The 144,179-nt window shown below is 45.2% G+C and overlaps 1 protein-coding gene across 4 annotated transcripts; it reads left to right on the plus strand.

Moving 5' to 3' along the window:
• Positions 1 to 11,334: 11,334 nt before the first annotated feature.
• Positions 11,335 to 110,775, plus strand: ILRUN (inflammation and lipid regulator with UBA-like and NBR1-like domains). Of its 4 annotated transcripts, none has more exons than XM_052649307.1 (5): positions 11,335 to 11,680; positions 51,618 to 51,772; positions 57,330 to 57,527; positions 95,419 to 95,747; positions 110,545 to 110,775. In XM_052649307.1, exons 1-5 carry the CDS (start codon positions 11,523 to 11,525, stop codon positions 110,578 to 110,580), a joined length of 876 nt encoding a protein of 291 aa, XP_052505267.1. In that variant the 5' UTR covers positions 11,335 to 11,522; the 3' UTR covers positions 110,581 to 110,775. The 4 variants fall into 4 exon arrangements, with proteins under 4 accessions (XP_052505267.1, XP_052505270.1, XP_052505268.1 ...); XM_052649310.1 differs by lacking the exon at positions 110,545 to 110,775 and adding an exon at positions 104,590 to 104,775 and having other exon boundaries at positions 95,419 to 95,522; XM_052649308.1 differs by lacking the exon at positions 110,545 to 110,775 and adding an exon at positions 104,590 to 104,774.
• Positions 110,776 to 144,179: the final 33,404 nt, after the last annotated feature.

Here is a 144,179-nt window from a genome sequence, read left to right on the forward strand (position 1 = left end):
TTCACTCAGCCTCTATCTCTCCCTCTGTCACACACAGGCACATTTCTGTAGGAAAAAAGTATTTTGGATTTTTGGAGATGCCTTTATTATAGCCTGCCATAAATGGTTACAGACAAGTATTTGATGTATTCAGGCTCCTCTGCAGGGCTTTCAGTTTTGTTTCACGCTGTCCTGTTTTGCAAGCAGCCGCCTCTGATGTTCCTAATAAGCTGAGCACCTGAGTCACTTTTCTGAAGAAGCTGAGATGGGTTTTAAAGTGGTCTCAGAGGCTCTGTAGTAGGAAGACAGACTGAAGGTGAGAGAGGCAGTCAAATTCTATTGTATCTCTGAGGCAGGGAGCCCTGGAGTCCTTCTCAGCCTTTTTAAATCCAAACTAGGTTTTCCAGAATCTACCATTCCAAGAATGGCTCCCTGCTGCCTCATTCAAGAAACAGCCTTTATTTTTCTCCTTGAAAGTCTAACTTTGCTGCAAAATCTCCTTATGGAACCTTTCAGCTTTCACACATGTGGTGGCGGGGCGAGGCCTTCAGACATGTGGCCCGCGCAGACTGGTCTGCTTGTGAGAAACGTGTGAGGAGAGCAGGGCCTTACTGGTCTCTTTCCAACAGCACAGCTTAGTGCGCCTGTCAAACTTCATATGAGTGTCATCGTGCAGTACATATTCCTCTGGATGTGGCTGGTTTTGCCCAATATAATATTTTCAAGACTCATCCGTGTTGGTGTATATATCAATAGTTCATTCCTTTTGGTTGCTGAGTAGTATTCCATTGAATGGCTATATCACACTTTGTTTATCCTTTTTCCTGTGGATGAACATCTAGGCTGTTTCCATTGTTTGAATACTACGAATAAAGCTACTATGAGGGCTTCCCTGGTGGTCCAGAGGTTAAGAATCCTCCTTGCAATGCAAGGTGCACCGGTTTGATCCCAAGTCTGGGAAGATCCCACATGCTGTGGAGCAACGAAGCCCGTGCACCACAGCTGAGCCAGGGCTCTAGAACCTGCAGACCACAATTACTGGGTCCACGTGCCACAGCTACTGGAGCCTGCTCACCTAGAGCCTGACTCCACAACACGAGAAGCCCCTGCAATGAGAAGCCTGGACATCGCAATGAAGAGTAGCCCTCGCTCACTGCAACTAGAGAAAGTCTGCTTACAGCAATTAAGACCCACCACAGCCAATAAAATAAAATAAATAAATCTTAAAAAAAAAAAAAAACCTGCCATGAACATTCATGTACAAGTATTTGTATGGACGTAAACTTTCATTTCTTTGGGGTAAGTACATCGGAGTGGGATGGCTGGGTTTTGTGGCAACTTTATGCTTAATTTTTCTTTTTTTCCCCTTTGGCCACACTTCATGGCTTGCGGGATCTTAGTTCCCTGACCAGGGATCAAACCCATGTCCCCTGCAGTGGAAGCATGAAATCTTAACCACTAGACAGCCAAGGAAGTCCTCATGCTTAAAGTTTTAAGAAATGGGGTACTTAAAAAAGAAATTCTCACTTTTAGTTGTCAAGTGCATATCCTATGTTAGTAATTCCAGCTTCTTGTCCCTGTGGTCTAGTTGGAAAGAATATTATTTTAAGAGTCAGAAGTCTGGGGTTTGGCCTGAGCAGCTTCGTTCTAGACTTGGATTTTGAAAAAAAAGGGATGTTTTAGCTTCTTGGAGCTTCAGTTCCCTAATCTTTAAATTAGAGTTATTTTTTTCCTTTTTCTTTTGGACCGCATTGTGAGGCTTATGGGATTTTAGTTCCCCGACTAGGGATTAAAACCCTGGGCCTTCCACAATGAGACCACAGAGTCCTAATCACTGGACCGCCAGGGAATTCCCAATAATTTCTATAACAATAAAAAAATTTGAAGTAGTTTCAGAATCCATCAACAGGAAACTGGTCAAGTAAAATAAGTTCCTAAATTAGAATACTATATAGCCAGCAGGGTAGGGGAGTTTGGGATGGGCAGATGCAAACTGGTGTATATGTATATTTATGGTTGTGCTGGGTCTTCACTGCAGTGTACCGGTTTTCTCTAGTTGTGGCGAGCAGGGACTACTCTGTTGCAGCGTGTGGAATTCTCACTGTGGTGGTTTCCCTCGTTTCGGAGCATACGCTCTAGGCACATGGGCTTCAGTAGTTGCAGCACACGGGCTCAGTATTTGTGGCACACAGGCTTAGTTGCCCTGTGGCGTGTGGAATCTTCCTGGATCAGGGATTTAACCTGTGTTCAAGGCTCTAAGCTCCCAATGCACGGAACCTGAGATTGATTCCTGGACAGCAGACTAGGGTCCACTTGCTGTAACTGGGAACTGGTGCAGCTAAATACATAAATATTAACAATATAACCTAATGCCTATGCTATTTCTGAGAATGAGAGGAGGGAATGTGTTGAAAAACTATAAGGTTTTATTATATAAATGTAAGCTATTGTATTAATATTGATCAGTTTAGTTCAGTCGCTCAGTCGTGTCCGACTCTTTGCGACCCCATGGACTGCAGCACTCCAGGCTTCCCTGTCCAGCACCAACTCCTGGAGCTTACTCAAACTCATGTCCATTGCGTCGGTGATGCCATGCAACCATCTCATCCTCTGTCATCTGCTTCTCCTCCCACCTTCAATTTTTCCCAGCAGCAGGGTCTTTTCCCATGAGTTGGTTTTTCACATCAGGTGGCCAAAGTATTGGAGTTTCAGCTTCAGCCTCAGTCTTTCCAATGAATATTCAGGACTGATTTCCTTTAGGACTGACTGGTTTGATCTCCCTGCTGTCCAAGGGACTCTCAAGAGTCTTCTCCAACGCCACAGTTCAAAAGCATCAATTCTTGGGCGCTCAGCTTTCTTTCTTAATTAATCAAATTATCAAAGTAAGGGAAATAAGAGAAAGCAATGACAGCTCCATAGAAACACAATCAATCTGAACATGAGGAAGAGGTCAACTCCATAGATATGAAAGAAATCTGGAATGACTAAAAAGCCACAGTTTTCTTCTGAGCTTTGGGCTTAAATTCTGGCTTTCTCAATATCCGTGTGTTCTTGAACAAGTTATTTAAACCATCTCTCTCCATTTCCTTATCTGCAAAATGGTAATAACAATAGTACTGATCTCATTTTGTCCTGAGAACTAAATAAAGCATTTAAAGTGATGAACATTTGGCACCTTGTAGGGGTTCATTATGTATTTGTTCCCCTTTCCCTCCTTTTCTGTCTTGCCTCTGCCTAGGTGCAGATAGCAAGATCCTTTACATATTGTGACCCAGTTGGAGGAAAAGCGAAAAGAATGATTCTAATGAACAAGAGGAGTTGTGAGCGTTTTTTTTTAACAAGTGGGAGAGGTAAGAAATTGGTGTGTTCTTAGAAGAGGCTTCGGCTCTGATAAACTAAAGGGGCCAAGAAAAGAAGAAGAAGAATGTACAATTTCTGGATGTATCTAGGTCAAGGGACCAAGGGACATGAAATAAAGACAGGTTTTCTTTTCCATTGTCCCATTCACTACATTAGGGGAAAAAAAAAAAGACCCAGGGCATCAGATGCTCTGTCCAGAAAAAAAAAAATAGCACAACAGGTTGGTTCCTTCTGTCTTTGTAGCTCTTGAGTAGGAGCATAATAGGGTAGAGGAGCTGGAAAACCCCCAAATGTGGGGCATCTGGTCCTTTCCCATCATGCTCTGGATGGATGTTGAAAGCAGAGTTACTGCGCACCACAGTACGCTGCTCTTCAACCTCACCTATTCACTTCCCAGAAAGAATGCTCCCTCTAGGACACACAGAAGTGCAAATCAAAACAGAAATCGGGTATCACCTCACACCCATAAGATGGCTACTATCAAAACACAGAAAATAACCAGTGTTAGCAAGGATGCAGAGAAACTGGAACACCTGTGCACTGTTGGTGAAATTATTTTTTAAAAAATTTTTGCTGCAAACTATCTTTTATTCATTTATCTTGCCGCTGCTGGTAAGTCATTTCAGTCGTGTCCGACTCTGTGCAACCCCATAGACGGCAGCCCACCAGGCTTCCCCATCCCTGGGATTCTCCAGGTGAGAACACCGGAGTGGGCTGCCATTTCCTTCTCCAACGCATGAAAGTGAAAAGTGAATAATAGCGGCCCCATGGACTGCAGCCCACCAGGCTCCTCCGTCCGTGGAATTTCCCAGGCAAGAGTACTGGAGTGGGGTGCCATCGCCTTCTCCGTCATTTGTCTTAGTCACATTTATTTTTGGCTGCACTGGGTCTTCGTTGCAGGCACAGGTTTTCTCCAGTAGCAGTGAGTGGAGGCTACTCTCTAGCTGCAGTGCTGTGGCTTTTCACTGCATAGCTTCTCGTGCCGAGCATGAGATTAGGCCTGGCGCTCAGCAGTTAACAGGCGCTCAGCTAGGCCCACAGGCTTAGCTGAAATACAGTAGTGAGAAAACAAAGTAAGGATTTTGTCCATCCCTGCCCACATGTTTCTTTTTTCTTACTGGTGGACATTGGGGCTATTTTCAGCCTTTCAACTTTTCATTATTATAATGCCTCTATGAAACGTTCATTTATAAACCTAGGATTTGGGGGCCACAGTGTATGAATATTGCAAAGGTTCTTCATACCAATTTATCTAAATTCACATCTACTCACCTTTAGGAAAAAATATATCAATTATCATTCCCAGTAGCAGTGATATTTGAAAGTACCCATTTCCCTACAATCTTGCCAACAAAAGCTATTACATATTTTTCAAAGCTTTGCCACTCTGATTAGGCAAATGTGATGCCTTATTGTTGTTTTAATCCATTTCCTTATCTATGAGCGGTATACATCTTTCAATGTTTGTTGGCTAACTCAATATTCCTTCTTTTGTGAACTATCCGTTTGTGTCCTCATTTTTCTTCCTCCCACCCCCCTGTGGTGTTTCCATTATATTTAAGAGTAGGATGTCCATTTCTATCTAGAAATCAAATATTCACTTTATTCTTCTTTTTCTCCTCCTTTTTGAAATGACTTGATCCTTTCTTTGACTTCATCCAGGAGATAAGGTATTTTTGTTTTTTAAAGGGGAGCATATATTTTTTAAAGTCTTTATTGAATTTGTCACACTATCGCTTCTGTTTTATGTTTTGGGTTTCCTGGCCCTGAGGCATGTGGAATCTTAGCTCCCTGAACAGGGGTCAAACCGGCATGCCCTGCACTGGAAGGCAAAGTCTCGGCCACTCAACCTCCAGGGAAGTCCTGAGGTAATGTATTTTGAATGGAGCTTGGAGAATTCCACGAATCTAAGGAAAGCTGAACAACTAGGATGACTCAGGATGACAGAAACCACGTTCTCCCATGCCTTCAGGCCTCTTATCTTTGCCTCTCTCTGCTTTATGGCCCACTTATTACAGATGGGCATCATCTCTTTTTCATGAGTGCCCCACAAAGGTCGTCTCTTTTTGTGTATTTCTGTTATTCACTTTCAAGCACACAGCTTAGGTCCTGTCAAGTGAAAAAAAAAAAAAGCACAATGTGAGAGTTGTGAGTTAAGTTTTATTTGGCCCAGGAGACAGCATTTCAGATAGCTCTGAGAAACTGCTCCAAAGAGGTAGAGGGAAGGTGAGTGTTACATATGATTTTAGTGAAGGGGGGGTGCATGAAGTTAAGTACACATTTTTGGCAGAGGCTTGCTGCTAGTCACGAGGAGCAGATGTCACCGTAATGATTTTAGTGCTTTCCTAGACATGAGGGAATGCAAGACTTGGGCTCATAAAATCTTCTCTTGGGAAGGTCTAATAGTCTGAAGATCAGTTCCGCCAGTTTTCCCCAGAGGACAGAGTGCCTCATTCCTGATCTCCCCCCTGAACTCCTTTCAGCAGGTGTTGAAGCTCAGCAGCTGCTGACCTAACCCTTACAGAGGTGGATGGCAACTACCAGTTTGCAGTTGGCAGCCTTTCCCACCAACTCATGCCTCAGTCGTGCATGCTCAACTGGGTCAGCTTGGTGGTGTCCTACTCTTTGTGACCCTATGAACTGTAGTCCTCCAGGCTCCTCTGTTCATGGGATTTCCCAGGCAAGAGTACTGGAGTGGGTTGCCATTGCCTCCTCCAGGGGAACCTTCCCGACCTAGGAATCAAACCCAAGTCTCCTGCATTCTCTGCATTGGCAGGTGGATTTATTTATTTATTTATTTATTTACCACTGAGCCACGGGGTGAGCCCTTTCCACCAACTCGCTGAGTTCCAATTTCAGATTCCTGATAGAGAGAATCTGATTGGCTGATCCTGGTCCAGTGTCTCCCTCTTGTCCCATCAATGAGGTGTGAGGGCTAAGGGACATGATTATCTGGGGAAGAAACGGCTGCTGGGGGCCAGCTAGAATGTTGCTAATGGTTTGTAGAGAAAAGGAGGTCATCACAGTTTGCATGCACACCCAACAGCTTTCTACTACAAGTTGCTACTGTCATATAATGTATTCTAATATCAATCTGGACTCTGTTTATTCTCTGAATTGGTTATGTTACCAAAAGCTCAGCCTCTCTGTACACCAGGGCTGAATCTTGGAGATAGTTTTGGGTGAAGTAGAAAAGAATAGCTTTATTACTGGATCTGGCAAAAGGAGACACCCCAGGATTCGACCTTGAAAAACTATGTATACCAACCTGGGAGAATCTGTGGAAGAGTTTTCTGACAAGGTTAGGGTGTGAGCAGGGTTTGCACCCTGGAGAAGGAAATGGCAACCCACTCCAGAATTCTTGCCTGGAAAATCCCATGGATGGAGGAGCCTGACAGGCTACAGTCCATGGGGTCCAAAAGAGTCAGACAGGACTGAGTCACTTCACTTCACTAATCTTGCCTCAGGTGGTTTTTTGGCTGCCCCTCCCTTGACCAGCTCCTCCCTTGAATCCACTCTTTGGAATTCAGGGAAGTTCATGGAGGCTAAAGTCTTGACTTCTAGGAGTGGAGGACAGTGTGGAGGGTCCTGGGGGGCTCCCAGGTAAGGAGCCCCCCAGGACCCTGCTTGGTTTCTTATGTTGTGGCATAATCTTGCCACTTGCTGGCCCTGGCAATTCTGAATCTCATGAACTTGGATACCTGGAGCCAATGTAAGATGCTCTGGTGAAATTGTTATGGGAATCACTGACTGATACAATAGGAGGTCTTGGTAAGGAATGTAGAACTTACAAGCTACCACCAACTGAATGAATTCAGGAAAAGTCAAAAGGAGAAAAATATACCAGTCCATATTTCTACCAACATCCAAGAATTCTTGTTGGAATCCATCTTGGCTGAAAGATGTTCAAGTCACCAGGTAGGATCCTGAGTCAGAATGATTGGCTAGAGACAACTCAGAAACAAACTCTATTACTATAATCCTGAGACTGCTACAGAGCAGTTCTCCTGAGTTTTCTAACCCTCCTGTTGTCCGCCCAATAGCCCTTCCCCAATAAAGTCTTTTGCTTTGTCAGTGTCTATGTCTCCTTTCCTGGTGGCTCAGTTGGTAAAGAATCCACCTGCAGTGTGGGAAACCTGGGTTTGATCCTTGGGCTGGGAAGATCCCCTGGAGGAGGGCATGGCAATTCACTCCAGTATTCTTGCCTAGGGATTCTCCATGGACTGAGGAGCCTGGCCAGTTACAGTCCACGGTGTCACAAAGTCAGACATGACCGAGCGACTAAGCACAGCACAGCACATGTCTCTTTGGACAATTTATTTTCAAGTATCAGACAAAGTGAAGTCGCTCAGTCGTGTCCGACTCTGCGACCCTGTGGACTGCAGCCCACAAGGCTCCTCCATCCATGGGATTCTCCAGGCAAGAATACCGGAATGGGTTGCCATTTCCTTCTCCAGGGGATCTTCCTGACCCAGGGATTGAACCCAGGTCTCCCACATTGCAGGCAGATGCTTTAACCTCTGAACCACCAGGGAAGCCAAGAAACCCTGAAACTAGGACTTCCCTGGTGGTCCTGTGGTTAAGAGTCTGCCTGCCAATGCAGGGGACAATGGGTTATATCCCTAGTCCCACATGCTGAAGGGCAACTAAGCCCATGTGCCACAATTACTGAGCCTGCATGCCTAGGACCTATGCTCTGCAACAGGAGAAACGATCACAATGAAAAGTCTGCGCACCACAACGAAGAGTAGCTCCCACTTGCCACAGCTAGAGAAAGTGCACAGATAGCAACAAAGACCCAACATAGCCAAAAATAAATATTGGGGAAAAGAAAAAAAAATCAAACTCTGAAATTGACCTGGTCTGGGGATCTGGGATTAGTCTAAATTTTTTACATATGATCACCAGCTCAAGAAATTTAGAAAGTGGCAGGTTTTGGGCATATTCCAGGCAGTGACATATTCAAGCATAGCCCCTGACACGGTCCTGAGATGGTACCTAGGAGCCCCTTTGGAATATTGCTTCTCAGTTTTCCTTTCTTAGAGCAGCTCAGCAATTTATCCGTTTGCTTCTGAACCAGCCCTTCATCAGGCTGTCTTTCTAACAGAATGAAACAAAGGGGCACAGCCATCGGGGCAGCACCATAGATGTTTTTATATGACCACTCAGACTCAAGTGGAGATTCACATGTCTGAGAATCTCCTGAATGGGTAACACCTCATTTCCTTCATCTCATATCCCACCCTACAAAAGAATCTTTCCATGGGGGGATGGGGTGGGCTGGTTCTTCATGTCTAATATGCCAGCCACCTTGGTCAGTGTACACAGTGGTTAGGGATAGGACAATATTTATTGGGCATCACTGTCCCAGGAATTGTAGATGATTAGCATCCCTGGTCTTCAGGGAATTCATGTTTAGGGTACAACCTCCAATCTCGTGAGAATCAGAAATGTCCCCATAAAGTTTCAGAATTCACTTAAGGAGTAGTTATACAGCTTTGAGATAGCTCCCATCATGAACTGAAGTTCTGAGCCATTTGGGTCTCTTATTTGCCAGGATCTTTTTTGTATTATGTGGGCTGTTTAGGTGTGAGCTGAGCCCCTAGTACTGACTGAAGTTGGCAAAGAACTTTTAATTTCCTTTGGGTCAGCATTCTAATAGAATCATCAGGTTTCAATGACATTTTCTTCTTTAAATCCTTGGTCAACACAACTTGAATCCATGAATGTGCAAGTTAAAACAGTTCCTAGAAAAGTGAATACATTTAGAATTCTTTTGTAATTTAAGGCCACCTTGAACTCCAAAGGGAACTGTAGCAGGATATAGTGGATAGAGTGCTAGACTGAGAATTTTTGTAATTACTAGCTGTGTCATTTCAGATTAATCAATTCTCTTCTCTCAGTTTCAATTCCTTTGTTTGTAGACAGTCTCACGTCCTTTCAGCTCCAAAGTTGGGATTTTTATCTTTGTGTTCTTGTTCCATCATCCATAAGATTCAGACAGTCGGAGAAAAAAAAAAATCATTGGAGAAAGGGTGGCCCCTTATTAAGAAAAGAGAGAGGACACATACTTCATATTGTAACAGAGGACAAGAGAAGTGAGGCAGAAGAGGGACCAGGACAAGAAGTCGTCCCTGTCTACTTGCATTCAGTTCAGTTCAGTTCAGTTGCTCAGTCGTGTCCGACTCTTTGCGACCCCATGAATCGCAGCACTCCAGGCCTCCCTGTCCATCACCATCTCCCGGAGTTCACTCAGACTCATGTTCATCGAGTCAGTGATGCCATCCAGCCATCTCATCCTCGGTCGTCCCCTTCTCCTCTTGCCCCCAATCCTTCCCAGCATCAGAGTCTTTTCCAATGAGTCAACTCTTCTCATGAGGTGGCCAAAGTACTGGAGTTTCAGCTTCAGCATCATTCCTTCCAAAGGAATCCCAGGGTTGATCTCCTTCAGAATGGACTGGTTGGATCTCCTTGCAGTCCAAGGGACTGTCAAGAGTCTTCTCCAACACCACAGTTCAAAAGCATCAATTCTTCGGCGCTCAGTCTTCTTCACAGTCCAACTCTCACATCCATACATGACCACAGGAAAAACCATAGCCTTGACTAGACTCCTATCTAACCCCACAGTCATCTCAAGTTTATGATCACAATATTAGTTACCATTTCTTGAGTGCTTCTTAGGGAGCAGGCAGGGTACTGAGTTTATATATTGTTAACTCTTTAATCCTTACAACAAACCAATCTGGACAAGCACCATGATTAGCGATAACTGGCAGAATGAGAATTTTTCCCAAAGGCGTGGGACCTCAGAAGTTTTTAAAACCTGTTAGTCTCATTTGGTAGTAGGACAGAAGGAAGTAGAATCTTTTTGCCTTTCCAAAATCTCATGGCACCCCAGATGCTGCTGGTCTCTTATTCTAGCTGTCTACTTGTTGAAATTGTTATGGAAAACATAGGAATGAAAGATAGTTTCTAGTTTTGCGGCTCTGTATTTTCGGACAAGGCATACAAACTTTCTGGATCTTACTTTCCTTAAGACAGAGAGCCACTTAAAGACAGATCATTTCTTTTTCGTCCTTCCCCCATGGGGATGTAGGAAAGTGTCGGGCAAACGTGGTGAAAGAAGGAATGAAGGGAGGTAGACCAGGTAGCCCCTATGCTTCCTTTTTTATTCTTTAGTTTTGAAATGGGGCCTTGATCAGGTACTATATGTACTATATGCACAGTAACACTTTGCCTTCTAAAAACGAAACAAGGCAGGTCACATTCTCATGACTTAAACTTTATTTTGAGAGGCTTGGTGTTGACGGAGTGGGTGGAAGATTACATGCGGTGTTGGCATGGACCCGTGACTGCCGTTTGCATTGAGGCCTCCTTTACTTTCCGGAGACTGGAGACTACCGTTGCATAACAAAACATTACCGGTGCCACCAAGTGTGTGGCCGGCAACCAACTATTCAGGGCATTATCCCTCTGCAAAAGCAGCTCTAGAAACATGCAAACAAGCCCTGCCAGCGCGAGGGGCAAAGCCCTGGCTGCGAAGAAGAATGGGTCCTGCGTGCAATCTGGTACTTGGATCTCGTCCTGGTCTCTAGTTTCTTTCCCGACTTCAGTTTCCTCATCTCCAAAATGCTCGCACAGTCGTAGACCAAGAGCCCCCAGCTTTCCCCGCTGCTCAAGCCCGAGGTTTTAACTCCTCCTCCTCAGTGTAGGGGCGGGGCGAGGAAAAGGTCAGGCCGGGAGTCACCTCCTCGCGCCTCCTGGCCTTCCCCTTCCTCCTTCCTTCCGCCCGCCCCCTCGCCCCACCGTGGTGAGGTCACGCGGGGGACGTCACGGGGTTGTGACGCCACTGAGGGCGGGCCTCCGAGAGGAAGGGGCGGGGCCTAGGCAGGCGACGCTTGCGCAGTGGGCGCGGCGCGGGAGGAGGCGGAGGCGGCGGCGCAGCTAGAGGCGGCGGCGGTGGAGGCGGCGGCGCCGGGGGGGGTGGGAGGGGGGGGAGCGCGAGAGCGAGTGAGCGGCTGAGAGAGTTTACCCCGATGAGGCGGTGAGAGGCCCGGGGCCTACCTCAGCGGAGCGGGCTCGCGGCGCCAGCTAGCAGCGGGCCCCCTCCCGGTCCCCGGGCCCGGCGGCGCGGCGGCTGCTTGGTTGTGAGGAGGCGGGGAAGCGAGTGTCCGGCCCCAGCCATGGAGGGTATGGACGTGGACCTGGACCCCGAGCTGATGCAGAAGTTCAGCTGCCTGGGCACCACGGACAAGGACGTGCTCATCTCCGAGTTTCAGCGGTTGCTCGGCTTCCAGCTCAACCCGGCCGGCTGCGCCTTCTTCCTGGACATGACCAACTGGTGAGCCGGCTCCGCCGCCGCGCCAGCCTCTGGCAGCGGCCTCGGGGCCCCGAGGGGAAGGGAAGGGACACCCGAGCTCGGCGGCAGGGCGGGCCGGGCGGGCTCTGAGGGACACCCCTCTCCAGGGGCGGGGAGGGCATGTGGGGAGCCCTCGGGGCCTGGGAGGAATTAGGGGCCCAAGCAGGGCTAGAGGGGGACATAGGAGGAGAGTTGGGGGGCCACGGAGGGCAGGAGAGGCGGAAGGGAGGTCGGGGGGCTGGTGCTGAGGTTCGGAGGAGTGTTGTTAGCGGCCGAGGAACGTGGGAAGAGGAGGAAAAGGGCTTGAGCATCGAGGAACGGGGTCCACCTGGGAAGAAGGGGGCCGTGGTGTTGGCTAAAAGTAAAGCGGAAAATCCGAATTTGCGGAGTGGAAAAAAAGCTTGGGGTATGGAGTTAAAGGCTGAAGATGACGGGGGTTGAGGGGAAACTCTGGGAGAGAATTGGGTGCTGTGGGCAGGCAGAACCTGGCGCGCGGGTGAGACTTGGGAGTTAAGAACTGAGAACAGATCATTTGTGTGCGTCTCTTATTAAAGTGTGTGTCTCCATTCGAGGACAGACAGGAAAAAGGGGAAAACTTTATAGGGAAGGACAAGTGAGTAGGATAAGAAAGAGGACTTTCCGAAGAGCTGTGCCCGGGAAGGGGTGGGATCTACTAATGGAGGACCGGGCGTGCTAGACCCGGGGGGCAGGGTCTGGGGAAAACGTGAATAAAAGTGAAGGAGAGGAGGTTGTCCTGCGGGAGGGAACTTTTCTGACGGGATTGGAGCTCTGGGCTCCAGAGTGCGGGAAGGGAGAGGGGCTTATCTCAGAGGCACTTACGGGAAAAAAAAAAAAAAGCTGGGTTGTTAGCCGTTTGGGAAAATGGAGAACTTGACTTTTTGGCTTGGAGTCTTCTTGTAGAAGACTGATTTGGGGTAGAGGGCCGTGATAACTTCGACTACAGGGGTGTTTCTTGGTTTTGGGTGGAGCACTTGCTATTTCTGGTAGCCAAGTTTCCCCTTGTTCTCTGAGAAGGGCTTGTCGAGTTCACTCAAGGTGAGTGATGAAGTGGAGACCATTAGACTTCCTTTGAAAGGATTTCAGGTGAAGCAGCTCATCTTTCTTTGGTCAGAAAGCCATGAGATGATTGCCCTTTGCTCTCTGTGTTGGGCACTCAGTCCCCTGGCATGTGGAATCTTGTTTCTTTTGGCATGACTTACAGAGCCAGGCTCCCCTTTATTCCGTGTCTACTTGATGCCTCAAGCAATGCCAGAAAAGGAGTCTGTAAGCTTTGTCTTTATCCCCTTTCTCATCCAACCCTATCGTGAGTGGTGCTCATCATAAATGAGAGTTTTGTAGCTGTGGTGGCTCCAAAGGTGATGTGTGAATATTTTTGTGGTTCATTGGTGGTTCCTGTTGTTTCATCTTTAAAGTTGATATAGTAACAGTGGGGTTGACTGCCTAGATGTTTAGAAGTATTTCTGATCCCCTGTTGGACTTTTATGCCCAACAGGGACTACAGCTTCCAGTCGTTTTCTGAGCACCAGCCTGTGTGTTTCATAGAGTGTGGCAGGGGCTATTGAAAACACTGAACAGAGGTATTACCCTGGTGAAATTTGGAAGTAAAGCTATGTCTTGAGGAGGGTTGTGCCCTTGCCTGCCTGCTTCCCACCCCCAGGTCCTTTTCTTCCTGTTTACACTAGTTCAGCATAGGAAACTTGGCATATTGTTGCTGCCAGTTTGGTAGAAATCATTATTTCTCCCTACCCTCTTGTGAGTTGTGCCATTTAAATCCCACCCTAATAAGTTTTTAGTTTTTTAGAGTCAGTATTTATTAGTCCAATTATTATGGCTACAAGAACAATGTAATGAATTTTATATGCTTGAGGTATATGTGTTTAATGTCTAAGATTGTTTTTAAGTGTTGTGAAAGGTGAGGCTCAGTGTGGATGAGGAAAAAAAATTATGGTTGCATTATAAAATTTTTATTTGAATTTTATCTAAAAATTATTAAGCTTAGTGACTGAGTAGCATGTGTTCTGAGATGTTATCTCTGTGTAAAACAAGGTGTGATACATTTCTGAGCGAAGGAGTGAGCCATTAAAAATGTATTCTGGTTCTAAAGCAGTTAGAAGTCAGTAGCTGCTTAAGAATTCAGACTATTAAGTGATAACTCAGCTGTAAGTACATTACCTATTTTTTTGACTGTGAAAGTCATATGTTATTTATTTTCTTTGATTATAAAGTGAAAAATTTGTGAATGAAAGGAAGTAAGGCTTGTTATTCTTTTTCCAATGAAAGCAGTTAGCTTCATAATCCAGTATTGTGTTTTGACTCCAATGTTGACCTGGCTAAATTTGTCTTGTTAGATTTTTATTTTAAATGAATACTAATTATAATTGATAAAGTCTAGCTAAAATAAAATACATACATGAATGCATACTTGGTCAAAATATTTGTGTGTTAAATATAAATATCCAAGGTCTAGAAATGTATTGTTTTTAAGTGTCATTCAATGTCTGACTTTGAAAACTTTTGAGATAGTCCTGATACAGGTTGCCAAAACCTCTCTCAAATTGCTGTGGTTAACCTGTTGAGTTTGAGATGATTAAACCTGTGACTTCCTGCCTATTTGGGGTTGTAATAAATAACCGCCATTCAGTTGTCTAGTGATGGTTTAAAAAAATGTGGTAAAATAAAAATAATAGTTTTAAACTGAAGGCTTAAAATGAGTAGTCTAAAATGAAACCCTATTTGGAAAGACCATGTATTTGTTTTCAAAAGTAAGAATTTATTTTCTGTTGTTAACCAGCAACTTTTTAAGAAACTGTTGAAAACTGACAAAATTGAGTGTTTTGGTCTTATAAATTACCTGCCCTGTAAACAGATTTTTTTTTTTTAAAGTCTTTGGTTGGATGTGTGCTATGTAGGTATTTCTATTTAATTTAGAACCCAGTATTATTTCAGTTTTGTACTGTTTATACCTGAGCTGGCAGCTATGTTGCCAGAGATTGGTGGAACTGCCTCTTAACAAAAGTAGTCAATTTTCAGTTCCTGAATGTCTAAAGTACATAAATGGTATTGTGAAGGAACCCAATATCTGAAGCCAAACTGGGATGATTTGTATATTAGAATAACTTTCTATAGGTGGAATGTCTTCTGAAGACACTATTAGGCTGTGAGTATAGAACTTGGAATTCTGAAACTGGAAGCTGGCTTAAGATTCTCTGGTTCATTCCAGTTTTTCCTGCAAGATTGCATTTAGCTTTTCCAAGTAGCTTATTCTTGAATCTTCAAGGGCAGAGATTTGCATGGTACCTTATTGTAGTGTTTAATTACCTTGCTAGTTAGAATTATGTCAAAACTAAATCTTTCTTACTGTAATTTAAGCTTTTTTATTTGTTTGTGTCCTCCTTGGAGATGAATATCTAATAAACACCTTCCTTAAAAGGTCAGAAAGCCTCTATTAATACAAATCACTAGAAGTTTTCAACCATACATAATTTAAAAACATTCAATTTAATGGTTTCTCGTCCTTTAATGTAATCTGATAGATTTTTTTTTTTCCCCAGCAAAAACCAACAGGATTGAGAGCAGAGTTTAATTGTGGTGTGATATACATAACATAAAACTTACCGTTTTTAATCAGTTTTAAAGGTACAGTTTAGTGCAGCATAAGATTTTAAGTTCAGTTGTGTTCCCTCTAAGTCATTTGTCTCTGTTATGTTTTCAAGGTGAATTATTCTTTAGCATTTGTGACAAGAGGCGAATAACCCTTCTAGGTTTTTTAAGAGGACATTAACGTGGAAGTTATTTCTTACTATGCGTGCATGCTAAAGTCACTTCAGTTGTTTTCGACTCTTTGTGACCCCATGGACTGTAGCCCACCGGGGTCCTCCATCCATAGGATTCTCCAGGCAAGAATCCTGGAGGAGGTTGCCATTTCTACTCCAGGGTATCTTCCGACGCAGGGATCAAACCTACGTCTCTCGTGTCTCCTGCATTGGCAGGTGGGTTCTTTACCACCTGAAGAGATAAGTTAATTATCTTTGACGAGCATATAGACAGTGTTGGTTGTTCTGTCCCTCCTATTCATTAGGCTAGCCTTCCTTGGTGGCCAGTGGTAGACTCCACCTGCCAGTGCAGGAGACGCAGGTTTCATCCCTGGGTCAGAAGGAACCCCTGGAGAAGGAAATGGCAACCTGCTCCAGTATTGTTGCCTGGAAAATCCCATGGACCTAGAGAAGCCTGGCAGACTACAGTCTGTAGGGTCTCACAAGAGCAGGACATGACTTAGCAACTAAATAACAGCATTCATTAGGCTAGTGCTTTGCAGTTTGGGTGTTACAGCATCCTAGGTTACCTCCAGGTAGCTTCAGGAAGCAGTGTTTATTTTTTGGAAGACTGCATGCACCCATTATGGATGGGACAGATGTTTTTCTAGAAAAATAACTCAGGGAAAAACTTTTGTTAAATAATGTCCTGTAGACTTTCAACTTTGTCAGAGGTACTGTTCTGGGTAACAGGAAGGTATAACCGCTGTGCAATGAAGTGGAATCAGAACCTAGAGGTGAAAATCAGGTGTACTTCTCTGGTCTCACCGTGCTTCCCCTGCGTGATCGAGATCCATTTCTCAGTCACATGTATACTAAATGAGTTTCTGATGAACTCATTGGTGTATACGTATGAATGTAGAAGTCCCTTTATGACAGATTAAAACTTGTTAATGACGATTTCCTTTAAAAATGTCTTCCAAGCAGCAGCTTTAGGAACAGTCGGAAGAGTTGCATAACGTAATAGAGTGTTGTCCACGCTGTTGTATTTTTAAGAAGATTGGGAGTTCTTGCTTTGGGCTTTCTTCCCCACTAAAAGGTTGAGACTCTGGGTGTAGTATAAAATAGTTTACAAATAGTACATCCAGATTCCTTTTAGTTTTAAAAGGATAGTAAAAGCTACCTGTTGTCCTGTACTGTTCAGTTGCTGTGAGACTTGCATTTCTGATTATATATCAAGTCAGAACTAGTCTCCATTATAGCTAGGGTGGGTGGAGGTGTTTCTTTACCACCTCTTATCTTCCAGCTCCCCACCCCAATTTGTTTAGCACATAACAGCAAAAGCTCAACCTGACAGTATTTATTTATTTATTTATTTATTTGCCACATGACTTGTGGGATCTTAGTGCCCTGACCAGGGACTGAATCTGGGCGCCAAGTCCTGACCACTGGACTACCAAAGAATTCCCTCAACCAGACAGTATTTAAACAAATATATTTTGGATGGACCCTGGTAGATGGTGTAATACAAAGCAGGAGACAGCCTCTATCATCATTTGCTCTCTAGTAGGGAAAGAACATGCCTGAAACTCAGAGAGAAAAAGCTTGGGGATAATAAGGAAGAAACATTTATATATTGATGCTGAATTAACAGAGGAAAGCTTCAGAACTGGTAGGGATGGACTGAATCCGACAGAACCAGAGATTCACAAATATTGACTGCTTACTATGGGCAGGTTTCTTAGAGGGTTTGGCATGGTTGGGGGATTTGAATTGATGGAAAAGTTGTGTCATGTTAGGTTTCCTGAGTGAAACCAGGAAGGAGCAAGTGGACAGAGCTGTCTGAATGATTGGCTTGGCAAGAATGTGGTTAATGGGATCAGAAGTGAACAAGAGCTGGAGCTTGTTTTTATTTTTGCTTTGGAATATTGATTTTTTAAAAATTGCAGTGAAATTAACTTAAAATTGAACCATGGTAAAGTGAACAATTTAAGTGACAGTTAGTGTATTCATGACGTGCAACCATACCTTTATCTAGCTGAAACATTTTCATCACTCCAGAAGGAAACCCCACACCCACTAAGAAGTTGTTTGCTATTCCTTTCTCCACCCAGCCTCTGGCAGTCTGAATTCTTTCTCTATGGATGTACCTGTTCTGGATATTTCATATAAATGGAATAAAAATATTTTTCCTTTTTGTGTGTGACTTCTTTCAGACTTCATCTGTGTTGTGTCTAATATCCATCAGTACTTCATTCCTTCTAATGGCTACATGACTTTCCTTGTAGCTCAGTCGGTAAAGAATCTGCCTGAATATAGGAGACCTAGGTTTGATTCCTGGGTTGGCAAGATCCCTTGGAGAAGGAAATGGCAACCCACTCCAGTATTCTTGTCTAGAGAATTCCATGGACCGAGGAGCCTGGCAGGCTACAGTCCATGGGGTTGCAAGAGTCAGACACAACTTAGTGACCACTAATGGCTGTGTAATATTCCATTGTATGTGTATAAACGCAGTTTGTCCATTCATCTGTTGGTGGACATTTTGAGCCATTTCCCCCTTTTGGCTATTGTGAATAGAACTGCTATGAATGAGTTTTAATGTATTTGTTTGAGTACTTATTTTCAGTTCTTTGGATATATACATAGTGGTGATATGGTAATTCTATGTTTAACTTTTTGAGGAGCCACCAAACTATTTTCCACAGTGGCTGAGTCATTTATTAGATTGGTGAAAAAGTAATTGCAGTTTCAGACTGTCTAGACTCAAACACATCTTTATTAATCAAAATAGGAACCACTACAATTGACACATTGTTGCCAATGAGAAATAAGTTTGTTTCCAAGTTTGTAACGATCTAAGCTTCAGGATTCAGTGAACTCTTGGAAAGCATTTTCTGCCTCCTCCTGGTTGTGGAAGCATTTGCCCTGTAAGAAGTTTTTGAGATGCTTGAAGTTGTAGTCGGTTGGTGAGAGGTCAGATGACGGATGAGGCAGAACTTTGTAGCCCAATTCATTCAACTTTTGGAGGGTTGGTTGTGTGACCTGTGGTCACGTGTTGTCATGGAGAAGAATTGGGGCCTTTCTGTTGACCTAAGACTGGCTGTAGGTGTTGCAGTTTTCAGTACATCTCATCCATTTGCTGAGCATACGTCTCTACTTCTCAAATGTAGTGGTTTCGCCAGGATTCAGAAAGCTGTAGTGGATCAGACTGGCAGCAGACCACCAAACAGTGACCACGACCTTTTTTTGGTGCAAGTTTGGCTTTGGAGCGTCTTCTCTCTCCAAGCATGAGCCGATTGTCACCAGTTGTATACAGTCCACTTTAAAACCTTTTATTTATGTACTTTGTTGCCTGTGCTGGGTCCCCATTGCTGTGTTGGCTTTTCTCTTGTTGGGGCAAGCGGGGGCTACTCTCTCCTTGCGGTGCAAGGGCTTCTCATTGCAGTGGCTTCTTTTGTTGGGGAGCATGGACTCTAGGGTGCACGGGCTTCAGTAGTTGTGGCACGTGGGTTCAGTAGTTGGGGCACGTGGGTTCAGTAGTTGGGGCTCCCGGGCTCTTGAGCACTGGCTCGATGGTCGTGGTGCACAGGCTTAGTTGCTCCCTGACATGTGTGGGATCTTCCTGGACCAGGGATCGAACCTGTGTCTCCTGCTTTTGCAGGTGGATTCTTTACCACTGAGCCGCCAGGGAAGCCCTAGAATTCACTTTTCATCACATGTCACAATCTGAGAAATGGTTCATTGTTGCACAGAATAAGAGAAGACACTTCAAAACACTGAATTTTTTATTTGGGGCCGCTCAAGGGGCACCCACTTACCCAGCTTTTTCACCTTTTCAGTTTGCTTCAAATGCCAAAGGACCATAGAATGTTCGACAGCAACTTCTCTTGTAGTTGTAAGAGAATCAGCTTTGATCTCTCAGTTGGTCATTGCCAGCTTCTGATGGCTGGCCACTATGCTCCTCCTCTTCAAGCCTCTCATTTCTTTTGCACAACTTCTTGAACCACCACTGCACTGTATGTTTGTTAGCAGTTCCTGGGCCACATGCATTGTTGATGTTGAGAGTTGTCTCCACTGTTTTATGACCCGTATTGAACTTGAATAAGAAAATCGCTTGACTTTGCTTTTTGTCTAACATCATTTCTGTAGTCTAAAATAAATGTAAAATAAACAGCAAGTCATTAGCAAGAAAAGTGAAGCAAGAAATGTGCATTAAACATAACCACCTTTATTTAAGAATGTATTCCAATATCAAACATCAGAATTCAACAGAGCCAAACCTCAGTTACTTTTGCAGCAATCTGATACATTCCTCTAGCAAGATTGAGAGTCTGTAGCAATTTTTCTACAAACTTGCTAACACTTGTATGCCATTTTTATATTAAAGTGAGTCTGAAGTGGTACCTCACTGTGAGATTGATTTGCATTTCTCTGATTACTCATCATATTGAATGTCTTTTTATATGTTTGTTGGCCAGTTGTATATTTTTATTGGTGAAATATCTGTTCAAGTCCTTTGCTGGTTTTCTAACTGGACTGTCTTTATTGTTTGGTTGTAAGAGTTCTTTATATATTTTGGATATATTAGACCCTTATCAGATATGATTTGCAAATATTTTCTCCAGGTTTTCGGATTGTCTTTAAAATTTTCTCGTTAATGTCCTTTGGTGCATAAATGTTTTTAACTTTAATGAGGCCAAGTTTGATTTTTTTGTTGCTGCTTGCGCTTTTGGTGTTACAGCTAATAATTCATTGCCTATCCAAGGTTGTGAAGATTTACCTCTGTTTTCTAAGAATCTTATGGTTTCAGTTGTTATATTTAGATGTCACTGATCCATTTTTAGTTAATTTTTGCATTTTGTTGAGGTAGGAATCCATCTGTATTCTGTAGTTTAATTTTCTCATATCATATGCTCTGGAACTGGCTTCTCATTGACTCTGCACTAAATATATCCTTTAATTTTATTTAGTATGTACTTTACTATCTTTGCCCGCCACTGAAAATTGGTCAAGAAAAGTGTGCATGGTTTTCTGTTTGGGGAAAAAACTTATGCATGTTCTATTGGCACCCAAAACTAAATGTATGTTGGAAAGATCAGTCCCCTCTAGACTACCCCCAGTCTTTCAACTTTTTCTGACTTTTCTCCATTCTGTTAACAGCTCCAGTGGTCTTCCAGACAGAAGCTGCAAACTGAGTCATTTCCCGTGCCCTCTCCTTCCTGAACACCCCAGATCATTTGCCAAATCCAGTTCATTTCCACTCTGCAGTGCACCTCCCAACTGTCTTTTCCATTCTCCTTGGCATCACTTTAGCTGATAGATTATATTACCACTTTAACAGGGTAACATTGGAATAGTCTCCAAACTGGTGTTTTACACCAGGCTCTCCTCCTCCAGTCCGTTTCGTGGATATCCCAGTACTAGGTCAGTCTTTCTGAATCACAGCTTTGATCAGGACCCTTCTTTCTCAGAAACCTTTGGGCTTGGTTGCCGGCCAGGTAGAGAGCTTTTACCTTGACTTCAGAACTCTCCTTAGAGTGATCCAGCCGGCATGTCTTTTGTGATGGATATTCTGCTCCTCTCTGCCCCTTTCAAGCTGGCCGCCTGCTTATTTGCTACACATGCTTTGGCTTTTCCAACTTTTGACTTTTTTCTTCTACCTAGAATGCTATTATTTCCTCTTTATACCTCATGAAATCCTTTTTTTTTTTTAATTGGGACATTAATTCTTGGTAGTGCTGTCTTCTCTGAACTCCACTCTTGCCTTTTTACTAACATTATATACAATTCTTTGCAACACAGAGATATCATATATAATGCACACCCTGGAGAGGAACATGTCGCCTAACAGCCTTTGTTTCTCCCTAAGCATCCGATGCAATGCTGTGTATGTGTAGGTGCTCAATAAATACTTGTTAAAGTACTAATAAATACTTGCCTGAAATAGATGAGAGTAAATATTTTGTTTGTTTGGAAGTCTTGAAGTCTGGTGCTGTTAGAAGAAACAAGTTCTATAAACTAAGCTTCCTTTCAGGCTTTTTTGTTTGTAGGTTTAATTTGGGCGTACATGACATGAAAGCAAATTAAAATTTAAGTAGCCACAAAAATATCGTTTCTGGAAGAAATTTGAACCCTCTATAGGTTGCTTCCACCATATTATATATCTGCCTTTCCAGGCCTGTCTCCTTGTACTAAACATCCTTTGTAGTCAGTTTATGAGAGAATGTGTTATTCAAAATTAGGTAACATTTGTAGTTATGTAGATAGGAATGGAAAAAGTATTTTGTAAACTTTGTAAAGTTCTCTTGGATCTGTGCCATTATATGCATATTTTCAAAGTTTTCATGTTTAGCTGTGCTCTTCATTGGAGTGTGCACCGAGCCTCTCATTGTAGTGGCTTCTCGTTGCAGCTTGAGGGCTCTAGAGCGTGAGTTTCAGGAGCTGCGGTTCCTGGGTTCTAGAGCACAGGCTCAGTGTGTAGAGGCACACGGCTCTAGTTGCTCCACGCATGTGGGATCTTCCTGGAGCAGGGATCGAACCCCTGGCTCCTGCATTCACAGGCAGGTTCTTCACCACTGAGCCATCAGGGAGGCCCTTCATAGTGGAGGCTTCCATATTGAGGAAGAACTTAAAGAGCATAGCAAGCAGTGTGCTGGTGGTGGTGGTGGAGTTGCTAAGTCGTGTCCGACTCTTGTGACCCCGCGGACTGCAGCCCGCCAGGCTCCTCTGTCCATGGATTCTCCAGGCAAGAATACTGGAGTGGGCTGCCATTTCCTCCTCCGAGTAAGTAGTATAGAAGGGTCTAAACAGGAATTGCAAACTAAAATGCTTATGGACATGAACAACTGACGTATATGTGAGCTAGAAAGCACTTGCCTTTTGTGAAGAGGAGGTGTGTAACTTAAGCCAAACTTTGCCATTGGATGGGGCCTCATGTTTGATTTTTTTCAGTTTTTCAAGAGAAGCCAGAAATTCAGATTTTTATGGGAAATGTCCTCATTTTCAGCTGTTGGCAACCATTTTAAGTATTTTTAAAACACTGTGAGGGCCAAATAAAGCACCTCTGTAGGTGGGATATGGTCTTTGGGCTGCTCATTTGCAACCTCTGGATAAATAGTGAAACGCAAAATCCCCTCTCCTTTCTAGGTGTAGCCACTGCTATTTCTTCTGTACCCTTTAGAAAATTTTGTCTACAGATTTTTGTACATGTACACAGGTAATTTTTATGCAAGTGTGTCTGTGTGTTGTTGTTTAGTCACTAAGTTGTGTTCGACTCTTTTGCAACCACATGGACTGTAGCCCACTAGTCTCCTCCATGAGATTTCCCAGGCAAGAATACTGGAATGGGTCGCCATTTCCTTCTCCAGGGGATCTTCTTCACCCAGGGATCGAACTGTGTCTCCTGCATTGGCAGGTGGATTCTTTACCACTAATCCACCAGGGAAGTTCGTATATTTGTATATACATATAAAAAATTAAATGTGTATAGAAATTTTGGATAGTGGTGTTGCTGTTTGAATAATACTTCTTCCTATCCAGAGTAGTGAGTACCATATCTCTTGCACCTCTTTAGCTTCGGTGGGTACTGAATTAGCTATCAAGGTACTTGGATACGCTGATGAAATAGATACACTTTTTAAGTTGACAGTGCAATGGTGAAATTAATACATTGTAAATCAACTATATTTCAATAAGAAAAAACACATAGTAAAAACCAACAAAAAGTAGCAACAACAAAAAAACCCCATGCAGTGGTGGATTTGGTCTCTTCAAATACAGTAAAGTTCCTTCGCTGTATTAACAGATTCTCATCTAGTGATTCCATATTAAACCTTTGTTTTGATGTATTAAGAGCATCTAGTAGTGTGCTTGACTGAATTTACTCATGAGGTATTGTCAGAGAACACACTTCATAATTTGAACTTTTTAGGGACCCAAAACTCACCAAAGAGGTTTAGCTCTTTTTTAAAAATTTTATTCTTTGTTTTACCTTTGGCTGAGCCCGGGCTTTCTCTAGTCCGGGTGTGCGGGCTTCTCGGGGTGGCTTCTCTTGTTGCGGAGCATTGGCTCTAGGGCGCCAGGGCCTCGGGAGTTTTGACTCGCAGGCGCTAGGGCACAGACTCAGCAGCTGGGGTGCATGGGCTTTGTTGTTCTGCAGCACGTGGAATCTTCCCAGAGCAGGATCAAAGTGCCTTGGCTGGTGGATTCTCAACCACTGGACCACCAGGGAAGTCTGAGACTTAACTCATTATTAAGCCACCTTGTGCAAATGACGCTAATACATTTTTTTGCTTGGTAATTGATATTGTAAGTGATTTTCTAATGATTTTTTTTTTTAATGATTTGTTAACGTATGAGAGGAGTAGCAGTTTATTCCAAATGTGAAACTCAGCCCCATTGAATTTACTGTGTACTGGGTTTGAAAAGACTCACTTTAAAAATGAACAGTTGTGTTTTCTTAAAATGTTTGAGCCTTGAGTCTGCAGTGTGTTTCCAGGAGTTGGAACTTGACTTATTGTGCTTGAGGTCAGTGATTCATAGCCTATTGTGCAGCAACAGCTTACTAATGATTGATTGAATGATACAATCATGTGCTTCTAAGTGCTTTTCAGTGTTTTATCTTCTAAAGTAAATTTTGCTTTTTAATTAAAAAAAGTACTTTGATAGCCGGCTTTGAGTAGTGGAAATCATTAGCTGATGGATAGAGTTTGCATACAACTGTAACCGGAAACTGCTGCCTTTTTATTTTAAAATTTAATAATAATAATTTTATTATGGCATAAATCTTGTTACATATAAGCTAGAAAGTACCAAAAAGAAAAAAATAAGCCATACTTACAGGACTCAGAAATAAACAGTTTTAACCTTTTGATCTATATCCTTCTAATGCTACTGTGTTTGTACCTGTGTTTGCATTATAGAAGTGGAGTATTTGCCATATTCTGGGTATTGTTTTAAGTGATTAAGCATAATATATAATTTAATGTTCATAAACATTCTAAGAGGTAAATACTGTTACCCTCATTTTACAGAAAATAATTAGAGACTGAGTAAGGTTAAAGAGGTTACCTAAAGTTATGTGGGTAATAAATGGTGGGATTAAAATATAAGCAGCCTGGGACCAGACTCTGTGCTCCTGATTGTTGTGTTTTACACACTGTATAGGTTTCTGGGACTGCCATAACAAAGTACCACAAACTAAGTGGCTTAAAACAAATTTATTCTCTTACTCTGGAGGCTGGAAGTCTGAATTCAGGGCATCACCAGGGTCATGACCCCTTGAAAGGTTCTTAGGGAAGAATTCTTCCTTACCTCTTCTTAGCTTCTGATAGCTCCTGGCATTTCTAGGTATTCCTTGGCTGGTAGCTGCCTCAGTCCCGTTTCTGTCTCACTAGTCTCATGACCTTTGCGCGCGCGCGCGCGCGCGCGTGTGTGTGTGTGTGTGTGTGTGTGTGCCAGTTGGATTTAGGGCCCAGCCTAATTATGGGGTTTCCCAGGTGGCTTGGCTGCAAATAATTCGCCTGCCAATGTAAAAGACGCAGGTTTGATCCCTGGATCCGGAAGATCCCCTGGAGAAGGACATGGTAACCCACTCCGGTATTCTTACCTGGGAAATCCCTTGGACAGAGGAGCCTGGTGGGCTACAGTCCATGGGGTCACAAAAGAGTCAGACACAACTTGGCAACTAAACAAGAAAATCTATTATGACTACATCTACAAAGATTATGGTTCTGAGAGTCTGGGAGGACATGAATTCAGGGGGATACCCTTCAACCCATATGCACACTATTTGCAATCTGTTTTCACTTTAAAAATCTCTTATTATGGGACTTCCCTCGTGTTCCAGTGGCTAAGAATCCACCTTGCAATACAGGGGATGGAGGTTCAATCTGTGGTTGGGGAACTAAGATCCCCCATGCCACAGGGCGACTAAGCCCATTTGCCCAACTACTGAGCCTGCATACTGCAACTAAGACACAGCACAGCCAAATAAGTAAACAAAAAACCAGTCAAACAACAGCAACAACAACAGAAAGTCTTGTGACCATTTCTCCATTCTTAATAAGATTCTACTTTTTTTTTAAATAGTTTTTTAAATGGGATCATTTTCAACATCTTTATTGAATTTGTCTCGATATTGCTTCTGTTTGGGGTTTTTGGCCCTGAGGCATGTGGAATCTTAGCTCTCCAGCCGGGGATTGAACCCACACCCCTGCTTTGGAAGATTAAGTCTTAGCCACTGAACTGCCAGAGAAGCCCTTCCTTACACTTTTATTTTTAAAGGCTTCGCAATATTCCTTTACCGGTATATAGAAACTTGCCCCTGCTCAATGCTTTAAAAGAAACGTTGACATGTTATTAGTGTGGACTTTAGGCCAAGCCGTTTTAGGTCCATCATTCACCTTGGTTGTCAAGACTTTTTAACTGGGAGAGCAGGATATATTGGTGTACCATCTCATGTATAGAGGTCTTATCCCTGTCATGCTTTAAAATACACACACACAGAGGGAATCACACTGGACATGGCTGTTCTTAAGTTAACTTCACAATGTGTACCATCTTTTTTTTTTTTTTAGTGGATGCATGGTGTTCAGTTGTGGCTGACCACATTTTGTTTAGCTACTTTCTTACTGATGGACAGGTACTTGGTCTTATAAAGTTACTTTGGTATTAGGTATCTTGATACAAACTTGCGGATGCAGTCCTTGAAGTGGGATTGCTGGCGCTAGGTGTATGGGCAATTTCAATTTTGATAGGCAGTATCAAATTCACTTGAAGCATATTATATCAATATTTATTTTTACTACATACAAGGAGTGCTTGTTTTGCCACCCTCTTAGCAATGGAAGAATAGCATTTAGTTGTTGGTCTGATAGGATAAATATATATTCTTGTTAACTTGTATTGCTATAATTCTGAGTGAGGTGGGACATCTTTCTTTATCCTTATTGGCCATTTGTATCCCCCCCCCCCCCCCCCCCCCCCACTTTACTGAAGCCGTTTATATTGTTCTGTGACTCTTGTGTGTGTGTTGTCTCCACCTCTATTGGGTTGTTACTATTTGTTTGTTTTTTATTGGTTTGTGTGATCCATTTGCATATTCAGGAAAATAGCTTATTAAATGCTTGCCTTTCCTCCAGTTTGTCTTTTAACATTGATTATAATTTTTTAAAACCATGTAGCAGGTTTTTTTGGTGAATTTTTATGATGTTGAATCTAGCAGTCTTTTCCTAAGATTTCTTTTTAGAAATCCTCCCCCTACTTAATTCTTATATAATTATTCACATCTATTTTCTTTATGATTGCATAATTTACTTATAAATCTTCTATACAGCTGAAATTTATTGGACAGTGTGCTAGGGTTGATATCTAACATGTTTTTCAGATGATTAGTCAGTTTTCCCATTCATTGTGAAATTCACATCCTGCCTGAATGGTTTGAAGTGCTGTGCTTATATGTATATTTGGGCTTGGTTTTGAGCTTCTTCTGTTGCATTGGTGTGTATGTCTCATTCCCCAAAGGCAGTCTTTTTAAATTCTTTAAACCAAATTTTGGGTTTTTACCACTCTATTTATTGATTTTTTTTGTTTTGACCATTATCTGTTGACTTTTATAGGGAGATGAGAATGTTACTTTGTGAGAGCCAGTGTTGTGAAGAGCAAAGTTCAAAGCTTCTACTGTTTACTATCTGTGTGACCTTTGGCAAGTTATTTTATTCTCTCTGTGCCTTGGTTCCTTATATTTAAAGGATAATATCAGTTTATATCTGAGGATTGGATAAATTAATGTGTAAAGATTTAGAGCTGTACCCAGCACATGGTTATTTTTAGTTACATTAATCCTCTCTGATGCTCCCATTTTAATTATCTAAGTCAGTTTTCAGTGTTGGTGGTTTTTTTTTTAACTATTTAAAATTCTCATTGACACTTGAACCATTAGTGTGCTGGGATTCCTTTTCCTCTTCTGCACAATCTTTTGCTGCCGTAAGGGGGATAATTGTCTTACTTTTTTGGTTTGCTCCATCTTAGTTTTAAAATGCTTTATTTATTAAGTTCAGATGTACAGCTCAGTTCATCTATACAACATCTATATACAGGATATACAGAAAATTCTATTTTTTCTGTATAGGAATCAGATTTTTAGAAACTGAGTTATCCTCAAACTCTTTCAGTTCAGTCGCTCAAACTCTACCAATTACAAACCTCTTCTCAGTAGGTTGAGACGCTTTAGGTGTCCGCTGTCAGTTTTATCTTTGTGAAGAAGTCTCTTGCAGAGTGTTTGGCCTACTGGACTGCAGAACTCTTGCTCTGCTGCGTATTCTCCCCCACTTTGTCAGAACCTCAGTTTCCTGGACCCCATTTGTAAACTTTCTATAGAGAGTGCTGCTGCTGCTGCTAAGTCACTTCAGTCGTGTCCGACTCTGTGCGACCCCATAGACGGCGGCCCACCAGGCTCCTCTGTCCACGGGATTCTCTAGGCAAGAACACTGGAGTGGGTTGCCATTTCCTTTTCCAATAGAGAATGTAGAGGAGATAAAATTTGACTTTCATATTCTGAAAACTATTTTGCTCTGATGTTTAGTTAATACCCCAGGATTGTTTAGGTAGCAACTTGAAGATTAGAAATATTTTTCTCAGACTTTTGAAAGCATTGTTCCTTTATCTTGTGTTTTTCAGTGAAAATGTTGAAATGTGATGCTGTCCTGGTGCTTTGTTCTTCGAATTCTGCGTTTTCCCTCTTTGGAAGCTTTTGGTAACTTAGCTGTGTCCCCAGTGTCCTGAAACTTGACAGTGATGCATTTCAGCCTGTGTTCTCTTACATCGGGCTTAGTTTTGGGGAGCCCTTTTAGTGTGGAAACTATTCTCTCTCTTATTTTTTCTTCTTCCAGTTTTATTGAGATTTGGTTAACATGTTGTTTAGTCGCTAAGTCGTATCTGACTCTTTTGCGATCCCACGTACTGTAGCCTACCAGGCTCCTCCATCCGTGGGATTTCTCAGGGAAGAATACTGGAGTGGGTTACCATTTCCTTCTCCAGGGGCTCTTCCTGACCCAGTGGATTGAACTCACGTCTCCTGTGTCTCCTGCGTTGGCAGGCGGATTCTTTTACCACTGAGCCACCTGGAAAGCCCTTGGCTGACATACAGCACTGCATAAATTTAAGGTTTAGAGCAGAATGACTTCACTACATACATCATAAAATGATTATCACAGTAAGTTTAGTAAACATCCATCATCTCATAGAGATACAAAATTGAAATTAAAAAAATTTTTTTTCATGTGAGATAGCTCTTAGAATTTGCTCTCGTGTATAACATGTGGCAGTGTTGATTATATTTATCATGTTGTACATTGCATCCCTGGTACTTATTTATCATATATCTGGGAGTTTGTAGCTTTTGACTGCCTTCCTGCAATTCCCCCCTCTGCCTCTGGTAACCAAAAATCTGATCTTTTTAAGGAGTTATGTTTTGAAAGTATGATTGACCTACAGCAACACTGTGTTAGTTCCTGTCACACAACATAGTGATTTGATGTTTCAGTATATTTTAAAATGATCACCACAATAAGTCTGGTAAGTGCAGTTATGGTATGTCACTGTACAAAGATGGTTACTCTTTATATTCCTCACGCTATACATTTCCATAACTGTGACTCATTTTTTTTGCACCTAGAAAGTTCCTCTTAATCTCCCTCACCTTTCTTTCCTCCGCTTAGCTGCTTCTCTTACAACCACCTTTTTGTTCTCTCTGTATTTCTCTATTTTGTTCTGTTTGTCCATTTGTTTTTCTTATATCTTAGAAATTTTCTTGAGTTAATTCTTTGATTTCCTCCTCTTTATTTCCTCTGTTCTCTTTCTTTAGAATGCATATTTTTCAGATACTGGATTTTTTGGTCTGGTCTTCTGTCTTTTTCTTTTTTTTTCTTTTCATGAACTTTTGACAAAATTTTTGCTCTGCTTTCTGAGATCTCCTGAGAGTTGTTTTCTTCAAGTTGCCTTTTATGTTTACTTGTTTTGGTTTTTTATATTACTTTTTACCTTAAGTACTTGTTTCTTAGCTATCTACTTTTATTTAAGAGTAGGACACAAAGGTAAATTGGAAGTTGTGGGCCAGACTGTAGGGTTTGTTAACTGAGGGCTTAACAGCTCCACCCGTTTCCTCCAGGGTGGGGCAGTCACCAGCTCCACGTTGTTTAGACTGAATTGGGGATCTGAGGTCTAATGCATAGTTTGGGCAAATAAATGCATAACTTCTGTTTTTATCCATGTCTTCAGCTTCACTTGTAGGGTACTTGGTGCTCTTAATTTCTCAGCCTTTTGGGGAATCCTCATCTTAAGTTGGATTCCTTTTCTACTTGTTCTCACCGCTGACCCGGGACGAGTCATCTTTTTCAGGTCAGCTAAGTCATTTACCACTTGTCTGCCTGCTTTCTAGCGACCCATATGTTGCCTCCTCACGTGTTTATTTTGTCCTTGTGATTTTTCTGACTTTTCCCTCCCATTTTTCTTCATTCAGGCTGCTATAACAAAAATATAGACTGTGAGCTGGGAAGTCCAAGATCAGGGTGCCAAAAGATTGGATGTCTGGTGAGGGGCCTGGCTTACAGGTGACTTTTCACTGTAACCTCATGTGATGGAAGGGGCAAGGGAGCTCTCTAGGATGTCTTTTATAAGGACGCTGATTCCATCCTCTGAGAGGGCTTTTCCCTCCTGACTTAATCACCTCGCAAAGGCTCCACCTCCTATTACCATCACTTTGGGAGTTAGGATTTCACAGTGAATTGGGGCGGGGGCAAGGGCACAAGCATTCATTCAATCTGTAGCACAGTACTTAAATTTTGGGAGGCTTTTGGGAGAGAGCTGAGGCTAAAGTATGAAATTTTTAATTGGAAGCTGAAAGGAAGTATTGGATTTGCATCTAAAAAGTTTTTATTTTGTTTTTTTATTCTTACAATTCATGTGATTGGATATATATAAACTTTCGGTATACCAGTTGAATACTTGATCAGGTATATTTAGATAGCTTTCATTCACTAAAATGGGTCTGCTTTTACCTGAAGGATAAAGAACAAACTACAAATGGTTATCACTGACTGTGAGATTATATAGTTGTTTATTTTCTTTTTTATACTTTCTTTTTCACATTAATTCACAGATTTTCTGTAATGAAAATGTATTGTGTAATTAGAAAAAATAATACCTAAAAGTAGAGAAAAGTTTTTAATCACATTCTCAAATAAAAATTGGACCTTGGTCCACTGTTTTTTTCTTTTAGCTAACCACTATTTTGAAATTATTTATAAACAGTGGTTTCCGTATTTATTTTTATTTTTGGCTGCTCTGGGGCTTCGTTGTTGCGTGAGGGCTTTTCCTGGTTGTGCGCGAGGCCTTCTCTTGTGGATCATGGGCCGCAGGGTATGTGGGCTTAGTAGTTTTGGCCCCCAGGCTTAGCTGCCCCGTGGGATGTGGGATTTTCCCGGACCGGGGATTGAACTCCTGCCCTGGCAGGTGGATTCTTAACCACTGGGAATCCCTCTACTGCCTTCTTCTTGTATTTAATCCTAATCTTTTCAGGGTTGTGCTCTGTCCTTTTACTTCCTTTGGGAGATCTGCAGTTAAAAACTAATTTCGGTTAAGTGTGTGCTTTGCAGAGTTCATTCTGATCTATCCCCCAGCTTTTTATTTTGAAGACTTTCAGAACTACAGAAAAACTAGCGCAATGAATACCTGTGTAATTGCCATTTTACCGTGTCTGCTTCATTTTTACAGTATCTCTATTGAATATAACTTACATATCATAAGTTAATCCACTTGAAATAGATAATTGAATGGTTTTTAGTAAGTTTATAGGACTGAGCAGCCATCACTGCAATCTAGATTTGTGATATTTTCATCACTTCAGTAAAGTTTCATCTGCATGTTTATAATTCATCCCCATTCCTACTCCCAGCCTCAGGCAAACACTACTTTTTTTCTGTCTCTGAATTGTTGCTTTTTCTTTACTTTTCATATGAACGGAATCATGCAGTAAGTGCTCTTTTGTATGTGGCTTCTTTCACTTAGTGTTGTATGGTGTTTATCCATGTGTTAGCATGTATCAGTATTTTTATTTATTTTCCATTTTATTGTGTTGTAATTTTCCATTGTATTGATATATACCACATTTTGATTATCCGTTTACCAGTTGATGGACCTTTGGATCTTTTCTTGCTTCTTGGCTATTATGAATAAAATTGCTATGAACATTCATTTGCAAGATCTTTTTATGTGTTTTAATTTCTTCTGGGTAGATACCTAGGAATTAAGTGCCATTTTTTATTGTAAAGTTAAGTTTAACTTTTTAAGAAACTCCCAAGTATCTTTTCCCAAAGTAACTATCATTTTACATTCCCACCAGCAGTGTATGGGAGTTCTCTCTCTGGATTTTATTCTACCTTGCCCCCTTGAACCATTTGCGATAAATTGAAGTCATCGCAACATTTCACCCCTTAATCCTGTAGCAGGTATTTTCTAAGAACAAGGGCATCGTGCTACATATCTGCAATGTCATTGTCATTCCCAAAGAATTTAGCCTGGAAATACTAGTGTTATTCAAATACAGTTCATATCTAGATTGTCCTATTTGTTCCCCAAATGCCCTTTAAAACAACCCAGAATCTTCTCAAGCGTCTCATGTTATGTTAGGTTGTTGTGTCTTTAATCTGGAACAGTCCCTCACCTTTGCCATTTGCATGTCTTATGACATTGGGTTTTTGGTGGTGTTTTTCGGGGTGTGCTGCGCTGGGTCCTCGTTGCCTATCCGGGCTTTCTCTCATTGCGCTGAGCAGGGGGTGCTCTTTGTTGTGGTGCTCAGGCTTCTCCTAGTGTTAGCCACTTCTGTTGCAGAGCGCAGACTCTAGAGTGCGGCTCAGCAGTTACGATGCAGGGGCTTAGTTACTCCCCAGCAAGTGGACTCTTCCCGGAGCAGGGATTGAACCCGCGTCCTCTTCATTGACAGGCAGCTCCTTATCTACTGCACCACCAAGGAGGTCCAACATTGACATTTTTTAAGAGTCCGGGCCAGTTGTTCTCTCGAGTGTCCCATATTGTTGATTAATCTGTTTCCTCATGGCCAAATTAAGGTTAATAAACATTCTGTTGTTAGAAATAATAACAGATGATTCTGTGTTTTCTGTTACATCTGCTGTTTTTTCCATTATTGTGCTAAATTTGAGTATTTAGTTAAGACAGTGTATATCTGTTACTGTCCTTTGTAACTGGTAAGTAATCTGTGAGAGACTGTGAGAATATCCCTTTTCCCAGCAATCTTTAGTATCCATTGATGTTTTAGTATCCATTGATGATCCTTGCTTGGGTTGTTTACTGCCAGGTGATTGCAATAAGATAAGTTTTCTGAATTTTCTGTTGTTCCTTCTGTGTGTATTGGTTGGCAGTCTTTTCTGAAGATACAGCTAATTTTTTTTTTTTTAACATGGTAAATGGGCCCTTTCAGAAATTTATTGGGAAATGCAGTCTAAACCTGTTTCAGAGGTTTGAAGGAAAAGATTGCTTTTTAAAAAAAATTAATTTATTTTTATTGAAGGATAATTGCTTTACAAAATTTTTTTTCTGTGAAACCTCAGCATGAATCAGCCATAGGTATACATATATCCCCTCCCTTTGGAACCTCCCTCCCCATCCCATCTCTCTAGGTTGATACAGAGCCCTGGTTTGAGTTTCCTGAGCCATACAGCAAATTCCTGTTGGCTATCTATTTTACGTATGGTAGTATAAGTTTCCGTGTTACTCTTTCCATACTTCTCACCTTCTCCTCTCCTCTCCCCATGTCCCTAAGTCTATTTTCTATGTCTGTTTCTCCATTGTTGCCCTGTAAATAAATTCTTCAGTACCATTTTTCTAGGTTCCATTAAATGTGTATTAGAATACGATATTTATCTTTCTCTTTCTGACTTACTTCACTCTGTATAATAGGTTCTAGGTTCATCCACTGAACCTATCCATAATAGGTTCAGTTCATTAGAACTGACTCAAATGCATTCCTTTCTATGGCTGAGTAATATTCCATTGTGTATATGGACCACAGCTTCTTTATGCATTCATCTGTCGATGGACATGTAGGTTGCTTCCATGTTCTAGCTATTGTAAATAGTGCTGCAAAGAACAATGAGGGATACATGTGTCTTTTTCAATTTCGCTTTCCTCAGAGTATATGCCTAGGAGTGGGATTGCTGGGTCATATGGTGGTTTTATTCCTAGTTTTTAAAGGAATCTCCATATTGTCTTCCATAGTGGCTGTATCAATTTGCATTCCCACCAACAGTGCAAGAGTGTTCCTTTTTTCTCCACACCCTCTCCAGCATTTATTGTTTGTAGACTTTTTGATGGATGGGCATTCTGGCCGGTGTGAGGTGATATCTCACTGTAGTTTTGATTTGTGTTTCTCTAATAATGAGTGATGTTGATCATTTTTTCATGTGTTTGTTAGCTATCTATATGTCTTCTTTGGAGAAATGTCTGTTTAGGTCTTTTTCCCACGTTTTGATTGGGTTGTTTTTCTGGCATTGAGTTGTATGAGCTGCTTATGTATTTTGGAAATTAATCCTTTGTCAGTTGTTTCATTTGCTGTTTATTTCTCCCATGCTGAGGGTTGTCTTTTCACTTTGCTTAGAGTTTCTTTTGCTGTGCAAAAGGTTTTACGTTTAATCAGGTCCCACTTGTTTACCTTTGGTTTTATTTCCATTACTCTAGGAGGTGGATCATAGAGGGTCTTCCTTTGATTTATGTCATTGGGTGTTCTGCCTATGTTTTCCTCCAAGAGTTTTATAGTTTCTGGTCTTAAACATTTAGGTCTTTAATCCATTTTGAGTTTATCTTTGTGTATGGTGTTAGGAAGTGTTGTAATTTCATTCTTTTATATGTAGCCCTCCAGTTTTCCCATCACCGTTTATTGAAGAGACTGTCTTTGTCCTAGTGTATATTTTTGCCTCCTTTGTCAAAAATAAGGTACCCATAGGTGCATGGGTTTATTTTGGGGCTTTCTATCTTGTTCCATTGGTCTATATCTCTGTTTTTATGTCAGTACCATGCTGTCTTGATGACTGAAGCTTTGCAGTATAATCTGAAGCCAGGAAGGTAGATTCTTCCAGTTCCATTCTTTCTCAAGACTGCTTTGGCTATTCGGGGTCTTTTGTGTTTCCATATGAATTGTGAAATTTTTTGTTTTACTTCTGTGAAAAAATGCCATTGGAAATTTGATAGGGATCACACTGAATCTGTAGATTGCATTTGGTAGTATAGTCATTTTCACAGTATTGATTCTTTCTCCCCAGGAATACGGATACTGCTAATTTTTAAATGGGACTTAACCAGAGTTATGAAGGATTTTATGGTGAATGAAGCAGATTTTGCTTACTTATCTTAATAGTGCGGAGCTGAACATATTTACCTTGACCTCAGCTATAGAGTATCCAAAGAAGCAGTACTGGAGAGAGACATCTCCGTGACCTTTGTGAAGCTTGAAATACATATACTTTTTCATTGTGTTTGCATTGATTGGGGATGTTTGCTTTTCTGTCTTTGAGAGACCACTCTTTTTAGGGAAAAAGCAGAACAAGTTACAGAAAGTTTTTTCCTGAGTTTTTGTTAGTTTTTCTTTGTGAACCAAATTAGTTCCCTCCTCCCCACTCCATGTTTCTTTGGATAGTTTTGTGATTTTTTTTTTTTGGTAGTAATTTAACTGGTGGTAATTATGTAGTATCATGCAAAGTAGCTGTTTTTAAAAATCCTTTTCTTCTGTAACGTAGAAGAAATGCCATAGTTGGATGAGCTGCCCAAACCTGACTGTTCTCATGTGCAGATGGTTGCCCAGACATGAGAACATTAAGAATATTTGAGACTCTTGTAAGGACTTTTACAGGAAATATTCTTTCCATGTTGTCTTCCTTGTTTGTTCTCAGTGGGTCGTTACTACTAAAGATGGCACCAATTTGTGACATTTTATACTGTTGTTTTATTAGTTCATAGAAGAAAAAGGGGCCTGGTCCTGTCAGGTTTGTGAGCTGTGACAAAATCTGCCTTTTCCCAAGTTGTGTCTAATTTAATTTAGCCTTCCAGCTCTTAAGTATGTAGCTTTTTGAGGTACCTATCCCACATGTACCAGAGAACAGCCAAATATAGCCACAGAATATTTGGAGATGTGTTGGCTGCAGAATGAGCAGAGCAGGCATTAGAGCCATGAGATGTTCTTTGGTAGTGATAGCGTTGCATTGGCATTGTTCATCATATTACACAGGACTTGGTCAAGTTTTATTAAGATTGGTAAGGTACGGTCGTTTTTGGAGGTGAAAAGGCTGAGGCTTACTGTTGCATTCTCCAAAGATGGTTTGGTCAGTGTAGTTCTTGTGACACACCATCAGGAAATCTCTAGGCAGGACATCTAAGATAGGTGTGGAGCCTTTTTGTCAAAGGTATAGGTAAAAGACTTCCCTGTAGCTCATATAGTAAAGAATTTGCCTGCAATTCAGGAGACCTGGGTTCAATCCCTGGGTCAGGACTGGAGAAGGTAATGGCAACCCACTCCTGTATTCTTGGAGAATGCCATGGACAGAGGAGCCTCGGGAGTTACAGCCCATGGGGTTGCCAAGAGTCGGGCACAACTGAGCAACTAAGCGTGCGTACACACACACAAAGATGTGTTATTTCTTTTTGAAGGCCCTGAATTTCTTTTTCTCTATATGTAGAAACAACAGCTAGATTTGAGAGTGGAATGTTGGTTTAAATTTTGGCTTTCTGGCACTTTTTAATAATAATAAAAGTTGTATCTTTTAGACACATTTCTGACTAGGTTGTAGGGTAAGACACATTTTAACCATTACTGGCCTATTCTAAGTTCCTTGTGAGGTAAACACTTCTGAAAACCATACTTAATTACAGATTTACCTGATCATTCTGTAACTGCTGCTTTAAATTATGTGCCAAAGAAAGTTTCATGAACAACAATAAGCCACAAATGTTTTGTTTATGAAAATAGTTTTGTCTGAATCATGTTTTCTGTTTGTCATTCTGGGGCTTTTTTGGGTGTCATACACTTCATGTCTCCTTTGGGCATGTCCTCGGCTCTAGTATCTTCAGAATTTCAGTTAGCACTGAACCTAGCGATTGTTTACCTTTTTAGGAAGTATCCACGACAGTTACATAGCAGAGGGTGGGGGACAGAAGCAAGAAAGAGAGGAGTTACTTCTAAATGTGCATCTTTAATGGCTAATTGAGTTCTTGAGAGCACAGCTATGATGAAGGAAATGACTCAGCAGAAAATAGCAGCTTTTTATTTGCAACATTTCTTCATTCTTTTTACATTCATAGTTTCCTTGTGTGATATGCATTTTCAAACACATGTTAACAGTAAAGTAGCAAAACTAATACAGCAAATAACCATTGTATTAATTTTTTACTGTTTTTTGTTAATGAATTACCACAAATTTAGTGGTTTTAAAACACCAACTTATAATTTCACAGTTATGGAGTTCAGGAATGCAAAATGAGTCTCACTGGGCTAAAATTAAGGTGTAACAGGGCTGTGTTCTTGCTGGAGAATTCAAATTCATGTCTTTGCCTTTTACCACTTCCAGGGGCCACATACCGCCCCATGGCCTATGGCCTCATTTCTCCATTTTCAAAGCCAGCATGTCAGGCGGCTCCTCTTGCTGCTTTCTCTCTGCTTCTCTCTGTCAGTTCCCTCTTCTGTGCTTAAGGAAGTGATTACATTGAGTTCACCTGGATAATCCAGGATAATGTTCCTATGTCCAGGTCACCTGATTAGCATTCTTAATTCCCCTGTGCCATTACCATATGTATACATTGCAGGCATTCAGACTTTATTGGGGTGACATGACGATTGTTTTATAGTTCAGTAACTTTACTAAAAATCATTGAATTGTGCAGCTGAAATGAGTATTTTATGCTGCCTAAGTTGTACTTCAAAAGAGTTGTTTTTATAACCTTTCTATGCTCTCCTTTCCTTATAGGAATAAGTCCGAATTTCTTAATGAAACACATTGGTTTCATCCTAATTAACAGTTTTAAAAATTGTGGTAAAATACTTGTAACATAGAATTTATTATCTTAATGGTTTTTAAGTGTATAGTTCAGTAGTGTTAAGCATGTTATACAGTTAATCTCCAGAACTTTTTTATCTTGCAAAATGGAAACTCTGTACCCATTAAACAGTAACTCCTCATTTCCCCCTTCCCTTTGCCCCTGTCAGTCAGCATTCTACTTCCCGTTTCTGTTAATGACTACTCTAGATACTTGTGACTACCATTAATACTGTATTTGTCTCTGTTGGTGACAGCTTATCTCTAAGCATAATATCCTCAATGTTTATCCATGTTTCAGCACGGGACAGTTTTTCCTTTTTAAGGTTGAGTAATATTCCACCGTATGTATGTACCACATGTTGATAAACATGTGCTTCCATCTTTTGGCTATTGTAAATAATGCTGCTATGAACATGGATGTGCACATTTCTTTTTGTGACTGCTTTCAGGCTGCTGCTGCTGCTGCTGCTAAGTCACTTCGGTTGTGTCCGACTCTGTGCGAGCCCATAGATGGCAGCCCACCAGGCTCCCGCGTCCCTGGGATTCTCCAGGCAGGAACACTGGAGTGGGTTGCCATTTCCTTCTCCAGTGCATGAAAGTGAAAAGTGAAAGTGAAGTCGCTCAGTTGTTTCGACTCTTAGCGACCCCATGGACTGCAGCCCACCAGGCTCCTCCGTCCATGGGATTTTCCAGGCAAGAGTACTGGAGTGGGGTGCCATTGCCTTCTCCGCTTTCAGGCCAGGGCAGCTTAAAGTAAGAGAACAATGAAGTTTGCCAAATTGATTGTCTCTTCCTTTCACGAATGATTGGTCTGTAGCATGCAGTGCTGCTTGACAGTATTGTGCCCACAGTAGAACTTCTTTCAAAATTGGGAGTCAGTCCTCTCAAACCCTGCCATTGCTTTATCAGGTAAGTTTATGTGATAATCCGAGTCCTTTGTTGTCATTTCAGCAATCTCTGCAGCATCTTCACTTGGAGTAGATTCCATTTCAGGAGCCACTTTGTTTGTTCATCCCTAAGAGCCTCATTGGTCCAAGTTTTATCCCGAAATTGCAGCAGTTGAGTCATATCTTAAGGCTCCGTTTCTCATTCTCTTGCTACATCCACCACATCAATAGTCACTTCCTTCACTGAAGTCTTGAACCCCTCCAAAGTCATCTGTGAGGGTTGCAATCAGCTTCTTCCAAACTCCTGTAAATGATGGTAGTTTGTCTTCCTGCCATGAATCACAAATGTTCTTAATGGCATCTAGAATGGTAAATCCTTTCCAAAATGTTTTCAATTGCCTTTGACCATATTCACCAGAGGAATCACTATCTGTAGCAGCTATAGCCTCATAGAATGTATTTCTTAGAAAATAAGACTTGGAAATGGACTCCTTGATCTATAGCTGCAGAGGGATGTTGTGTGTTAGAAGGCATGAGAACGACGTTAATCTCATTGCACATCTCCATCAGAGCTCTTGGGTGACCAGGAGCATTGTCAATGTGCAGTAATGTTTTGAAAGGAATCTTTTCTGAGCAGATCTCAACAGTAAACCATGTTGTAAACAGATGTTCAGCCATCCAGGCTTTGTTGTTGCCTTACAGAACGCAGGCAGAGTAGGTTTAGCAAAGTTCTTAAGGGCCCTAGGGTATTTGGAGTGGTACATAAACATCAACCTCCACTTAAAGCAACCAGCTGCATTGGCCCCTGAGAGAGTCAGCTTCTCATTTTGAAGCTTTGAAGCCAGGTATTGACTTCTCTCTATCCACTAAAGTCCTAGATGGCATCTGCTTCCATTATAAGGCTGTTTCATCTGCATTGAAAATCTAGCCACTTTCATGAATTTTCTTATCTAGGTCTTCTGGATAACTTGCTGCATTAGCACTTGCTCCCTCTAGGACCTTGCACTTCTGTATTAAATGGAGATCACATCTTTCCTTAAACTTCAGAGCCAGCCTCTGCTAGCTTTAGCACTTTTCTGCAGCCTCCTGTCCTCTGTCCATCTTCATAGAGCTGAAGAGGGTTAGGGTCTTGCTCTGGGGTTATGATTTGGCTTTAGGGAATGTTGTGGCTGATTTCATCTTCTGTCTACACCACTCTAACTTTCTCCACATCAGCAACAAGGCTGTGTCACTTTCTTATGATTTGTGCATTCACGGATTGCTCTTTTTCATTTTGTTGAAGAACTTTCCCTTTGCTTTCACAGCATGGCTGTTTGGTGCAAGAAGCCCAGCTTCTGGCTGTCTTGTGTTTTGACATGCATTCCTCACTAAGCTCAATCATTTCTAGCTTTTAAAGTGAGAGATGTGTGACTCTTCCTTTCACTTGAACACTTAGAGGCCACAATCTAATTTCAACATTGTATCTCAGAATAAGGAGACCCAAGGAGAAGGGAGAGAGATGGGGGAATGACTGGTTGGTGGCGTGGTCAAAACACACACACTTACCAATTAACTTTACAGTCTTATGTGGGCACAGTTCATGTTACAATAGAAATATCATAGATCACTGATCTCAAATCACCATAATAAATATAGCAATGGAAGAGTTCAAAATATTTTAAGACTTATCAAAATGGGATACAGAGACGCAAAGTGAGCAAATGCTGTTGGAAAAATGTATTGATAGACTTGCTTGCCACAGACTTTTTTTGCGGGGGTATGAAATAGAAAAGAATAGCTTTATTGCTTTGCCAGGCAAAGGGGTACACAGTAGGGTCCTGCCTTGAAAACGGTGTGTCCCAGTGGTGGAGAATTTGATGAGCAGTTTTATAGCCACTGTTCAGGGGTGGGGGTGCTGATAAGATCAAAGATCAGGTGTGCACAGGGCCTGCACGCCAGTCTGGCCTTAGATAATCTGATGGGTTTCTTTGGTTCCTTTAAGCCGGCCTCAGATAGTCTTTTTCAAGAGCTTCTCTGTTGCTGGCCTCAGGTGGTCTTCTCTGGTATGAAGAATACTGACATCACTGACATCATCTATTCGTCAGAGGTTTTAGTTCTGCTTTAGGACTTAATGAAGCTCAGGTTCTTGATGTTTGGTGGCAGGAAGAATTCAGTGACAGGCAAAGTGATAGGTAAGAAGTGGATTTATTTAGAGAGACACAGACTCCACAGAAAGAGGGTAGGCCATCTCAGACGGTGAGACTAGCTGCCCCAAACTTGAAGTTTGTAAAAAGGCAACTCTAGGGACTTCCCTGGTGGCCCAGTGGTTAAGAGTACGCCTGCCAGTGCAGGGGACATGGGTTTGGTCCCTGGTCCAGGAAGATTCCACAGGCTTTAGGGTAACCAAGTCCGTGCGCCACACTGCTGAGCCTGTGCTCTAGAGCCTGCAAGCCACAACTCCTGAAACTTTGTAGAGCCCGGGTCCCGCAGGAGGAGCGCGCGCACTGCAGCTGGAGAGAGCAGCGACGAAGACCCAGCGCAGCCATAAAGGTGTAAATTAAGTCACAGTCTCAAAAAAGAAAAAGCAATTATATCTGTAAAGCACAACAAACGGAGATATGCCGATACTTCCAGTATACAGTTGTGAGGAAAATTGTGAGGAAAATGTGGTAAAAGGAAAGGAAAATTACAGTTGACTTTTTAATAATGCGGGGGTTAGGGGTGCGGACTGTCCTGCAGTGGAAAGTCTGTGTATAACTTATATAATGTGACTCCATATCCGCTTTCCCCAAGCTGTGGATTCTACCAGTCTCAGATCATGTAGTAGTCACTATTGAAAAAAATCTAATTATAGTGAACATACTCAATTTACCTCATGTTGTTCAAAGGTCAACAGTACTATATTTGGTCACTAGTGTATTCTTTTCAAACAAGTATTTATTGAGCACCTTCTATATGCCAGGCAGTGTTCTCAATCTGGGGGTACAAGCAGGAAGAAGCCCAAGTGTGCCTATCCTCTGTAGGGCAGGAGCAGTGAAATACAGTCAGTAAGTCTTGTGGTCGTCTGTTGACTAATTTCACTGGCAGAGAACTAAAAGCCTTGGCCTACCTTCTCCCAGAGAGATTCCACGTGTCTGACATTTTTCTTGCATCCTTGAGAGGAGCACAGGAGATACAGGGGCAGGGTGGGAGATAGATCCTTTGTGAGGGCCATGCTGCTTAGCTTTCCTCTTCCAGTGAGATGCTACTTTGGGGGCTTAGGGCTTGATGAGGAATATAGTAATTATAGGCACCTCATAATAGAGCTCTTTTAAAAACTTAGGTTCATTGCTTATCCATTTCATATTCAAACATTCCCTTTGATAAATGACCAACTCCAGTAGTAATATAATCAGATTTGAGTCTCCTGAGATTGCTAAAGAGAGTTGCTAGGATTGGGTTAGGTCCCTTAGCTCTCCTTACCACTTGTGGTTAAAGGTTTCTGTTCAGGGCATGGATGCATAATTTCTGGATTTTGAGCTTTCTCAAATCTGTGGAATGTCACTCCCTTTAAAATTCCCCCCTCCCCAGCTATGTTTCTTTCAGATGTGTTTCATAATGAAGGGAGGAGATGGCAGGTTGGGGGACCCTGGGAGAAGTTTCGAAAGGGGCTGTCTATATTGTATTCATCAGGGTCTCACAGTTTTATTGATACAGAGAATTCTTGCCCTGAAATTCAGCATAAATCTCTAGATTACCTGACCATTAGTAGTTTCAGATCTCTGCCTTTAGGCAGAAAGTTATATTCTTATCTTGTATGTCACACCTTCCTTTGGAAGGCCGGACTGGATTGTCTTGAAGAACCTTACTCAGGTTTTCCCAGTGTTGTGTGTGCAGTTTCCTTTCATTGTCCAGGCTCCTAAGACTTCATCTGGCTGTGGAGTACGTGGGGAGTGTTACCAGTCACTTTGTGACATACGAGGACTGGTGTCTTGCTAAGCCGAGACAGAGGGAGCCCATTTCTTCCTACTCACCTTGACTTTGTTATATAGTGTGGATTTCTAACTTTTGTAATACTTTAGTCTTGTCTCAGTTAGGACTTTATTGGAGAAAATGGAACTCTGTCTTAAACTAGTCTGAATAAAAATGAGAATTAATAATGATACAAAAGTATCTTAGAACCTAACTTAGCAATTCTTTTAGGTTTCAGAAACAACCAGAACCAGAGACTTGAATGTTGTCAGACCTCTTTTTCTGGCTGTCTGTGAGTTTGTGGTGTCCTGTGTGCGTTTGGAGAGTCTCTCCCTGTATCTGAAATGCCCCTTCACCCTCTTTCTTTGGGTGGTTAAACAGTTCAATGGGGGTACTGTTTTGATGTTACCTAGCTGACGATGCTTCCCCTGAAGTCCTAAGTTGGAGAAGGGTATTTTCTGTACTTTTGCAGTCCTTGGTTAGGTTTCCTCTCTGCAGTTTACTTCATTGAACTGTGATTATGTTTCCACATCTTTTCCTTTTTAATATTTACCTTTTTTTCGCTTTAAACTTTGCGCTGTCTTCCTTGTGGCATGCAGGCTCTTTGTTGTGGGGTTTTCTCTAGTTGTGGCACGCTCAGGCTTCTCTGCGTGCAGCTTGCAGACTTCTCTGGTTGTGATGCACAGGCTCTAGAGTGCATGCACTCAGTTGTGGCATGTTGGCTGTTGTGGTGCTTGGGATCTTAGTTCCCCAGCCAGAAACTGAACCTGTGTCCCCTGCTTTGGAAAACGGATTGTTAACCACTGGACCTCCAGGGAAGTCCCCCAACTCTTTCTTAACAGACTTTGTGTTCCTTGGTAGCAAAGACTGTCTTATTTATCTACAGTTCTAGTACCTAGAGTCATGAATGAGTGGAAATTTAAGGAAAAGAAATACAGGAGAAGTAAATACTATCTATAGTTATTGATTGGCAGTTAGGGAAAGGTTTTTATGCTGATAATTTAGTTCGATTCTGAACATAAATGTTGGTTCTCTCAGCCCTGGACACTGTGTTTGGGAGTGGGGTGTGTCTTTCAGTGTGCTCAGAGCATGAGCACATGCGCTCCTGCCACGGCGAGGTGCGGCACGCTGCAGCTTGTCCCCTCTCGGGCTGCCAAGGGCTGAGCTTTTCCGTTTATTGCCCTTGCAACCGAAGTGTCCCCAGTGGCTAGCTAGGGTCACACAGAGGGCGGAATCCCACTCATACCCAAGAGGCTGTCCAGCTTTCTGTTCTGTTAAAAATATTTGATCTTCTTTAACACATGGGGCTGGTACAATTGGATAATCACAGACAAAAGAACGAAGTTGGACCCTCTGCCTCACTCTTTATACAAAAATTAGATAAAAAATGAATCAGTGACCTAAATAAAACAATAAAACTATTAGAAGAAACATAGGGATAAGTCTTCATGACCTTGAATTTGGCTACTGATTCTTAGATTTGACATCAGAGTCACACGCAATAAAAGAAAAACTAGATACATTAGATTGCAATAACAAAAAAAACTTGGTGTTGCATCAGAAGACATTATCAAGAAAGTGAAGACAGTCAGCATAATGGGAGAAAATATTTGTAAATCTTATATCTAGGTTCTAGTATCCAGAATATGTAAAGAACTCTTAACAACTGCACAATAGAAAGACAAGCAACCCAGTCACAAAAATGAACAAAGGATTTGAATAGATGTTATTTCCAAAGAGGATATACAGATAGCTAACAAGTACATGAAAAGTTGTTTATTGCTCATTAAGAAAATGAAAATCAGAACCACAGTCAAATACCACTTCATACCCACTAGTGGTAGTCGCTTAGTCATGTCCGACTGTGACCCCATGGACTGTAGCCCACCAGGCTCCTCTGTCCATGGAATTTTACAGTCATGAATTCTGGAGTGAGTAGCCATTCCCATCTCCAGGGAAATCTTCCTGACCCAGGGATTGAACCCGGGTCTCCTACATTGTAGGCAGATTCTTTACCGTCTGAGTCACCAGGGAATCACCCTAGGATGGCTCTAATAATAGAAAAAAGAAGTATTGGTGAGGATGTAGAAAAATAGAAACACTTATTATACATTGTTGATAAAAATGCAAAACGGTTCAGCTGATGTGAAAAACAGTATGGTGGTTTTTCAGAAAGTTAAACAGAATTACATGTGACCCAGAAGTTCTACTCTTAGGTATATATCTGAAGAAGTGAACACACAGGCCCACCCAGACATTTGTGTATGAATGTTTATAGCAGTAGTAATAATCAAAAGGTAGAAACAATCCAAATGCCCATCAACAAATGAATGGATAGTTAAAATGTAGTATCTACATATAATGGAACATTGTTAGGCCATAAAAAGGAATAAATACTGATCAACATGCTACCATTTGGGATAAATCTCAAAAATATTATGCTAAGTGGAAGAAGCCAGACATAGAAGGTTACACATATTGTGTCATTCCTTTTATTTATATAAGTTATCCAAAAGAGACAAATTCATAGAGACAGAAAACAGATTTGTAGTTGTCAGGGGATGGAAATGAAGGAATAATGAGAAATCATTACTTAATGGATATGTGATGTTCATCTCAAATGATTTAAAAGTTTGAAAGTAGAGGTAGTTGCAAATCCTTGTGAATAAAGTAAATATCATTGAATTATATCTTATCCTTTAAAGTATGTAGCCCGAAACTGCATACTTATAGTCTGAAACAGCTCCACTGCCTTGGGTTTTCATGCAGAATGTTAGTATTTTACTTTCTCTTTGGAAGCAGTATAACTGCTGATGTTAGAAGGACCAGTTTTAAAAAGTTTAAGAATTAATGGGCCAATAAATAGCCAGGAAAAGAAGAGTGAAGAAACGATCTTAGACTTGGCAAGGGCTCTAAGAAGTGGGTAAACAGTGGTGTGACCTTTGCTGCTCCTAATGAAATCTTTGCCTAGTTCTTTCTTCCTGTCTTCACATATTAAATAGTATCATCTGTTAGTTAAGTTTTAGGTTTGAAAATATTTGAGCCTTCTTTAGTTCAGCTTCTGTTCCCTACCTGCATTCATCTTTGTTTTAATAAAATTCTCAGTTTCCTCGAAGGCCTTAACATTCTTGAGAGTCACATTTTTTGCCCCTCATTTTGGTCTTCCATGCAAGAGGCCTGTTGAGTTGATGTTGGAAAGCCCTGGTAAGAACTGCTACCTCTTTTGCTGAGGTTTTCTCAGTCATTCGGGATAGTGAAGTCTTCCTGATTGCTGCTAGGCCTGTGCCTTGGGAGCAGGGTCATTGGCACTCCATAGATGAGAGAGACTTCTTGAAGTTCAGAGTAAGTATTGCTTGAAGCCTGAAGATGCTACTGTTCATGTTTAACTGGATCGATTCATTATTCTGATTTCCCAATTTATGTCCCGATTATTCAGATAGTTTTTTTTTTTTTTCTTATAAGTAATTTGAATCCTTTTCAGTTTCTTGTTCAGAGAGGAAGAGGAAAGATATCTAATTTTATTTTGCTGAGAATCTGAGCTAATACTTGGACTTCCGGCATTCCTTCTTAAATTCTGATTTCCTAGTTTTCTTAACTGTTTTCTTTTACCCTTGTATTTTTGGGATGATATTCCTGATATGTATTCAGTATATTGATGATTTTTCTTCACAAGACTGTTAATCTGACTTATGTTTGTATAAATAGTACAAAAATAAATCTTCTGTGTTTTTGAATATATACACAATTAGACATTTGACCACTTTCAAAAATTTGGCTTAATGAGATGTTATAACTAGCTGATTTATAGAATTCACGATGGTACTTAGTACGTTCTTAAGAAAATAAGATGTTCAGAGCATTAGTAGATAATTGGAAAATTCTGGGTAAGTTAAAAGATATATAGACGTGTGCAAGTTACTCACCTGTCGGTGTGTCTGTGGCCTCGTCTATAAAATGAAGGTTGCACAATGTCACTTCTGAGTTACAGAATTGTGTTTCATCAGAAAACACATATCAGCACTACAGGTCCGTCTACTCCAAATCAGGTTAACTTGATTATCAGTGTGGTTGAAACTGTTGTGCACCAAGCCCATTTTTTCACCCCCAGATGAAAAAGCTGCCTTGGGCTGATAAGCATCAGTGTGAGAGGTAGTTGCAGTTACCCTTGTTTGAGTGTCCCTGGTTTGCTGCAGGCTGCTAGGCTTTATAATGGAGAGGACCCTTGCCTGTAATGGGTGTCTTTTCTGTCCAAGGCTGAGTGCCTTGCACATGGATAAATGTCCGTTAATTAAATGTCTGCCAACCTAAGGCATATGGCATTTACACATATTACCTCACGCAGTCTTCACAGCCCACCTTGTAACACAAACTTTGTAATATAAAATATAAGCCAAACTTACCATAAAAAACTCAGTTTTGTACATGAGTAAACTGACACAGATGATTAGCCACTTGTTCAAAGCCCCACAGCCGGGGGTTAGGAGCTTCCTCTAAATAAAGCCATTTAAAATTTTACCTTTTTATAATGAAATGGGACCTAATAAAAAACTTACAAACTTTTCCACAGGAAGGAAGCCATAAATAAATTGAAAAGACCGCTGATGGACTGGGAGAAAATATTTGCAAATAATGTACTGATAAAGGCTTAATTTCCAAAATACACACAAAGTGCATACAACTCAATAATAAAAAAAAACCCAACCCAGTGGGAAAACGAGCAGACTGTCTAAATAGACATTTCTTCACAGAAGACAAACGGATAGCCAGTAAGCACATGAAAGGATGCTCAGTATTGCTAATTATTAGAGAAACACAAATCAAAACTACACTGAGGAATCGCCTCATGCCAGTCAGAAAGGCCATCATTAAAAAATCTACAAATAACAAGTGCTGAAGAGGGTGTGGAAAAAAGCGAACCCTTCTACATTGCTGCTGGGAATGTAAATTAGTGTAAGCACTATGGAAAACAGTATGGAGATTCCTTAAAAAACTAAAAATAGAGTTGCCATATGATCCAACAATTCCACTTCTGTGCCTGTATTGGGAGAAAACTAATAAGATACGTGCACCCCCATGTTCATCGCAGCACTGTTCACAGTAGCCAAAATATGGAAGCAACCTAATTGTCCGTTGGCAGATGAGTGGATAATAAAGATGTGGTGAATATATGTAATGGAACACTGCTCACCTGTAAAAAGAATGAAAGAATGCCGCCTTCAGCAACATGGACGCACCTAGAGATGACCACACTGATCAAAGTCAGAGAGGCAAAGAACAAGTGATACTGCCTATATGTGGCCGTTTTAGGTTCCACCTAGAACATGATCCAAATGAATGTATTTACAAAACAGGCTCACAAACATAGAAAATAAACTTACTGTTACCAGAGGAGAGAAGTGGGTGCAGAGAATATAAATTTAGGAGTTTGGGATTAGCAGACACAGACTACCAGATGAATAACAAGGTCCCACTGTATAGCACAGGGAACTATATTCAGTATCCTGTGATAAACCATAATGGAAAAGAATATGATAAAGAATATATTTGGATCACTTTGCCATACATCAGAAACCAACACAACATTGTAAATCAACTATCAGTTCAGTTCAGTTGCTCAGTCGCGTCTGACTCTTTGCAACCCCATGGACTGCAGCACGCCAGGCTTCTTGCCACCAGCTCCCAGAGTTTACTGAAACTCATATCCGTAGAGTCGGTGATGCCATTCAACTATCTCGTCCTCTGTCCTCCCCTTCTCCTGCCTTTAATCTTTCCCAGTATCAGGGTCTTTTCTGATGAATCAGTTCTTCACATCAGGTGGCCAAAGTATTGGAGCTTCGCATCAGTCCTTCCAATGAATATTTAGGATGGATTTCCTTTAGGAATGACTGGTTTGATCTCCTTGCTGTCCAAGGGACTCTTAAGAGTCTTCTCCAACACCACAGTTCAAAAACATCAATTCTTCAGCGCTCAGCTTTCTTTATGGTTCAACTCTCACATCCATACATAACTCCTGGAAAAACCATAACTTTGACTAGATGGACCTTTGTAGGCCAAGTAATGTTTCTGCTTTTTAATATGCTGTCTAGGTTGGTCATATCAATAAAAATAAAGTAAAATAAAAATTTACCATTTTAACCATTTAAAAGTGCATAGTTCTTTGGCATAAAGTATATTCACAGTGTTATATAATCATCACCATCATCCATCTTCTTCGCCTGTGCCTTTTTTCCACTTGTTACATTGCTCCCCTTCATTCTTTAGGCACTTTTAACTTTGAGATCAGAGTAAAAACTTTTCCTGAGCAAAGACACTGAAGGAACCTGGAGGTTTACACTTTCAGGCTGGGCTGAATACTGAGTGGTGTCCAAGTTTCTTTCCCATGTCCTCAGCCATCTCTGTTTCATGTGGAGTGTGTTGTTGCCTAATAGTAGTTGAGTGTGTTGTTTTAAACAGGAGTGCATGCTATTATGTTTGCTTATTCTCACACTGAGTTGGCGCTGTTTAAGTCTATTCCTTCTGTTTCTTGGCCCAGGGAGGCAGTGATCTAAATGGTCTAAGCGCTGAGGGGGCTGTGTACCTGCCCTGTGGGTTAGGGAACTGCCAGGCTAGTGTCCTCTTTTTCCGCCTTGTACTTGGGAGATGATTATGCTTTGTCATCCTTCACTCCTTCCTGCCAGGAGACTAGTTCTCTACTTTCAGTTTCACTTTGGGGTTTAAAAATGTTTCTTAATCTTTCTCTGGCTGAGTTCTCTTGATAATATAGGTATAAGTAAGCAGTTTTGTTGGCTTGGCTGTGGGTTAAGTAGGAATGTGTGAAAAGAGGTTTGAGGAGGGGGGTGGATCTGCCTAAGTAGAGTAACTGGATTTTTCCACTTGTTCGTGTTTCTGCTATGCTGGTCTCAAAGTCCTGTCTGATAGCAGGCACAGCCAAGTGGTGAAATATGACACAGGCTGAATATGAGAATTGGCAGTTGTCCTGAGTGCACAAATAGTTTCTTCCCTCCCAAGCATATTTTACAGCTAAGTGAACAGAAAACAATTCAGGCTGTTTGCCTGAGACCTTTGGCAAAAGAAAAAAAAAAAAAAAACTTTATGAAAAGGTGGACAGTTTTATTTTAAAAGTTTTCAGAAAAAATACAAATTCAGCCTCTTTTTCTTTCCTTTGTTTTATGTCTGATCTCTAAATGTAAGGCTGATTCCAGACACACTCCTGAGTCTGTTGGTGAGTGGTAGGATCTGGGCCTCCCTAAGTTTGACCAGTCACATATTCTTCACTTTAGATAAGTACCAACTAGATAAGGAAGTTGCTGGAAAGACTGAAGCCCGAGCCTTCCTATTGAATGGTCAAATAAACAGGCACAGTTTAGACCCTCACCCAACTCTGCTCTATGTAAATTTTATCTAGCACACACGTGACAGGCCAGCATTTGGTGGTAGTGTAATTCCGGTCATTACTCACTAATACTACAGGCCACCATTGCATGGGGCTTGACCTGAGGTAGCTGCTCTAAATATAGCCTTCCTTTCTGGCAGCTGCAAACACCTGGAAGAGTAGGCAGGCCCTCAGCAGAAAAGTATTTGCTGTTAATAGCATGTGCGTTGAACAGTTGTGTACTGTCAGACCTTATTTCATGCTATGTTTATGCATAATTAAAAACAACCCACTGGATCCATCGGCTGATGGTTGGGTTATATTTGGAAAAATGCTCTTTGTGTTATTTTTCTTTGGGGACTGGGGATGATGTCACTAGTTTGAGGAAGACCATAAGAGAAGCAGTTAATGTAATTACCAACAGTTTCTCTAATGAACACAGCTTACTTAAACCCCTTAGTGGCCTTTGGTTTCTGGCACTGATGAGCCAAGCTGTCAGTTGCATGATTCTGTTCAGTTAGGGACTCTGGTTTGTATGCTTGGTCGTTCCTTCTGACATAAGGAAGTTTATACGTAATTAAAAAGAACACCACCATTTACAAAATTGTGCTTCTAAAAAGAGGCTACACATGGCTTGTGACAGTGTAAAAGACACTTGTGTGCTCAGTCACTCAGTTGTCTGACTGTGCGAGCCCATGGACTGTAGCCAGGCTTCTCTGTCCATGAAATTTCCCAGGCAGGAATACTAGAGCGAGTTGCCATTTCCTGCCCCAGGGGATCTTCCTGACTTAAGGAATTGAACCTGCGTCTCTTGCACCTCCTGCATTGGCAGACAGACTCTTTATCACTGTGCCACCTGGGAAGCCCCAAAAGATATTTAACCTCTCATGAAAAGAGAAAACCATTTTCAGACCTCACCAAGATCTTATTTTTCACCCATCAGATTGACAAAAATACAAAATGTTAGAGAAGTATTGTTAATGAATGAATGGGGAAATAGACACTCCATACATTCATGGTGAGAGCATTCACTAAGTGTATAACTTTTTATTGAAGGAAGTTTAGATATATCTGTTAAAGCCACAAATAATACCTGTGTGTGTGTATGTGTATGGAAAATAGATAAGCTAGGTAGTTTTCATCGTATGCAGCTTTTTAAAGCGTTCCTTTATTATTTTTGGTTGTGCCAGGTCTCCGTTGCTGTTCCAGCTTTTCTCCAGTTGCAGAGAATGGGGGCCGCTCTCGAGTTGTGCTGTGTGGGCCTCTCATTGCAGTGGCCTGTGTTGTTGCAGAGCACAGGCCCTAGAGTGTGGGATCAAAGCAATACAAGCGCCCTGCGGCATGCGGGCTCTTCCTGGATGTAGCCCGTGTCCCTTGCATTGGCAGTCAGATTCTTAACCACTGGACCAGCGCGGAAATCCCCATTGTATTAAACTTTTTGAACCAAGTATTGCCTTTTTGAAAAATGAGAATTTCCTTTAATGGAGCTTCTTTGAAGTTTAGTCACAGCTACAGAGGAGCTATCTCTCAATTGACTTTCTTACCCATACTTGCTGTCCTTATGGGTAAAAGGAAGATTTCCTTACATTGTTGCTGATGGTGCTAATAATGCTTACTTTCTATGTGGGTACCTTGCGAAGGAAGTGTTGCACAAGTTTGTTGGTCCTTTGTTTTTTCCTGTTGTTCCTAAGCCAGCATCAATGACTGAAGATTAACGTACTAGGAGCCATCTATGTACCTTCTTTATACAGGTTCTATAACATGGCCTAAGAAAACAAGCCTAGTGTTCTTTTGCTTGACAATCAGATCATTATGCTCTGGAGAGGACTGAAGTCGTTTGCCTTTTCTTTTTATTTGTAGGAACCTACAAGCAGCAATTGGCGCATATTATGACTTTGAGAGCCCAAACATCAGTGTGCCCTCCATGTCCTTTGTTGAAGATGTCACCATAGGAGAAGGGGAGTCGATACCTCCTGATACTCAGTTTATAAAAACCTGGCGGATCCAAAATTCTGGTAAATGTATAAAGAGCCATCTTCCCTGCCCAGTTTTCTTTCTCTTAGCACTTAAAAGAAACAAGGAAATGCTTTAGCTTAAATGACGTGATTGTGTAACTCTTTTTTTCCTTATACATGATGTAGCATTTTCTTGTACTGGTATGATGACCCAAACACCAATAAAATATTCCCTAGATTAGGAAGAATTTCGGTCTTGACATTTAAACACAATTCAATATTCTTTTGATACCAGGAACTAGGCATGTGTGTGGTGGTGGTATTGTCTCCACAAGTATAGCTCTACTCCATCGTTTTATTTCTGCTCTAATTAATCTTCCGGTTATTTCCAGCATGCTAGAGGAGGTACATCCTTGAAAAGAACAAGGTAGCTAGAGTTGTGAGCTTCTGCTTTTTTGAAAGCTCATTTCTTTGCAACCACAAGGATTAATTCTGTCTGAAATTTTCATTGAGCTATGTATCTGAGCTGTTATCATCACTTTGATAAATAGGGTAAGAAGTGTACCAATTTGCTCAGAATAGAAAAGATGGAAAGATTGAGAAGTTGCTTTTTTAAAGAATTATTGTTTTGACTTACTGCTGACTTAAGGAAAATTCAGCATAAATTAATTATGGTTCTTTGAAAATAATGTCTGATAACTTGTTACAATCTTTTCAAATGACTTTTAAAATTTGAATGAGTTTATTAGCATGTCTTATCCCATCCAGTAACAATTTATGCTGACTAGGTGAGGATGCTTTAACTTTCTTATTATTGAGTGTTTACAAAAGAAATTCTGAGAGATGGAAAGTTTTCTGAAAGTACAAAAGGTGTACTTAGCTAAAATTTGTTGGTGTGGGGGATGCCTGTCTAGCATGGTAATCTGATGTGAAATCATAGAAACCTCCGGGGACTCAAACCTTTTGTTGGACGCTGTTTACTTCTCAGTTCTTTATACTTCAGTTCTTTGTGATGGGGAGAGACTGGCTAAGCTAGCCTTTTATATCATAATTAATATACCAAACTTAGTTTGTCTGGCTTATTTGGAAATAATTTTAGCTTGGATGAACGTTTGGTGTGTCTAGGAGCAAAAACACGTAATCTGGATTGACCCATTGTTGTAGGTGACTGGACATCAGTGACTTTATAAAATTTTCATTAGCTTCTTTTCCCCTTTGGTTGTAACAGTGTGGGGCATTGTAAGTTTGAGAGGCACATGGTAATACAGGAAAATAGCCATGTTTTCTATTTTTCTTGAAATTCTTGTTACAAGTTTGATTATTTTATGTTCCTAATTTCTGTCTCACCTTCTTAATGTTGCCTGCTTTTAAGAACGTTGAAACAGGTTCTTCACATAAGCTTTTATTCATCATGTTTCTTCTCTGACTCACTAAAATCTGTGTTGCTGATCAAAAATGCTTTTGAAACCTAACCATGAATTTTTTAAATGAGTGATGTTTGTTTAGAAAGTATATCTTATTAAAAGTTTTGTTTATTTAAAATAATTAATCCAAGACCTTGTTTACTTAATAGTGAAAACACTGGAAATGGTCTGGCTTTCCATGGGTTCTTTATAGTGTTCTTTAATACTGAAAATTGTTAGAGTACTGTTAGATGTTTTAAATACCATTTTATTGCAGAATACCATTTTATATTTCAGAAAGCTTCTTTGAAATATCTTCTCACTCACTAGACAGTTCCTTGGGTTAATGGGAGATTGAAAGGGATTGATATAAAATGGCTAGAATGTCAAATCAGAACCCCAAAGAGCCTTTCACCTTGACTTGAAGAAAAATTTGTTTTGGTGGGGCTGGCTCTTTTTCCTCCTCCTTTTTGCATAATAAGTGCAATTTAAAACAGTCTCTGGGTCTGCAGCCTTTCTTCCTGTAAAGACATTTTTGTTCCTTTACACCTCTTGAAAAATTGGGCAACAGTTGCTAGAAAGGTACTTTGAACAAATAGGTTTTTTCTTCTTCTGGAAGTTGTTATACCAATTGTAAAAGTTTTATTTGTGGACTAAATGCTTTCCATTCGATTAAGAAGAAACTGGCCTGCCATAGTTACGTGACAGGTACGTTATTAGAGATACAAGAAAGGCAGGCACGTGAGCTGGTTCTTTGGCGTCACCCTGATCTGGCTTGAGTTCTTTCTGCAGATGGAGTGGTAACACAGGAGTAGTGTAGACTGGAACTGCCCTGGTGGTTAAGACAGTGCAGGAGGCATGGGTTCAGTCCCTTGTCAGGAAACTAAGCTCTCAATCCTGCGCAATGAGGCCAAAAAAAAAAAAAAAAAGAGGCAGTAGTAGAGTAGGCCTGCGCTCTTGATCCTCTGGCTCTCATTCATAACCTTCCCTAAGAGAGAAGTCCTCCCTGAAAGGGTGTCATGAATAATTCTCATGGTGCCTCTCTGCTGTCATGTTTCAGGCGCAGCGGACATTCCAGTTTACAAAAGATGAGATTGATAGGAACTGCATATAGCTGTCCCAGCACCTTCCCCAAGGAAGATAAATGTCAATACATGGTTTAAAATTAAATGCCTGATAAGAAAGTCCCTAGATTCATATCACAGAAAGAGAGAAGTGAGACAGGTAATGGCATAGATGCAGAATCCCAGAATCCACACTTTCGGTACTGTGTAAGTTTTAGAAGTTTGGGGAAACTTGCCAAGGATACTTTATAGTTTAAGTTTAAAATGAAAATTTGAAACTGTCCCTCTTAAGACAAAAGTAGAGTATTCTCTTTACCAATACTTAAAGCTTCTCAGTTATTATAGCCATGCTCTGCTATCCAGCTGTGATGAGTGTTAAACTAAGCATATTATGGTAACTCTTATGTTCCTATGACTTTAATGAAGTAGTTGTGATTGTCATATGAGAGAGTGACCTCAAAGTCATCTATATTTTCTAAACTACGTAGAAGTGAATATAGAGCAAGAGTTGATGGGGGAGGAAGGGAAACTTGAGAAAGAACAACTGTTCCCTCCTTTTTTCTTCAACTCCTTAATATAGTTACATTTCTTATGTTCCAGTCACTTTATCAGGTACAGGAAAGAAAATGGTACCCAGATCAATGAAGGTCTCTATTTGCCTGTAGCTTAATTTGAAATACATTCTCTAAACTATGAGGGGTTTAAAAACAGAAGGGGGTCTTCACTGAGGTTTGTCTTTTGTCTTGCTCTTTGGCTGTTCCTTCTGTCCCCAAACTAAATCTCAGACTTTCTGGAACTGGTGCACTTTTGTTTTTGCCATACTCACTATCATCTCAAAGTTGCCATATGATAGGGTTTTTTTGTCTTGTTTTGACTTTTTATTTTTTAATAAAATTATATTCCATAATTGGAGAATCACAACCTTTGTGTACTTGTGATACTTAACTTGGAAAGTCGTAAAACATAGACTCGTCTTTCTTTTCTTCTAGAAGCATCTATCTACCCCACAGTAAGCCAGTTTGTAAGAGACCTAATTTGAAGCCCTATTGCGTTATACTTCTCAAGTCCAGATTTTTCTGGTACGCTTAGCTTGGTAGGTCAAGCAGCCATCAGTATTTCCCTTCCTTCTGTATCGAGAACCAGTATCAGTGACCTTTTCAGAGTTACCTGCCTTTGCAGTTGGGGTTGTAAGAACTATATGTCATTGTAAACTGTTGGCAGCTCTCAGAAGGCAGATGATTGGTTCTTCATTTTATAGCCTAGTAACACTTTAGAGCTGATGGTGCCTAACTCTTGCAGTTTTTTCTTCAAGAAGCTTTCCAAGTACCACATCAGTAGGGTCTGACATAGAAAAAGATAGGACCGTAGCCACATAATTTTTAATAGTTTCACAGCTTATCAAATCTCCTGGGAATAGAGCAATACTCCCTGTTTTGGATAGATGAGAGATCCAACTGTCTCAGCTGCTTGTGCTTGTCTGATCAGGGCAGCCAAGTATTTTCCATACCCAGGAGGTCTTGGTTTTCATTTTCTTTAAATTTCTAAAAACATCCTTGGATTTTCATATAAACAGACGTTGTTTTGTTTGATATGTGTGTCCGTATGTGTGTGCATGTGTGCATATGTGTCTTTTAAAGAATAATTATGGATTCACCCCTATAGTAGTAATTTAATTTTTCTTTTGGATCTTGATCTTTTATAAAGAGACTGACATTTTCCAAGGTACTTCATGTCAGCTCCTACTATTCTTGACCTAAGACAAATATGCTTTTGCTAGGCCATAGGCCCCAGAAATGAAAAAAAGAATTTGCATGTATTACCAGTGTATCATCCACAACCTTCTCAACAGCAGCAGTTGCCCTTTAAAGTGTTAATTTAAGAGGCCACTTTGCTGTTAGATTTTTTTTTTTTTAATCATAAAAAACATAGCAACCACTGTTCCATCTGCTACCCCTAAATACCATGAGCCACAGCAGGTGCCATTCATTATGAGGCTGAGCTCTCAGCAGTAGAGTGTTGGTTGCTTTTCCTGTCCGGTTCTCGCTTTTTTCAGTGGTAAGCCATCAAGTTTCTAAACTGGCCTGGCACTTCAAGAACAAGGGACTGAGGAATTCTAGAGTACTGTTAGATGAGTTTTCAACATGCTGAGAGTCCTGCCGTGCCCAGCTTTTCATAGTGATTTATGTTTATAATGAATGTAAAAAAGATACAGAGAGGTTTCTGCGTATAGTAAAAAGGAGTGTGTCGGTGAGACTTCACAGGAAATATCACATCTAGTCACAGTATGTGGCTACCTGTGACCGGTCAGAAGTCAGTGTATTGATTTCTCATGTGAGTTAGTTACATGAATATAGGTGCACAGGAATGGGAACCAAATAAGACCTTTGCCACTTCCAAAGGCGGGCGAGGCATTCCTGCCAGAGCTATTTCTCTGTCTTGCCATTCCTGTTCTTTCTACAGGCACCTCTGGCTAGTGTCATCACCCCTGTGACCATGGGTCAGTGTACTGTTATCAGGGCCTACGGTTCATACTTTCCCCACTACTGTTGACACCTGGAAATGATGCTTTCACTTGACTCCTCTGTCTTTATTTGCAGTCTTTTGACCCTCAATCTTTTCATTGTTAGGGACTCCAGAAGAAAAAGCAGGGAAAAAGTAGTTTTAAAATGAAAGTAATACAGAAATTACTCTTAATGAGTTTCATCCTCTTTCCTCAATGGAAACACTGGGGACAGTCAGGCATATTTTTACTTTGACTGTCAGTTTAAAAGTTCAAGTGCAAATGGGCATGTTTCTTAGTGGAGAAAGTAGTCCTCCAGAGGTGTGGGGCTGAGCTTCATTTCTGTGGCTCCTTTCAGACTTCACTCTTAGGTCCTACAGGTTAGTGTGATGTGTAGCCTTCCCTGGGCGCCCAAAACACTATTTCTTGAGAAACTGCCTTGCCTTTGTCGTGTGTGCTTTCTCTTAGGGATAGACCATTGGTCAGAGCTTGTTGACTCTGATTTTCCCTAATCAGTGCATAGCTCAAGAATATGGGTAGGTTTATGTATGTGTGAGAGACAAAGAGGCATCTTCTACAGTTTTGTAATGAACTGCACCCAGCATAGGACCACTGATTGCCTAACATTTTTTTCTTTTGCTTGAACTCAGGGGCAGAGGCCTGGCCTCCAGGGGTTTGTCTTAAATATGTCGGGGGAGACCAGTTTGGACATGTGAACATGGTGATGGTGAGATCGCTAGAGCCCCAAGAGATTGCAGATGTCAGCGTCCAGATGTGCAGCCCCAGCAGAGCAGGAATGTATCAGGGACAGTGGCGGATGTGCACTGCTACAGGACTCTACTATGGAGGTGAGTATGTCCCTGTGCAGCCCAGGGGCGAAGCGGTTAAGGTAACATCTCAGCTTCCCCAGCACTGCTCACAGCTTGTCAGATTACGTAGCAGGGTGTGGTCTCTTTTCCAGCCCCATGCTGTAAATGATTTGAATTTAATGATTAACTGATTCAGTCTAGTGTTCTCTTTATGCTGGAATTTAGGTAACATTTAGTGAAGTGTGTGAGATATATCTTGCAGTCTAAACAATGACTTAGTAGCACTGCTGTTTGTATAATATAATCTAGTAGGTGCTCTAAGAATACCGAAGGCAGTTTTTGTTCTCACAGTTTCTAGAGACAAGTTGTATTAAAAAAAAGATATAATGCACAAAATGTGCCTGTGTCTCTGATGACCTGTCAAGACACTAAAACCTCTCACTCCTTCTCTTTATTGCCACACTTTGTGGACAGAGTGATTTCCACTCATTGTCTCTTATTTCCATATCCCTTTATTCTTCAACCCGGTCCATCCTATACCCACTTCGATGATGTTTATTAACAACTACCGAGTTTCCAAATTCAGTAGCTACTTCCCAGTCTTCACACTGACCATTTGGCTCCAAACTCTGAATGGTTTCTGAAATGTCTACCTTCTTAGTCACACGTGATTCCTTTCTTGTTTTTCCTGTGAGTGTTCTTTCTCTGTCTAGCCTCATCTTTGCCCTGGGACTACAGGCATACCTTGATTTATTGCTGTTCACTTGATTGTGCTTTACAGATAATTTTATTTTTTATAAATTGAAGATTTGTGACAGCCTTTTGTTGAGCGTATCTGCTGCTGGAGCCATTTTTTCAACAGCATTTGTTCACTTTGCATCTCTGTGTCACATTTTGGTAATTCTACCAATATTTCAGACTTTTTCATTTTTATTATATTTGTTATGGTGATCTGTAATGAGTGATCTGTGTTGTTTCTATTGTAACTTTTGGAGTGCCGTGAGCTGTACCCACATAAGACTTTGAACTTAATTGGTAAATGCATGTGTTTTGACCACCAACCAGCCATTCTCCCATCTCTCTCCCTTCTCCTGGCGTCCGTATTCCCTGAGATAAAATAATGTGGAAATTAGATTGGTTGATAACCCTTCAATGGCCTGTAAATGTTTTAAGTGAAAGGAAGAGTCACATATTTCCCACTTTAAATCAAAAGCTAGAAATGATTAAGCTTAGTGAGGAAGGCATATCAAAAGATGAGACCAAATGAAAGCTAGGTTGATTTCACCAAACAGCTAAGTTTTGAAAGCAAAGAAAAAGTCCTTCAAGGAAAGGAAAAGTGCTATTCCAATGAAGAACACATGAATCATGAGAAAGTAACATAGCCTTGTTGCTGATGTGGAGAAAGCTTGAGTGGTCTGGATAGAAGAAGAAATCAGCCACAACATTCCCTTAAGCTAAAACCTGATCCAGAGCAAGGCCCTAACTCTCTTCAACTCTGTAAAGACAGAGAGAGGTGAGGGAGTTGCAGAAGAAAAGGCTAAATCTAGTAGAAGAGGTTAGTTCTTGAAGTTTAAGGAAGGAAGTGATCTCTGTAAACATAAAAAGGCAAGGTGAGGGAGCAAGAGCTGATGTAGAAGCTGCAGCAAGTTTTCCAGAAGATGTAGCTAAGATTATTCACCAAGGTGGCTGCCCTAAACAGCAGATTTTCAGTACAGACAAAATACTAATGTTAGAAGATGCCATCTAAGACTTTCATAGCTAAGGAGGAGACGGCAGTGCCTGGCTTCAGAGGACACGCTTTCTTGCTTAGGGGCTAATGCATCTGGTGGCCTTATGTTGAAGCCAGTGTTCACTTAACATTCTGAAACCCTAAGGTCCTTAAAAATTATGCTAAATCTATTCTGCTTCTGCTCTGTAAATGAAACAGCAAAGCCTGGATGATTGTACATCTGTTTACAACATGGTTCACTGAATATTTCAAGCCTACTCTTAAGACTTGTACTGCTCAGAGAAAAAGATTCCTTTCAAAATGTTACTACTCATTGACAGTGATCCTGGTCACCCAAGAGCTCCAAGGGAAATGTACGAGATTTTCACGTCTACTAACACGCTATCCATAGATCAAGGAGTCATTTCTACTTCCAAGTTTTATTCTTTAATAAATAATTTTGTGCGTCTGTAGTTGCCATAGATAGTGAATTCTCTGATGCACCTGGGTAGAGTAAATCCTTCTGGAAAAGATTAAGAACATTAAGAACATTTGTGATTCATGGGTGGTCAAAGTATCAATGTGATCAAGATTTTGGAAGAAGTTGATTGCAACACTCATGGATGACTTTGGAGGGGTTTAAGGATTCACTGGAGGAAGTAACTGTAGGCGTAGTGGGTGTAGCAAGAGTACCAGAAGGGGAGCTTAAAGATATGACTGAATAAGTTCAGCATAAAACTTGAACTGATAAGGAGTTACTACTTAAGGATGAAGAAAGAAAGCAGCTTCCGAGGTAGAATCTGCTCCTGGTGAAGGTGCTGTGGAGGTTGCTGAAAGAGTTAGAAGACTGCATAGACTTGGTGGGTGAAGCAGTGGCAGGCTTTGAGAGGGCTGAGTCCCAATTTTGAAAGAAGTCCTACTGTGGGGAAAATGCGGTCAAAACAGCTTTTCATGCTGTAGAGAAGATTGTTCATGAAAGGAAGTCAGTCAGTGCAGCAGACTTCATTTTTGTCCATAACATTTATATGCACTGGGAAACAAAAAAATTCATGGGACTCACTTTGTGGCGATATTCACTGTATTGCAGTGATCTGGAACCAAAGCAGCTTTATCTCCAAGGTATGCCTGTATTAGATTGTGGGCTGCGCGCTGTTCATTCTCAGGGACCTCATCCACCCAGATGGCTTCAGCTGTCACTAGCGCAGCGTATACGGCAGTGCTCAAAGCCATGTCTGTGGTGCAGACTCTCTGGAGCTTCAGACCTTTATTGAAGTGCTTATGGACAGAACCCCTGGATATTTTGTAGAGTTTTGAATTTTAACATCTCCTAGGCAAAACTTATTCTTCTTATGGGAGCCCAACTGAGATGATCAGGCCAGAAGCTTGAGTCATGTTTTGTTCTGTCTTATCATCCTTAATCACACACCAATTCCTATTTGTTTCTCCATACCCCATTTCCTAGAGATCCAGAGAAAAATAAATACAAATCGCTCCTATCCTCAGGGGGCTCTTATCTGGACTCATAGCCAGTGGGACCTTTGGAGTTACTTCAAGAAGTCCTGGAATTAATTTTCTTGTATATATTTTTGCAGCCAGTGGAAACTTGAAATATTTTTCTGCTTGAAAAAAACGTTAGAAAGTGTGTCTCATATTGTCATCTTCTGTGAAATCATTCCTTTCTGAAAACCTTTGTGCCTTCTGTAATAGAGCCAAGTTCCTTGGCATCGGGCATAAAGCTCCTCACCATCTGGTCTGGCCTCATTTCGCTTTCATCCTGTCACCTCTTTACTCATGCATCCAGTCCCCAGAGACACCACATGGTTTCTCTTCTCCATGCCCTTGCTTGTGTTGTTCCTGTTGCCTGAAACGCCTTTTTCCTTACAACAAACCTCTGCTCATCCTCAGGGCCCTGGTGAGGTCACCTTTTCTCCTTCCCTCTTCCTCTCTTCCTGCTCTCCCCACCACCCCAAGGAAATTCGTATATTATGCACACGCTTGTTGTTATAATTAACACATCGTGTTTTAAGTGTTTGTTTATTTATCCTTTTCTCCTATGAAATAGTAAACTGTTGACTAAAGAGTCAGCATCATGTAACAGTCATGTTACAGTCAGCACGCAGAGAGAGCGTCTCTTCCTTTTTGGACTCTGTTTTCAGGCCGCTGCTCCTGAGAGTCTTCCTGCTTGCAGAGGCGGAAGTTGTTTCCCCATGTTGAGCTCCATTTCCCTATAAGCTTCCCTCTCCCTTCTTTGCTTCTCTTTGGCACTGTACCTCTTTCTGCCGAGTTAATTTGGTGAATGTTTAATATCACTTTAAAAACTTAAGATGATACATGTCTTATGTATCTTTGTATATCTTGAAAAAGCTGAGCCCGTTGGAGAGTGGCTACTCAATAAATTTTTAAATGCATGTCAATGTTTTTAAGGGAGGAGGAAGACAACATACATGACTTTTAAAAAAAATTTCTTTGATGCAGAGATACTGCTTCCTAGTGTTCTGCCTTGTTTGAGAGCTCTAGTCTTATTGTGTGTGTGTGTTAATGTTAAATTAAAAATAATTATCACTCTATGGGACATTAAAATTTATGCTTATAACATCCCTCCCAAATTCTGTAAGTAGGTAGAGTGTAAATATATTAGCTCTGAAGGCAGTAAAAAACGGAAAGCCTTTCTTGGTCACATAGTCTATGAGTTGTTTTTCAGGACTTTGAAATCTTATACCTTCATGGGATCTTAATAGTTCATCTGAATCCATGGTTTTCAAGCATTTTTCTTAATTAGTGGAATCTTTTCTTTGATAAATGTATGTGAATGCCTCCTCCAAAAAAGAAAAGATAGAAATGAAACTGACTTTTTTGAATTGGGAGCCTCCTTGGCCTATGTCACCTGCTTTCTGAGATAATCTCTATTGCTGTAGGGAGTATAGTTTGTAAACTGGTCATCTAGTCTAATAAAGAATTTAGTTCCATTTACAAGCTACCATGTTCCAATGAACTCCTTTTACTGTTGATTATAAAACACATCAGAGAAGGCAGTGGCACCCCACTCCAGTACTCTTGCCTGGAAAATCCCATGGACGGAGGAGCCTGGTGGGCTGCAGTCCATGGGGTCGCGAAGAGTCAGACACGACCGAGCGACTTCCCTTTCACTTTTCACTTTCATGCATTGGAGAAGGCAATGGCAACCCACTCCAGTGTTCTTGCCTGGAGAATCCCAGGGACGCGGGAGCCTGGTGGGCTGCCATCTATGGGGTCGCACAGAGTCGGACATGACTGGAGCGACTTAGCAGCAGCAGCATAAAACACATAATGGTAGCAGAACTGTTAAATGACTGGCAGAAAGTGAAATATACATGATATGCATAAAGCCGCAACTATGGACTCGTGGGAAAAAACCAAGGTGCCGTGTTAACCTTGGCGTGATTGGCTCTTTCAGGTTTTCCGCTCGCTCTTAACTTGATAGAGCACTGAGTTTAGTGGAGTGCTAGGAGTTTTGAATGTAGGACTACATTTCCTGGGCACAGACTTGTACAAGTTAGGTAACTTCTCTTTGCCTCATCTTTCTGTTTTAAGAACAAAGCTTATTTGTTTGCTTGTGTTTGTTTTTGGTTGGGTGGTCTTTTCTGTAGTCTTTAGATGGTCTTTTCTAGAAAGAATCCATTCTCCTTATTTTTGTAGTAATACTTTGTTGTTCGAACTCATTTCTCTTCCTAAAGGGACCTTTTGCTTATATTTAACAGTTGACAAGGGTGGGTCTTCTCTCACTTTAGAATGGTTGTACTGTTTCAGTCTCTCACGGGATTGTGCTGTTGGCTTGTCGTCTGGACAGTTCTTCATTATGTGAGGCATAGCTCCCCATGTTCATCTTGACAGCTACCCTTCCTCTCTCACTGCACACATTTCTAACTCCCTTGATTGAGTACCGCTAAGTATTTGATTCTTGGCAGATTTATTTTCAGGCCCAAATATTTTATCTTCTTCCTACAGAATTTTGCTTCTTAGATAAAAGCAACCTGTTATCTAATGCCTATTTTACGTCTGGCATTGTATTGGGCTTTTTCATATAAATTATCTTAGGGAAGTATTAGCTGTACTTTATGGATGGGGAAACTGAAGACCAGAGATAAGTAATGATTTGTTTTGGTAAAAGTTATGAATTAGCTGTAAATTATAGTTGTAAATCATCTGAAGTAGTTTTATGATATTCTTGCCATTGAACATACAGGGTTCACAGGGAAACTTTGGCTCCCGGGTGTTGGAACTTGGCAGAGTTTAGGGAGACTGGGGTAAATGGTCCCCAAGTTCTCTCCATTTCCAGAATGAGTGAAATGAGGGTTAGACTGAGATCAGCAGGGTGACTCTTAGGTAGGAAATGTTTCCCAAGGAGCTCCTGCTTGTCAGTGGGACACTTTGGACTCATCCCCATTTTAGCCTCCATACAAACATGCCTCCCCTCTTCCTAATAGAGCACCCTCTTTCAGAGTTCCGCAAGAGAGCTGTACCCCTGCCCTTGTTGGTTTCTTCTAAAACAGAATGGTTTTAGTTGTAAAGTAGGCTCTGTGGTCATGTGATACTCTGGTGATCAAGTGCTAATGAAGGTTTCTCCCACTTGAAATAATTCTTCCTATTAAAGGCTTCACACAGGTCTTTAGGGACAATTCACATGTAGACAAAATACTTAAACATTATTCATTTAGTTTTCTCAGAGGTTAAAAATGGAACTTCTCTTATTAAGCTCCCAAATCATAATACATAATATAGACCCACAGGTTAGGAAGCTTGATGGGTGCCCCTATGTAAGCACACCATTTTTTCCTTAAAACTTTAGAACCTCCCAGCTTCTCCAGTTTACAGAATGTCCACCTTAAGCAGGTAGTGCAGGATTGCTGCTCCTCGTTCCTCTCCAGGGTTCTAACTGACCATGGTATAAAAGAAGTTCTAGTTTCATAGACTTCCTCTAGATGCTACACCGGTGTCTTCTGTTAGTACTTGGATGCTGTCCTACTTGGCACTTAGTACCGGTTCTCTTGCCCTTTTACTTATTGACCCCACCTTTAGAATGTCTCTCTTTTATGTTGCACTCAGAAAGCCTGTTGCATTTACTTCTAGACTATCCTCAATAAGACGCTCTCTGTTTCAATTCTAATTTCTAGATCCCTTCAGTATCAGAAATATGAGTAGTCATGAAACATTTCTTTTCTGATAAAAGAAATGGTAGCCTAAGCTGATTTGTATGGGAAATGTCTTCAGAAGGGACATTTCAATTTGTAAATGAGATCCAAAATCCTTAACTATCTTTACCTTCTAAGGTCTATATTAAGTTTCAAAGGTGATAGGCTGGGGAGTGGAAAGGAGGGAGTATATGTGTGTGTGTGTGTGTGTGTGTATATATATATACACACACACACACACTTATGGTTGATTTTCATTGTTGTATGGCAGAAACCAACATGACATTGTCAAGCAGTTATCTTTCAATTAAAAATTTTAAAAATGAAAGGTGATGGCCTATTTCAGCTTCAGAGAAGCTTCCTGGTTTGTATGAGCCATTTGGTTGTACTGACACCAAGTGGTCGTTATTGTTTGGTGGTTGTGTCCAGGAGTCAAAGGCATTGTGAAGATTAATCTCTAAAATGTAGACATGTGGGTCCTGAACCTCTATGAAGTATGGAAAATCAAGAGATGAAATGAAACAGGGATATATCTTTAGAATGTAGTAAATAAGATATTTGCAATGGTTCTGGGTGGGATGGGGCAGGAAGGCGTGAGGTTTCCTCATGCCACTTAGAAATGGTGTGCAGTTTAAAACTTACAGATTGTGTATTTCTGGACTTTTCCACTTAGTATTTTCAGATTGAGGTTGGCTTCGGGTAACTCAGCCTGCAGAAAACAAAACTGAAAGTGGGCGATCTACATAACTACTGAAAAATATGTGGGTTTTTTTTTTTTTTTTAAGCAGACTAGTGATTAGGATCAAATAATTGAAGGATAGGGTTTTTAAACTTTATCTGATATCTTAATTTCTATGATGCAGTTTATATTCCTTAATTATGGCTCATGATACAGTTTTTTATTTTTAACCCCCTATTAGTCTTGTGTAGTTAAAGGTAGGAATATTTGAAGAGGGTATCTTCTTACTGAAAAGCAAATTCCATTCTGTTCTTTTCATGATGGTTTGACTAGCCACACAGTGCTCTAATGAGGTTTTACTTGGAATGACAGAGATACATATCACTTAGAAATTAGTTCATTCTATAATCTTTACCTTGAAAAAAAAATCTCCCTTTAAAAGATACTTAATTTTTCTTCTCTTTTACTTTAAACAGCTTAGAGTTTCCTTTCTTAACAAAGAGAATGTCCCTATTGGACACTGGGCTTCAAGGTAGGAGTGCTTTGTCGTCGTTCAGTAGCTCAGTTGTGTCCAACTCTTTGAGACCCCGTGGACTGCAGCACTCCAGGCTTCTTTGTCCTTCACTATCTCCCAGAGTTTGCTCAGACTCATATCCATTGAGTCGGTGGTATCATCCAACTGTCTCGTCCTCTGTCGTCCCCTTCACCTCCTGCGCTCAATTTTTCCTAGCACTGGGGTCTTTTCCAGTGAGTTGGCTCTTCACATCAGGTGGCCAAAGTATTGGAGCTACAGCATCAGTCCTTTCAATGAGTATTCAAAGTTGATTTCCTTTAGGATTGACTGATTTGATCTCCTTGCTGTCCAAGGGACTGTCAAGAGTCTTCTCCAACACCACAGTTCAAAAGCATCAATTCTTCAGCGCTCAGCTTTCTTTATAGTCCAACTCTCACATCCATTCACAACTACTGGGAAAACCATAGCTTTGACTATATGGACTTTTGCAGCCAAGGTGATCTCTCTGGTTTTTAATATACTGTCTAGGTTTGTCATTGCCTTTCTTCCAAGGAGCAAGCATCTTTTAATCTTAGGACTGCAGTTACCATCCACAGTGATTTTGGAGCCCAAGAAAATAACGTCTGTCACTGTTTCTATTGTTTCCCCATCTATTTCCCATGAAGTGATGGGACTGGATGCCATTATCTTCATTTTTTGAATGTTGAGTTTTAAGTCAGCTTTTTCATTCTCCTCTTTCACCTTTATCAAGAGACTTTTAATTCCTCTTGGCTTTCTGCCATAAGGGTGGTGTCATCTGCATATCTGAAAGTGAAAGTTGCTCAGCCGTGTCCGACTGTTTGTGACCCCGTGGACTATACAGACCATGGAATTCTCCAGGCCAGAATACTGGAGTGGGTAGTCTTTCCCTTCTCCAGGGAATCTTCTCAACTCAGAAATCAAACCCAGGTCTCCCTCACTGCGTATCTGAGGTTATTGATATTTCTCCTGGCAATCTTGATTCCAGCTTGTGCTTCATCCAGCCCAGCATTTCACACAATGTACTCTGTATGTAAGTTGAATAAACAGGGTGACAGTATACAGCCTTGACGTACTCCTTTCCCAGTTTTGAACAAGTCTGTTGTTCTATGTCCAGTTGTAACTGTTGCTTCTGTTGTTTCATTCAAAGGAGTGCTTTGAGCCTCTGGGTTTTACTTTGTAGTGGTCAGTGCCCTTCCAGTTTCCTCTTACAATTTCTAAGGATTTTGCTTATGCTTTGTTTTGAGATTATCTTGAAAGTAATTGAATTTTAGAGTGCATCAGGCTTTGGCTTAGTAGCCACTTCAGTTTTGTCCTTAAGTCTAACAGTTGTCTTGTAGTTAGAAGTCAGAAGTGATTAGGAAAGCAGACCTTATCTGACCTAAGTCTTACTAAGACTTTAAGGAACACTTAATACATTTTATTTACTTAACTCAGTATAGCCAAAATATTACAATTTCAACATGTGGCTCTAGCTGCATTTCAGCTACTCAGTAGCTACATGTGGCTAGTGCCTGCAGCTGTATAAACTGATATTTGTACTAGTTTTTTTTTTTTCCCCTGTAGCAAATTGTACAGAATTGGTGGTCATCTTATTCTTAAAATTTTGCTAGTGGAACCTCCTGGGCCTGGAGGAATCTTTTTTGAAGGTTTAAAATTACTAACTTAGTTTATTTTGTAATTACAAATCTGTTCAGGTTATCTTTCATCTTGGATGACTTTGGGTAATTCCAAGGAATTGGTCCTTTTCACTGAATTGTTGGATTTATGTTGTGTAGAATTGTTTATACTATTCTTTATTAAATCATTTTAGTGCTTTCTGTGCATGTAGTGATAATCCTCTCTCATTCTGTATATTTTGTGTCTTCTCTCTTTTTCTTTGATAATCTTGTTAATTTTAAAGAATTTGATAATTTTAAGAAAACAGCTTTTGGTTTCATTGATTTTTCTCTATTCTTTTGTTTTCAGTTGCATAGGTTTCTGCTCTTTTAATATTTCCCTTCTTCTGCCTGACTTGTCTTTATCTTTACTCTTTTTATAATGTCTTAAGATAAAAGCTCAAGACTGGGTGGCTTCTAAACAACCAAAATTTATTTCTTATATTTCTAGAGGCTGGGAAGCCTAAGATAGAGGTGCTGACAGATTTAGTGTCTGGCAAGGGCTAGTTTCCTACTTCATGGTACGGCCTTCTTCTCACTGTATCCTCTTTGTATATGTTGGTCGCTCAGTCGTGTCCGACTCTGCAACCCCATGGACTGTAGCTCGCCAGGCTTTTCTATCCATGGAATTCTCCAGGCAGGAATACTGGAGTGGGTGACCATTTCCTTCTCCAGGGGATCTTCCCGACCCAGAGACTGAACCCTGATCCCCCACATTGCAGGCAGAATCTTTTACTGTCTGAGCCACCAGGGAAGCCCTTATCCTCTCTGGGATCTTTCAAACTAAGGATGCTAATCCCATTCATGTGGGCTCTACCCTCATGACCTAATCACCTCTCTAAGACCCAACTTCAAAATACCCTTATATTTGGTATTATATGACTATTTCAAAGTAAGAATTTGGGGGGAAGGGAAGATACAAATATTTAGTCTATAACAACTATAAATTTCCCTCTGAGTACTGCTTATAGCTGCATACCATAATTTTGAGATACTCTATTTTCATTCAGTTTAAAGTATTCTCTAATTTCCCTTGACTTCTTGTTTGACCCTTTTAACCTACCTATATCGTTATATTTGGAGTTTCTTATAGATAGCATATAGTTAGGCTATTTCCCCCCATTCTGACAACCTTTGTCTTCTGATTAATGTGTTAAGAGAATTCATGTTTACTATAATTGTTAATATATTTGAATTCACTTCAACCATTTTATTATTTGAAAACTTCTAAATTAGTTACATTACTAAACTTCAATGTATTTGTTCTTATAATAAAAGAAATGTATGACCTAGAAGATACAGAAAATATAAACTAAAAAGAACATTTATTCTGAAGTGCAGATATAGACACTGTTTATGTATCCAAATATTAAAAACAAAAATTTTTGCTTTTCAGGTTTGGCATTGTGCTACATATAATCATGTAACCTACTTTTTTACTGCTCACTAATATTTTAGAACCTTTCCCCTTATTATTAACCAAAATATTTTAATAGATCATTCTTTTCCAGTTGAGATAAAATTCACATAGCAAGTTAACCAGTTAAAGTGAGCAGTTCATTGGCATTTAGTGCACTCACAGAATCGGGCAACCATCATCTATTCAGTTCCAACACACTTTTAGCACCCCAAAAGGAAACTCCGTACCTGTTAGACATTCATAAAACTCCTGGTGTCCACTAATGTACTTTTTTTCCCCTCTGTGGGTTGATAATTCTTTTTGTTGTGTGGAGCAAGGTACATAAATAGTGATCAAACAATAAACTATATTAAACAGCCATCTTGAAAACAGAATTTGGGTTGCTTACTAAGAAAGAGTAACCATAACTTATTTGGTTCATTTATAGTTAAATTCTTAAATTCTTAAATATTCTTTTTTTTTATTGAAGATGGATAGTATAGTTATAGCATGAATAGTACAATAGCACTGTGATCTTAGGAAATTAGTTTATCTTTCAATGACTCAGTTTCTTCACCTATAAAATAGGAAAAACAGAACTTACCTCATAGGATTTTGAGGGAGTTTGGTGAGTTAATGCATGTAAAAGCTTTTAGAACAGCACCTGGCATGGTAAGCAATGTATAGGTGTTAGATACTGCTGCTCTCCCGCTGCTGCTTTCTTCAGTGGGACTATATTGTGATACCTTATGCAGTAATCCTTGTCAACTCTTGCGTGAACTCTCTTAGTAAATGCTGATTCCTTAAGCTTTTTCCATCTCAGATATCTCAGTGATCTCTTGCCCTAGTGGCATCTTCAGGGTGAGTAAAAAATTCCAGGTCATAAAATAAGAAAGTTAAACACTGAGGTGGAGTACCCAAGGCAGAAGATTATATAGCTTAATGTGCACTGAAAATTATGCAGGAAATTAAATTTTACCAGAGCAGAAACCAGCTGCAGAATCCTCTGTGGGAACCAGTACTGGGGTCCATAGTTGACAAAATGCTGGAGGCTCACTGTGGACAAGCCTGAGAGATAAAGATTCTAGGAGTGTCTTCTCACTTTTGTGAGTTTTATGTCAAGAATCTCTAGTGGGTTTTCCCAGTGAATACTGGAGGAAAAATCCCCTAAATCTTCTGGCAGGTGAAAGGGGAGAGTAACTGTTTTGAAATTACCCAGAATATTGTGTTTTTCTTAAGGCCTGCCCTCAGGAGAAATTATTTTACCAGTCTTACCTACTGTGGGTTTATCAGAGCCTGACTGACGTGGGGAAAGGGAAACACCCAGCTCCAGTCCGCTTAGCCTTCCTGTACCATAAATGGGGAAGAAAGCTGAGAAACGCTGATGAAGTTCACAGTTCAGAGGCACAGGCTCACCAAAAGACTGAGGCCTATCATAGGACTGCAGAATGTACTTTTCAGCAGTTCCTTTTACACAATATATCATGTACACCTTTCAACAGAAAAGAAAAAAGAGAGCAGACCCAGTTCAAAGAGACTGAACAAGCATCAGAGTCAAACATAGCAGGAGTGTTACAATTATCAGACTAGTAAATCGGAGATTAATATGTTAAACACTTTAACATATGTCATTTAACATAGTAAATGCCTTCCAGTGAGTATTCAGGACTGATTTCCTGTAGGGTTGACTGGTTTGATCTGGAATGAAGAAAGTAGACAGCGTGGAAGAACAAGTGGATGGTGTGAGCGAGGAGAAAGCAAGGCAAATAAAAGCCAGAGACCAGGAGCGGGCACAGAAACGAAGAGTGCCTTTGATGGCACTTTACTGGGATGGACCCGGTGAGGAAAGAATTTCTGAGCTTGAGGCTATATCAGTAGAAACTTACAAAACTAAAAAGCAAAGAGGAAAAACAGCTGGGGGTAAAAATGGAAAAGAACACCCAGGAACTGTGGGACAACTACAGAAGATGTAACAGATGCATAATTGGAATATTGGAAGGAGAAAAAAGGAACAGAAGAAATATTTAAAGCAATAGTGACTGAGAGTTTTCCTAAATTAACATGAGACACCAAACCACAGATCTAGGAACCTAAGTGAACCAGATAGAGAAACAAAGATGAAGTATATAATGACTTACTTCTTCTCAGAAATCAGGCAAGGAAGAAGACAGTGAAATGAAATATTTGAAATATTGAAAGGGTGAAAAAAACTCTCCCAATGTAGGATTCTGTGCTCTGGAAACTTATCCTTCAAAAGTTAAGGAGAAATAATTTCTCAGACAAACCAAAATTAAGGGAATTTGATGCCAGTAGTCCTCCCTACAAACCTAGACAGCGTATTAAAAAGCAGAGACATCACTTTGCTGACAAAGGTCCATATAGTCAAAGCTATAGTTTTCCAGTAGTTAGATACAGATGTGAGAGTTGGAGCATACAAAAAGCTGAGCACTGAAGAATTGATGCCTTCAGATTGTGGTGCTGGAGAAGACCCTTGAGAGTCCTTTGGACAGCAAGGAGATCAGACCAATCAATCCTAAAGAAAATCAGTCCTGAATACTCATTGGAAGGACTGATGCTGAAGCGGAAGCTCCAATACTTTGGCCACCTGATGTGAAGAACTGACTCGTTGGAAAGACCCTGATGCTGGGAAAGATTGAAGGCGAAAGGAGAAGAGGGCAGCAGAGAATGAGATGTTTAGATAGCATTACCAACTCAGTGGATATGAATCTGAGCAAACTCTGGGAGATAGTGAAGGACAAGGGAAGCATGGTGTGCTGCAAGTTCATAGGGTTGCAGAAAGTTGGACATGGCTTAGTGACTGAGCAAAAAAAACACATCCTCCCTTGCACAGAATGTGAAAGAAAGAGAGGGAAAACTATAGGTTAAAAACTCAGGTCTATACAAAGAAAATGCACTGGAGAATGAGTATGTGAAGGTAGAATTAAAAGTTTTGTTTTTATTATTCTTAATTGATCTAATGTAACAATTTGTTCAAAATAATAGTAGCAGTGTAATCACCTGTGTATGGTTGTGTTCAGTTATATGCGCTTGTGGTGTGGATCTGTGTGTGTATACCTATATGTATGCAAATGAATAAGTGAAATGAATGACAGCAATGATACAAAGGACTGGAGGGAGAAATTAGGAGTATTTTCCTAATATATGATACTTGAACTACTCATGAAATGATGTAGTATCATTTATGATTTCACTTGAATTAGTTGTAAATATACATTGCAAACTGACAATCTCATTTGAAAAAGAAAGCTAACTTTTATACTAGGAGAGGAGAGAAACTGTAATTGGGTAAAATGCTCCATGAAAACCTAGAAGACAGAGATAGGGTAGAAAATTAAAACCTAAAAGACAGAGCTATGGTAGAAGACAAAAATCGGAACCAAGAACAAGAGCAAAAATAGAAAACAGTAACAAATACCATAGATATTAATCCAGCTATATCAGTCACCACTTTCAAACCTCAATACTCTACGTACACAAATGAAAAGAAAGAGATTGTCAGAATGGATCACAAAACAAGACCCAACTCTGTGTTGCTTTCAAGAAACTTGATGCAAATATGAATGCGTTTATACGTTAAAAATAAAGGGATGGAGAAAGATGCTATACTGACGCTAGTTCAGAGAAAGCAGGAGTAGCGGAACGAAAGCGATCAGAGATAAAGAGAGAGAATATATATGATAAAGGGGAGTATTCAGTATTTGTTTTTAATATAACTTACTTAATTTAATATTTTTGGCTGCACTGGGTCTTTATTGCTACAGGCAGGCTTTCTCGAGTTGTGGAGATGAGGGCTACTCTCTGGTTGCGGTGTGTGGGCTTTGCGTTGTGCTGGCTTCTCTCGTTGGGAAGCACAGGCTCTAGGTGCGTGGGCTTCAGTAGGTGCAGCACACAGGCTCAGTAGTTGTGGCTTGCTGGCTCCAGGACACTCAGGCTCAGTAGTTGTGGCTTGCCAGCTCTAGGACACTCAGGCCTCAGTAGTTGTGGTGCAGGGCCTTGGTAGTTTGTTTTCTGAATGTTGAGCTTTAAGCCAGCTTTTTCACTCTCCTCTTTCACTTTCATTAAGAGGCTTTTGAGTTCCTCTTCACTTTCTGCCATAAGGGTGGTGTCATCTGCATATCTGAGGTTATTGATATTTCTCCCTGCAATCTTGATTCCAGCTTGTGTTTCTTCCAGCCCAGCGTTTCTCATGATGTACTCTGCATATGCTTCTGTTAGGTCCATATCATTTCTGTCCTTTATTGAGCCCATCTTTGCATGAAATGTTCCCTTGGTATCTCTAATTTTCTTGAAGAGATCTCTAGTCTTTCCCTTTCTATTGTTTTCCTCTATTTCTTTGCATTGATCTCTGAGGAAGGCTTTCTTATCTCTCCTTGCTATTCTTTGGAACTCTACATTCAGATGCTTATATCTTTTCTTTTCTCCTTTGCTTTGCTCTGGGAGAAATATCAGTAACCTCAGATATGCAGATGACACCACCAGAAAGTGAAGAGGAACTAAAAAGCCTCTTGATGAAAGTGAAAGAGAAGAACGAAAAAGTTGGCTTAAAGCTCAATGTTCGGAAAACGAAGATCATGGCATCTGGTCCCATCACTTCAAGGGAAATAGATGAGGAAACAGTGTCAGACTTTAATTTTGGGGGCTCCAAAATCACTGCAGATGGTGATTGCAACCATGAAATTAAAAGACGCTTACTGCTTGGAAGGAAAGTTATGACCAACCTAGATAGCATATTCAAAAGCAGAGACATTACTTTGCCAACAAAGGTCAATCTAGTCAAGGCTATGGTTTTTCCAGTAGTCAATGTATGGATGTGAGAGTTGGACTGTGAAGAAAGCTGAGCGCCGAAGAATTGATGCTTTTGAACTGTGGTGTTGGAGAAGACTCTTGAGAGTCCCCTGGACTGCAAGGAGATCCAAGCAGTCCATTCTAAAGGAGATCAGTCCTGGGTGTTCATTGGAAGGACTGATGCTAAAGCTGAAACTCCAATACTTTGGCCACCTCATGCGAAGAGTTGACTCCTTGGAAAAGACCCTGATGGTGGGAGGGATTGGGGGCAGGAGGAGAAGGGGATGACAGAGGATGAGATGGCTGGATGGCATCACCGACACGATGGGCATGAGTTTGGGCAAACTCCAGGAGTTGGTGATGGACAGGGAGGCCTGGTGTGCTATGGATTCACGGGATCGCAAAGAGTTGGATGCAACTGAGTGACTGAACTGAACTTAACTAACTACCAGAAATGGACAGACTCAGCAGGCAGAAAATCATTAAGGACATAGTTCAACTCAACACCATCAACAGTCTGCTGGATATCATTGACATATGCAACTGCTGAACAGTAGCTGAATATACATTATTATTAGGCTCACATGAAACTGTTGCCAAGGTAAACCACATTCTGGGCCATAAAACACCTTAACAAGTTTAAAAGAACAGAAATTATACAATGTATCCTCTCAGGCTACAATGGAATTAAACTAGAAAGCAGCAACAGAGCTAGTGGGAAAATCCCCACACTTCTAACTGACACATGGATCAAAGAAGAAATTTCAAGAGAAATCTGAATACTTTGAACTACATGGAAATGAGAATAACACCTATCAAAATTGTGAAAAGCAGTTTGCTGTACTTTAAGGAGTACTTAAAGTGAAATTTACAACACTGAATACCTATGTTAGAAAAAGAAAAACCTAAAATCTATAATCGAAGCTCTCACTTTAGGAAACTAAAACAATAAGAGCAAATTAAATCAGAAGTAAAATGTAAATCAGAGCAGAAAATCAATAGAGAAAATCAACAAAACCCAAAACAGTTTTTTTGAAAAGGTTAAGTCAGGAACCTCTGGCCAGGCTAAGAAAAAAAAGGAAGAGAATGCAAGTTACTAACATCAGTAATTGAAAGAGAGCATCAACTCAGATCCCACAGACATTTAAAGAATGATAAAGGAATATTAATGAGCAACTCGTGTTGGTAACAGACATATGTAATGCCCACAAATTTGATAGGTCAGTTTAGATGTACTAGATCAATTTTTTGAAGCGTACAATCTACCAGAGTCACCCAAGAAATAAACCATCTGTATTGGCCGTTTCTATAGAGAAATTGAACCAACAATTACTAACCTTAGAAAATAGCACCAGGCTTAGATGAGTTCACTAGTGAATTCTACCAGACATTTAAAGAAGAACTCACACAGCTACTCTGGGGTCTCTTCCAGAAGAATGAAGCAGAAAGAATACTTTGTGACTCATTCAGGAGGCCAGCATTATCCTAATGCCAAACCAGACGGTACAAGGAAAGAAAATCATAGACCGTTATCTCATGAATATAGATGTAAAAATTATCAACAAAATATTAGCATATCAAAGCCAACAATGCTTAAAAAGAATAATAGCACTACATCCAAATGAAATTTATCCCAGATATTCAAGGCTGGTTCAGCATTCAAAAAATCAATTAATATAATTAACTATATCAACAGGATAAGAAGAAAAATCAGCATGTTCATATCAATAGATACAGCAAAATCATTTGCTAAAATTCAGTACCTATTTGTGATTGAACTCTCAGCAAACTAGGAAGAGAGGAGGGGCTGTCTCTGCTTGATTTAGAATATTTACAAAACTAAAATATTCTTACCATATTTACAGCAGTTTTATTCATAATTGCCAAAACTTGGAAGCAGTCAAAATGCACTTCAGTAGGTGAATGGATAAATTAAAAGAAATGAGCCTTCAGTTCATGAAAAGATACAGAAGAACCTTAAGTGCATATTACTAAATGAAAAAACTGGTCTGAAAAGGTACAATTCCAACTGTATTAGCATACCAGAAAAGGCACAACTGTGGACACAGTGGTTGCCAGTGGCTAGGTGAGGGAGGGGTGAATAGGCAGGGCACAGGGCAGTGAAACTTTTCTATGGGACAGTATAGTGGTAGAGACATGCCATCATACATTTATCAAAACCCACAGGATGTGCAGCACCGAGAGTGACCCTAGCTGTGGACTTCCGACGGTAATAGTGCATCTGTGTAGGTTCATCAGTTGTAACATATATCACTTCATGGGATATTGATGGTAAAAGAGATGGTGTGGATGTGGAGCAGAGAGTATATTATCTTCTCAGTTTTGTGGTGAACTTGCATCTACTTTTAAAAATAATACAATCTGTTTAAAGTGCTTCTTTTCAGTAATAGTAATAATAAACATTAGGAAATAATAACATTCTAGGTCAAATGGTGTCTGAAGGGGCTTCCACAGAGATGCAGTAATTTAACTAGAAAGATGCAGATTGGTGACAGCGTATCACATTTCCAAGTTGTAATAAATAAGTATAAACTATGGTTGAGCTTGGCTAATGCAGTTTGACTTGAATTGAAGGTTCTGTGTGTGCAGAGTGGGAGACAGATTGAAGGTGATGGTTGTAGCAGACTATTGTGGTCCAGACTGAAAGGCCCAGTGTGCTGTACCTCAGCTGCGAGACGGTAATGAGGGTGGCTCCCTCTGCAGGGTTAGAAAGTCTCGGTGGCCTTGAGTAAGTCCTAAGACCCCAAGTTTGTGGTTGCTGCTACTTCTGTCTAGGGATGATAATCATTTGTTCTCTCAAAGCTCTGTGCCCACATTCAAGCCAGGAAAATATTTTGGCCTGTTAAGGGGTTGGAGTGGAAATGAAGACGAGGTACTTAGGAACAACAAAAAGTTAATGCAAAATGATAGTTTAAATGCCAGTTTAATTCTGTGTGTTTCATGCCAGTTGCATATGTTTGGCTCTTAATATGCTATAGTTTTGATTCCCTTTGTAGTTTTGATTCTACTTTGAGATTTAAATTAGTAATTTAAGTTGCTTAAATGTATTTTCAGGCTGTATTGGTTTTCTGCAGTTGCACTATCATCCATTCAGTAATATGAGTGGGCTATAAAAGTTTAAATTATTAGAATGTTAATATTTTCATCTTTTTTGCCAGGAATAGTTGTGTCCATGAGTACTATCTCTTTACTGGTTGGTGGAACACTCAAAGCTGACTGGAGAGGGCAGGAAGGGGGAGGTAGGGAGGAAGAGCTGCAAGTTGTTATGGATAAGCACTAGTCCAGGAGTTAAAAGATCTGCCCTCTGGTTTTGATGCTGCCATGTAATATATTACTGATTGACCCTGAGCTACTAATTCAAAGTTACTAGACCTCAGGGTTTTGTTTGTTTTAATTGTGGTGAAATAAATACACATAACAATTTACCATCTTAACCATTTTTAAGTATACAGGTCAGTGGTGTTAAGTGCGTTCACATTGTTTTACAACCGTCCGCACCATCTATCTCCAGAACTCTTGCAAAAGTGAAACTCTGTACCTGTTAAATATTAGCTCCTCTTTTCCTTCTCCCTCTGGCCCCTGACCATTGTACTTCCCGTCTCTCTAGGCACCTCAGATAAGTGGTATCACAGTTTTTGTCCTTTTGTGACTGGCTGTTTATTTCAGTTCATCTTAAAGGTTCATCCAAGTTTTAACGTGGTTCAGAATTTCCCAGTTTTATAAGGCTGAATAATATTCCATTGTATGTATATTCCACACTTTAAAATCATTTATCCATTGATGTACACTTGGATTGCTTCTCCCTTTTGGTATTATGAATAATGCTGCTAATGAAAACAGGTATACAAATCCCTCTTCGAAACTCTGCCTTAGTTCTTTTGGGTATATACCTAGAAGTGAGGGTTGCTGGACCATGTAGCAAAAATTTCTAATTTTTTGAGGAAATGCCATACTGTTTTCCATAGTGACTATACCATTCTTCTCTCCCCAGGGTACAAGAGTTCCAGTTTCTCCACATCCTTGTCCAGACTTACTATTTTTTTCTAAAGAGAAAATAGTAAGTTTTGTTTTTGACAGTAGCCATCCTAATGAGTATGAGATAGTACTGCATTATAGTTTTAATTTGTAGTTCTCTAATGATAAATGATACTGAGCATCTTTACCTGTGCTTTTAGGTCCTTCTGTTTGTCTGTTCAAAAGTCCTTTTGCACATTTTACCCCCCAGCATGAATACTTTTATATAACTGAGGGAAAATAAGTCACATATTTTGAAGATGAATCCATTGAGATTAGTTAGTAAGTTTTTAAAAGATTTCTGTAGTCAGTTGACTATTCCATTCACATTAAAACATAATTGAAAAGGTTTTTTTTTTTTTTTTTAATGTACATTGTCTCTGTGATAAGGTAGATGTCCTGGGTGACCCATTCAAAGAAGTTCACTTAGTCCAACTTAATGAAGCTTATATCCTTCAGGTACTGTTGGAAACAGCATATTAAGGCTGTGTTTTGGGATCAGACAATGCGGGTTTGAGCAGAGGCAGCAAGAGCAAGAACGCTGGCCTGATTTTCCTGGATGGCTCCAGTGTGGCTGCTGGTGACCCATCTTTCTTTCTCAGATGCAGTCAGGCACAAGGCCCTTTGCCCATTTTAAAACTCAGGTTATGAGTTTTATTTTTTAGGAGCTCTTTATATATATATTGAATTGACCAGTGTAGAAAGTAGTTCTGTAAGATGTTAACAGAAAAACCCAAACCAACTTTTTGGCCCATTATCAGATATTGATTTGTAAGTATTTTCTCCATTCCATGGTTTGCCTTTGCACTCTGTTGTGTCATTTGATCCACAAACATTTTAATTGTTCTTCCCTGGATTGTTGTTTGTTAATTTTTAATGACACAAAGATGAATGTTTTTACTGATAAAAGGTACAATTCACAAAGAAGATAGAGATCATAAAACATTAGACACCTAACAGAAACCAAGATATATAAAGCAAAAACAAGAAGAAATATAAGGGGGAAAAAAAAAAAAATATATATATATATATATAATCATAGTGAGACATGTTAACATTTCTCTGAGAATATTTTATCAAGTGCAGAAAAAATAAGAATAGGAGCATCTTGAATGATGTCATTAATAATTTAAATATAATAGATTTAATAAATATAAAGCAACACCTGGACATATGTATTTTTCAAGAAATTCCAAAATAATTCTGATATGCATCTGGATTTTAAAAAGTAATTCCAGAGTTTTCTATTAAGTGTAGTTTTGATAATATAGAATTCTATTATTTTTCTGCTGACCAATCATGATACAATGGTATTGTGAGTAATAGTTACATAATCGGAATAGTGAAAGGTATTTATCCGTTTTCACAGTCAATAGCCAGACAAAAAAATAAAAGATAATTACAATTGCAAGTCACAGTGATAACATGATTAACCTAACAATATAAAATAATTACATACAATTTGGGGGGTCAAGCAGAGTGATGTGGTAAGTGGAAGTGCATATACCTGCTCAGCCTGTCTGTGTCTTTTGGTTGGTGCATTTAATCCACTTATATTTAAGGTAATTATCAATATGTATGATCCTGTTATCATTTTCTTAATTGTTTTGGGTTTATTTTCTGTAGGTAGGTCTTTTCCTCATTTCCTGCCTAGAGAAGTTCCTTTAGCATTTGTTGTAAAGCTGTTTTGGTGGTGCTAAATTCTCTTAACTTTTGCTTGTCTAGAAAGCTTTTGATTTCTCCGTCAAATCTGAAGGAGACTCTTGCTCCATAGAGTATTCTTGGTTGTAGGTTTTTTCCTTTCATCACTTTTAATATATCATGTCATTCCCTTCTGGCTTGTAGAGTTTCTATTGAGAAATGGGCTGATAGCCTGAAGGGAGTTCCCTTGAATGTTATTTGTCATTTTCCCTTGTTGCTTTTAATATTTTTTAGGGTTTCCCTGGTGGCTCAAATGTAAAGAATCTGCCTGCAATGTGGGAGACCTGGATTTGATCCCTGGGTTGGGAAGATTCCCTGGAGGAGGGCATGGCAACCCCCTCCAGTATTCTTGTCTGGAGAATTCTATGGACAGAGGAGCCTCACGGGCTACAGTCCATGGGGTCGCAAAGAGTTGGACACGACTGAGCGACTAAGCACAGCTCTGTCTTTAATTTTTGTTCGTTTGATTATGGTGTGTCTCAGTGTGTTCCGTCTTCGGCTTATCCTGCCTGAGATTCTCTGTGCTTTCTGTACTTGGTTGACTATTTCCTTTCCCATGTTAGGGAAGTTTTCAGCTATTATCTCTTCAGATATTTTCTCAGGTCCTTTTTCTTTCTAATCTCTTTCTGGGACCCCTACAGTGTGAATGTTGGTGTGTTTAATGTAGTCCCAGAGGTCTCTTGGGTGTCTTCATTTCTTTTCATTCTTTTTTCTTATTCGGTTCTGTAGCAGTGATTTCCAGGAAAACAGACTCCAGTCTTGCAGGGCACAAACAAAACCTTTTGTGCACCAAGACTCAGAAGAAAGGAGTGACCCCACAGGAGACTGAACCAAAACTACCTGCTAGTGTTGGATGGTTTCCTGTGGGGGAGGCGTGGATTTGCAGGGGCCACCACAGGAATGGGGCACCAGCCTGGAAGGTCCCCCTTGGAGGTCGCCATCAACCAGAGGGTTGGGTCACCTCAGGCCAAAAAATACCAGGGAGGGAGCACAACCCCACTCATCAGCAGATGGTTGGATTAAAGCTTTACTGAGCAACGCCCTGCCCACTAGAGGAAGGCCCAGTTTTTCTCACCACCAGAAGGCAATGGCACCCTAGTCCAGCACTTTTGCCTGAAAAATGTGATCACATGGACGGAGGAGCCTGGTGGGCTGAGTTCATGGGGTCGCTAAGAGTCGGACACAACTGAGCGACTTCACTTTCACTTTTCACTCTCATGCATTGGAGAAGGAAATGGCAACCCACTCCAGTGTTCTTGCCTAGAGAATCCCAGGGACAGGGGAGCCTGGTGGGCTGCCGTCTATGGGGTCGCACAGAGTTGGACACGACTGAAGCGGCTTAGCAGCAGTAGCAGTCCCTCCCATCAGGAAGCTTACACAAGCCTCTTAGCCTCCTCCATCAGAGGGCAGACAGAAGAAGCAAGAAGAACCACAGTCCCACAGTGACTAAAACAAAAACCACATTACAGAAAGTCATTCAGCATGTTAAAGCAGAAAGTTATGTCTCAGATGAAAGGACAAGATAAACCCCAGAAAAACAACTGAATGAAGTGGAGATAGGCAACCTTCTAGAAAAAGAATTCAGAATGATAGTGAAAATGATTCTGGATCTTGGATAAAGAATGGAGGCAAAGATTGATAAGATGTAAGAAATGCTTACCAAAGACCTAGAAGAACTAAAGAACAGACAGAGATGAATAATATGCTAGAAGGGTCCATAGCAGAATAACTGAGGCAGTTCAGTTCAGTTCAGTCGCTCAGTCGTGTCCGACTCTTTGTGACCCCATGAATCGCAGCACACCAGGCCTCCCTGTCCATCACCATCTCCCGAAGTTCACTCAGACTCACGTCCATCGAGTCCGTGATGCCATCCAGCCATCTCATCCTCGGTCGTCCCCTTCTTCTCCTGCCCTCAATCCCTCCCAGCATCAGAGTTTTTTCCAATGAGTCAACTCTTCTCATGAGGTGGCCAAAGTACTGGAGTTTCAGCTTTAGCATCATTCCTTCCAAAGAAATCCCAGGGCTGATCTCCTTCAGAATGGACTGGTTGGATCTCCTTGCAGTCCAAGGGACTCTCAAGAGTCTTCTCCAACACCACAGTTCAAAAGCATCAATTCTTCAGTGCTCAGCCGTCTTCACAGTCCAACTCTCACATCCATACATGACCACAGGAAAAACCATAGCCTTGACTAGATGGACCTTAGTCGGCAAAGTAATGTCTCTGCTTTTGAATATGCTATCTAGGTTGGTCATAACTTTTCTTCCAGGGAGTAAGTGTCTTTTAATTTCATGGCTGCAGTCACCATCTGCAGTGATTCTGGAGCCCCCAAAAATAAAGTCTGACACTGTTTCCACTGTTTCCCCATCTGTTTCCCATGAAATGATGGGACCAGATGCCATGATCTTCGTTTTCTGAATGTTGAGCTTTAGGCCAACTTTTTCGCTCTCCTCTTTCACTTTCATCAAGAGGCTGTTGAGTTCCTCTTCACTTTCTGCCATAAGGGTGGTGTCATCTGCATATCTGAGGTTATTGATATTTCTCCCAGCAATCTTGATTCCAGCTTGTGTTTCTCCAGTCCAGCGTTTCTCATGATGTACTCTGCATATAAGTTAAATAAGCAGGATGGCAACATACAGCCTTGACGTACTCCTTTTCCTATTTGGAACCAGTCTGTTGTTCCATGTCCAGTTCTAACTGTTGCTTCCTGACCTGCATACAGATTTCTCAAGAGGCAGGTCAGGTGGTCTGGTATTCCCAAAGAACAGATAAATGACCTGAAGGATAACCATTTTAATTTTGATGTAGTCCAATTTATCTTTCTTCTTCGGTGCTTTTGGAGTCAAATCCAAGAAATTATTTCCAGATCCAGTGTCTTGACTGTTTTCTTCTAAGAGGTTTATGTCTAGATCTTTGATCCATTTAATTTTTATATATGGTGTAAGGTAAAGGTCCATATTAATCATTGTGCATGTGGATATCCAGTTTTCCCACCACCATTTGTTGAAAATATTTCCCTTTGCCATTGCATGCTTAGTATTCTTGTCAAAAATCATTTGACCTTAAATGTGAGGGTTTATTTTTGAGCTCTTCATTCTCTTCCATGATCCATATGTCTGTTTGCAAATACCTTACTATTTGAATTACTATTGTTTTGTTGTAATAAGATTTGAAATCAAGAAGTGTGCTATGCCATTCTTCTTTTTCAAAATTGTTTGACTCTTAGTGATGCCAAGATCAGTGAAAGGGTTCAAGTGATAACACCTGATCCCTGCAAAAGTTCTCCCCATCAACCAACCTTTTGCCTAATGTTTTTGTTAATTGATTATTGCCTGAATCATTTCAAATAGGGATTAGAGAATGGCAGTTCCCCCCCCACATTTATTAGCTGGGGTAGTTCTGGGGGGAGGAAACTTTTCTTTATCAACAATGATTTATTTTCCTGAAATTCAGTTTTACAAATAAGGCTAGATTAAATGCTTAATTCTTTACCTTTAATTGCAGTTCTTTAAGAGTAACGGTTTATTGGTCTATTTACTTTGGTGAAACTAATGAATGATGAGCATTAAAGATTATATATCCTTTTTATAGGTATCATAAACTTCTAGATTTTATACAAGAAATCTGTTTTACTGTTACTGTTAGAGTCCTCTACTACAGTTAGATGTCACCAATCATCAGACATTATTCTTATCATTGACTCTATCTTCCAACAAAGTAACACAGTAAACATTTTTTTTAATGTCACTTACAGTGCTAAGTACTTCATAAATAATTAAAGATATTTTTTATATTTATTGAGCACTCCTACCCTGTGCCAGTCACCGTCCCGGGACGTTTCCGCAGACGCCTCCCTCCCGTGCTGTCCGTTTGAGCTAGCCCGCTGCTCCTCCTCTAGGCGCTCATTTCTGTTTATTCATTAATGGAGCGTCCATTTAGAGTTGGGTTTTGCAGACACCAGCAGATGTATGTAAATGTGTCCCTTATCTTACAAAGGAGTGTTAGAACTATAGATACTGATCTGTATCTTCCTTTTTTTTCACTTAATTAAATTCTAGAGATTAGTGTAGAAATCTTCATTCCTTTTTCTGGCTGTGGTGTATTCTCTTTGCTAGATATGTCTTCATTTTTCTAGCTTAGTCTCCATTGATGGACATCTGAGTTACTTGAAACTTCTTCCAATATAAAATAAAAGTCCTTTGGAGACATAATGTTGGCACACATTATTGTTTTACCTGCCCTGAAAAAGTACATATAGATTAGATTGATTTAAAAATTTCTTGCTGTTGCATATATTAATAATGTGCTATTAATTTTTCTATAGCTTCTTCCCCATTTCTCTTCTCTCTTTCACATTCCTGATAGTATCAGAAATGGATATTCCCTCCTGTTTGCCTAGTCTCATGAATTCTTTCCATTCAGGCTTCTGTCCCTCCTACTCCACTAAAACTGCTGCTCTTTTCAAAATCACCAGTGACCTACTGATGCTGTATCCAGTGCTTTGTTCTCAGTTGTCCACTTACTTGATCTGTTAGCTGTACTGGGTCCAATTAATAATTCTCTTCTCCTTGATATACTTTTGTCACTAGGCTTCTTGAGTATTATATACTCCTGGTTTTCCTTTATTCTTTGGCTTCCTCCTTCTCTTTCTTTTTTTCTGACCTTATGAGTTCACTCCTCTTTGCTTTTGTTATCAGCAGGTGGTAGGCCTAGTTCAGGGGAGGCTAGTTGTACAAGAAGAGAAGACTGGGAGGAAGGGGTGGAATCTCTGTGCTTCTAGGAGTTGAGGCTGGGAGTGGGAGGAGAGGAGGGCATCTTGGTTCAGAGATGACCTGAAATGAGCCTGTAGTCTGACAAAAGCATATTGATTGATGTGTGATGAGAGAAGGCACTCCAGGGGAACTGTGGGGTGCCATGTATGAGACCGGCCAGGGTCAGCAGCTTCTGTAAGCTTGAGTTCCTCCTGAAGGAGTCAGAAAAGGCTCTGGGGAAGTGGGATCAATTTTGGATTGGCTGCTGTTTCTGAGGTAGGGCTAGAGGGGAGGATTATTAGGGTTTGGGTGACGTTGTGGGAAAGGGCAGTTTGGCAGTTGGATAGCCTCAGTGATAATAGATGGCTGTAACAAAGCTAATCTGGGGGCGGCATTGATAAGAAAGCAATAGCCACTGAAAGAGAGTCAGTATAACATTTTACAGCAGCCGAATGACCTTGCGAGAAATAGTGTCTCCTGTTAGCTTTGTGTCTACCTTTCTCTGTGTTGATCCTCTCAGCCCAATTAATGGCAATTTCCCCCCCATTCTGAGCCAGTTTTCATCTTTTGTCTCAGACCTGTTTATGTTTTTACTCTTCATTTCGTGGCACTGATTTTACTGGGTTTGGGAAGTAGGAATCCTTATTTCCTAAGACCGAAAGTAAATAAATAAGAGGTTAAATGACAACTAAACCTGCTCTCTCCCCTCACCTGCCATGTTGTGGCAGAAGCTCGTGATTATTACGTAGGGCGTGATTTGAGAAAACTGAAAACGAGTCGTCTCTTTGTTGTTGCCATGTCTGCTTTTCTTTCTGAGCCTCTCTCCCTGTTCCAGGCATGGAACACCCCTCACTGTCTCGTCTCATGCAGGCTTCCAGTGCTCTGTCCTGGCCTTCTCTTTCTTCTCCCCCTTGTGCTCTTAGGCCTATTGGCTAATCTGATGATGAGGTTAATGTAGCTTAATATGTTCCTTATGGAGGCATTTTCATTTTAAAAGGAAATTCCTTACCTCACACCAGTCAGAATGGCCATCATCAAAAAATCTACAAATAATAAATGCTGGAGAGGATGTGGAGAAAAGGGAACCCTCCTGCACTGTTGATGGGAATGTAAATTGATACAGCCACTATGGAGAACAGTATGGAGATTCCTTAAAAAACTAGGAATAAAACTACCATGCAATCCAACAATCCCACTTCTGGGCATATACCCTGAGAAAGCCATAATCGAGATAGACACGTGTACCCCAGTGTTCACTGCAGCACTATTTAAAGTAGTAAGGACATGGAAGCAACTTAGATGTCCATCAACAGATGAATGGATAAAGAAGCTGTGGTATGTATATACAGTGGAATATTACTCAACCATAAAAAGGAACGCATTTGAGTTAGTGCTAATGAAGTGGATGAAGCTAGAGCCTATTACAAAGAATGAAGTAAGTCAGAAAGAGAAATACAAATGTTGTATATTAATGCATATATGTGGAATCTGGAAAGATGGTACTGAAAGGTTACTGCTACGAGCTGTGAAGGATGCCAGGATTCTTGGCCTCCGGAGGAGAGGAATTTGACCTGCAGTCAGTGACGAGGCTTGATCACTCAGAGCTTTGTGTGTAGCAAAGTTTTATTAAAGTATAAAAGAGAGAGTGAAAGCTTCTGACATAGATATCAGAAGGGGACAGAAAGAGTGCCCCCTTGCTAGTTTTTAGCAAGGAGTTATTTACCTGTTAGCAAGCTGCTAATGAGAGGAAGGAGACACCTCAGAACTGAGTTGCACCAGACCCCTCACCCACAACTTGGATTTTGAGGTAGCATTGGCACCAGGTGAGTCATCCCCAGTCATAAAACAATTGACATGAATCTTGAAGAAAGGCAGATTTTCAAGCAAATACATAGTTCATTAACATAGCTTCAGTTCAGTCACTCAGTCGTGTCTGACTCTTTGCGATCCCATGGACTGCAGCATGCCAGGCCTCCCTGCCCATCAGCAACTCCCGGAGCTTACTCAAACACCGTTGAGTCGGTGATGCCATCCAACTGTCTCATCCTCTGTCGTCCCTTTCTCCTCCCTTAAGGAAGATATTTCCATGAGAAAAACGCATTGGTTAGCTCAAGATTTGAGATCAAGTTAAGTTCAGGTGGAACCAGGTGCCTTGACAACGCAGGATTAGAAGAGAAAAGAAAAGGAAAAGTCTGCCACTCACATTTCATTCCTCCTGCTGCTTGGGGACTGTTAGCAAACCTGTTTGCAGGGCAACAGTGGAGGCGCAGACGCAGAGATCAGACTGAGGGACAAAGGGAGGTGGGAGGAGAGCAGCATGGAAGCAGACACACTACCATATGGAAAACAGATAGCCAGTGGACATGCGCGGTGATTCAGGGAACTCAGACTGGGGCTGTGACGACCTGGCGAGGTGGGATGGGTGGGAGGTGGGAGGGACGTTCAGGAGGGCGAGGACACATGTATACCTGTGGCTGGTTCTTGATGTATGGCAGAGACCGACGCAGTATTGTAAAGCAGTTATCTTCCCATTAAAAGTAAATTTTAAAAAGAAACTCTTAAGAAAATATGAAACTAAGGGATACGATTTTACTACACAGTGTGGCAAGATGGAGGGGAGTGAGGATGGGGAGGGAGGCGGAGTTGAGTAGAGGCAGCCCTGTAGCAGTCACTCCGCTGTAGATGGCACCTAGGCCCCAGCAATCTGAGTTGCCTGAGAAGCGGATGAACTGGAGCCCGGCTCTCCCTTCCTCCCCCGTAGATGCTAAGGTAGGTGTTGTGTTAATAGTGAAAGCATCTAAGTGCCTGGGCAGGTGTCACGGGAGCAAAGCGTGTGTGGAATAGAGAGTATGGAAATACAGACTGGAGGTTGAGGCTGGGCAGAGACAGACAGATATGTCGAGACTTGCTGTAATGCCAACCTTTGCACTCTCTACTTGAGGCATTTTTCAGGCCGCCAGACTACCAGTGCGCTGACTCCCCTTCCAAACCTTTCTCGCTGAAGCCAGGCAGCGCACACCCAGCCTTCCTACTCTGGAAATGAAATATGAGCCCCCATGGCTTGTAGCCCAGCAGCTGACTAGAGCCTGTTTACCTCTATAGACCCAAGTTGTTTCTTAATCCTCAGGGAGAAATGTGGGGTTCCTACAGTGCTTTGAAGATGAGTTGAGCTTTAGGAAGGATCTGAATTTGCAGCCTCCAGATCCAAATCCAAGAGTGGCTAAAGCCAGCCTGTGTCTCTGGTGCTGTCTCACAGCTCTTGGGGACGAGGCCAAGGCAGTTGTTCTAGAGCTCAGAAGACTATGAGATTTCAGTCCTAGCCACAGTTGGAATTACTTTGAGGTGTCCTTATATAACGGATCTTTGAAAGTGGTACTTTCTGAAGCCTCCAGCCCTTTCCCCTTGGGAACCCAGACCAAGTAGAACCTATTAATGCAGCCGTTTATCACTTGCTTTCCGTGGCTTCCATTTGCATCTTGTGTAGGGCACAGGCAGGCTCTGGAATTAGGCAGTTTCAGCCCAGTATCCACATCAGACTGGTTCATTTGTGCATCCTTGCTGTTCCCATTTGCAGACTGTAATGCCCTTACTGCACTGCTGAGAAGGGGCTGACCCATAAGGGTGAGATTTCCCTGTAGGTAGGAGTGACTCGTGTCTAGTGGATGAGGTGGTCTTCTTGAGGCCTCTGAAGAACTGAGCGAGTGATGGCTCCTCCTGCCTGCCCTCCTACAGCTTTGTTCTGCCCCCTGTAGATCAAAGTACTCTCCTTTGTAGTCACTTCACTACAGAGAGAACTGTTAGTGTTGGCTTTGTTACAACTTTACCTTTTGATGTCTGAAAATACACTTTTAAAATGCTATACTAATTTATTTTAGTAAACTTGTAACAATTTTTAGCTTTACAGTGAAGTTTCAGAGATGAGCAGAGTGCCCATGTACCCAGTTTGCCCCATTGTTAGCATCTTGCATAACCATGACACTCTTGCTAGTATGAAGGCATCAGTGTTGGTCCCTTACTATGACCTCAGCTCCAGACTTTGTATTTCATCGTTTTCTCCTACCTTTCTGTGTCAGAAATCCTTCTGTTCCAGAAACTAGAGTCCCATGTTAGGCTTACTGGTCATGTGTCCCAGTCCCCTCTTGTCTGTGACAATTTCTGTCTTTCCATGTTGTTCATGTTCCCTGATAGTTTCGAGGAATACTGGCAAGTATGCTTTATATAAACTGTCCTTTAGACTGTCCTCCAGTCTGAGCTTATCTGATGTTTCCCACATGACTGGACTGATGTTACAGGTTTAGGAAGGATACGAAAGTGAAGTGCCCTGAAGTGCCCTACAGCGAGGTGGGGGTGCCTGATATTTGCATAATATCGCTGATGAAACTAACCTTGGTCACTTGGTTTAGTAGTTTGTTTGCCGGTTTCTCCACCATAAAGTTAGTCCTTTTCTCTTTCCCTGCTCTATCACTAAGATAGAGGGGGTTGGGGAGGGTGTATAGAATTAAGCTGTACCTCTTGGAAGGGAGAGCATCTTTATATATCATAAATATAAGATGTAATGTATGTATCTTACTTGGAATTCTTTGTAAGACAGCTTGTCTCTGCTCCCTCGTTGATTTATAGAACTGTGCACTCGTGTGTATTTGTTCTATAGTTGGAGTTACGGTGCAGTGCTCCGTTATCTTGTTGCCCAAGTTGTCCCAGCTCCAGAGGGAGCTCGTGCAGATGGCTCCTGTGGCCCTGTAACATGCTCCATCTTTCTGTGTTTTGAGCACTTCCTTACTTTCTGGTGCAACAAGATGTTCCAGGCTTTTCTTAAATTTTCCATGCCCCAACCCTAGAGTCAGCCATTTCTCCAAGAAGCCCTTGTTTTTTTGATTAGAGAATAGTGTTTAGAAGCCATTGAGCACCAGGTGTGGTCCTTGCTCCTGGGGGGTCATTACTTCCAGGTCACACTAGTGATCAGAGCTGGAGTATATGTGCACCTACTACCCCTGTATACAGACGTGTCTAATTGCTTCTGTTTCTTTATGTGTATATATATTAGGATGACAGTGAGTTTGTACTGATGTGTCTGACTTCAGTCTAGTACCACAGGGTTTTAGAAAGCCTTCTTTGCTTGCTTAACTGTAACATCCTTCTTCCATAATGAAAAAGCTTGCACCCACGATCCATTTACTTATATTCAACCCAGTATACCCGTTCCTGTACTATTAATATATTGTAACCTATATTCCCACAAGAAACAAGTTTACCCGTTCTAATATTGTACTCATTTTTAACTATATCTATTTTAGTGGACAAATCGTAGGTGCTTGTTTACTTTTATTATGATGTGATCTAAGTGTTTTTCATATTCTTTAATCTGGGATGTGTTTGTATGTCAGCATGATTGATTAAAATGATGGATTTTATCTACAAGTTTAATGTTTCCATTTTACTCCACACTTCTGATAGTCTAAAGAGTTAAAAGGTTATGTTCTCTCTTCAGTAATTTATTACACATTTCTACAAAAGGAAGTATAGACTTATTAAAAGCTTATGTTTACTATTAAAGTTTTATTATATGTAAAAGAGACGAGTTGAAGGAAATAAGATTTGTATCACCTTCTCACCCCAAAGTTCTGGCTCAGGTGCTTTTTTAAAATTTGCCTTAAGGCAAGACATCTAAACTCGGTTTCTCCATTTGCTCAGTAAGTCTTGACAGTGTAGCCATGATACCTGGTTTTATTTTCTTGGCTACTTTTCTAGGACATCCTGTGTTGACCCATTCTTGTTACTGGTGCCAAAGATCATATGCCTATCAGTAAAGATATTATGGACTTGGGAAATAGGACTGACCTAACTAAAGCTTCCATTCCCTAGACATTTGGTTCCCAAATTCCTGTGGGGAAGAAAGAAGTGTGGGTTTAAAAAGCTATACTAAGAGCTAGAAGTTCTTAATCATCATCGTGGTCAGCTTCTAACTTGAAGTCTGACCTTGGGCCATCACGTCTACCTCCAGACCGCAAATCCTTCATCTAGGAAGTGAAACAGTTCCATTAGATAACTCCTAAAGTTCCTTACAGCTGTGGTTTTATCATCAGAGACAGTGAAATACTTAGTATACGGCCATGCCATCCTGAATGCACGGGTTCTCTTCTGATCTCAGAAGCTACGCAGGGTTGGGCCTGCTTAGTATTTGAATGAGAGACAGTGAAATACCTGGCTGCCAGGTTTAATCTCAGTAGTTAAGGTGCTCTGGCAAGAATTGGAAATGGTCAGCCTCTTTGAAATAAGCTTATTGGGCCATTCTTTATCGTCCTTTTAATTTGTTTAATTAAAACACACACACACACGCTATGTGTGGGGTGAAATGTGAGGTCTATAGGTAGAATGAGGAGGGCTCAGGTGGTACCATGTAGAAGACATAGTCTTCATAGTGAAGAAGTAGAAGTAGTATGAAGAAGACTTCATAATGTAGTCTTCAGAGTGCTCCATCATGGTAGTAACTTCGGAGAATCAGAACTGGGCTGTTTATTATTTGGTGTTTATGAATCAGGGACTCCTTAAGTGACATTCCTTTCACAGCTATTATGTAGAATCTGCGAACAGTACAGAAAAATAGCCAAGGTGAAGAGAGTATGATGGCTTAAGTATGATTAAGGCTCAGTGAGTTGTATTAAAGCTTTAGTTCTCAAAGCATTAGTCTTGTACTGCCTTCAGAAGACTGTTCCTTCTCACAAGAGTTTCCTGAGCTAAGAGAATGAAACGTATGACCTATAGCCAAGTGTGCTATCCATACCATGTATTTGCAAGAGGATTTTGGTAAACAGATGACTGGAAGACGAAAGTAGGAATTAATGTACTATAAGACAAGATATTTTCCTTGGAAAAAATTAATAATAGGGTGAAGGAATGTTGCCTTTGGTTAGAAAGTGTAAAATAAGAGAGCACAGAATGAGTCTCCCTCAGGCTGCCTGCCACTGAATTGTTCTTTAAAAGCCAAATCGTATCAATTTATGAAATTGAACCTTGTATGAAAGTCTTGAATGATAGTCCTCTGATCCACCACCATTCCTGGCTCCTGTTCCACATTTCTAAATGAAGTGGTACTCTGCCTGTCTTTGTTTACAGTGTTAAATCAGCAAGTTCAACTTTTTTGATACTAGTTTATGTAAAGATTTACACTTGCTTTAACAGTGTGTCTGAAACGGATATCCATTCCTTGATCCATACTAGTGTTACTAGCAGCTTTAGCTTCCTCTTCACGATAGGTAAAAAGAGTTGCTCATTATAGAAGTGAACAGTAGATGTCACTGCATCTCCACTTACCACGGCTCTGGCTCAGTTTATTTGGATACAACCAAGTTTTAATACAGCTTCCAAATCACTAACCTTAAATCAAGTATTTATGGCTAGCTGACAATTAAGATCGCCTTTCTCAGATATAGAATTGAAAACTGAGAACAAACATAACCTAAGAGAGTTTTCTTCAATTTCCTTTTTTTTAGTGTATTTGTTTTCAGTTCAGTTCAGTCGCTCAGTCGTGTCCGACTCTGCAACCCCCTGAATTGCAGCACGCCAGGCCCCCTGTCCATCACCAACTACTGGAATTCAATCAAACTCATGTCCATCGAGTTGGTGATGACATCGAGCCATCTCATCCTCGGTCGTCCCCTTCTCCTCCTGTCCCCAATCCCTCCCAGCATCAGAGTCGTTTCCAATGAGTCAACTCTTCGCATGAGGTGGCCAAAGTATTGGAGTTTCAGCTTTAGCATCAGTCCTTCCAATGAACACCCAGGACTGATCTCCTTTAGAATGGACTGCTTGGATCTCCTTGCAGTCCAGGGGACTCTCAAGAGTCTTCTCCAACACCACAGTTCAAAAGCATCAATTCTTTGGTGCTCAGCTTTCTTCACAGTCCAACTCTCACATCCATACATGACCACAGGAAAAACCATAGCCTTGACTAGACGGACCTTAGTCGGCAAAGTAATATCTCTGCTTTTTAATATGCTATCTAGGTTGGTCATAACTTTCCTTCCAAGGAGTAAGAATCTTTTAATTTCATGGCTGCAGTCACCATCTACAGTAATTTTGGAGCCCCCAAAAATAAAGTCTGACACTGATTCCCCATCTATTTCCCATGAAGTGATGGGACCAAATACCATGATCTTCGTTTTGTGAATGTTGAGCTTTAAGCCAACTTTTTCACTCTCCTCTTTCACTTTCATCAAGAGGCTTTTGAGTTCCTCTTCACTTTCTGCCATAAGGGTGGTGTCATCTGCATATCTGAGGTTATTGATATTTCTCCCGGCAGTCTTGATTCCAGCTTGTGCTTCTTCCAGCCCAGCGTTTCTCATGATGTGCTCTGCATAGAAGTTAAATAAGCAGGATGACAACATACAGCCTTGACGTACTCCTTTTCCTATTTGGAACCAGTCTGTTGTTCCATGTCCAGTTCTAACTGTTGCTTCCTGACCTGCATGTAGGTTTCTCAAGAGGCAGGTCAGGTGGTCTGGTATTCCCATCTCTGTCAGAATTTTCCACAGTTTATTGTGATCCACACAGTCAAAGGCTTTGGCATAGTCAATAAAACAGAAATAGATGTTTTTCTGGAACTCTCTTGCTTTTTCGATGATCCAGCGGATGTTGGCAATTTGATCTCTGGTTCCTCTGCCTTTTCTAAAACCAGCTTGAACATCTGGAAGTTCATGGTTCACATATTGCTGAAGTCTGGCTTGGAGAATTTTGAGCATGACTTTACTAGCGTGTGAGATGAGTGCAATTGTGCAGTAGTTTGAGCATTCTTTGGCAATGCCTTTCTTTGGGATTGGAATGAAAACTGACCTTTTCCAGTCCTGTGGCCACTGCTGAGTTTTCCAAATTTGCTGACATTGAGTGCAGCACTTTCACAGCATCATCTTTCAGGATTTGAAATAGCTCAACTGGAATTCCATCACCTCCACTAGCTTTGTTCGTAATGATGCTTCCTAAGGCCCACTTGACTTCACATTCCAGGATGTCTGGCTCTAGGTGAGTGATCACATCATCATGATTATCTTGGTCATGAAGATCTTTTTTGTACAGTTCTTCTGTGTATACTTGCCACCTGCTTCTGTTAGGTCCATACCATTTCTGTCCTTTCTCGAGCCCATCTTTGCATGAAATGTTCCCTTGGTATCTCTAATTTTCTTGAAGAGATCTCTAGTCTTTCCCATTCTGTTGTTTTCCTCTATTTCTTTGCATTGATCACTGAGGAAAGCTTTCTTATCTCTCCTTGTTATTCTTTGGAACTCTGCATTCAGATGCTTATATGTTTCCTTTTCTCCTTTGCTTTTCGCTTCTCTTCTTTTCACAGCTATTTGTAAGGCCTCCCCAGACAGCCATTTTGCTTTTTTGTATTTCTTTTCCATGGGGATGGTCTTGATCCCTGTCTCCTGTACAATGTCACAAACCTCTGTCCATAGTTCATCAGGCACTCTGTCTATCAGATCTAGTCCCTTCAATCTATTTCTCACTTCCACTGTATAATGGTTCGGGATTTGATTTAGGTCATACTTGAATGGTCTAGTGGTTTTTGCTATTTTGTTCAATTTAAGTCTGAATTTGTCAATAAGGAGTTCATGATCTGAGCTACAGTCAGCTCCCGGTCTTGTTATGCTAAGTGTATAGAGCTTCTCCATCTTTTTGTTCTAGGCTTATATATTTATACACTAGTCCCCCACTTATCTGTGGGGGATATGTTCTGAGACCCCTAGTATGGATGCTGAAACCACAGACAGCACTGAATCCTGTATATACTGTTTTTCCCTATACATACCTAACTATGATAAAGCCTAATTTACAAATTATTCACATTAAGAGATTGTCAACAATAATATATTTGAACAGTTAAGACAATATACTGTAATAGGTTATGTGAATGTAGTTTCTCTCTCAAAATAGCTTATTGTCCAAATTCAACACCTTGTCCATCTTAACAAAGCACTTATCATTCGCTGTGGATCTCACTTTTGCAGTTTAAAGTGTAACATCAAAACTAGCCTGAGTTTCCTTTTTCCTTCACAGTTTCGTGGTTAGAAGGTTTGTTACTGTAAGTCTTAGCAACCGCAGTATACGGTTTTGGTTCTCTTTCCTTATTCAGTTGAAAAGTTTTCACCTTTTCAGCTGAAGCATGTTATGACTTCTCTTTGGCATATCTGAATTGGCCAGCATCAGTACTCTTGCGCTTTGGGGCCATTATTAAGTGCCATAAGGGTTACTTGAGTACAAGTACTTGCTGACAAGGAAAGGAAAATAAAGAACTGAATTATGACCAGAAGTCCTATAATGCATCTTTCAAAACAAACCTCTTACAGCTTCAGTGTAGATGGTACAGTTTCCATATCTGACAGAAAGACGAAGTTGGTGTTAACTTGAATTATTTTAGAAAGGCTGAGGCATACTGAGTTTGATATCTTTTGAACATGTTGTTGAGTCGCTCAGTCGTGTCTGACTCTGTGCACCCACATGGACTGCAGCACCCCAGGCTTCCCTGTCCATCACCATTCTCCTGGAGTTTGCCCAAATTCATGCCCATTGAATCAGCGATGCTATCCTACAATCTCATCCTCTGTTGTCCCCTTCTCCTTCTGCCTTCAATCTTTCCCAGCATCAGGGTCATCTTTTCCAGTGAGTTGGCTATTCACATCAGGTGGCCAAAGTATGGAGCTTCAGCTTAGCATCAGTCCTTTCAGTGAATATTCAAGGTTGATTTCCTTTATCATTGACTGATTTGATCTCCTTGCTGTCCAAGGGACTCTCCAGAGTCTTCTCCAGAACCACAATTTGGAAGCATCAATTTTTCAGCACTCAGCCTTCTTTATGAACCAACTCATAGATGGTGAAAATAGCCAGGGTGGTATCTGTTCTCATATGTTAGGGTTAGTGCTGGTTTCCTCCTGGTGTACCTATTAACAGTTACCTCGTTTACTCACAGTTGTTCTAGTTTGGACAGTACGTGCTCACTCTAAATTGCCCAAAGAGAGGGAGGTGGTTAATAGGTTGCAGTTCTAGTCATTATAGGCACTTTTTTTTTTTTTAAATAAACTCAAGAGTTATGCCTGCCCTGAGTTTTCTGAGTTAAATCTACAAAATAAAGCAAAACCCATGAGCTTGTAATTCTGAAAATATTGCCTTTGGGTTTGTATATATCGATCATTGTTCTTTGGAGTAATGATTTCCAAATATGGTTATGCATCAAAATCAACTAGGGACCTTTTTACAAATAGTTTCATGGATCTCAGCCGCAGACCTCTACTGATCTTGTACCAGAGTTTGAACTTGACTTTACTAAAAATGTAGAACTGCATGCAGTGCCAGTGTAGTAGATTGCTCTGTCAGTTAGCTTCCAAAGTAGCATGTAGAGGAACATTTCTCTGTGTGGTGTGGGTAGTATTTGGGGTTCTCTGTGATGGCTGCTTTGAGTCTTGAGGGTATGCCGGGCATTGACATGAGTTGCCTTTTTGTTTCAGATGTCATCTGGGTCATTCTCAGTGTGGAAGTGGGTGGACTTTTAGGAGTCACGCAGCAGCTGTCATCTTTTGAAACGGAGTTCAACACACAGCCACATCGCAAGGTAGAAGGAAACTTCAACCCGTTTGCCTCTCCCCAAAAGAACCGACAATCAGATGAAAACAACTTAAAAGACCCTGGGGGTTCCGAGTTCGACTCGATCAGCAAAAACACATGGGCTCCTGCTCCTGACCAAACCGAGCAAGATGAGAATAGACTCTCACAGAACTCTGTAAATCTATCCCCCAGCAGTCACGCAAACAACTTATCAGTAGTGACTTACAGTAAGGTAGGTGCCCTCGGAGAAGAGGAGAAGGGATAGGCGGTGGGCGTTGGGATTTGTGATACCCCTTCTGGCAAACCTAGAAGCCTAGAATGTTCTTTAAGGCTGCTTAGCTCTCCTGCCAATGCAGTAGCACAAAAACCTACCCCTTCTCCCCTCCCCCCTCCCCCCCCATCTCCAGGTCCTGTGGGTGTTAACTCCCCCATCCACATCTTATAAATACTGCTGTCTCTCTGCTCTGGTTTGGGTGTTGAAAGAACAGAGTTCTTTACCTTTAGTATTTAAAAAAAAAAAGAGAGAAAGTCAAAATGTCACCAGGCATTCTTCCAGTGTAGGTGTGCACTAAACGCAGAGCAGTCGCACGCCTCTGGAGTTTGTTCCTACCGCGCTTGTTTTGGTTTTGGGCAGAGAGTATTTTTCCTGAAGAAAAAGACAGACTCAATTGTTTATTCTACATGTTGTTGGGCTTCCACTTTATTTACCTAGTTTCCAAGTCTTGATTATCTTTCCAGTCCCTTGGGGCCCATCTGCCTCCTCACCCACAACCCAGAGTGGCCCAAGTGATATTTTGACTTTTCATGTGTGCAGAATAAGTGAGAGAATTGTTTGTTGAGTTGATCATAATTTTAAATATTCTGATTGTTCTAAGACTGTCTTCTAGGTGTTTGATCTCTTGATCTGCTTCTCTGTGCTTGCTGATTACACAGCACCTTCCATATTCTGCTAAGGGTGATGACGGTTGCTGGTTGTTTTTGGTTGGTTGAATAAAGCCCTGCTGCTGAGAGCTAACTGTTGTAGGTGATTTTTGTGGCAGGGCCTGTGAGCACTGCTATTCCTTCTTCGATTAATGATGTGATGCATTAGGCTTAGCCTCCCACTTATAGAATCGTATAACCGTTAAGTCTTTGCTTGCTTCATGCTGGCATTCACCCTCAATATTTTAAAAATAAAATTGATCGTTATTTGAGGGACAGCTTGCTCTGTTTTAAGAATGGCATTTTTCAGATCAGTGCTTTATATGTGGTCTAGATCCACAGGCAAATGAAGAAAAGAAACTTGGTGATGTGAACTCTTTCTCCACATGGTCGAAAGAGGGACTTCATTCAGCAGAAGTGTAACAAGACTGATTTATTAGTTTGATGGTCATTATAAAGGATTGTGTGGAATCATGTTAGTCGTATAGGGTATAAGAAATAAATAGGCGAGGCAATGGCTTATATTTGAGGAAAGTCTTCACGTCTTAACACTAACAAAATTTTTCTTCTTAAGTTCTTATTGTTCCAGATAGCTCTTCCTTACATTTAACCCTTCAGGGTATGGCTATTCCAGGTGGTACAGGCCCTAGGGTAAGCACGCCCTGTTAGAAGGAGAGCTTTGAGGCAGCTGAGTGTGATGTGAAGACGAGAGTCGCAGGAAGCAGCAGCTGTTGCTCCAGTGCTTTCTGTAGTGGAGGCCCCTCCACCCAGTCGAGCTCTGTGGCTCGGCCGTCACTGTCGCCTGAAAGGGCTGCTGTTCCTGGCCAGAGACTGCACTTTTTTCCTGGATTGCGAACCTGTTAATTATTTTTTGCCCCTTTATGGCTTTAGGGACTGTTGTCCTTTAAGTCTGTCGTTGCCCTGGCCTGGGTGGAGGTGGGGGCTTATTTTACAAACTCTGTAGGATATTTAGAAATAGCATTTGCAAGAACCACGGATAAAAGTTTCTCATTGCAGATTATATCCAAGACTGTTGCCTATAATGCATTGAGAATGTCGCATTTGGACCCCAAAGAGAAATCACAGCCTCCTTTTCTTCTTAAGTGAATCAGAATCTTATTCAGAAAGCACTTGTGTGAGTACTAGCAAGTCCTCCGGTAGCATATCTGGCTAAAATGGAGTCAGCTCTGCCTCTGAGGACGCCTTAGAAATGGGGTGGAGGATAGACAGTCACCAGGAAGGATTTATCGACACATCTGCACTAATGTACAAATCAGTGTACATTATTGAATACGGAGACTTGAAGGATAGAAGTTGTCACTACCAGCTAGCAGTTCTCAGTACAGTGGGGGAGATGAAACACTCATGCCATTCAGTCCAGGTGAAGTGTGAATTTGGTCGGTAGGGCACCGCACAGTCAAAATGTATGATTTGTGTGCATGGCTGGGGGCTAGTTAAGGCAGAGATAAAGCAGAGATGGAGCTGCTGTAAAAGCACAGATTTGGAAAGACAGGAAGGGTGATGATAGCAGAGCAGTTGCAGTGCTGGAGGCAGAATACTGAGTAAGCGGGGTGTGGTCAGGAGTGGGGAGGGTGATGTTCAGCTAGTTGCGATGTGTTCCTTTAGATAAAAAATTTGGATAGAATAATTACAATGGCTCTGAAAAAAATTGGGACCATAGTTAAATGGATATCTTTAAGCAGGAATCATTCATAATTCTAAGCATTTGTGTTTGGCTTAAGAATATAGATTTATTTATAAGGCAAGACTGCTTAAGGTTCTGAAGGGCTGTATTTGACCAAGTGCTGAGATCAAGGAGAGACTAGAGTTATTTTTTAACCATTCCTTTGTGCCAGGTATGCTGCCAAGTACTTTACCTGTATCATCTCATATTTTGATAAGAAAACAAAAGCTCTGAGGGGCTGGCTTGCCCCAGTATCACACAGCTAGTGAGGGACAGACTGGGATTCCAATCCAGGTGCCACATTACTGAAGGTATTAGTAGATGAGCTTGGGCTTTGCTTAGATCTTCCTTTGTTTTGTTTTTTCCTGTGATCAAAAGCATTAACTGAGTTGATGACCAGTATTATCAAGGTGTGAAAGACATAAAAGTTGAAGAAAGAGGCTCTAATGTAAACTGGGCATTGCCTGTGGCATTTTTTTTTTGGTGGGGGGTGGAAGAGTTCCTCTATTTGTTGAGTCTTTACAGTAGTGATTTCTGTTTTTAGTTGATAAAAATAAAACCTTTTTAAACTCTCAGGGTGCACCAACCATGTGGTGTTAATAATAAATAGCCCCCTTTTATTTATGAATGAGTGGAAAGACTGAGATAGCCCCCTAGGAATCTAGAGTTAGAGCAGGGGTATTGAGTTCACCCCAGGTGCCATCTTCATTGGATAGGTAGGCGGAGGACCTGGCACCCTGGCATCAGGGATCACTGAGTTGGCAATAGATTTGATTTACTCTAAAGGAACTCCCTGCCTGCCCTGAAGGCTGGAGAGGGCATGATGCTCTGGGAAGCCCATGACCACAGTTGGAGGAGACCCGTCCAGTTTCCTTCTGCTTCCATAGTTATAGTTTAACTTGCTAAGGTTGGTAGGATAAGATGAAAAGGTTGCTCCATGCACCTTCTGTGAGGGCTGGGTAGATAACATAATGGCACGTCTCTCAGTGCCAGGAGCTGGACGCCCCGGGAGCCCTTCCCCTGCCTCCCTTGAGTAATGCCAAGCTTTCTGGACCCAGCGCTCTGTGCTGTGGGCAGGGAGTCAGGGAGCTCTGGGTGGGAATGTCTGTCCTAGCTTCATCCCTCAACATCCAGAGGGCCTGGGCCCTCCTTGTGTGAGAACTGTCAGAGGGAGTCAGAAAGGTAAGTGTGTGCTGACCTGCTCCAGGGATTCATCAATCTGACAGCCTTTGTTAAAAATTGGCTGGCCTCATTATCAGCTCAGTTGTGGCCGACCTGTCCCAGGTGAACAGTCAGACCAAGTTTTGGTGAAGGTTAGGTGTTGTTTTAATGAACCCTTTTATTTGATTCACTCAAGAGCCTGTGAGGACAAACAGTCACACTGTTGACTCAAGGCTCGTCTTGCCATGCGCTCTAACGGTGACTCATCTCTGGAGGCTGGGGTAGCTTCTGTTTGGACAGTGTTAGATAGTAGCAGAAAACAGTCTACAGAGGTGTGGAAGGAGAAAATAGGTCCTGTTGAAATTAGATACTTCTTTTTCTTACTTGACAGTAATTTTTAGAATTTCTCAGTGTTTTTTAAGAAGGCCTTATAGAGAGGAGCAAGATACAAACCATATGGCCTTATTCAGGGTAGCTGGAAGTATGAGTATGACTGGCCGAAACCAAGGGCCTGCTTTTCGGGACAGCCCAAGTGCTTGCTTGCTTTCTCTAGCAATTGAGTAATGATTTGCATTGAAGGAGCTGAAAAGAATCTCAAGTTCATTTATTCATTTTGTTACTTGGACTATACCTCTTATTTTGTGTTTGTTCTTTTTTTTTTAATGTTTGGAGCTGCTGTTTGTCATAACTCCTCCTTTAAACTGATTACAGCCTGAACCACTGTTATTACTTCCGCCAAGTGCTGGTTCGGAAGGAGAAACGTGTTATTATCTTTGGGGGAGGCTCCTCGTGCACTTCAAGCGTCAGCCAGTGCCGAGTGCCATCTGCCCTGCCTGCCCACAGTTTCCACCTGCTCCTCTTTCTCTCTCTCTGACAATCACTCTTTAGGATATCTTGGATCTGGAGCTGAAAAAGTTAGTCTACTATTATATCAGAAACCACCTTTCTTCTAACCTACAGCAAGGAAGAGCTCGTTTCTCTCTGCTCAGGTGAGGGTTTAGAAACGTAGGCAGAGGATGAGATGGTTAGATAGCATCACTGACTCAGTGGACATCAATCTGAGAAAACTCCAGGAGATAGTGAAGGACAGGGAGGCCTGGTGTGCTGCAGTCCATGGGGTCATAAAGAGTCAGACAGAACTTAGCCACTGAACAACAACAGGAGGTTTACAGGGAGAAGTTTAGAAAAGGCCAATCTGCCTTATGGGCCTGAGGGTGTAATGGCTTATGGATCTTATTATCTGCTTTGAAGTAGCCAGTCCAGTCAGTGTAACATAATAATAAGAAATTATTTAATGGAATTGGGCCCAACATTTGCTCGGTTCCGAGGGCACTGAATTTGACCCATAGGCTGGCAGTTGGTGTCCTTAGCTGGGCACCGGCGGTGGAGGACAGCACGGCCTTCCTGCTGCCTCATGCTTGGGGGCAGCCCCTTTCCCTGGGAGGTTTACAGACGGCGCAAAGAAGCCGGGAGGAAAGCTTGTGTCACTTGATGCCCTGTCCAGCTGTGCTCTCCTCTGTCGAGGGGCAGCTAGCAGAAGCACGCACCCGCCCCTCCCCTGTGGGGGCCAGTGGGAGCGTGGTAGTCAGTTATATAAACTCATTGAGCACTTACTCTGTGCCAGGCACTGTGCGGAGGGCTTTTTAAATTTAATTTTTGTTAAAATTATCAGTGTACATAGTGTAAGGAGCTAAGTAGTTCTACAAAGTTTATTATAAAAACACCAGTCACCTCCCTGCCTCCCAGCACCCAGAGGCAGAGGCAGCAGTCTGACATCCGTTTCTTTTAGTCCACACAGCAAGGCCATGATATAGGCTCTGTCATTATCCCTGTTTACAGCTGCTGAGACTGAAGGCACACAGGTTCCATGGCCTGCCCAAGCTCATGCAGCTCGAAAGTGGTAAAACCAGGATATGAACAAAACCAGTTCTTTTTGACTCCTGAGTCTGCTTTCTTGACCATCTATTGCCTTACTTCCTAGTTACAAATAGTATTCAAGTACATATTTTTATTGGCTGAGCTTACAGCTGGGGGCTCAGAATAGCATGCTTTCTGTGGTACACTGCTACATTTCAAATGAGAATCAAGCCAATTATTGACCAGATATTATGTGACTTCTCTACTGCTAAACCCCTCTCTCTCCACAAGCTGCTATCTCTGGTGGCTACAGAAATCAGCCTCACTCTCTCCAGCCTCCATAAAGGGAAATGATTCCCTGGAACCTCGTGGTCACTTGGATATAGATGTTTGGTGACACTGAAATTTCCTTTAACTCACTTTTGTAAGAGCAGCACCTTGTCCGTATTCTGTGACTGTGGCCAGAAGATACAGTCTGGAGTTTTTTTCATTTTCCTGTAATGAATCTAAAATCTCCCTTTGAACATAATATTTTAAAGCTAGAACATGCTTAGGGCTGTCTTCCTCCCTTTAAAGCCAGATTTTGTTTCTGCAAAGGCTATCTGGACAATGAATATTTTACAGTTAGTATGAGCCCTGAAGTGGAAGTTTACATGGTTTGTTGAAGACCAAAGTGGGTAAGAGAAGGTAGAAGGAGAGGAAGTTGGAGGATGGAAACCAGATCGTAGAAGGATTTGTGGATCTTTGTGAAGCTTGGGCTTTTGCCCTGAGGAGCAGAGGTTGGAACCATTAAAGGATTTTGAGCAGAGGGGTGATGTGATCTGACTTCATGTGGTGAAAGATATGCTCTGACACTCATGTGGAGAGTACAGGACAAGGATAGAAGCAGGGGACCAGTGGGGAAGTTAGTGCAATCATGTGGGTAAAGAGAATGGGCACTTTGTGTCAGAGTGGTAGCCAGATAGGTTGGAGCAGTGATCTGTGTCTGCGTCTGCTTTATTAGCTAGAACGAACAGGATTTGCTAGAGTTGGAAGCGTGGTGTAAGGGGGAATAAACGGTGACAGGTTTCGGCCTGAGCAACTGGAAGGGTAGAATTGCTCTCCATGGAGAGAGGAAAGGCTGTGGGAGAGGTGGGCAGAGATCAGGAACTCCATTTGGAATACATTGGAGATTTCTATAAACATCCAGATGGAGGCATCAGGGAAGTTGTTGTGTATCCAAATTGGTAACATGGTTTAGGAGAAAGGGTTTGGTGGAGATAACATATTTGGGAGTCATTCCATATGGATGATATCTGACACTGTGAGCCTGGCTGCCGTCCACAAAATGATGAGTCTGTGTTGAGCAGGGTTCTCTCAGCCAGCTGAATAAGACTGTTGGCATTTTAGGTCAGATGAGTCTTCTTTTGTTGCAGTGGGGTACAGCTCTTATGCCCTCTGAGATGTTCAGTAACATCCCTGGCCTTTACCCACTGAAAGCCAATGGCATCTCCCTGGCCCCAAGTGTAACAACCAGTAAGGAAGTTGTCACTGACTTGCTCACATTCACTTGCTCAAATGACTTGCTCAGATTGAGGGTGGGCAGTGGGCTGGAACTCAGGGAACCCAGTTTGAGTCTTATGTTCTAGACTACATTATGCTGAGGCCTGCTGGCAGGAAGGAAAGTTTGTTTGCTGTTCTCTGAAGGTAGTCTCTACACTTCTGTCTTGTGGTAGAGACCTTCTTGTTCATCTTCAGGAGCACAAAAGAATTCGTGGCCAAGGAGAAAGCAGTGCCTGGCAACTGAGGAAACTGACCCAGTTTGCTGGCAGATTAGCACATTTTGTACAGAAGAGGTTTGCTAGGAAACTCTGGTTTAATGATATTAAGATGATTCCCTTCTGAGAGCCCAGAAGAACCCGTAAAGTCCTCCCAGCCTTGCTGGTGTTTGCATTGGCATGGGTCATACGTGCATTTTAAAAATAAGCAAACACCATGAGCTTTAGAAAATGTCTTTTGTTGTTTGTAGCATTACTATTTGAGAATAAAAAGTTACTTCCAGGAGCTCTCCCTTTTGTACCTCAACAGCTTCAAAGCTGAACGTTCAGCTCCATCTTCTGTGCTTTGGGGCTCTGAGCATTGTTTTAGGCTGAGCTGACACTGGGCAATCTTGTAACTGAAACAGAGCTAGTGTTCCCATATTTTCACTTCAGTTGTAAGGATGTATTCTTTTCCCTATACTCCGAATTTAGCATTTTAATTTCCGATGAAAATTCTCAGAGTGGGACTTTCTCAGTTTACAGGTTCAAACAGATAAGTTTAATTCAGAGATGTGAGGATGTGCGCCGCGCAGGCGCTCTCGGCCAAGTCTGCTCTGACTCCAGCAGGACCAGGTGCATGATGTGAGACCCGTGGCGGCTGCACATCGGGGGGACCGTGTGGGCTTCCTTAGAGCTCTGCTCAGGGAGACCCTTGTCAAAACTGTGGGCATTCACCTGCAGAAGCTTGAATGTCCAAGGTCTTGGGCTTTTTGCTGCAATTTCACCACCTAAAGGCAAGTCAGAACTAACAGGGAGCTTTGGTATTTAGTTAATAAGGGACATGTCCTTGGTTGCTCGGCCTGTGTTAATCCTGCATAAGAATTTACTGTCTGATTGCATAGATGTAACTAGCTCATCGGAAAGAATGAGACCAGTAAAGATGGAGTATATTGAGTTTTGAGTGCTTTTGAATTTGAAGGAAGGAGAAGGCAGTGAGGTTTGGGAGTAGCCAGGAGACTGATACCTTGATGAGTGGTAGATTCATACTGAAACTTCATGGTGGCCCAGCGGTCGGGACTCTGCTTGCATTGCAGGGGCCTGAGTTCCGTCCCTGGTCAGTGAACTGAGGTCCCACATGCCGTGCAGCACGACCTCCCCCCGCCCAAAAAAAAGAAAGAAAGTAAAGTGATAGATTCAAACTGATTTGGAGGAAAAAGGAACCACATGCAGGAAGGCCCAGAGGCATTCACAGGCAGTGAGTGTTCCTGGGACACCAGCCAGCCTGACTGTGCTGAGTGAGGTGTGCTTAAAGAGGGTGGGGTGAATTTTGGAGGACAACCTTGGAAAGCCAAGCAAAGGAGAGTTCACGTTTAATGTGAAAGGAAACAAGAGCACCTGCAGTGCTTTTGAGCAGGGAAGTGGCAAGATGAAGCCAAGTATGGCTGAAGGAGAGAGAGTTTATTCTCCTTCAGTCAGCCAGTGGTTGTCCAGGGTAGGGGAGGTGATGCTGTGAATCCACTGTGAGAGAGGCGGGGGAGTACTGGGGCTTGAATGGAGACTGTGAGAGGAGGTGGGGCCCGCAGCCTCACCCCGGGCCTCCAGGCTCCCACGGGACGGTACCCGTGGCCACGTGGCGGGGCACTTGGGTGAGCTTTCCCTCCTTCTGGGCGTCCTCCCCAGTGAGACGCTTACCACTTCTCTCTTCTTTCTAGGAATCCCCTGTGCCCTAGGAGATGGCCATGAGAGAGCTCTCTGTCTGCCAGCATGCCACCTGGATTCTAGCACACTTGACATTACATGAGGTCTTGGGGGTTAGAATTTCAAATAGTAAATAGCCTTTTCTCAAGTCTTTAATGAAAGGGGAAGTCGAACTTAGCCCATATCCTTCATCTCCTTGTAGGATTTTCAGTAATACAGTTTCATTCGCAGTGATGTTTGAGTTTTATTCTTTATGGTGATTTTCCTGATCTGTCAGGAGGTAGGTGAAGGCTCTGAAGCTTGGTCCTCGGGAGCTTCGGAGGATGGGAGGATGAATGACAGAGGAATAATGAGGGATGCATGATGGAAGGAATGGGTGGGTGGATAGAGGGGGGATGGAGAAGGTCCCTAGCAGGATTGTAGAAGTTAGTTAAGAGCAACAGAAAAACTGTCTTATCGAGGTAAGTATAAAAATTGCTTTACAAGGCTTTTAAAACACCAATTCACCATACTTAAAACTGAGTTAAGCTTTTAAGTACAACTTGGACACAGAGGCTGTGAACTGAGCCTGTCCCATGAACAGTTTTCATGCATAAAAGTACATTTGTTTTCTTTTCTTTGGCTGATTCTCACACTGGTCTTCAGCCATTGCATCAAATACATCTTTGAAATTTTGAGGACTGTCGCATGAAAGTGGCTTGAACACCGAGGTTAAAGCGTCCACAGAAGTGCCCGTCGTGCTGGTCTGGCCCTGCTGCCCCACCAGTGAGCCGCCTTGAGTGGTCAGCACCTCTGGAGGGAAGGGCCTTGCTTTGTGTGCTCCCGGGAGAGGAGTCCTCACTGCGCTGCCCACTGCTGCAGCACAGACTCGACTTCTAATTAACGAGAGACAAATAGGTTCCGCCAGGGCTTGGTCAGTCTCTGGGCCTCACCAGCCAGGCCAGCCCCATGACAGTGCCTCACCACAGCGGATCTGCAGGGCAGGACCAGAACAGAACTTAGTATCAAGCCGTGTATTCTTCTGTGTTTGCATTCAGGGCACATAAGCAATACAAAAGAAGTGCTAGGTGGGCAAAGCGTTGGCTGGGACTGGCCCAGGAAGAGAGAGAGGAGGGCCCGGTGGTGTTATCTGATGCTGCCATCAGTACATACTGCAAGAGCATGCTATTTCACAGCCGTGCAGCAAACACTCTTGCCTTTTTATTAACCAGCATGAACCTTTTTATTTATTTAAATCACAAATAAAATAAAGACAGGTATGTGAAAGTTTCTGTGTTGTGATGCTTTATCTAAACCAGCTTTCATATAGGAAGAGTAACCCCAAAAGCCCTCGTAAGACATCCTTGTTTCATTAGGAATTTTAATCTTTTTTTCTCCCCTGGAAGGTTAAACAGATGGCTCAGCAACGCAGAGTATTCCATAGTTCATTCATTCATTTTACTGACACCTGGGTCTTAACTCTATGCCAGGCACCAATAAGTGGCAGAAACAGGTTCTGCCATCTTGAAAGGGCGACTTTCTCTTCTAATAGCACAATCTTCCTGCTGGTAAACATCAGTAAGTATTCCAGCTGGAACAAAACTAGTTTCCTGGGGTTTTTTTTACTCCTTTTTGGAAGAGTTATTTTGATTTCTGTGTAATTTTAGGAAGAATTTAAAGATATTGTAGGTGCCCATTCACATAAAATCAGTGAAAACCAAATCACCAGCTTTATCAACCATTGTGAAAAACAAATCATAGAGATAGTTTTATTTTTAGTTTTGCTTTTAGCCCCAGGCCCACAAGTACTAGATCTTAAATTGTCCTTTCAGAAGATTGTGATAAATGAAACTGAGCTTGTCTGTTTATGTCTACAAGTGTTCTCTTTTAAAAATATTTTAGGAGGTTAGCCAAATTATGGCTCACAATGGTTATTACCTTTCAGAAGCACAGTCAGGGCCCTGGCCCAGCTGCTGGAATCCTCCAGCTGGCCTGAGGCCAGAGTCTCTTCCCAGACGCCCATGAGCAGAGAGGCCCCTCCGTCTTAGCTGGCTAGTGTGGGCCTTGAGTGGTTTAAGGGGACTCACCCTCCCCGTTGCCAGTAGAATTGAGGTCCCAGGGCTCACAGCCATGACAGTGTCATCAAAAAGTTTAGGGAAGACTGAGGCAAACAGGCAGCACCTCAACCCCTGTGGACCTAAAGGCTGCCACTCCTTCATCGGGAGTGCTTTCTGGTCCCTTAGCAGATGTGGGGCCTCTCCCAAGAAATGCAGCTCTTGAAAAGCCATTTCTGCACAAGTTGGTCCTGGGTTTTTTTAGACCTGGAGAGTCAGATAGAGGAGTTCTCCGGGTTTTGTCATTCACACCCTCTATTAGCATGCCTAAATCCAGCCTTGCTGCTAGTGGTGTGGTGAGAGATGAGTCCTCATGGAGAGGAGGGTGACCTTCTGCATCAGACGCAGTGAGCTTTGTGACCATGCTGTGATGACCTCCTTCTCTGCTTGTTGGAGTTTAACTCTGGGCTCTGTGGCACCATCTGATGCATCCATCCCTTTATCTGTTTTCCTTATTCGTGGCACAGTGGCTGTAGAAGAGATGTCAGGGATGCCAGGCTAATGAAAATATTTGGCATTTGCTTTTCCCAGGGGTAACAGTTGAAGAGCCACTAGGTCTCAGGAGAGAGTAAACACTTACCTGCATTGCCAAACCCTACTTTTAGACGGGCGTTGGAGACATTAGCCACCAGAACCTGTTACACGGGGGTCTTGGAACTCCAGTGGAACCTGAAATGTGGATGGGCCTCTGGTTTCGAGTATACCTCCATCCCACTCTTAGGAAGGGCGCCTCATGCTTGGCCTCCTGCCATCAGACACCCTGGACGAGCAGCTCCTGGAACCTCCACCAGGCTTGCCGTGTGACTCGTGTTGCGCTGCTGTGTTCCGTGTGATGCCTGTAATCCTGCATGTGGGGAGTCTAGATGATCAAGTCGTTTTGAAATAGACTCAGCTCCGTCTCTCTTCCTTGAAGTGATGGTAGTTAATCTGGGGGAAAGGAAGATAGAGCTTTGTCTTCAAGCCATGTTTCTGTACCAGTTAAACGTCAACAACTCCAATATGCCATTATCTGGATGAAAGGGAATTAGGTGGCATTTTTCTCTCCAAAAGGCACACAGCACCTCAGTCAGTAAGTAGGTGGTCAACGAAAATTCTTAATCTAAGCTAGTTAAAAACCACACTGCATATTCTAAGGACCAGAGTCTTCAGGTGGAAATCTGAAAATGCCTGTATGTATACTCCTCTCTCTGCCAATTGCTTGGGATCCATTCACTTTATCTGTTATTAGGAATGCACGACCACTCCTTGGCAAAGTCATCAACTCCCTTCTCCAAACATTCCAGACAAGTCACAAACGTAGTGCTTGCTTTATAAAGGCCCACATGAAGTGTGTGACGCTTCCGTCTAGAAAGTAGTCTAATTTAGCTTAAAGGAGAAAAAAAATTCATAGAAGACAAAAGCATGTTTGTTTTTCAGGGTTTCTTTTCTCTGTGTGTGTTTTCCTGCACGAAGCCCTTTGAGCATTTTGTTGGTTCTAAATCTTACAGGGATCTAAGCCTTTGTCGCTCTCCTTGGATTGTTGTTCGTGAGTGAATGTTATCAGAAAGTACCGAGAGCAGCGTGTTTCAGCTGCTTTAATTTCCGCCTCTGGGGCGTGTGACCCTCCAGCCAGGCCCCACACCATGGGGTCTGAGAGCCCTCTGCTCGTCCTGCCCACACTTGACCGAGTGGCTGGGTCTGTGACCACCGAGGTGGTGTGACGGCCTCCACTCGCCTGCTGACGGCACAGTGAATTGAGGGCTGGCAGACCTGGCATTTGAACGACCACCACTCCACTCACCAGCTCTGTGCTCCCAGTCAGGTTGCTGCCTCACTTCTGTGAGCTTGGAGAGCATGCTCACCCCGGTTTGTCTGTGTGAGAATTCAGGAGAGCACTTTCACCTGCCCCAGCAGCCCCCGGCACGCACCTGGTGCTGTATCGTTGCTGGCCTGTCTGTCCCCCATTTTCACTTCTCCGGCAACACCACCAAGCAGCCCGAGACCTGTATCGGGTCTCTCGAGGCTTTTTATGGGAGAGGAAATAAAACGACAAAAGGCAATTTCAGTGTTTTCCACTCGGGGGGGAAGAAACTGAAAACTTGAATCTCATCTTCCCTATTCTTGGCAGCTTTGACCTCTGGTCTAAATAAGCATGATCAAAGAGTTTTGTTTTTGTTTTTTCTTTCTTAGAATATTGCTTTTCAGCCTCCTGAGTTAGGTACTTTGAGTCATCTCCTTAAATCTATAAGTTTAAAGGAGCAGTCTGAGATTTGAGGGGAAGGGACTTTACTCAGGGCCACTTGGAGAGCTAAGTGCAAAGCCAGGAGCAAAACCCAGATCTCCCACTTCTGTGGAACCCGCAGCCCACCGCCTTGGGAGCGAATGCGAGCTGTGTATCTCGAGCTAACCGCCCCCGGGGAGCCCACCCTCTCTGGGACCTAGGAGGCTATGACCAGATGGGTGCATGACCCGGATGCGTGTGCCCCCAAGCCTGGGTGGCTGTTTAGAAACTTGGTATAGGGGACTTCCCCAGTAGTCAGGTGGTTAAGGCTCCACCTTTCCATGCAGGGAGCACAGGTTCGATCCCTGGTCGGGGAACTAAGATCCCACATGCTGCACTGTGTGACCAAAAACAACAGGAAAAACTTGGTTTGGAAAGGCCAACATTCTTGTGACTTAAAAGGGTCTGATGCTGCAGGTGGTAGTCTGAGAAATACCTGTCTTCTTTCAGCTGTTAATTCAGTAGTACTTACTGGGTGCCGATAGGTGCTGCTCAGGGACAGGTGTGCTAGAGAGATGGCAGCAAACAGAAAGGGATTCTGTTCTCGTCATTGGCAACCCCGCAGCCATGCACTTCTTTGCATTTTTTTTCCCAAAGGAAAGTATCCTTTTTAAAGAAAATCAGATTCTGACCATCCATGTCTTTAACAAGCTAATGGTCCCTGGGCCCTGCTGCTTCTGAGTCAGCTTGGGGTGTCGGGCCTTTCGTGAGGCTGGTTCCCAGTTACCTTTGCCCGCCCAGGTCGTGGCATTGACCTGGTCTCTTCAAGGCGCAAGCTTCAGGGAGCAGTGGAACGGGGAGGCACAGGACATCCTCCAGCGAATTCATGCAGCTGCTCTTGGGGTTGGCACCTCTTCGCGTCTCGTTCTTAACATGAAGGAAAAGGGAGTGTGGTGCTTTGTCCACCAGCCAAGCAGCAGAGAAAATAAATGCCTTTGGGAATTAGGAACAAACCTTATCATCACATGGCCAGGGAGAGGCAATGTGAAGAGAACAAAGATCAGACTTGGGCTTGACTCTTGGCTCTGCCCTTTACTACCTACGTGACCTTGAGCAAATCTCCTCGTTTCTGCAGTCAGGTGGGCATAGCAGCACTCAGCCTGGCCTTGGGTGAGAGGTGACGACAGTGCACCACGGCCCTGCTGCCGCGCCTGTCCTGGGTGCCCGCTGGACGGCTGCTGCCTCTGCGCCGGTGTGTGCGTTGATACCTGTGTGTGTCGTCGGCCCACAGCGGCCTACATCTGAGGTTAAGGTGCAGAAAGCGGTGTCCGAGTATCTTTAGCAGAGATGTAAGGCGTTGTCAGGACAGAAGGAAGACTTTGTGTCCTGGGTGGAGGGAAGTTGGTACCAGTTGATGTGGAAGCTGAGAGGTGAGGAGTCTGCCCACTAGCCTGAGCTGTCTTGGATGACGTGTTTGAGGGATGATACTCAGCACCTTGCGCTGTGCCGGTCCGTGGCCTCCTGTGGATTTGCATGGCAGCGTCAGCCCTCGAGCCGTGTCTGTGCCTCGGGGCTTCCCTCTGGCTCACTGGGAACCGTGGGTTCTTCCACTTGGGTTGGTGGTCTCGTTGTCCCTGCTCTGTCTGCCACCACTGACTGTGTTCACTCTCTTCCAGGGGCTCCACGGGCCTTACCCCTTCGGCCAGTCTTAAACGGGGTCAGCAAGAAGAAAAACTAACAAAAGACAGAAGGCTTGACTCTGGGTGGGGAAGGGCACGGGGCTCCTCTGGATTGCAGACCACGTCGCACAGACCCCTGGCTCCGACCCCCGTCCTGGAAGAAGAGGAAGACGCAGAAAAGACTAGCTTTGAGTAAACTCAGTGTGCATGTGTGAATGCCGAGTCGCAGGAGTGGTGTTGAGGCTACCAAGAAGAGATCCATGCAGCCACTTTGGGCTTTGTTTGTTAGGTGTCAGTCTAACAAGTCACTAGGTTGCTCGGGAAGGAAAAGAAAAAAATGTTTAAATGGGGGGAAAAAAAGCCATCTTTTTAAACAAAAATTATTTTGCCTACAGACAGGTTGTAGTTTCGAGCACATGTTAATTGTTCCCCCCTCTTTCTCCACTTTTTTTCTTTTTTTTACCTTTTTTTTTTTTTTTTTAGATAAGGGATAACATGCTGTTTATAGAATAGCTGCTTGCTCTGGAAGCGATTCAGGTTAAAAGCTGGCGCGGCCTGCTTGGGGACCGTGCGGGTCTGCGCTGCAGGACGACACCTGCCTCCTGACTCCTCGAGTCTCTGACCCCGTTTTTTTTTAATGGCACCAGCCAGTGAATTACCACGCTTTTCCTCCTCTTTTCTCTTTAATCTTCTGTTGATTTACACCTTTGACATTTGTATGCGTCAACCCTGTGGCTTGTTAACCACCAGAACCTCTCTGAAGACCAGACTTCCCTGTGCGGCCAGCAGTGGAAGCCTGGAGGACAGAGCGCAGGTGACGAAGCCTCTGAGGCCGAGAGGTGTCCGCCTGCACACGCGTGTAACAGCTCAGATCACTTCCCTTCCCGGCGCCGGCACGCTCACCGCACGGCTCTCTCGGATGCTTGGCACACAGCGGCTCCTCCATTCACTCTGGGAGCAGTGCCTCTGTGCTGCGTGCATGTGTGCGTGTGCGCCCTGTGCACGCATGCAGCAGTTGGTGCTGCTCACCAGCGAGTGTGCAGCAGGCGGGTGTGGAGGTGCCCGTGCTTCTCTGTTGTCACACAGCTCCCTCCCCCGAGTCTCCCTGCCGTCATCTGGTGTGGTGTCTTCGCAGCCTGTTAGCAGAGGCTGTGCTGTTCGGGTATGAAAACGTAGCCACGGGAAAGGGCCATGCTTACTGACCGTGTGATCTTGGAGACCACGTTTTGCTGGGAATGAAAGGACCCCCGCCCCAAGCAGGATGCTTAGTGACTGGGAGGAGGCGGGCTCGGGGCGGCCCCGTGGAGCCCGGGGCGGATAGGCCGGCTGCTCACGGGAATGGGTGGCCCACAGGCACCCTGTGGGTTCTGAGCAGGCTGGGATGTGGACACCTCCATGGGGAGCTGGAACCAGGCCAGAACAGCTGTCTGCCAAAGATACAAGAATATGCAAAGGCCCTCTTCTCTTCTCAGCCCCTCCTTCCCTGAGTCTTGGTTGGTTTGATAGCCAGGATACGGATCTAGGGTGCGGCTGCTGGATCGCCTGCCTATTGCCACACGGCCCCCCTCCCCGGGGGTGTAAACCGACAGGGAGGCCAGGTCGATGCGCGGCAAGGGGTCTCGTGTAGCTGGGTGTGGGTGAGGGGCTGCCTGCCTGTCTGTTTGTCTGGGTGTCTGAGTTCTGGACATGTGTGGTGTTTGTGTCTCCTCATCCTCTTCTGAGACTGTTTTTTTAAAAGCTTGACTGTGAGAGAAAAGCTTGTATGAAATTCCCCCAATGCCTCCCCACCTCCCCCTGCCCAGAATAAAGGGGGAGTAAACTCTGGTCCACTGGAGGAACCCCAAGGGAGGGTGGAGCCAGGCGCTGAGAGGGCTCACACTGGGGTACCTACTCTCTGTGCACACAGAGAGCACCCCATTGCCAGCAGAGTAGAGGGGAGTCCCTGCCGGGTGCCCAGGCCACCATAGGTCTGAGCCAGGGGCTCACGATGGCGTTCTGTTTGAGGGCCCTGTCAGGTCCAGACTGCCGCCACTGTTGGTGCCAGCCTCCCAGACACTGCCCCCCTGGAGCACACCCCCACTCAGCCCCTCCTCGCTTGCTGGCATCGCATCTTCAGCTGCCCACACGGGATGGCAGGAGGCTTCACATCCCCTGGTTCCCAGCCTCCTGATCTGCCCCACACCAGCCGCCCCTTCCCCTCGCCCCAGGGGGAGCTGCCTGCCGTTGGTTACTCGGCACTGGCTTCACAGGTCACTGTCAGTGGGTCTGGCCCTGCCAGGGGGGCTCCTGCTCCTCTTCCTCTTGCTTCTAGGCAATCTCACCTGGCAAGGCAATTGTCCTAAGCATGTTGGCTTCCCTCCCAAGAACAAAACCATTTCTGTACGCGTCTTCAGAGAGGTGGGCTCCTTGCCGAGACCAGAGCGCGCACAAGCCGGGGAGTAGGGGCGGGAGGAGTCCGAGGTTGCCCCAGGACCTGGAGGCCCTTGTACCATCATCTGTCTCCTCTCTCTGATTTGAGTTCCGAGCAAGTCCTGGAGTCCCTCTTCCATCCTGGTGGGACAGCAGAGGCTACCGGCTCCGTTCCTCTTGGACTCTTTACCAAATGGCAGGCTGCCTCTGGGCAGGACCACCTGTGTCTAGCAGGCAGGAGGGGAGGCAGGCGCCATCCTTCAGGACCTGGGTCCACAGAGAAGGCAGAGGGGCTCAGGCTTGCAAGGAACCTCTCTGTGTGCATGGAGTGAGGTGTGTGTGGGTGTGTGTGCACGTGTGCATGCTTTTTTTCTTTTTGCCACGGGGACAGTTGAATTTGGGGCATTTTTCTACAAGAAACAAGCCTTCTCTCCCCCATCAAGGACTGGCCGTAAACTTTAGTCGATCGAAGGCACTTGCAGCCAGAAAAGAACCTCACCAGGACAGCTGGTGTGGCCCCAAGATGGCCAAGGAGGGGAGAGGGCCTAAGAATAAACACCTCCCCAAATCGAGTGTGAGCCCCAGCAGGAGAGGGTGGTGGGGTTACCAGGCCCCAGAAGTGCAAGCCGGTTCCCTGCCCCCGTGTTTCCTTGGGTGAATGCTGGAGCAGCTTAGTTGCTGCCTCCTCCTGGACACTGGCGTGTAGCAAGCAAGCTGGGTGGGTGTTCATGGCAGGGCCTCGTGGTGCCTGGGAGGAGATGAAGATGAGGAGGTTTTTCCTTACTGTATAAATGAATATTTGTATGATTAAATTAACACACACCAAAAAAAAAAAAAAAACCCTATTTCCATGTGTGTCAGTGACTTTATTGTGCCCTGAAGTCCCTGTGTAGCCTACTCTGGGACCCGGTAATGTGACCAGTGGCCTTCCGGTTTCCAGGGCCCCTGCCATGCCTGTTAGGCCCTGCTCCATCCCCAGCACAGATGTACCGGTTAGTGTGGACCGGCAGGGGGCACTGTGTGGACACGTGCTGCGTGTCAGGCCCAGCACGTGGGTGACAACACCGAGCACCACCAGCCTCTCCCACTGGAGAAGCAGACAAGGGTGAGTTGGGACTGGGACTCAGAAGAGAAGAAACATTTTCCCTGATGTGTTTGCTTGGTGGTTCTGCTTGATTTCAGATTAGATGCATTTTTGCAAACTGATCTGGGAGTCTGAGAACCAATTAGGGCCCACACTCCAGGCAGTTGACAAGTGAATCTGGATCCTACCCCTATGTACTTTTGTGAGACAGACCTATGACCTTGGCCAGGAGATGGTGAGGCAGGTTTCAAGGTCTGTGGCATGAAAGAAACTTAATTGACAGATGCATTAGCAAATGGTGGGCTCACTAGATCCATGCTTTGATGACTCTTGGGAGCTCAGAACTCAGCTTCGTCCTCAGCCACATCACTCTGTGTGTGTGCTAAAGGGAAAGTGAGATCAGAGAGGGAAGAGAGTTACTTGTCACCCAGGCTGGGACCCAGCGCATCAGCTCCCAGATCCTGGCATTTTCACTTAACTGCACGCCCTGGTTCGGGCCTTCACCCTGTCTAGCAGAGCTGAATGTTCTAAATGGTGGCCCTGGCGCTGGGCCAGAGTCTAGGATGTAGGTATGGGGAGGGGGATTCCCCGGCCATTGCCCTGTGGGCAGTTTGGTGAGGGAACCTATGGCCACAGATTACACGAGACAGAGGCGCCGCAGAAGAACCGGTCTCAGCCACAAGGTCTCTGTGCAGCGTGACACGGAGCCCAGCGCGAGGGGGACTGGCCCAGAGACCCCTGGGGTGAGCACCTTGCCTCCGCCCGTGTCATGCCAGCGCTCCCGCATCCTGCTTCCTTCCAGGTGCCCACAGCTGTTTGTTTTCTGGAGAAGAAGGGCCCCCACCCTGTCACCTGGGTCTTCTGGCAGCTCAGACCCACTCCCAGGCCTTCCCGAACACCTCTGCCATTGGACAGTTATTTGCTTGGCAGAATCTGTTTGTCTTTGGGGCTGTAACCTGTCAAGAAGTCACCAGGCCCTGGGAGAAAGAAGCAGGTTTGATGGTAGCTCCTGGCCGGAGCCATTCCCACGGGGGCTGGGTGACAGGGAGGGCGCTCAGCCGGGCTTTTGTCCGGGGGTGCAGTGGGGGAGGTCGCAGCGGGGTGGGCCCAGCCCTCCAGGCAGAGCAAACAGGTCCTCTCGCCACCTCCCCGTCCCAGCTCAGCTGGCGCTGGGTGCCTCCCACCCTGTTCTTGGGAAGGCCCCTCCTTAACCTGCTTGCTCTGACCCGGCCACTTTCCCAGACACTGCATGGTGTCCAGCCCTGTCTGGCAACCAAGAGAACAGGCTCCAAGGGCACTTACGGCCGACCTTTATTTCAATAATTCAGTAATGGGAGCTGGAGAAGGAAATGGCAACCCACTCCAGTATTCCTGCGCAGAGAATCCCATGGACAGAGGAGCCTGGCAGGTTGCAGTCCATGGGGTTGCAAGAGTCAGACACGACTTAGCGACTAAACCACCACCACCACCACCAGAGCAGGGAGCGGGCAAGGCTGCTTGAGAAGGGAGAAGGGTATATGAGTTTGGGAGTCAAGAGCGTTCAGAGAATGGATTCTGACAAGCTAGCGTGAGTGACGGATGGGCCTCAGATACCTCCTCTGTGAAATGGAGATGTATTGGTTTAGAAAGCAGGACTTGGGTGGAACTCACAGGTTTTTAAAAATATTCTGAGGTTCTGTGATCTGGAACAGTGCTTCTCAAACCTGACTGTGTTAGAAACACAAATTATGATTTAGTAGATCCTGTGAAAGAGGACAAGATTCCACCTTTCTAACAAGCACCGTAGTGAACGGGCTCCGCTAGTCCTCCGACCACACTTCACGTGAGGATAAGTAGGTGGTGGTCTGAAGGGGTTCACCCACCCCTGCAGCCATCTGGGTTATGAGACCAAGCCAGATCTAGCCGGGGCTGTGTTGTCCAGACCCACGAGAATTTGAGGGAGCTGAAATCATTTAGAATGGTAATGTTCAAGCTGGGCCATGGTTCCCTGACATTTCCCAGGGTTTATCCAAGGCTGTGATTTCTGACTTAAATATTATTTCTAGCATTATGTTTTTCTATCACAATAAATGTCTGAGTGTCCACCATAATTATGGTGCTGTTGGCTGAACAACTCCTATTAAACTGTTTATACAGATGACCTCATTTAACCCTTACAACCTTCCATATGCAGCAGCCAGCCTGGTGCTCACGTTTGTGAACAGGTAACCCTGGAGTGTTCCAACTCCCCGAGAAACAGGTGTGAAGGCTGGGAGCATGGTGTAAGCAACCTCGACTTCGCCCAGGGGTGTCTGGGGGGCTCCTCTGAGGATGCTGAGGGTGCAGAGATGGCGGATGGATGCACAGCCTGCAGTTCAGCAGGGGGGTTGGGGCAGGAAACACAGTCTGGAAGAGTCATCAGAGATCATTTAAAGCCTCAGGACCAGATGAGGTCATCACAGGAGTGGCTGCGGGCCTGACCCCATGTGTCACGCACCACCTCAGTCTGCCGGTTGCCCCAGCTCCCTCTGCAATGATCTCTGACCAAGGAGACTTCCTACTCCAGTGGCTAAGACTCGTGCGCTCCCAGTGCAGGAGGCCAGGGTTCAATCCCTGATCAGGGGACTATATCCCGCATGCTGCAGTTAAGACCTGGCATAGCCAAACAGATACAGTTTAAAGGAGATGGCCCCCACCCCCTGCCCCTAACTCGCGCGCTCTCCCGTCCGATCCCCATCCTGTCCCTGACCCCTGTGTCCCTGCGGATGGTGACTAGATGGAACCAGGTGGCTGGGGCCTGGGGGGAGACTGGAGCCCCAGGAGCTTGTTGCTTAGTTCCTGTGGCCCAAATCCCCAGAGCACCAGAGCCAACTCTAGAATTCCTCCAGCTGAGCTGCGGGAAAGGAAGTCTGAGAGGAGCAGGGCTGTGTGCCTGGGGCCCAAGGAGCAAGGCCCTGGGGTGCCACGCTCACCTACCCCAGGCCCACCAGCCCTGGCCAACAGCCAAGACACTGAAGATCCCTGAGAGGCTGGACTGTGATTGCTTGAGGCCTCTGAGCAGCCAAGGCCCCCCCCCACCTCCCCACACACACACACACACGTGGCAGTGGAGAGAGGGGACTCCGGCTGAGCTGTGTGTGTTTGGGGCGGGCGGGGGGGGGGTGGAGGGTGGGGGGGGTGGGGGGGTTGGCCGGGATGTATCCCAAGCCCTGAGCTGAGAGAGAGGCGGGAAGGGGGAGTGTGGAGGGCGGGAGTAAGCCCTCCGGGGTGCTGGGAGTGCGGCCACTTGGGAGCTGGTGCGGGTGGGCCCGTGGCCAGCAGAGGGCACCACGTGGCGCAGGCCTTGTCTGGAGCTTTTCCAAATCCGCACACCTCCAGGGCAAGTATCACCTCAGCTCTCCCCGCCAAGCCTGGCTTTGAACCCAGGCCCTGCTGCCGCTCTGCTCTGTGATTGCTCAAGTGTATGTCAGCCCTGAGAACCTCCGTGTCCTAACCTGTGAACGAGGACAGTTCTTTTTTTCCAGAGGGATCGTGAGAATCAAAACCCTTCATAGAAGTTTAGCATCGCACACCTGGCCCAGGTGAGTGTCCAGTATGTGGGGGCCACTGTAATTTTTGTGACCCTCCAGATGGAGGTCCCGCTCCCAAGGAGAAGGGGACTGGGGCCCTGGGCATTTGGGAGGTGGAGTCCAAGAAACCCACAGCCTGCTCAGGGGTCTCTTCCAGGACCACAGCAAGTCCTTGCCTTGAGGGTATTCCTTGATCAGGGTGGGAGTTGGGAAGCAGGAAAGGACTGTTCCGGAAGCGGGTCCAGCTCCCTGTAAGAACAAACTGGAGGGGGAGGAGGTGGTCCTCAGGGGCTCTCAGCACGCGTTTTGAGTGAGGAAACGACCGCATGTGTAGGAGACACTGCCTCGTGTGGGACTGGCCTGACTTCTGGAGGCAGCTGCTTAGTCCAGCGCAGACCCCAGATGGAGGGGCTCCTGGAGAGGGGTCAGCGAGTCACAGGTGCGCTCGAGGTTGAGAACCACAGCCCAGAAGCCTGTGGGAACTGGTTCGGCCGCTGCGGTTTACCACTTCCAAGGGCGGAGCACTGAGGCTCACACGTTTGCTTCCAGGTGCCTGCAAGGACCTGTATCGGGGCCAGGGGCGCAGGCCAGGCCACAGGTGGGCACCAAGATGGCATTGGCACCCCACCCTCGTGGCATCTCCTGCTATCAAACTCACCCAGACCCCCTGGCATCTCCAGCTCTTGCACGCTTCTGTCTTCACTTAGCTCTCTCTCTCCCCACATCCTGGCTTCCTGGCAGTTGAGCATGCTTTAACCAGGAACCACGAGGGTATGGGCTTGGGGCTGGGGCAGTGGTTACCAAGATAGGTCAGGATGGCTGTCTCTGTGTGTGTGTGTGTGTGTTCAAGATGGCTGTGTGTGTGTGTGTTGAGCCTCTGCCAGGCTCCCAGATGTGGGTCCTCCAGAGCTGATGAAGACACGTCCCTGAGTGGGAGACGGAACATAGACAGGCAAAGTGGGCCCGGTGGGGAGTGGGGTAGGCTGAGTGTCCTGTGAGAGGAGCCCGCGCAGGAGGGTCTCAGGGAGCCAGCCCTCCCTCCAGTGCCTTGGGTTGGGAACAGTGACCATTCAGTGTATCCCCAAAGGTGAGACCGGAAAGGGCCCAGTGAGAAGGGGCCTTCTCTCCCCAGGGGCCCCTGGCCACCCTGCCCTGGCTACCTCCAGGACACCTGAGCCAGCAGGGGAGCCAAGGTCCCCCGGGGAAGAGAGAGAATCTGAGGTTAGGAAGCAGGAAGTGACTCCAGCTGGCTCTGATCCCCAAGCCAGGCATCCAGGCTTGGGGGGTCCAGTGAGGCCAGCCATGGTGATGGTGGTTGGGCCCCAGGGGAGGCAGCCTTGGCTCTGGGGATTCGTTTGCATGGACCAAAGTGGAATTTGCATCTTTGAGAAGTTCCAGCTGTGGGAAGGGAGTGGGCACCAGGAGCTCTTAGTCAGGCCTTCCGTCTCCCACCTCCCTCTGGATGGGGTGGGCATGGGGGAGCAGCCCCTGTGCCAGCCAGCCACCGCCGGGTGAGGAGCTCAGCTGAGTCCCCGTGCCCTCGGCCCAGCATTCAAGCTCTGTCCCGTGTGGAACACGGGTTCAGAGGAGCAGAGCCGTCTGCGCAGCTGCACACGCATGCCTGCACTTGCAGCATGCGATCCAACATACATGTGCAGTCCTGCGCACCACTCACGCAGGAAGGCGTCTTCACACGACATCTGTGCCCTCCGTGTACTGACACAGGTGCAGGGACACGACCTTAGTTCACACACAGACACACCCTCGGGGTCACGCCCTCTCACACCAGCATGTGCCCACACCAAAGTTCACACCTGTTTCCCACACTCATCCTTAATAATAGTTAATGGTTTTATGTTTTCGCTCCAAGTCAGGCATGCTTGAAGTTCTGTTCCGTCCTCACAACAAACTTCCGCAGCACTGTTTTTCCCTTGTTATTGATGTATACTGTACACACAGTAAGAAGAACATGAAACTCGATGGGTTTGGCTTGATGAACTCTTTTTTTTTTCACTTTGACTGTTTGGCTGCACCGGATTTCCGTTGCTGTGTACGGGCCTCCTTGCGGTGGCCTCTCTTGCTGCGGAGCACAGGTCTTCAGGCACTCGGGCTGCAGCAGTTCTGGCACACAGGCACAGTAGCTGCAGTTCTTGGGCTCCAAGGGCTCAGCAGTTGTGATGCACGGGCTTAGTTTCCCCAAAGCACATAGGATCTTCCCAGACCAGGGATCGTAAACCCATGTCCCCTGCATTGCAAGACGATTCTGTACCACTGGACCACCAGGGGAAGTCCAATGAACTCTTTCTTAAGTGCACGAATCGTAACCATCATCTCACTCAAGATCTAGAACGTGTCCACTCCCTCAGGAGGTTCACAGGTGTGCCTTGTCAATCAACAGCCCACACAAGAGAAGCCAATGTCCTGGTGCAGTAAGTGTCATTATTATTCCCATTTAAGAGATGAGAAGACTGAGGCTCAGGCTCCTGGCCACATACTAAGCAGTGGCCAGACTGGAGGCTCTGACTTCAGACCACCACAAAATATAGATGGCTGTTCTTACACAGTGCACACCTCCCTGATAGAGGGCCGTGGTCGTAAGAGGGGTGGACGAACCTATTTTGTTTTTTCCACGAGGAAAGCAGCAGAGACAGTTTAAGCTTTGCTTTCAATCTGCCCTTAAAAGGGCACAGCTTGGCTCAGGAAGGATCAAGGGATTGGTGAACTCTGAGCTCAGAGCTGCTGCTCCTGCCCTGGGGCACCGTGTATCCATGGGGCGGGAGATGTATTTGAAGACACTTCTGCCCCAAAAGAAACCACCTGAGCACTTTCTTCGTGCCTTCCATCAAAGGAGCACTCGTGACAAAGCTTGATATTCATTCATTCATTCTGTGAATAGGTATGTAGTGAGTACTTACCTACCCGGTGCCCAGCCCTGTCCTAGGTACTGAGGATGCATCGGTGAAACCAACACAGAATATGCCTGCATCACGGAGCTGACAGTGAAATATATGGCGTTTGGGGTAGGAGAAAGGGAGAGGCGGGACAGGATGGGGTAAGAGAGGGGAATGCAACTTCTTTTTTTTTGGCTATACCATGCAGCACACGGCATCTTAAGTTCGCTGACCAGGGATTGAACCTGTGTCCCCCTGCAGTGGAAGGGCAGTCCTAAACCACTGGACCACCAGGGAGATCCTGAAGTGCAGCTTTAAATAGGCAGTCCCCATGGAGAAGGTGAGGTTTAAGGAAGGATACGAAGCAGCTTTGCAGCTATCTGGAAGAGCATTCCAGGCAAGGAGAATGGCCAAAACAAAGGAAAATAATGGCTCCCTTTTAGATGCCAGTTGTGGGTCCTGTGAAGTGCAGACTGGCATCTGAACCCCTCGCCCATCAGGGCCAACTCTTCTCTGAGCTCCATCTCTTCACCCACAAGAGGCGAGGCTTAGACAACAAGCTGCCCTGTCCGCCTGCACACTCCGTCCTCACGGACCTGCCCTAACCAGCAGAGGGGCATCTCTGCCCACCCAAGTTCTGGCCCCAGGGCCTGGCCACCGGACTCCAGGGCTGGCCACAGACTCCGGTCCAGGACCAGACCACTGTAGATGCATGGGCCAGGGGTGGCAGTCAGGGGGCCGCTGGCACAGTTCCAGATATTACAGCATTTCCAAACACTGGCTTTGTGTGTTTGGCTGAATGGGGTGGAGCTACTGGGGATTTGTGTGCCTTGGGTGTCATGTCCCAAACATACGCCATAGGGTTATTTGCATATTTATTGTTGAAGGCAACAGTGGATGTGTCTAGGGTCCCTCCAGACTCCACCCTCCCTGGACACTCCTGTGCCTGGCTTGTCTCTGGAGGATCTCTCTCCTGGGGACCCCCTGACCATCTCCCAAGGTTGGCTTCATGTCTTGGCCCTGTTCTCCCTTCCTTCAACACCTTTAGCTTCTCAAAGTCCTTAAGGGAACTGCTTACCCAAGACCATCTAGACAAAGCAGGAAATGGCGCTGAAGGAGACACTGACAAGCCCTATTGAGTCATTTAGGAGTTGCGACTAGCTCTGAGTAACAGACCTGAATGGCAGTGGCTTGAACAAGATAGGGATTTATTCCCTCTCCGTAAGAGGAAAGTCTGAGGCTAACGACAGGGCTGGCTTCTAGCCTCAAGGCCATCTTACTGGCAGAGTGTAGCCACCACAGCTCCAGCTATCACATTCCAGTTCCAGGCAGAAAGGAAGAAAGATGGACTCAGTCCCCTTTTAAAGGAACTGTCCTGGAATTCCTACCCAAGAACTTAATTTATATCCTGCTGGCCAGAATTTGGTTAACTTCCTTCTGTCTCCAAGTAATGCTGGTGTGATTTCATCCAAGGTAATTGGGATTCTGTTAGTAAGAAAGAAGAGAATGGATGCTTGGGAGACAGTTAACAATTTCTTCTCTGTATAAGCCCTGAACTTGTCTATCTCTACCTTGAAAAACCTTGTGCTGGGACTTCCCTGGTGGTCCAGTGGCTAAGACTCCACACTCCCAAGGCAGGGGGCCGGGGTTCAATCTTTGATCAGAGAACTACATCCCACACGCCAACTAACAGCATTCTGTAAGTGAAGATCCTGCATGCTGCAACAGTGATCGAAGCTCCCGAGTGCCACAGCTGAGACCCAGCACAGCCAAATACACGCACACACGCACACATACAAACTGCTCTTGCCTCTTCCTGTGAAGTCTTCCATCCTCACCCCGCAGTCATCTGTTCTCTGGTAAGGAGCACACAGTACATTTCCTGAACTTACTGGGGTTGTCACAACAGAACGGTCCTGGGGGTCGCTCAAGTGAAAGGGGGAGGGTGGAGTTAATTCTCAGAACACAGAATACCAGCCCTGGCATCCATCACGAGGAAGAGGCGAGGCCTCCCCACCCCCTGCTCGACAGGGCTCAGAGCAGTGGATAAGCCAGGCCAGTCCCAGCCTCCAAGGAGCTGGCATTCTGAGGGAGAGAGGCGGCCATCACACAGACCAAAGCCTAACAAAGGTCGGTTCAGGGGCTTCCCTGGTGGTCCAGCGGGTAAGACTCCACGCTTCCAATGCAGGGGGCCCGGGTTCAACCCCCGGTTGGGGAACTCGATCCCGCATGCCACGCAGCTGAGTCTGCATGCCGCAGCTAAGACCCAGTGCACTCAAAATACATCAATTAATTACTTTAAAAAAGAAGATCAGTTCAGACTGCCCTAAGTACTGAGAAGATAAACCAGAGACAGGGGATAGATAGAGGTTAAGCAGGTGGTCGGGAGCGTCAGGCTCGCACTTGGTGAGTGTGTTGAAGGAAGCCCTCAGGAAAGTGGCCCCGATTCCAAAGGCTGTAGACCCTTGAAGAGCAGGGGGTGAACACGGCTCCAGATGAAAAGCCCCAGGGCAGCTGTCAGGTGCTGGGACTCTCAGCCCAGGGGGCCTGGCCCAAGCCTGGAGATGAGACCAAAAAATCTCACAAGGGAGTGTGTGTGGAGGGGAGGTGTCCTGCGCGGTACCGGAGCTGTTTAGAAAAGCTAGTGGAGAGCTTCCTTGGTGCCCAGTGATTGAGATTCCTCCTGCCAGTGCAGGGGACGTGGGTTCCATCCCTGGTCTGGGAAGTTTCTGCATGCCTGGGAGCAGCTGCTGAATGAAGCCCATGAGCTCTGAGCCTGCGCTCTGCAACAAGAGAGGCCACCACAATGAGAAGCCCTCACGCCACAACTAGAGAAAGCCTGTACACAGCAACGAAGACCCTGGGCAGCCCAAAAATTAAATAAGTAAAATTTAAAACACACACACACAGAAACGCTGCTGGATCCAGACACCTAGCGAATGCCGAAAGTCCAAGGCCATGGTCCCCGTGGGTTCCCCTGAGTGGCCCTCCCTAGCAGACCAGGTCTTAGATGTGTGGCTGAATGGACTCCAGGAGGCCCCAGACCCTCACATACCAGGCAGACCTCCTGGCAGCCCAGCAGGCTTGCATGGAGCCAGCCTACCCCCAAACCAGCCATGTAAGAGAAGTGACTTTCAGCACTGCGGGCAGAGATGCTGGGCCCGGAGCGCTCTTCTCCCTAGAAAGAGCGACCTCAGGGTGCTGGGGGAGGAAGGAGACCCAGCTGGCTCCCCAAGTCCCTTCCTGAAAACCCTGCTGCCCCCGACCTTGTCTCACATTACATCTCTGAGGCCCTTAGGAAGACGGAATAAACTTCTCACTAAGGAGCTAAGGGCAGACCCTGCTTAGGGGCGATGCCATTATTGAGTCACAGGACACTATGTTTCAGTTCAGTTTAGTCGCTCAGTCCTGTCCAACTCTTTGTGACCCCATGGACTGCAGCACGCCAGGCCTCCCTGTCCATCACCAACTCCTGGAGTCCACCCAAACTCATGTCCATCGAGTTGGTGATGCCATCCAACCATCTCATCTTCTGTCGTCCCCTTCTCCTCCTGCCCTCAGTCTTTCCCAGCATCAGGGTCTTTTCCAATGAGTCAGCTCTTCACATCACGTGACCAGAGTACTGGAGTTTCAGCCTCATCATCAGTCCTTCCAATGAACACCCAGGACCGATCTCCTTTAGAATGGACTGGTTGGATCTCCTTGCAGTCCAAGGGACTCTCAAGAGTTTTCTCCAACACCACAGTTCAAAAGCATCAGTTCTTCGGCGCTCAGCTTTCTTTACAGTCCAACTCTCACATCCATACATGACCGCTGGAAAAACCATAGCCTTGACTCGATGGACCTTTGTTGGCAAAGTAATGTCTCTGCTTTTGAATATGCTGTCTAGGTTGGTCATAACTTTCCTTCCAAGGAGTAAGCGTCTTTTAATTTCATGGCTGCAGTCACCATCTGCAGTGATTTTGGAGCCCCCTCAAATAAAGACACTATGTTTATGATGTCTTTTCTCCCACAGGGGCTCCTTGGAGCCTTCATGGACCCCCTACGAGAATGTTATCTACCCCCTCCACCTCCATCTGATGCAGGAGAAACACTGAGGCTCAGAGAGGAGATGGACTTGCCCAAACTCCGCAGAGGGAAAGGGGCAAGGATGGAGGTGGAAGGGCCTGAGCTACGCTCTGCTGGCAAGGGTCTTAGATGCCGAGGTCGGGCTCTACCCTGTGGGGTCAGCCGCTGGAAACCCACGTTCATCCCGGGAACTGCTGTCCTCATGCACAAATACTGTCACCCATTTCTCCCACCGATTGGCCCAGAACGTGTCTCCATTTGACGGTACAGCAAAGGGAACGCTGTGGAGGTGGAGAGCCTGGCCCAAGGCTTCAGGGCATCTGGGCCACGTCCTCTGGTTCCAGGCCTGCCCTTGGCACCCAGCACTTCTGTGGCGGTGCTGAGAGGCAGGTGGATGGGTGAGACATGGGCTCCGTGTCACTTACACCCGGCCAGGTGTGACTTGGGGCAGCTCAGTGATCCGCTGGGCCTCAGTGTCCCCCGCCCGTGAAATGGGGCTAGTTCCTGATTCACAAGATCTGCAGACAGTGCCCAGCTCATGCCACCTGAGGCCCCCACCCTCCTCGTGGGGCCAGGCAACAGCTGGGGGGCAGCTCCTCAGTGTGCCCTGGTGCCCCCTCCCCGCCCTGGCCTGTGGCCAGCGAGGCCCGCCCAAGCCACATTGTCCAGATGGTACCATAAAGCTATCCCGAACCTGGGCTGCTCAGGAACAAACAGCCCTTCCCGGCCCCTCCCAAGAGGCCACACCCCACAGAGCCTCACCAGGAAGACACTTCATCCCTGCCCCAGGGGAGGGCAGCTACTCAGGGCCAGCTGCCCACTGTTTTTTTTTTTTTTTTCCAAGAAAGGGGAGGGAAAGCCAACCTGGAAGGCTGAGGCCAGGGCAGGGAAGTGTAAGGAGGAGGACCCCTGAGACCGCCCCCTCCCCTATCTCCTCTGCACCCTCCTTCCTCCTGTCCTCAGCTCCTTCCCCTTCTCAAGAGAGACCCAATTCCGCTCTGCTGTGTGACCTCGGGCACTTCACTGATGCTCTCTGAACTCTAGTTCCTCCATCGGTGAAGTGGCCCCCTCCCTGGGCGGGTTCTGGAGGCTGAAGGGTGCTTCAGAAGGCCTCTAGTGAAGGACAGCCTTGGCCCCTCGTGTTGCCCGTGGCGGTTCGGAGTGGGGGAAGGGTAAGCCTGCCGTTGATGGGCAGAGACTGGAACCTTGGAGAGCTAAAGGTCCCAGGCCAGGCAAGGAAGGCCCATGTCCCCTCCATCTGGCGCCCCAGGAACTCGTCCCTTCGGCTTGATACCCCCAGAGGGTCCTGCTGGACAGAGCTCAGGCCTCAGTTTTCCCATCTGTGCAATGGGAGGGGCAGGGTTGGTGTGGGGATAGGGAGGTGGGCTAGGGTGGGGCCCCCGGTATCTCAAATGGATCAGGCACCCATATGGGGAGACCAGTGCCTCAACCCCGACCCACCCTTCCCAACCTCTTGGTCACCGGGACTCAGGCTTTCTTCTCTGAAATGTTGATCACGTCCCTGCTCAGCTTCCCTCGGGCACAGAGAGTTTGTCCTGTACAGTGAAATCCTCAATTACAGATCTCCTGTCCGCTATTGTTTTCCTTTGTTTCCTGGGTGCTGGGAGGGTGGGAGCACAGTGGTTTCCGGGCCAGGCTGCCAGGGTGCAGCCCTCACTCCGCACTTGCTGCTGTGTTACCAGGAGGTAGCGTGGCCTCCCCTCTCTCTCAGTTACCGATCTGTAAAATGGGCTTGATGGTAGAAGTGCCCATCTCATAGGATCCATGTCCAGCTTGAACGTTAAACGCGTAAACTGCTGGGGACCTGCAGGGTCTATGCCTGGTCTCAGGCTTAATAGTCTCCTCCACCTGGTCGCAGGGGGCTCACTCTGATGCCCGCCACCAGCCCCTGCGTGTGGAAAGGCTGAGCCGTGGGAAGTCGGCCCCAGGCGTGCATGGCCACCATGCAGGTGAGTGAAGACCTGGTGGTCGGAGGCCAAGTCAGTGGTGGACTCTGCCGGGCCAGGTGGCCACCTACTCTGGGAGGCGTGGAGATCTGGGCCCCTCATTCTGCCCACTCACCTCCCCTTGGTGGGCCCTTGGCTGCCCCCTTGCCTTCTCTGGGTCTCAGACTCCTCATCTGTAAACAGGAAATAAGAACTTCCTTAGGGGTGTGTGGAGATGAGACGAAGTGTGTGAAGAGCCTGCCAGTCACCATGAGTGTTGCTGAGGACGCTGACGGGGAGTAAACTCAGGGAGGGGGCCTGGGGATCCCCTCCCACAATGGTGGGGGACTGCGGGCAGGTACAAGGAGGGCCCCCAGGTGGCTCTGGTGGTAAAGAACCCACCTGCCAAGGCAGGAGACGTTAGAGACCTGGGTTCGATCCCTGGGTTGGGAAGATCCCCTGGAGGAGGGCATGGCAGCCCACTCCCGGCTTCTTGCTGGAGAATCTCCACGGACAGAGGAGCCTGGCAGGCTACAGTCCATGGGGTGCCAAAGAGCTGGACACAACTGAAGCGACTTAGCACAGCACAGCGCTAGGAGGGCCCACAGGGACCTAGTCAGCTTTCGGAAGACCAGGCTGGGGCCCAGACAGAGGTGGGACTCCAGCCAGATCTCGAGCCCCCTGCCCCAGGCCCTTGACCCGCCCTCCCTGAGGAGGACGAAGAGGGGGTCTCCAGCCTCTGCTCCCCTCCGACCCCCAGGCTTCCCACCCACACCTGCCTCAAATGCTCTAAGACGCCTGGTTAGGTAAACCCTTGCTCTAAACAGCTCTGCTACTGCCCAGCTATGGGCAGGTCGCCTCAGTTTGTTTATCTCTAAAATGGGGGCACGATGAGGACTGCGCACAAGATAGTTGTGGGTGCCCATCAGGTGACCCCCTACAAACACACACACACACGTGTGTGCACACACACACACGCACACACGGTACACGCACACTGTACAGACACACACCCCCTACACGTGCACACACACATGACCCCTACACACACACACACAGGTGACCTCTACATACACAGCACACACACACACACACACACACACCCTACACACACATACAGGTGACCTCTACATACAGAGCACACACATGACCCCCTACACACACACACACAGCACACACACACCCCACACACACACACACAGGTGACCCCCTACACACATACACACACAGTACACACACACACCCCCTACACGTGCACACACACACGACCCCCTACACACACACACACAGGTGACCTCTACATACACAGCACACACACACACACACCCTACACACACACACACACAGGTGACCTCTACATACACAGCACACACACACACACAGACCCCCTACACACACAGCACACACACACCCACACACACACACAGGTGACCTCTACATACACAGTACACACACACGACCCCCTACACACACACACACAGGTGACCTCTACATACACAGCACACACACACACACAGACCCCCTACACACACACACACAGCACACACACACCCACACACACACACAGGTGACCTCTACATACAGAGTACACACACACGACCCCCTACACACACACACACAGGTGACCTCTACATACACAGCACACACACACACACACACACCCTACACACACACATACACAGGTGACCTCTACATACACAGCACACACACACACACAGAGACACCCTACACACACACACCCCCTACACGTGCACACCCACACGACCCCCTACACACACACACACAGGTGACCTCTACATACACAGCACACACACACACACAGACCCCCTACACACACACACACAGCACACACACACACCCCACACACACACACACAGGTGACCCCCTACACACATACACACATGGTACACACACACAGTACACACACACACCCCCTACACATACACACACAGTACACACACACACGGTACACACACACACACACACACACACACACACACACACACGTCTGCGCTGAAGCCCCGGGAGGTGGGCGGACTCGCCTAAGGTCACAACGCTCTTCTTTACCCCGTCACTCACGCATCTGCTCATGCAGGAGAGCAAAGCTCAGGGGGCCCTGGGAAAGTTCCACACCATCCCCCACTCCTCTCCAAGTCCTTGCCCGTCCAGGCCTGAGTCCCAGCCCCGTCCTCCAACCACCCCCCCACCCCCCTACCCGAATCCTTCCTGTCTGCCCGTCTGGGCTGCCAGCCTGGGTTCCCCAAGGGCATGGCGCTCAGCTGGGCACACAGTTAGGGCTGAGTAAGAAGCGGTGAGGGAGCATGGTGGGGGGGCTGGCGGTGCAGGGAGCAAGGGGGTGAGCCTGGACTTAGGGTGAGGGTTCCTGTGTGACACCTGAGATGCTGGGTGAGTCCGCTTCCTGCAGCTGCTGCCAATTGCGTCCAAGGCAGGGCGCGGGGATCCTAGCTTCCCCGATGTGACGCAGAAGCAGCATCCGGTGGCCAAAGGGGGCAAGGGTCACCAGTTGGGGGTAGGGTGGCTTCTGGGGGCCCTGAAGCTGCCGAGCCCAGCAAAGGGTGCACGTGGCAAGATGTCCACTAAGGTGGAGAGAGGATCTGGACAGAATGACCTCCAGGGGACTGACTGACTCTGGGACCCCTTGAATATCCCAGCCTGTGTACAGGCCAGAGGAACCAGTGATCAGGCGCTGGGCTTGACTGGCTTTGCATGCTGGCTGTTTCTTACTAGATGTGTGTCCCTGGGTTAAGTAACCTCTCTGCCTCGGTTTTCTCATCTTCAGATGGAGGTGTGATACCTACCCCATCGGGTGATGATAATTAAATGACACTATGTAGAAAAGGCATCGTTCCCATTGCCTGTGCCACCGAAAATCTTCCGCAAGTGCAATAAGTAACATTACTGTATTTGTTAGTCACAGGCACAGAGACTACGAGAGGGATTGAAGCCACACAGCAGGCGGAGCTGAGGAGGGACGAAGACACCCGCTTGGTAACTTTAGCAAGAGGTGACAAAGTGCGGGGCTGTGCGTGAGTCTGGCTAACGGCCTGCAGCTTAGCCCTGCCACTCACAAGCTCGGTGACCTGAGGCAGCTTCCTAAGTTTCTCTGTGCCTCATGTTCTCCATCTGTAAAATACAGATTATAATAGCGCACCGGTCCCCGTAGGGTTGCTGGAAGGAGTTAATTTGTGTAAAGTGCTTGGAAGGGTGCCTGTATGGAGCACCGAGAAAATAGTTCAGGTAGTGCTGTGTGACCCTGAGCAAGTTCCTTCCCTCTCTGGGCCTCTGCTTCACCCCCTGTAAAATGAATCATTAGACTAGTTCAGCCGGAAGTTCCTTCCTTCCGGCTTTGACGTCCGTCATTCTGGGGAGTGGAGGCACGGTCCCCAGAACCCTGCTCCCACTGTTTCTGCCCTCACACCCGTGAAGGCAGGGCCCCTCTTCAGCCCCTGTCTACCCTTCTCCTCTCCCCTCTTCCGGAGAGACAAAGACGCCAGAGGAGGGGGCAGTGTTGGCGGTGAAGGAGCAGGGAGGCGGCCCAGGCTGGGGCAGTGGGAGGGGATAGACCCCTCCGACCAGCCCTCTTTCCAGTTCCCACTGCCCTCCGTGCCCCAGGGGTGGGCAGGCCCCTGCTCCCCTCTGACCCGGGGGGCGCCCACCGAGGCAGGGCTGGCTTGCCCTCTCCATCAGGAGGGAGGAACTCCCAGGGGAGTGCCCTCCTTGGCTCGGCAGAGTCAGGCAGGCTTTGCCCAAGAATGAAGACAGCGGAGACCAGGAACCGAGCCCTGACAGCTAGGGGGCCTCAGGCTGGGGGACCCCCGATTCTCTGAGGTCTGAGCGCAGACTGGGCCATGCCTCGGGCCCTCCTGGACCTGGTGACACAGAGGTCACAACCCAGGGAGGTAAGAGCTCAAAGTTCTCGACTGGAAACCCCAGACCAGGAAGCAAATGCTACTCTCCGTCAGCCCTCCCCTGACCCTCCTCCCCGCACCTGCGGCCATTGTTTCCAAGGAAATCAGGCCTCAACCAGGATGGGGAGCCTCCCTTCCACCCTCCCCACACCCTCTGCCCTCCCCAGGGACGTTCCCAGGCCTCCCTCAGCCCCGCCCCATTTCCTTCCCACTCCCTGGCTGGTGCCCCCACTGCCCATCGGTCCATCTTTCCATCCATCCATCAGTCCCTTCATTCCATGCATAGCTTTTTGCTAGACACTGCACTCGAGGCCAAGGATGCCTAGAAAACCTGACACAGCTTCTGTCTCTATGAACTCGCAGGGCGGGGGACGAGAAGCAGAAGCACTTCTCCCAGGGCCGATCCCAGAGCCCCCGACACTGGCAGGATCGGGGAAGGCTTCTCAGGGGAGCTGATGCCCGTGCTGGATTCAGTGATTCAGTGTGAGGGCACATGGAGAAGTCTGGAAGCGAGTCTGTCAGCCCCCGAGCGCAGGGCCTGGTGCACTCGCTGTTGGTCACTAGTGTCTGGAACAGCGTGACGTGCAACCGGTGCTCAATGTGTGTGTTGTGTGCTTAGTCGTGTCTGACTCTGTGTGACCCCATAGACTGCAGCCCACCAGGCCCCTCCGTCCACGGGATTCTCCAGGCAAGAGCACTGGAGTGGGCTGCCGCTTCCTGCTCTGGTGCTCAGCAGGTGTTGGAACAAGTCACAGTGTTTGGGGACAGCGTCCCACAGCCCTTGAAGCTGAAGCGGCCACTGTGCCTGTGAGCTGAAGCATCGTGGGCGCTAGGGGACAGGACCACGTGGAGCCTCCGGGGCCCCAGAGACCCCACACACTTGCTCTGAGGGCAGTAGGGGGCCACGGGGGCCATAAGCGGCCCAGGGACACCCGCCTCACCCTCCGTTCCCTTCCCCAATCTAATCCTCTGATCAGCCCTGTTGCAGCTGCCCTTTCTCTCAGCCAAGTCCATATCATCTGGTGATCTGTGGAAATAAGCACATGTTAAGCACCTACTGCATGCCAGATGTCTTGTTGGGAGCTGGAAATGAACAGTCCTGCCCACACATTACCCACAGTCCAGGACTGAGTCTCTTTATAAGTATAGTTGATTTACAACATTGTGTTAGTTTCTGGTATATAGCAGAGTGATTCAGTTTTACATATATATGTTCTTTTTCATATTCTTTCCATTATGGCTTATTACAGGATAGTGGCTACAGTCCCCTGTGCTATGCAGTAGGGCCTTGCTGTATCTGTTTTATATGTAGTAGTTTATATCTTCTAATCCAAAACTCCTACTTTGTCCCTCCCACACCCTTTTTGGTCTTTTGTTACCGGAAATTACCACAGAACTCACAGTTCATGTCTGTGAGGCTGTTTCTGTTCCATAACTAAGGTCATTTGTTACATATTGTAGATTCTGCATACAAGTGGAATTATAGATTTATCTTTCTCTTTCTGATTTACTTCACTCAGTATGATCATCTCTAGGTCCAGCCATGTTGTTGCAGATGGCATTATTTCATTCTTTCTATGGTGAGTAAATGGAAAAGAAAATGGCAACACACGCCAGTATTCTTGCCTGGTGGATTCCATAGACGGAAAAGCCTGGCAGGCTACAGTCCATGGGGTTGCAAAGAGTCAGACGTGACTGAGCTCATAGGACAGGACATGGTGAGCAATATTCCACTGTGTATACACATCTTCTTTATCCATTCATCTGTCGATGCATGTTTGGGTTGCTTCCGTGTCTTGGCTATTGTAATTAGTGCTGCAGTGAACATAAGGGTGCAGGTGTCTTTTTGAATTAGTTTTCTTGGCATATATACCCAGGAGTGGGATTGTTGGGTCATATGGCAACTCTGTTCCTAGGAGGATGGGGCCTCTTAATCTGGGGTTCATGGAGAGGCTGCAGGGGGTCTGTCAGCCCCTGGAATTGTGTGTGTATTCTCAAGTAGATTCTCAGGAGTGACCAGCTCCCCTCACAGGTCAAGACCCATGGGTGTATGGAAGAAGGTTGCTTCCCCAGCATTATGTCTGGACTCTGCTCAGAGAGGTCAGGCCTCAGGACCTTAACCTGACCCTGACTCTGCCCAGGACCCCAGACCCTCCCAACCCTACGTCAAGTTGCTGGCCATTCCTGGCAGCAGGCGAGGGCCCCGAGCACTTCCTGCCTGGTGGTGCGGCTGCCCGGCAGGGGTGTGCCACCCACAGTCCCAGCCCCTGGAGCAGCTTCAGCTGTATCAGCTTAGGATGGTTCTGGGAACTCTGCAGCTGCCACTGTATCTGGGAAGTCACCATGGGAGAGGGGCAGGACTCAGGGTCAAGGCCTGGGCAGCAGGATCTGAGGGTCAGATCCACACTCGGGGGCTCCCTGGGTGCAGCAGCTGGCAAAGGGGCATCTTTCAATGCCAAGTCCTGCCTCAGCCTCCTCCCACCCCTCCCCCTCTGCTCTCAGAAATGCTGTGTGTTTTTCCCTCCATATCCCTTTGCCCCTTTTAGCATCTTCATTCATTCATTCACTTGTTCATTTCCTTCATTTTTTCTTGGGCGCCCAGAAGGAGGATCAGAGAATGGCTGGGGAGCACCAGGCTCTTGTGTCACCAAGCTGGGCCAGAGGGGGCTCGCGGGGGGCGGGGGGCGGGGAGGAGGCCCGCAGAGAGCATGGGGCTTCCCCAGACATCAGAGGTGGGGCCCTGCAGGGAGCTGGGGGCTGAGCCCATGGCTGTAACCCACTGAGCTGAACTATAGAACATGGCAGGGGTGGGGTGGGGGTCATGTGGAGACTAGTCATCAGGGGCTCTGGAGCCCAGAACAGGAAGTCAGCTGGAAAAATGTATCCAACGAATCTCCAGCATCAGTGGACAGGATGTACTGAATCCTCAGTTGTGCCTCAATTTCCTCAGCTGTAAAATGGGGACATGTTGGGGTCAAACATCTAGGAGGGCCTCAATTTCCTCAGCTGTAAAATGGGGACATGTTGGGGTCAAACGTCTAGGAGGGGGACTTCCCTGGTGGTCCAGAGGTTAAGAATCCGCCTGTCAATGCAGGGGACATGGGTTCAGTCCCTGGTCTAGGAAGATCCCACGTGACATGGGGCAACTGAGCTGCTGCACCACAGCTACTGTGCTCACACTCCCAGAGCCCACGAGCCACAGCCACGGAAGCCCATGTGCCCCGGAGTCCACGCTCCACAGCAAGAGAAGCCGCCACAGTGAGGAGCCCGAGCGTCCCAGCTGGACAACAGCCCCCGCTCACCACAGCTAGAGAAAGCCTGTGCGCAGCAGTGAAGACGCACAGCAGCCAAAAATAAAATATAAATATATAAAATTGAAAAAAATTTCAGTACAGGAGGATTAATGTGAGAAATACGTGAATAATTCAGTAGCATGGCTGGTAAAAACCTTGACCCTGGGTTAGCAGTTGGGTCCTTGTGTTCATTACATGATTAATAACCGAGACGGTCTAGGGTGAGCGTGAGTCATAAACTCAGGATTATGGTCAATCCAATTAACAAGGGTCCTAAAGACAGCCTCTCAAGTGCTTGACACCTGCTCAATGCTCCCTAACCCTGGCCACCGTCTAGGTGAGAGAGACCGAGGTCCCCACTGGGAGAACCTTCCACTGTCGACAGGTCCTGGCTGAGTGCCAGGCACTCGCACATTCTCTCGTTTGCTCCTTACAACATCCCTGTGAAGAAATTCTTGCTCCCCTTTCAGTGAGAAGAGAAACCGAGAGGCTGGGTGGGAAACTGACCTGCCCAAGGTCTCACAGCCAGCAGCAGCAGAGCTGGGACTTAAACTTGGTTTCCAGGCTCTGCTCCTCCCAGATGCTTCTGCAGCGCCATAAAAATGGCGCCCGAGGGTCTCTGGACCCTGCCCCCACCACCCCAGGGCCCTGAGCCCCGTCAGTTCCGTTTTCTCATCCGTTTCCTTAGAGCCTGTCGGGCCTCAGCCAGGCCCCGGGGTCCACCCCTCCTGGACTGCCCGGGCACTGTGCGGGTGGTCTGCGTGCCGCCCCTCCTTCCCTCCAGGCCACTCACCCTTCACCCCAGGAGCGCGAGTGTGTGTCCTGAGGGAGCGCTGAGGCTAGAGGGGCTCCTCCTGGAAGGACTCACCCTCCAGGTCGGGCCATTGTGGACCTGGACATCCAGGGTCAGTGGAGAGCAGGGCTGGCGAGGGAGCCAGAGGCCCCCGGGCACTGGGCTGCCGTCCCCACCACGTCGGCATCCACATACACCCGCGCCGGGCCGAGCCCTGACCCTCAGCTCAAACTCCACCCGGCGGGCCCCTGGTCTACAAAAGGCAGAGTCAGACGGCTCCAGGCTCAGCCCCAAACTGTCTGGCAGGGGCCTACTGTCCTGCCCAGGGCCCTGGCACGGCCCCAGGCCAGGGAACACGGGAATGCAGAGAAAGGTCCCGGCTGGGCTCGAACTGCTGCTGGCCCTGCTGCCATGGTGCTCTGTGACCTTCGGCATTTCATCGCCCTCTCTGAGCCTCAGTAAAAAGGGATCTCGGAGGACTGGCTGACCTCGCTCCTCTTCCTGGCTCTGCCCTCCTGTGGGATTCTAACCCCAGGGAGAGAGTTGGAAGCCTTCCAGTCTTGACTCAAACATCACCTTCTCAGACTCTCCCCGACCCCTCACCCCCTTCACACACACACTTATAATTGCCCAACACTCCCCATCCTACACCCTTGCTTCGTTTCTGCCCCACTGCAGGGGTCATCACCTGCGGACACACTCTCTTACCTACTTATTTGTGTTTATTTACTGTCTCCCCAGCTCCAGTGTCAGCTCCGTGGGGGAGTGAGGTTGGTGTGTTCCTTCCGCTGGCAGCAGGTGCTCAGCAAACAAACATTTGCCGAGGGTGTGACGGGGGTCGGCGTGCAACAGGCGCCCCCGTCTGGGGAGGGGGTGAGGGAGTGGGTGCTGCAGGCGTTGGGGTGCGGGGTCAGGGCAGGACGGGAGGGGCACCTTTCGGCCTGGGCGGTGGCGGGGGTCTGAGTCCTCGGTGGGGGGCGGCCCTTCCCAGGACATGCCCCCAATCCCGTTCTCTGGGCAGAGCGAGCGGAGGAAGGAAGGCAGCCTCCCGGATCCCCCCTCTGCCCCGCTCGGAAAGCGCGGCCCTGATAAGGTGGGTAAATTTCAAAGGGGCTGATAGCAGGCCCAGGGCGCTGCCAGCGGCCTCCCCGACTTCCCACCCAGCCCCCAGGACGGCCTGCGAGCAAAACAGGTTCGATTGTGCTCTTATCTGGGTCTGCGGTTTGGTCTGCCCGCGGCCCCGCACTAATGGGGGAAAGGCAGCGACTCGCGGGCAAGGGAGTGACGCGGGCCGCCGCCCCCACCCCCCACGACGGCGGGCCGGCCGGGGCGCCCCCGCGGAGCGGGCCGGGAGGGGCGACCGATGCCCGGGGCGGGGGGGGGGGGGGTCGGCCGCCGTCGGGGGGCTGGGCCTGGCTTGGTCTCCTGGCTTCCGGCCTCCCGCCCTCGGCCTGCCTCAGTTTCCTCCCTGCGGTTTAACGCGGGCCGCGGAGGGGAGACGTGATGCCTCGCAGGGCCGTGGGGACACTGCCGTTGAGTTAAGCGCGCAGAGAGCCAGGGTTAGTGCTGGGCAGGAAGGCCTGGGAAGCGAGGAGCCAAGACTCCCAGTCCCCGCTGCTGTCTAGTCTCCCCTGCCCCCGGCCTCATCCCCCTCCTTTCCCTGTCCTCTGCTCCAGCCGCACCAGCCTCCAGCTTTGCCTCCGCCTGGAACACCTACAGGGCTCACGTCTTCACCTCCTTCACGTTTTTGCTCAGATCTCACCTCTCCAAGGAGGCCTGCCCTGACCACCCTGTTTCACGTTGCCCCCCCTGAGGCCCACCCAGCACCCAGGAGAGCTGTTTTCCATGGCCCTCATCAGACCCTGCTGCTCTGTAATTCAGTCTTTTGTTACTTTTCCTGTTGACCGTCTCTTTCTCCTCTAGAGCGTAAACCAACCAGAGTTCGCTGCCGTATCCCAGGGAGCTCTGCCTGGCCCACAGTAGGCCTGCAGCCCACATGTGTGCAGTGAATAGTTTCGGATGGCCCGGGGCCAGGCCGTGTCTGGGGTCATCACCCTGCTCTACCATCGCTGGGGCCTGGCGGGGGAGAAGCGGATGTTTCACGTGTATATATGTGTCTGTGTGTCGCCCGTGTATGTATAGCCTCTCTGACCCCCAGGGAGGCCTGCAAGTTTCCCCAGGCTTGGAGCCCATCTTTGGCAGGAGCCCTGTGTGACTCGGTTTCCGGGGAAGCTCTTGAGAGCTATGCGGGGTCCTGGGGTGGAGTGAGGCTTCCTCAGCTGCATCCCAGGTGTGAATCGGTGATGGGGTGGATGGATGAGGCTATAGACAAGAGTGTGTCGGGGGGTGAGCCCCACAGACCTTAGGCCCAGGGAAGACTGGTCCATCTGCTCAGCCTCTATTCGGGGGAGAAGGTCTGGGGAGGAGGAAGGATGGCATTGGTGAGGAAAAGCCTTTGGCATCTCCTGTCGGTTTTCCTCAGAGTGGAGAGGGTCACGCATACAGTAGGTGATCGTGAAACCAGTGATCATAGATGGCTAGCCTTGGAAGAGACGCTGGAGGTCACCTGGGCCCTCCGAGGCCACCAGGCCTTGCACTCCTCCAGGACAGACTGTGCCCGGCCGCCCTGCCCCTCGCACACGTACAGGGCCTGGCACAGAGTAGGTGCTCAGTGAATGCCTGCTGGCCTGCCCGGAGCACCATGTCACGGCGTGGGGGCCTTGCGTGCTCCAGGCGGTGGGAATCCTTGGATGCGTGGGCCTGAGGACACGGCGCCCCCGCAGCTGACCCCAGTCTATTTCTAGGCCTCTGGCCCCCCATCCAGCTGCAGTACGTGTCCTGGGAAGAGAATGCCGACAGACGCGGCCCAAATTCTGCTTCTGCCGCTTGCCAGCCTTGACTTTGGAGCTTGTGAGAAGGTCAGGGAAGCCCGCAGGTGCTTCTCGGTGAGATGAAATAGCGCATAAGCACGCTTGGGGTCTGGACTCAGATGCCGCCCTAGTATGTGTCCTTAAACCTGTTCCCTAGCTTCTCTGGTCTCGGGGGCTTCCTCTGGACAGCACAGGCTGGCTGGTCTCCGGGTCCCACAAACCAGGCTTCCTGCCCACCCTGCCCTCACTGGGTGACCCCTTTGGGTGACCAACCCTAGACTCTTCAGTAAGGGAGCCCCTGCCCCAGCCATTTCCCTTCTCATAGCGGGAGCCTGGGTCAGGGCAGGGCCTGGTGTCAGCCAGGCGGGCGAGGGCAAGGACCCACTGGCAACCCTGTCTTTCTGTGGCTGACACGGGTCCTCGCTTTCTCCTCACTGTCACTCCCAGGCTACAGCTCCTAGGAGAGCGGGACCTAAGGGCATGGGAGCAGCAGTCTATTGACCAACAGACCAACAGACAGAGACAGACCGACCGTCCTTTCCAAAGTACATCCACTTCCTTTGTCAACTTTTCATCACTCATCACAAGGCCCCGCCAGCAGGATCATCTGGGCAGGTGTTATTTCCATTTCACAGTGGAGGTGATGGAGGTCCAGAGTGGGCCAGGGGCTGGCAGCACCAAGCCAAGCCCTGGGCCCTGCCTCCCATCCATGCTCTTGACTCTCTGATGGGCTTGGATGCAGGCAGGAAATCTCTGAAGCCAGCTCCTCCAGAAATCACGGACTATGTTGAGTCTGAGGCTGCTCGAGCTGGGCGAAGTCCCTGCCCTCAAGGAGCCAGAGTCTTAAGAAGGAAAGAAACACTGGAAAACAGAGCAAAGAATTGGGACATGCGGGGTCTGTAGGGGCTGGAGGGGACACGAGAAAACTCTCTGGAGTAGAGAGCTCTTGAGTTTGGACTCAAAAGATGAGGATTCTTTCAACTGAAGTAGAAGAAACTCAACTCCATTTGAACAACAGGGAAAGGACTTTCCTGGTTCATCCGGGTGTTCAGGGGGTGATGGCTCCACCAGGCGCCTTCTCTCGCTGTCAGAGCTCACAGCCTGAGGGGGTGACAGCTCCCAGTGTACACGCTCGAGCCTGAGAAACCCCAGTGGCTGGAGAGAATGTTATCTCAGTAGGTCAGAGAAAAGTTCCAGGATGGAGTGGGTGTGTGTTGGACCCCAGGTCGGCAGCGGGTGGATGTGGGAAAGGCATTGCCCGTAATGGATGGGGGGGGGCGGGGAACAGGAGGCGGCAGATTTCACCCCCGGAGGGGCTGGCCTGAGGGGGGCTGAAGAGGAGACCAGCCTTGGGGAGTTGTGGGCAGGAGACGGAAACTCTAGTAGACCCAGTGAGCTATGCCAAGGACCTGGGACTTGACCCCAAGGGATTAAGATGGCTAGTAAGAGGGATTATCAGGCATAAGGTGATCGAGGAAACTTCAGATGTGAGCTTATATCTGATTCCCTTCTATGACCTTAGGCAAGGCGTTTTAACCTCTGTGCCTCAGTTTCTTCACCTGGAAAATGGGCACAGTACATTACCTGAAAGGGCTGCTATGGGGAATAAGATGACATGGCTTTGTGGTTGGTCATCAGCAAGGCCCTGGGACAGGGCGTTGAGGTTTGCAGAACATTTTCACAACCTTATCTCACCCCTCACCACAACTCTAGGCTTCCCTGTTGGCTCAGACGGTAAAGAAACCGCCTGCAGTGCAGAAGACCTCTGTTCGACTCCTGCGTTGGGAAGATTCCCTGGAGAAGGAACATTTTAGTTTTCTTGTCCACTCTGGTTTTCTTGCCTGGCGGGCTACAGTCCAAAGGGTCGCAAAGAGCTGGACACGACTGAGTGACTAACACGGACTAACTAATGCCCCAGCTCTGAGAGTTCCTCAGAGACGGGGAAGGGGAGTTCGGTCGGTTCCAGCCAAAGTTGCAAAGGTGGAAGGTGACAGAACTAGGGTGTGTATTTGGGTCAAACCCTGAGCTGGTGTCAGAACTCTGTGCTGGATGGATCAAGGTGCGGGTGGGGTGCGTGTTAGCCAGAGCCCCTTATTTGGCCCTCCCCCGCCTGGAGCCCACAGGGAGGTTTGCCCCAGATGAGCACCCAGCCTGCCTTGAACTCACCACTGACAGCCTCCCAAGCAGCCTGTTAGCACTGCAGTCCATGTGAGCCCCAGCTAATGGATGGAGGGGCCTCTCCTTGCTACCTCTTAGGTCTGTCCAGCTTCCAAAGGCAGCTTTGTTTCCTTATTCCAGGCCTGGGTGGGTATAATCACTGTCCATTCTCAGCACAGCTTAGCCTGGTCCATCCACTCAGGCCCACCATTCCTGGGGACACCTATGAAGTGCTCCTTTGGGCCCAAGGCAAAGCTGTATCAGCATTCAAGGAGCAGCCTTCCCAAGGTCAAGGTTTTCTGGGGTATGACCAGTTCCCTTCTCTGTGCCACCCAGCAGTGAAATGCCCTCTCTGGCTGCAAGAGTATTCTGTCTTCATCTATCTACCCATCTTCTGCTCTGTCTCATATAGAATCAGGCTTGGCTTTGAGTAATAAAGTCACCACTTAACAAAAACCGAAGGTCTGTTTCTCTCATAAAAGTCCTGAGGCATGCAATCCTCAGTATGGAGGTTTTACGCAGTCCTCAAAGACCTAAGCTCCTTCCAGCTCACTGCTCCACCATTTTGTTTTCATGGTCCAAAATGGCAGCCAAGATTCCAGCCATCACAGCTGCATCCCAGGCAGTAACACAGAGGAAGGATAAAGAAGAAGGAGGTAAATCATACATGCTAGTCTTTTTCTTGATAGTTTACTTTTAAGAAAGATTCGTAGCAAATGACGCATGGCACTGCTACTTGGTCACAGTCACATCTAGCTGCAAGGGAGCCTGAGATAGTCTTAATTCCAGGTAGCCAAGTTCTCAGGTGAAGTAAGGGTTTGTGTATTGAGGAAAAGAGAATGGACATTGGGGGTAACTATCTATGACATCCCATCCATTCAATGAGCATTTATTGGATGCTCCCTGTACTTACCCATGTTACAGTACTTATAATGTGATCAATACTGTAGCGTCTTGTGAGCGGTAAACCGTGCCTGGCACTTAGTAAGTGCTCAGTGACCATTACTATTAGTGCTGATATAAGCACAAGCTTCTGGGAGAATGGAGAGAAGGTCCTCCTGGGAATGTTGGTGGTCTTTCTTTTTCTCTTGGTTCTGGAAGGCTGGGATGTTTGATGGTAGTCATTTTAGGAACTCGTGTTACCTCGCCAATTTCCATTCCATCCTACCTCCTTCTCAGGGAAATGACTCTGATAATTCCTCCTTACCAAGGCACATGTGATAGCTAACAGCTAAGCACAGGCTCTCCGGGGTGAAAAGTGCAACCATCTGGAAGAGAATTCTGGCAACAGTTACGGTGAGGGGGCTAGTTCTGAAGACCTTGGAATCTTCCTGAAGCCCTAGAAAAACCATACTGTAGGTTGTCACACAATTGTGTGGCTGCAGTCACACAATTACTTCTGAAATGGGAAAATAACAATAAGTACTCTCTAAAACGCCTCCCTCTGACACCGTGGGGGTTGCAGATGCCAGGTGCCCTTCCAAGGTGATTCAGAGCAAGAGTCCCTGGAGGGCAGGGCAGCCCTCAACCCACCTGGGAGGATGAGGAAGAAGCTGAGAGCTCGGCTACGTGGCCTTGCTTGGTCTCTCGGAGGTGGAGGAGCCCGGGTGGGTGCTGGGGCTGGAGCTTCTGTGCCTCCCCCCACGGGGACTGTGGAGAGCAAGCTGCTACTGGCTGACTGCCACTCCGGGCCTGGGAAAGCGAGCTACTGGTCCTTCCTGAGCACCAGGGTATGACAGGCCTGCGCCAGGCCCTATGGAGCACACAGAACTTAGGGTGGGTGGGCCTATGAGCCTTGGGTCTCTTGCCCCAAAGCTCTCTCCATGCCTGACCTGGGGAGCCAGACAACGCCTCCTCCAGGAAGCCCTTGCTGACTTCCTTTGCCAGATGCCCATCGTCACTGTTCTCGCACATTCCTCCACCGGGCTTTTTCCAACGCTGCCTGCTCATCTGTTCCCTGCCCTCAGCTGACCCCACTCGATATAGCCCCTCTACCTTGCACATAAGATGAACTCGGTAACGATATACCAACTAATGAATGAGTGAGTGAGTGAACGCAGAGTTCCTGGGCTGCCAGGGGGTGGTTCCCCCAGCGAGGAGGGGGAGGCCTGCAAGGGTTAACCAAGAGCCCGTCTGTGGTCTGAGGTAAGCAGGGAGCGTATTTGTTCAGGTAAATACGGAAGGATTACTTATAATGGGAAATCAGGCTCCGGCCAACTCTTCATCTCATGCCGCCTAACTTCCTCCCAGCGCATTCCTGCACTCCGCCCGCATCCACACTGCCCTGCAGACCCGGTGCCCTGAGCCCACTGCGGCCTCCTCGTAAGCCCCCCGGCTGGGTCTTGCCGCGGTGCCAGCAAGTGGCCCTGAGCTGGGGGCAGGGGGCCTCCCTACAGGGCACGCAGCCCTGAGACCTCAGAGAGCTGCCCGTCGAGGGTGGCCAGGCCCCCGGCGGCCCACCCGAGTGCCACCTCCGCCCTCGGTCCTGCCGGCCCCTGGTACTGCCGGCGCCCCAGATGTGTGGCTGAGACCCAGCAGTGGTCCCAGCTGCCCGCGCCTCCCCCTGGCCCCCAAAGTTGGCACCGCCGCGGACGACTCCTTGGGCACCAGGCAGCTAACGGGTAAGTCTGGTAGGGGGCAGTGCCTGGCCATAGGGGCTTTCCCCTGCCAGCTCTGAGGAGGTAGGTGGTGGAGGGAGCTTTCAACACCGGGCTGCCGAGTGTTGATGACTCTGATCTGGGTCCTTCACCCTCAGAAGTCCCCGATCCCTGTGCATGCTGCCTGCCTGGTCTGCCCCCGACCCTGGGCTGACCCTAGAGCCCGGTTGAGTCCCCCGGCCTGGGGAGGGCGGCCTGGGATGCCCCGCCTCTGTGATGACCCCATCTGGGCTCCACACTGAGCCCACCCTGCCCAGCCTGAGGGGAGGAGGCGCTGCAGGTGCGGAGCCTCGGCCCTGAGACCAGGCTGGTTCTGCTTGGCTAGTGAAACACAAGCAGCCTTTCTGTGGCTGCCAGCGCGGCCGCTGTGCCAGGGGCAGGGTCTCTCAGAGCCTGGTCACGAGTGGGCAGGGCCCTGCTGGAACCTGGAGGCTCCAGGTCAGGGCTAGAGTCTGGGGTTGGAGCAAGGGCTATGGTCCCAGAGCCCACGGGCTTGGGGGAGTTGGGTGGGCGTTGTGAGCACGGGAACCAGGGGATCTAAGTGTTCGCCTTGGGTCCCTGGGGAGGCACAGGGCCTCTGGGCACGTGGGGAGAACAGTGCAGGTAGGGCAGGGGGGACCTGGAGGCGCCCCTTTCTAGGACTTGCCAGGTGCCTCCTGTGGGGAGGGAAGGACCGGGGTGGTGGGCATGACAATGTGGAGGGCTGAAGGGTCTCGGAGGCTGGAGCCTTCCCTGGAGCTGGACACGGTGTGTGTGCATGCGTGCATGTGGGGTGGGGGCAGTGCCCTGAGCTAGCGCAGGGCCCCTCTCCCCTGCGGCTGGGCCCTCCCAGCAGCCCGTGGCCAGGCCTCAAGCGGGCTATCCCCTGCCTGACAGCCATGGCCTTTCTGCTCCTCTTTAGCCAGGGCTGGGACTTGGCCTCACTTCCTGCCCCTATCTCCCTGATAAGCAGCTTCACGGCCACCCCCCAGTAAAGCAACCATCTCCCCAGCTGCTCGCCTGAGTAACAGAGCAAACAGGCGCTGGGGCTGCCCCAGGCCCCAGGTGGCAGGCAGGAGATTACCCATCAGACGGGGCGCCCAGGCCAGGGCTCAGCTCAGCCAGCCAATCCGCTCACCCATGATCACTGGGGAGAGGGCTAGAGCCAGGGAGTACCCCCGCCCAGCTGCTCAGAGCTCCCCCCAAATTCAGAGGAGGTTGGGGTGTGGAGGAGGTGGTCTCTCATGGGGTCAGGGACCACCTGCCACTTTGAGAGCCGAATAGGCACCATGAGGGGCCCAGAGCTGAAAGCTCAGCCCCTGCCAGACTCGGTTATTGTGTTACTGATTATAAAACACTTTGGCAGATGCTGTGTCACTTGGTTGCCATAAGCCTCTGGATTACACAAAACTTCTCTTGTCAACCAAGCCTGAGGAAATAGGGCGGAATTCAGTAGGTGCTCAATCAATGCTCAGAAAGTGTGACCCTGGCAGTGAGTAGAAGAACCAGGAGAGCCCACCTCCTGCCGCGGAGGTGGTTGCAGCCATAACGGGAATAACCCTGCAACAAACTAGAGCATAGCTGTGTGCTGACCGATTTGGTGCAGCTTGAATGTAACTGGGGTCAAGGCCCTCTGGCGGAGGGCAAGAAGGGGCAGGTCAGAACCCGCAAGGTGTGACCTCAGGCAAGTCACTCTGACTCCCTGCGCTTGCAGCAGGTTAGACAAGGTGGTCTCCTCTGTGAAAGGAAGCTTCATGGAAGGAGCAACCTGGAGTGGGGTTTTGAAGGCTGTGTAGGAGTTGGTGGAGGCAGGCTGGCTGGCGGGATTTGCCGCTTTGCGAAACTTGAGTGCTTTCCCAGTCTGGTCTCCTAGGTTGAGGTCAGGGGAATTGGGGGCCTCTGGCTCGGGCTCCACCTAGAGGCCAGGGAGGAGTGAGTGAAGCCAGCAGCTGCCCTGGACCAGGCTAGAGAGCAGGCTGACCTTGGGGCAAGGTCCAGGCCTCTCCCA

The sequence above is a fragment of the Budorcas taxicolor genome, chromosome 11, assembly GCF_023091745.1.
Source record: "Budorcas taxicolor isolate Tak-1 chromosome 11, Takin1.1, whole genome shotgun sequence".
Lineage (NCBI taxonomy): Eukaryota > Metazoa > Chordata > Mammalia > Artiodactyla > Bovidae > Budorcas > Budorcas taxicolor.

Bases quoted from the DNA above. Each gene is read 5' to 3' on its own strand.
- ILRUN (XM_052649307.1), top strand. From the start codon at position 11,523: ATGGAGGGTATGGACGTGGACCTGGACCCCGAGCTGATGCAGAAGTTC. The intron at 11,681-51,617 runs GTGAGCCGGCTC...TTTTATTTGTAG, and splicing joins TTCCTGGACATGACCAACTG to GAACCTACAAGCAGCAATTG. The intron at 57,528-95,418 runs GTGAGTATGTCC...TTTTTGTTTCAG, and splicing joins TACAGGACTCTACTATGGAG to ATGTCATCTGGGTCATTCTC.